This window comes from Lethenteron reissneri, chromosome 1 (assembly GCF_015708825.2).
Source record: "Lethenteron reissneri isolate LAM-NWPU_2019-01 chromosome 1, ASM1570882v1, whole genome shotgun sequence".
In the NCBI taxonomy this organism is placed as follows: domain Eukaryota; kingdom Metazoa; phylum Chordata; class Hyperoartia; order Petromyzontiformes; family Petromyzontidae; genus Lethenteron; species Lethenteron reissneri.
In genome coordinates, this window is record NC_083779.1 from 1478171 (window position 1) to 1621643 (window position 143473).

General features: G+C 50.6%; 4 protein-coding genes and 1 non-coding gene across 10 annotated transcripts; 2 read left to right on the forward strand and 3 right to left on the reverse strand.

Annotated features, from left to right (window-relative positions):
- Nucleotides 1-20624: 20624 nt before the first annotated feature.
- Nucleotides 20625-35553, reverse strand: LOC133345908 (filaggrin-like). Its single transcript, XM_061557063.1, has 10 exons — nt 35451-35553; nt 33716-33998; nt 31747-32917; nt 29987-30268; nt 28618-28770; nt 27603-27833; nt 26484-26556; nt 25752-25869; nt 23507-23622; nt 20625-22788 (listed from the first exon to the last, which is right to left on the reverse strand). The coding sequence occupies exons 2-10, from the start codon at nt 33960-33962 to the stop codon at nt 22687-22689; spliced, it is 2493 nt and encodes an 830-aa protein (XP_061413047.1). The 5' UTR covers nt 33963-33998; nt 35451-35553; the 3' UTR covers nt 20625-22686.
- A 512-nt stretch (nt 35554-36065) lies between these two features.
- TRNAI-AAU (transfer RNA isoleucine (anticodon AAU)) lies at nt 36066-36139 on the forward strand. The gene has a single exon. It is a non-coding gene; the product is annotated as a tRNA-Ile (tRNA).
- A 2657-nt stretch (nt 36140-38796) lies between these two features.
- Nucleotides 38797-61155, forward strand: LOC133349175 (uncharacterized). 3 transcript variants are annotated; one of them, XM_061562652.1, is made up of 7 exons: nt 38797-39203; nt 40322-40344; nt 53669-53866; nt 55395-55879; nt 57720-58253; nt 59268-59478; nt 60829-61155. In XM_061562652.1, exons 3-7 carry the CDS (start codon nt 53682-53684, stop codon nt 61049-61051), a joined length of 1638 nt encoding a protein of 545 aa, XP_061418636.1. In that variant the 5' UTR covers nt 38797-39203; nt 40322-40344; nt 53669-53681; the 3' UTR covers nt 61052-61155. The 3 variants fall into 3 exon arrangements, with proteins under 3 accessions (XP_061418636.1, XP_061418466.1, XP_061418548.1); XM_061562482.1 differs by lacking the exon at nt 38797-39203 and having other exon boundaries at nt 39962-40344; XM_061562564.1 differs by lacking the exon at nt 38797-39203 and having other exon boundaries at nt 39962-40344; nt 57723-58253.
- Nucleotides 61156-73995: 12840 nt separating this feature from the next.
- Nucleotides 73996-112488, reverse strand: LOC133344925 (furin-like). Of its 4 annotated transcripts, none has more exons than XM_061555362.1 (17): nt 112264-112488; nt 110393-110543; nt 105500-105738; nt 97018-97116; nt 94443-94538; nt 93262-93390; nt 91898-91974; nt 91475-91563; nt 91186-91358; nt 90022-90234; nt 89589-89689; nt 89330-89433; nt 88338-88455; nt 87831-88010; nt 87169-87293; nt 86701-86826; nt 73996-83499 (listed from the first exon to the last, which is right to left on the reverse strand). In XM_061555362.1, exons 3-17 carry the CDS (start codon nt 105665-105667, stop codon nt 82658-82660), a joined length of 2640 nt encoding a protein of 879 aa, XP_061411346.1. In that variant the 5' UTR covers nt 105668-105738; nt 110393-110543; nt 112264-112488; the 3' UTR covers nt 73996-82657. The 4 variants fall into 4 exon arrangements, 2 of the variants coding, with proteins under 2 accessions (XP_061411346.1, XP_061411275.1); XR_009755405.1 differs by lacking the exon at nt 110393-110543 and adding an exon at nt 85861-86004 and having other exon boundaries at nt 83358-83492; XR_009755404.1 differs by lacking the exon at nt 110393-110543 and adding an exon at nt 85861-86004 and having other exon boundaries at nt 83373-83499.
- A 2607-nt stretch (nt 112489-115095) lies between these two features.
- Nucleotides 115096-124210, reverse strand: LOC133358020 (myeloid-derived growth factor-like). The gene is made up of 6 exons (XM_061576322.1): nt 123933-124210; nt 121253-121303; nt 120812-120873; nt 118437-118518; nt 117632-117704; nt 115096-116323 (listed from the first exon to the last, which is right to left on the reverse strand). The coding sequence occupies exons 1-6, from the start codon at nt 124089-124091 to the stop codon at nt 116244-116246; spliced, it is 507 nt and encodes a 168-aa protein (XP_061432306.1). The 5' UTR covers nt 124092-124210; the 3' UTR covers nt 115096-116243.
- Nucleotides 124211-143473: the final 19263 nt, after the last annotated feature.

Below are 143473 nucleotides of genomic sequence, written 5' to 3' on the forward strand. Positions count from 1 at the left end.
CCCACGCTGCTGACACACGTGGGCCACATTAACATCAGCTGCCCCTCCCATGCTGCTGACACACGTGGTCTACATTAACATCAGCTGCCCCACCCATGATGCTGACACACGTGGTCTACATTAACATCAGCTGCCCCGCCCACGCTGCTGACACACGTGGTCTACATTAACATCAGCTGCCCCGCCCACGCCGCTGACACACGTGGTCTACATTAACATCAGCTGCCCCGCCCACGCCGCTGACACACGTGGTCTACATTAACATCAGCTGCCCCACCCATGATGCTGACACACGTGGTCTACATTAACATCAGCTGCCCTGCCCACGCTGCTGACACACGTGGTCTACATTAACATCAGCTGCCCCACCCACGCTGCTGACACACGTGGTCTACATTAACATCAGCTGCCCCGCCCACGCCGCTGACACACGTGGTCTACATTAACATCAGCTGCCCCACCCATGATGCTGACACACGTGGTCTACATTAACATCAGCTGCCCCGCCCACGCTGCTGACACACGTGGTCTACATTAACATCAGCTGCCCCGCCCACGCCGCTGACACACTTGGGCTACATTAACATCAGCTGCCCCACCCACGCTGCTGACACACGTGGTCTACATTAACATCAGCTGCCCCACCCACGCTGCTGACACACTTGGGCTACATTAACATCAGCTGCCCCGCCCACGCTGCTGACACACGTGGTCTACATTAACATCAGCTGCCCCGCCCACGCTGCTGACACACTTGGGCTACATTAACATCAGCTGCCCCACCCACGCTGCTGACACACGTGGTCTACATTAACATCAGCTGCCCCACCCACGCTGCTGACACACTTGGGCTACATTAACATCAGCTGCCCCACCCACGCTGCTGACACACGTGGTCTACATTAACATCAGCTGCCCCGCCCACGCTGCTGGCACACGTGGTCTACATTAACATCAGCTGCCCCACCCACGCTGCTGACACACGTGGTCTACATTAACATCAGCTGCCCCGCCCACGCCGCTGACACACTTGGGCTACATTAACATCAGCTGCCCCGCCCACGCTGCTGACACACTTGGGCTACATTAACATCAGCTGCCCCGCCCACGCCGCTGACACACTTGGGCAACATTAACATCAGCTGCCCCGCCCACGCTGCTGACACACTTGGGCTACATTAACATCAGCTGCCCCGCCCACACTGCTGACACACGTGTGCCACGCCCATCTCTAAACCTTCATAAACAGTTTGACTTGAGAGGTTAACCCCCTTTTCCTGATGATCGAAACGTCGTGGGGTTTTTTTTATTCTATCCACATGACTTTACCAAAATAACCAAAGAACGTGGATTTTTAGTTGTACATTCCCACACAGTGCGCACTACGCAATTGTTGCAAACCCCGTATGCGTGTGCCGAATAACCTGTCAACCTCTTATCAGTGCCCTACCTGTGCCGCTTATAATCTCAACGTTCATCCTACAAAGTCCCATCACAAGGGAGAAACACAAACAAATTAAAAAATGTTGCCCATATTGAAACGGCTGTATGACGTATGGACCTAAAAACACAATTTCCCTGAATTTCGATTTAAAGCTTTCGTGACTGCAGGAATTCATCTTCTTGGTTCTTTCGGTAAAGTCACGTAGAAGGGAAGTAATAAAATAATAAAAATAGAACATTGTATTTTATTATGTTTTATTTTATTTTTTATTTCCCTTCTACGTGACTTTACCGAAAGAACCAAGAAGACAATTCCTCTGTTCAAGAATAGGGGTAAACCGTATGGGTTGACAGGTATGCACTACCCAGTGTCTCTGTACCAGTGCCTCACCACCTGTGTCTCACTACCAATGTCACAGTCAGTGTCTCTGTAATAGTGTAACACTACCATACCTGTCAACCCCTGATCAATGCCCACCTTATAACAGACCACTTCAGATCTTATTGGTCACCCCGTGCCCTTATAAATCTCAAAGTTCATCCTAAAAAGCCCAATCACAAGGGAGAAACACAAACAAATAGACAAAAAAATGTGCACGTATTGCAACGGCTGTACACCGTATGGACCTGAAAAGTGATTTTCCCTGTACAAGAATACGGGGATAAACCATATGGGTTGACAGGTATGTGTGCGTGATGGGGAACCGTGACCTATTTAAAAAAAAAATGTTGCTCTCTCATAAGTCTCGCATCGCCAGTCCATGGTCAGTCCACTGCTGGGCGACGAAGACCTCCTTCCCTAGGCAGTCGGGCACATGAACGAACTCGTCATAAATCATCCCGTGCACTGCTGTGTTCGTGTAAAGGTGCAGTGACATAGGCCGTCACTACTGTGTCGGCCCGTACGAAGGGGTGGGGGCCCCAAGGGGGTGCCTGGGGGGTCACGTGGTGGAGGGACCCAGACCTCCCGTGAGGTGGGGGAAGGGAGGCGTGGCCTGGGAAGGGAGGCGTGGCCTGGGCGGAGCCGGCCACGCCAGAGCTGATATAAGCGGGGTGTGAACGCAGAGCGAGGCTGTTGAACTCCGAACTGAAGACGACATCATCGGTCCTCACGTCCTGGGTCGTCGTCCTGGACCAGGCAGCCCGTGGCTGCCTGGTCCACTCTGTGTCGTGTTCCAGAGTGTTAGTGAGTTGAGGAAGGTGGTCACCACCTCATGTACAGTGTTGTATTACTTACCGTTTAATAAAGTGTTGCCTCCAAGCTGTGTGTGTGTGTACCTAATTCAAACCCCACTACAAAGGCAACGGGTGGCCAACTGCGTGCAAATTGTTCGCACGACAGCTGGCGGATGGGTGGACGAGAGAGCGGGGGGGGGGGCCCTCCACTAGAGGCCGCTGCGATATAGAGACCCGCTCTAGACTGGTGTTTTTGGCCTACTCTTCCCACGCTGATCCCGGTCTAGGGTTGCCAACCCTCCCGGATTGGCCAGGAGACTCGAGCGGAATTTGTCATCGGTCTCCCGGTGACGACTCAAAACAATCCAGGAGATTTAATCGGATGTTTTAAGATAAAACATGAATTGTTAATAAAAAAAAAAGTATCTTCGGGGAATAGTTTCAGGAATAGTTCTAACCTGGCTAGAATGTATTGAGTTTTCACTTGAGTTCTCACCTGGTTTAGAGTCGAGTCAGTTCTCACCACGTTAAACAAAATAAGCTTCAACTTTGTTTAACAGGGTTAGCACTCAATAAACTATTCTTGTCTCATTTGCACGAGTGACCACACTGCATTTTAAGTATCTTGCTTGTTTACTGCGGGAAAGCCTCGCTGAGTCTCATGACACTACCATTGTATCTTTTTTCTTCCAATTTGACAAATTTGGACCAAGACGCCAGCATGCAACGGCATACTCATGCGCACGACGTCACGACGTCACGGGGTCTACAGCGTTCACTGTGAAGCAGGCGGCGTGTTCACAGACTCACACAGGACTCAGACTTACATAAGAGACCCGTGGAGTCACATAGGACATGCAGACTTACAGATAGATCCACAGACTCACGAAGGACCCATGGACTCATATTTAGTCCCATAGACTCACAAAGACCCAGATACTTACATATAGACCCATAGACTTCCATATAGATCCATAGACTTACAAAATACCCATTGACTTACATATCAACACATAGACTCACAAAGGCCCCCATAGACTTACACATAGACTCACAGACTCACAACGGCCCCCATAGACTTACACTTAGACTCACAGACTCACAAAGCCCCCCATAGACTTACACATAGACTCACAAGACTCACAAAGGACCCATAGACTTACACTTACACATAGACTCACAGACTCACAAAGGCCCCCATAGACTTACACATAGACTCACAGACTCACAAAGGCCCCCCATAGACTTACACTTAGACTCACAGACTCACAAAGGCCCCCATTGACTTACACTTAGACCCACAGACTCACAACGGCCCCCATAGACTTACACTTGGACTCACAGACTCACAAAGCCCCCCATAGACTTACACATAGACTCACAAGACTCACAAAGGACCCATAGACTTACACTTACACATAGACTCACAGACTCACAAAGGCCCCCATTGACTTACACTTAGACCCACAGACTCACAAAGGCCCCCATAGACTTACACACAGACTCACAGACTCACAAAGGACCCATAATTGTCCTACTCGGTGGCATGGCACAAGCTTGTGAGTCTGCAGGAGGCGCAAGTGGCCAGGCGGCGGGGTGGATGTTTGGAGAGGGAGAGACCCCACGTGTCACCCCACGTGTCGCCCCACGAGTCGCCCCACAGTTCTCAGAGCACCCAAACCCGCGTGACGCCGCTGCGCTGATGTCAGTCGTCAAGTTGGGAATCGAACGCTCCCCCATACCCCCCCATACCCCCCCCCAACCACCGCTCCGACTTCCACCTCGCCAACTTTTCCCGGTGGCTGTAAACGAAACAGCGGTCCCGGCACCGCCGTTCACTCCCCCCCCCCCCACTGCCCCCCTTCCCCCCCAGCAACAACGTCGAAGAATTGGATGCTGAGATTTCGATTTAAAGCTTTCGTGACTGCAGGGATTCATCTTCTTGGTTCTTTCGGTAAAGTCACGTAGAAGGGAAGTAATAAAATAATTTAAAAAATAAAAATAAAACATAATAAAATAATTCTCACGACGTTTCAGCCACAACGCAAGCAGCCGTCCTCAACGTCGTGAGAATTATTTTATAATGTTTTATTTTTATTATTATTTTATTACTTCCCTTCTACGTGACTTTACCGAAAGCACCAAGAAGATGGATGCTGAGAGTTCGAGACCTGTCGTGGGCCGAGTGGCTCGGTGGGGCGCGCGCGCGGGATGACGACGGCGACCTTGCCACGGAGCTCGTGTAATGTCACGCGCACGCGGCTGGGGACGATGCCCTTGGCTTGCCCCCCCCCCTCCCACCAACACCACCACCACCACCACCACACCCCCGAGCGAGTATCCCCTGTGAAGGGCGGGGGGGGGGGACATCCCGGAGCCTGCTATTGACAGCCTTCACGACGAGCCATTAGGGGGGGAGGGGGGGTGATGGGGCTTAGTGGAACGCTCGCCGGCCGTTTTGGAGCGGAGTGTTTTTTTTTACTCGTTTGGGATCGAGTTGAACGCCGCAGAGGTCGTTGTGGTTTAATGAGATTTTTTTTAAATAAATAAATAAATACCCCCCTTCCCTCCACCACCACCTCCGCCTCACCACTTTCATTTGCCAATTGACGCCCTCGGGGTGGCGGCACGAGATGAACAATCGGTGCGGAACTGTCCGCAGGGCAGCGCGCGGCCCCCCGCGATGGAGAACGGCCCACGGACGCGGGTATCACAGAGCCACCTCTGAGACGCCTTCGGGTGACCTCTGGTCCACGCGTCAAGCCAGGGGGCAGCACTACCCCACCTCGCCCCGCTGTGTGCGAGAGACAAACCCGACGGTTTAAGTCTCGGAGGTGAGCGCCTTTGGTCTACAAGTCACCAAAAGTAATTTTGTTTTCAGGCACGATAACTCCACTGCTGGATGGAAGCTTCACCCCCCCCCCCCCCCTCAACGGTCGGCATCTCTCGCGGTTCTGCAATAACAATCCACCGAGCGCTGACACCCGAGCGAATTTCGCCACTCCATCTGCGCTGAACGTACAGGGACCCCTCTACTTACGAACGAGTTAGGTGACAGAGGTACTGTTCGTAAGTCGATTTGTTCGTAAGTCCAAACTTTACTCCCGTCGATTCCAAACACGTTGCACGGCGTGTACACTAAACACGGGGAATGGCTTAAAAAGTTATATAACCTCCTGCAGATGTAGATGCCACTGGTTCTTCACGTTCTGCAGATGTAGATGCCACTGGTTCTTCACGTTCTGCAGATGTCGATGCTTGCGACTCACGGTCCGAACAGGCTACTGGACGTACGGACGGGTTTATAAGTCGAATGTTCGTAAGTAGAGAAGTTCTTGCATGTTGGACTTCTTCGTACCGTACGTAGCCAACCGTGCTAATCGGAGGTGCGGGGGGAAGGACAACAAACTAAACACAAAAAGCAGCTCTAAAGAAATGAGTTCGCCAATCTAGATGACGATGATAAGTGTCATAGCTCCCAGTGGCTTCCGAATATCAGAAGGAAGAAGCGTTCCAGACGGCCACGGAAGCGCGTCCGACATGCGGTCATGTTGATTTTTATTCGTATGTTGTTTTTTTCTGACCTTAAAAATGTTACTTCGTTGAATTCCGTCTGCGATTGCCTTTCTGACCCTTACCGATTCACTCAATTATATATCTATCGGTTTCATGTTGGCCGTCGGTTTGCTGAAATAAAATTAAAACATTTGCACGCAGAAGACAAAAAAGCCAGCGTGTTCTGCGTCGCATTTCGCGGCGCGCCTGTTATCGACTTTATTTCTCAGTTTTATCCAACAACTAAAAAAGAATATTGGCTTTATGTCACGATGCTCGTGTGCCCCAAGGAAAGGAATTATCGATGTCTAAATGGGGCTCTGTCACATTCTCCCGCGGCGAACGGCGTTGGTGACCGTGGCGGTGGTGAACATCAGAGGAGATGATGGGAGGTCTTTTTTTGTTGTGCCCTGAAAAGATCTCCGTTAATTTTCCCGAAATTCTCGAATTTACTTTCTGCGCGTGCGAAGTCTTTAGACGCCAGACTGCCTGGTGTCTGATGGGATAAAATAGACGCACCAGGACCTAAACTAGACCGTACTGAACTTTGTTTTTATTTTATTTCAGTTTCATTTATTTTGTATAGCCCTGTGAGCCATTCGGCTCTTGAATCGGGTGCAACCGCAACAAACAAAAACATGAACAAGAAAACATCTCAAAGTGACTATGTGACTAAGCGCAAACAGAAAATCCAGGAAAAAAACAGCACAAATTCCAGAAAAAATCACTTAAGGTTTAAGGCCCACTCACCTATACAGCTCTTTTTCAGGAGAGACCTGGCTATCACAAATTGATAGCTCGACGAAATTTACTTATTATCATCATCGTGTGGATATTGAAAGTAGCAGCCAAATACTCGAAATGCACTTTGACTCTAAATGTGGGGGGACAACCGGAGGACCCGGAGAAAAATCCACGTGACCGTGGGGAGTGAGAGAGAGACACGCAAACTGCAAATATACAGCAGCAGGCGTCAGGTTCGGGATCGAACCGACGACCTCCTGTAGACCAGGCGAGGTAGTTAACATCTCCTAGCCACCGTGATGATGATGAGAGAGAGAGACACGCAAACTCCATATATACAGCAACGGGTCAGGGTCGGGATCGAACCCACGACCTGTATACCAGGCGAGGTAGTTAACATCTCCTAGCCACCGTGATGATGATGAGAGAGAGAGAGACACGCAAACTCCAAATATACAGCAACGGGTCAGGGTCGGGATCGAACCCACGACCTCCTGTAGACCAGGCGAGGTAGTTAACATCTCCTAGCCACCGTGATGATGATGAGAGAGAGAGAGAGAGACACGCAAACTCCAAATATACAGCAACGGGTCAGGGTCGGGATCGAACCCACGACCTCCTGTAGACCAGGCGAGGTAGTTAACATCTCGCCTCCGTTGCAGGCCACATGCATAGCCACCAGCGCCTGGCATTGGCACACAACCACAGATAACAAAAACCAATCGTCTGTCAATCATGCTGCCCTAAAGAGGAAATATATATCGGATGACGTTTCGGGTGATGGCTCTTCTTCATGGCCAGATAAGTAGAGTGAATCATCGATGAAGATGGCCCTGGCAGAAATGTTAATTGGAAGAATAATTATTCCCTGGAAAGTTCTGGAACGCAGGCATGCCCCACCACCACCACCACCATCATCATTGTATGTGTGCGTGTTGATACTTACTTCGCTCTGGCCGTAGCCAACCGTGGCTAATCGGAGATGCGGGGGAAGGACAACACACTGAACCACAACAACAACAAGAAGCGGTTAGTTGCCCGGTGGTACAAATTCCACATTCCTATGACAGGGACGAGGTCTCACCAGAGCGCAAAAACCACTGGAGTATTCTCCACGAAGCGGGCCCCCGTTGAATCGACAACAAGACCAGGGATGTGAACTCTCAAACCCTTCCGATGTTGAGCCACTCGCTCTGCCGCGGACGGACGGACCTGCGGTCCATCGGTGCAGCACCAAAACGCACCGGTCCTGCATGAAACAGTCGAGAAGAAAATTATCTAAGTTTGAATCAGAAATATCTGTTCATCAGTCTTTCACTGACCCCGTCGCCGAGTCTGACGCGAGTCGAAAGTTTATTCAGTCGACGGAGACTTGATCAAATAAAAAAAAAGGTTAAAATTGATCGTTGATTTGGGGTTCCGTTGAATCATCCGCTCTTGTAATCGCTCCGTCATCCGACCAGCTTCGGCATCACGAGAACTGATTTTTGACGCACCGCCACCACCACGCCCGCAAAATAAATAATTATTGTAAAAATTTAGATTTTTAAAAAATTAATATCGGAATCAGAACATGTATTTCTACTTGAGGAATCCGATAAGCTGTGAAGCTCTTTTTCACAAATGTCCAGTGGGGGGCACGGGGTAGGAAAGTTTCAACAGCAAACAGGAACACAAACACGATCGGAAGTGCAAAGTACAAGAAAGGTAAACAAATCACCCACGCACATGCACACAACACAAAGACAAAGATTCCCCGTGTAGCATGAACAGACTGCAGGGGCAAGTGCTGTTAACGAGCACCTATGATACACACACATATACACACATACACACCCACACACACATACACCCCCACATACACACACACCCACACACATATACCCACACACACACCCACACACATACACACACACATACACACACCTACACACACACACATACAGATACAAAACTAAACCATCCCCATCCTACCAGAGCCCACTGAGTTGTTAACTTACTTTTCAGAAGAGACTTGGCTACCACAAATAACAGCCGCTCAACAAATGGGCTTATCATCGTTTGGCCATTGAGAGCACTAAGCTCGTCTTGAACAATCTGACTGCGCTTACCGCCAATAACGTTCAAATGCCCCAATACCCCTCACCTCGCATCGCACTCAGAGCCCCCGGGGTCACGCTGGATGCTCACCACAGCGTCACGGCAGATCAATACGTGCAAATTAATTAGAGCGATTTAGAGAGCGCATCAGCGAGTTGCCATCACGTGACGAACAGAGCCTCGGGGTGACTCTGGCTGAGTTTCGTGGGGGGGTGACTTTGTGAGTTTGTAGGGGTGAGGGTGTGGGGTGAGTGTGTGGGGGTGAGTGTGTGGGGTGAGTGTGTGGGGTGAGTGTGTGGGGGTGAGCATGTGGGGGTGAACGTGTGTAGGGGAGCGGTGGTGTAGTGGTTAGCGCGCTGCACTACGAACCTGGCGACCCGGGTTTGATTCCCGCTCACGGCAAACACCAGTGACGATTATCTGAACCGGTCCTGGGCCTCCCCTAGATCGACTCAGCCTCAAATGAGTATCTGGTGCGGTGTGTAAACATCGCCGCTAGGGAGACAAAGGCGGTCGGGCGTGGTGCTGGCCACCCACCGAATCGTGTACCGTTCCGGCCTTCATAGGTGCTCGCTAACAGCACTTGCCCCAACAGTTTGTTAAGGCTATATGGGGGATCTTTGTCTTTTTTGTGTGGGGTGAGTGTGTGGGGTGAGTGTGTGGGGTGAGTGTGTGGGGTGAGTGTGTGGGGTTAGTGGGTGGGGTGAGTAGAGGATGAGTGTGTGTGGGTTTGGTGGGGGTGATTCTGTGTGTGTAGAGTGAGTGTTGTCATGAACTGCAGTGTGAGTTGTGGGTGTGTGTGTGACTGTGATTCCAGTGAGTGTGTTAGTTGTGTGGGTGAGTGTAAGCGTTTGGTGGGGTGGGGTGAGTGTGAGTGAGTTTGGTGGGGTGAGTGTGAGTGAGTTTGGTGGGGTGAGTGTGTGGGGTGAGTGTGTGGGGTGAGTGTGTGGGGTGAGTGTGTGGGGTGAGTGTGAGAGTATGGTGAGTAGAGGATGAGTGTGTGTGGGTTTGGTGGGGGTGATTCTGTGTGTGTGTAGAGTGAGTGTTGTCATGAACTGCAGTGTGAGTGGTGTGTGTGTGACTGCGTTTCCAGTGAGTGTGTTAGTTGTGTGGGTGAGTCTAAGCGTTTGGTGGGGTGGGGTGAGTGTGAGTGAGTTTGGTGGGGTGAGTGTGGTGGGGTGAGTGTGAGTGAGTTTGGTGGGGTGAGTGTGAGTGAGTGTGGTGGGGTGAGTGTGAGTGAGTTTGGTGGGGTGAGTGTGAGTGAGTTTGGTGGGGTGAGTGTGAGTGAGTTTGGTGGGGTGAGTGTGAGTGAGAGTGAGTGAGTTTGGTGGGGGTGAGTGTGAGTGAGTGTGGTGGGGTGAGTGTGAGTGAGTTTGGTGGGGTGAGTGTGAGTGAGTTTGGTGGGGTGAGTGTGAGTGAGTTTGGTGGGGTGAGTGTGAGTGAGTTTGGTGGGGTGGGTGTGAGTGAGTTTGGTGGGGTGAGTGTGAGTGAGTTTGGTGGGGTGAGTGTGAGTGAGTTTGGTGGGGTGGGTGTGAGTACTTTTTGTTGGTGTGAATTTGTGTCTGTGTGTACGTTCGAGTCAGAGTGTGTGTGTGTGATTGTGGAGGTGTGTGTGGGTGTATGTGTCTTCGTCTGTGAGTTCGTGTCAGTGTGTGTGTTTGCAAGGGTCAGTGTGTTTGCGAGGGTGTGTATTTGATGGTGATGACAGTGTGTGCGTGTGAGAGTTAGTTTCAGTGTGTGTGTGAGGTCATGTCAGTGTGTGTGTGAGTTCATGTCAATGTGTCTGTTTACGAGGGTCAGTCAGTGTGTGTGTACGATTGTGGACTGTGTGTGTGCTCAGGGTTCTGCAGTGTCGCGGTTAGCGCTCTGAGCTACGAACCCGACGTCCCAAGTTCAATTCCCGCTCACGACCACCAACATCAGTGACGATTTTCTGAACCGGTCCTGGGCCTCCCCTAGGTGGACTCAGCCTCGAATGAGTACCCGGCGCGGTGTGTAAACATCGCCACTGGGGGAGACAAAGGCGGGCGGGCGTGGTGCTGGCCACCCACCCCCTCGCGTGCAATGCCGGCCTTCATAGGTGCTGCTCGCTAACAGCACTTGCCCCAACAGCCTGGTTGAGGCTATACGGGGCATCTTTGTCTTTGACGGGGGGGCTGTGGTGTGGAGGCACGGGTGGGCGGGGTGGGGGGGCGCAGGGAGCCGGGATTTTGTATAAAAGAGCGACTGACGGGAGGGTGGGATGGAGAGAGACGGGAGAGGAGGTTTTGATGGGAGGGAGCGAGATCAGTGGGTGATGGAGAGAGATCAGTGGCGGGTGATGGAGAGAGATCAGTGTGGGATGGAGAGAGATCAGTGGCGGGTGATGGAGAGAGATCAGTGGTGGGTGATGGAGAGAGATAGTGGTGGGTGATGGAGAGAGATCAGTGGTGGGTGATGGAGAGAGCTAGTTGAGAGTGATGGAGAGAGATCAGTGGGTGATGGAGAGAGACAGAGGAGTGTGGTGATGACAGACCCGTGTGTGTTGTGATTTTGTCAATTCGCCACCTGCCTTCTTGATGCAACACGAGGTGTTACTGAACTCATTGGCACAGCGCACAATGCACTTCCATCCTTGACCATCCATCTCATCAAAATCACAAACAAAGTTTCATTTTAACAAGTTAGTTTTTAAAGTGTGCAGTCGGTTTTATTCGTACAAACAAGTGGCATTCTCCTCTATATGTGCGCGTTTATTTATTTAGTCTATTCAGTAAGATTTAAACTTACCCTCTTTAGCCCATCAATTACAACCAAAGTATTTCTCTCATTTAGCGCCGCCAGTGATTGTGAGGTTTGACTGTTTGCTTGTTCTACCCCCCCTCCCTCCCCACCGCTGTGCCAAGTGAACGGCGAGACGAGGCGAGGCGCTTTGCTCTTCACCTTGCGGCGGACAGATCCTTCAGCTCCCCACGTCTCACCGTGTCCCCACGCGGTTGTCTTTGTCGAACTCGAAGGGGGTCCCGTCCCAGACCGCGTGGCTCTGAGCGACCGCGTGGCTCCTGATGACCCCGTGGCTCTGACTGACTTTCGTGCGAAACGGCTCCACGAGGTGAGTTACCGCATCCACTCCAATTTCTGAGCCCCGTGCGCCTTACTGGACATTGTGCGAGAGAGAGCGAAAGAGCTTCATAGCTCATCGGATTCCTCCTGCAGGATGAATAATAAAGTTTCATGATTCTGAACTTTCCAGCCGTGTTATTAAGTCAGCTGGCGCTCGCTTTAGCCACCCCTAGAGAGATGATGATGAGGTGGCACTTAGTTTATACCATCAGAGAGCCGATGATGATGATGTTGCCAATCAGGCGGTACTTATTTTACCCCCCTCCCCCAGAAAGATGATGATGATGGATCTAGCAATAGAACTGCTTATCATCTTTGCAATCGTTACGACACTTAATCCCCTGTTATAAGACGCTCTTTTATCGCCGCCTCTGTACTCGAAGCGAAAGTTGTCGCGGTGCGTTTTGGCGCAACGCGGTGTCGGTGTGCGTGTTGTGTGCGCGTGTGACGGCATTTACACAACCTTGCTGACTCCGGGGGGGGGGGGGGGGGTGCGTCTTACTTTCCAGAGAACCTTGTAATCGAGAGAGGACGATATTTGTGTGTAGTAATTATTAAACAGCTGATAAGCGCTTTAAAGTTGATCAAAACATCATCATCACGCAAACTCCAAAATATACAGCAGCTGGCATCGTCAGAGTCGGGATCGAACCCACGACCTCCTGTATAGCAGGCGAGGTAGTTAACATCTCCTAGCCACCGTGATGATGATGAAAGAGACACGCAAACTCCAAAATATACAGCAGCTGGCATCGTCAGAGTCGGGATCGAACCCACGACCTCCTGTGTACCAGGCGAGGTAGTTCACATCTCGCTCCCCCCATCGTGTCGAAGATATTGAAATCGAACCGGCGACCTCCAGATTGCAAATCCATTGTGACTCCAACTCATTACAATCGCGGGGGGGGGGGGGGGTCTCCTTCCTGCTATTGTAGCCTCTCGACCTTTGGGGCCAGAGTCAAGGGGCCCGACCGTGGCTAGGAGATGTTAACGACCTCGCCTGGTGTGCAGGAGGTCGTGGGTTCGATCCAGACCCTGACGCCTGCTGCTGTATATTTGGAGTTTGCGTGTCTCTCTCTCATCATCATCACGGTGGCTAGGAGATGTTAACTACCTCGCCTGGTGAGCAGGAGGTCGTGGGTTCCATCCCGACCCTGACGCCTGCTGCTGTATATTTGGAGTTTGCGTGTCTCTCTCTCATCATCATCACGGTGGCTAGGAGATGTTAACTACCTCGCCTGGTGTGCAGGAGGTCGTGGGTTCGATCCCCACCCTGATGCCTGCTGCTGCTGTATATTTGGAGTTTGCGTTTCTCTCTCTCTCCCCGTGATCGCGTGGATTTTTCTCCAAGTCCTCCGGTATTTTCCCCCTCCATATTTAGAAAGTCGTGGCGTTTAGAGTGTTTGGCTGCTGCTGTACATCCCCACGTGACGGTGATAGTGATGATGGGCCCACTTCGGCGAACCATCATTTGCGATAGCCGGGGTCGCTCCTGAAAAAGCTCCAAGTAGCAGCTCGGTGGGAGCCTGATGCCTGGTGAAATATAAAATATTAAGTTTAAATTTAGATTTAAAGCTTTCGTGACTGCAGGGATTCATCTTATTGGTTCTTTCGGTGTAGTCACGTAGAAGGGAGATAATAAAATAATAAAAATAAAACATAATAAAAAGTCACGTAGAAGGGAAGTAATAAAATAATAAAAATAAAACATAATAAATAATGTTTTATGATGATAATAAAATAATAAAAATAAAACATAATAAAATAATGTTTTATTTTTATTATTTTATTACTTCCCTTCTACGTGACTTTTTATTATGTTTTATTTTTATTATTTTATTACTTCCCTTCTACGTGACTTTACCGAAAGAACCAAGAAGATATAAAGTTTAAACAAAAGTCTCGACCGCTCACGTTCACCTCTCGTCTCCTAGCAGTGGCATCTCCCCCCCCCGCCCCCCCCTGTCCGTCCGTCCCCACTCAGTTCGTTTATCCACGGCGCGCCGTGTTCCCCTTCACGTTCACGTCGCTCGCGCATCGCCCCACGGGGCAGACACCGACACACAGCGGGGACAGAAGCAGCGATTGTTGTTGCTGTTGTGGTGTAAACCGCACTGCCACCCCTCATATGACACGTTGAGGGTGGGGGGGTTGGGTTGGTTCATCATCACAGCCAATTGCATCCGTGTCACAAAGGGGGCTCATTGTGAGACATCGCGCAGCCAGGGCACAGCATGTGACGCCCAGCACCTCGTGACGAGCGCGGGCTGCCCGGGCCCCCTCGGGCGGACACTAGAAATATGAAAGTGATAAAGAGACGTCTCACGCGCACACCACGTGACACCCAGCTCTGGTGTGGTGCCATGCACACCACGTGACACCCAGCCCTGGTGTGGTGCCATGCACACCACGTGACACCCAGCCCTGGTGTGGTGCCATGCACACCACGTGACACCCAGCCCTGGTGTGGTGCCATGCACACCACGTGACACCCAGCCCTGGTGTGGTGCCATGCACACCCCCGGGAATCGAACTCGGGACTCCCGGATTCGCAGCGCACTAACCACTACACGACCGCTCCCCATACAAAAACACACTCACACACACACACGCACACACTGGCACACACACACACGCACACACTCACATACTCACACACTGGCACACACATACTCACACTCTCACACACACGCACATACTCACACACTGGCACACACTCAACACACACACTCACATACTCACACACTGGCACACACTGGCACACACTCACACACTGGCACACACTCACACACTCACACTCACGCACACTGGCACACACTCACACACTGGCACACACTCACGCACACTGGCACACACTCACACACTGGCACACACACACTGGCACACACTCACATAATCACACACTCACATACTCACACACTGGCACACACTCACACACACTCACACACTGGCACACACTCACACACTGGCACACACTCACACACTCACATACTCACACACTGGCACACACTCCCACACTGGCACACACACACTCACATACTCACACACACTCACATACTGGCACACACACCAGCACCAGTGACGATTATGGAAACTAGTCCTGGGCTTCGCCTAGGTCGACTCAGCCTCAAATGAGTATGTGGTGAGGCGTGTAAACATCGCCACTGGGGAGACAAAGGCGGCTGAGCGTGGTGCTGTCCACCCACCCCCTTCACAGGTGCTGCTACTCGCTAACAGCACTTGCCCCTCGAGTCTGTTAGAGGCTACACGGCGGAACGTCGCCTTTGATGCGTTCGATGTCATCAGCTGTTGACTTGATGTGTCGCGTCCGTGAGCATCGGAGTGGTGACGACGACGATGAGGGTGGTGATGTTGAGGGTGGTGATGATGATGATTTGACGATAAAGGTGATGATGATGAGGGTGGTGATGATGAAGGTGATGATGATGATAAAGGTGATGATGACGACGATGATGAGGGTGGTGATGATGATGATGAAGGTGATGATGATGATGAGGGTGGTGATGATGATGACGATGATGGTGATGACGACGATGATGAGGGTGATGATGATGAAGGTGATGATGACGATGAGGGTGGTGATGATGAAGGTGATGATGAGGGTGGTGATGATGACGATGAGGGTGATGATGATGAAGGTGATGATGACGACGACGATGTTTGATGCCGACTTATAAGGCAGGAGGGAGGCTCCGTCAGTGGGGCGACAGTACAGCAGGTAGCTTGTTGTTGTTGCTTTGCAATCCGCTCTCTGCTGTGGAGTGTTTCAGTGTTGTCCACCCTTCCTTGTTGCGCGCGCGTGCGACTTTTGTCCAGGGAAGTCCACCACCACCACAACCACCACAACCACAACCACCACAACCACCACCACCACAACCACCACAACCACAACCTCTCTCCACCGTGGAACGCATCGCGAAGACCAACGAGCGATTCCACCCGCTGAGCCGCCTCCTCCGTGCGCTGTTCCCCGGGGTAGGATTGCTTCTCGCCGTTTGGTGATTCATCACGCGACATGAACTCCGTACAAAGAAACGTTTCTATACCCACGTGACTTTACCGAAAGAACCAAAGAGTATGGATTCGTGCAGTCACGAAAGCTTCAATTCAAGATGAAACGAGTAAAACTAAACACATTTGTTTAATAAAAAAATTTGGGTTAGGTCGCGTAAATGATATTAATGTGTCGTTAAACCGGCCACCACCCGACACAGCTGATTAGTAAGAAGCTGTCACGTCAACAAAACGTGTCACTAGCACAGCACTAACCGATTGTGTGTTGGAGAGCCAAGCCACAACATTTACAATCTGAGTACGACGTTTCGCCAGTAATTACAACTAGCAATCATCAGGCGCGCAGCCAAAACCTATATTATGGATGCTATCGATCGCGAAAGCCTGCGTGTTAAACTAATCTAATTTAATTTCACCAGGTTAAGGACCCGAACTGAGCTGGTATGTAGCTATTTCTTCAGAAGCGACTCTGGCCACCACGAAGTTTCGGCTTCTCGTCAACGTGTAGAGCTCTGCAGCAGCCACACCGGCTACACGCGTGGCGATGCCGACTCCAAATATGCGGAGGGAAAAACCGGAGGACCCCGAGACAAAAAACCACGCGACCACGGGGAGAGAGAGAGAGACACGCGAACGCCAAATATACAACGGGCGTCAGGTTCGAGATCGAACCCACGACCTCCTGTGTACCAGGCGAGGTAGTCAACATCTCCTAGCCACCGTGATGATGATGATAATGATGAGAGAGACACGCGAACGCCAAATATACAACGGGCGTCAGGTTCGAGATCGAACCCACGACCTCCTGTACACCAGGCGAGGTAGTTAACATCTCCTAGCCACCGCGGCGCCTCCATAGAGTGTGGGCGCGAGACTCGTGATGGTGATGATGTTGTGTGACGATGTGACGACGACGATGATGATGTTGTGACGATGTGATGATGACGATGATGATGCCGATGATGTTGTGTGACGATGTGGACGATGATGATGTTGTGTGACGATGTGGACGATGATGATGTTGTGTGACGATGTGACGACGACGACGACGATGATGACGATGATGTGACCTTTGGCTCGTTTGTTTGCAGGACCGCGATTCTGTTCCAGACGAATTGGAGTAGGGAGCGAGCGAGCGAGCGAGACGGGAGGGGTGGAGAGGGGGGGTGGGTGGTGCATGAGGAGGCGAAACATCACAACCCCCCCCGGCCCCCCAGAAACAACAACAAGCACCGCACGTCCCCCGTGTGATATGTTTGATATATTAGGTTGCTTCTTACGCACGCAACTATATATCAGACATATGCGTACGGTGGACGGGCCGAGTCAGCCTCCACGCCGGGGACTGCGGCCGGCGCGGTCCTCTCCGTCCCTCGTCCGCGTGGAGTTCGTCTTGCGCGTGTTTTTAAATCCTTTATATTAAGTTCACTTGCGTGCTTGCTTGCTTGCTTAGGACCGTGCAAATCTTTCGGTCGTTTTTTAACCCACTTCCCGTGATCCGATCGAGCTGACATTTTGCACACAGACTCGTTGTGCGTGACAATTAATTTTCGTGAAAAAATTTTTCCCAAAATTTTACACTGTTTAGGGAACAAAAATTTCAATATTTATTTACCAATTGGTTAATGCTGGCACACAATCATCTGACCCATAGGTGGCAGCCATCTCAAGCCAGAGGACGAGAGGACTCTAGCCGCCACGCATATAAAGGATTTATAGTGAAAAACTTAGTTTTTACGGGTTAATTTTTTAAATCCTTTATATTAAGTTCACTTGCTTGCTTGCTTAGGACCGTGCAAATCTTTCGGTCGTTTTTTAACCCACTTCCCGTGATCCAATCGAGCTGACATTTTGCACACAGATTCGTTGTGCGAGACAATTGATGTTCGTGAAAAAAAATCTCCAAAATTTTACATTGTTTAGGGAAAACAAATTAAATATTTAATTACCAATTGTTTAATACTGGCAGACAATCATCTGACCCATAGGTGGCAGCCATCTCAAGCCAGAGGACGAGAGGACTCTAGCCGCCACGCATATAAAGGATTTATAGTGAAAAACTTAGTTTTTACGGGTTAATTTTTTAAATCCTTTATATTAAGTTCACTTGCTTGCTTGCTTAGGACCGTGCAAATCTTTCGGTCGTTTTTTAACCCACTTCCCGTGATCCAATCGAGCTGACATTTTGCACACAGACTCGTTGTGCGTGACAATTAATTTTCGTGAAAATTTTTTTCCAAAATTTTACACTGTTTAGGGAATTTTTTTAAATATTTATTTACCAATTAGTTAATGCTGGCACACAATCATCTGACCCATAAGTGGCAGCCATCTCAAGCCAGAGGACGAGAGGACTCTAGCCGCCACGCATATAAAGGATTTATTGTGAAAAACTTTGTTTTTACAGGTTAATTTTTTTAGTTTTCTTTTCATTTTCTGCCGAGGGCAACTCATCGGTGTGCGGGTTTCCGCGCTATTGTCGGCGTCGACTAAAGTTCGCTCGAACGCCGCCGGTTGTTCGATGCGGGGTCTTCTTCATCCTCATCCTCCTCCTCGTCATCGTCTTGTCGTACGGCTTCTGCTGTGGAATGCCGCAGAGCGACAAACTTGGCAATGTTCACGGTCAAGGGGGTCAAGGTGGGTCAAGGGGGTCAAGGTGGTCAAGGTGGGTCAAGGGGGTCAAGGTGTTCTTCTTGGTTCTTTCGGTAAAGTCACGTAGAAGGGAAGTAATAAAACAATAAAAATAAAACACAATAAAAAGGGGTCAAGGTGGTCAAGGTGGGTCAAGGGGAGTCAAGGGAGTCAAGGTGGTCAAGGGGGTCAAGGTGGGTCAAGCCGGCGGGCAACCCGCGTCACGAGCAGCAGCGGGGCGGCACACGCCGTGACGACTTCTCTCTTCGCGCTTGCGGATCGAGAGGGGGCATTGCGTCGCGAGGGGTCTCTCCGTTCCGCATGGAGAGATTTTGAACGTTCCACTCGTGCGTCGTCATCATCAGCTCGTCCGCACTTGCTGCTGCTGCCGCCACGGTGTGAGCAGTGGGTGATGCGGGTTGAGGGGTTGGACCATGAGGCCGCTTCGTGGGAGCTCAAACCCCCGGGGATCTTCTGCGTTGGGTTCCTCGTAGCGAGCTGGCGCTAGGAGATGTTAACTACCTCGCCTGGTGTACAGGAGGTCGTGGGTTCGATCCCGACCCTGAGAATGCCAGCTGCTGCTGCATATTTGGAGTTTGTGTGTGTCTCTCTCTCTCTCCCGGTGGTCACGTGGATTTTTTTTCCGTGGAAAAAAAAAAGAAGAGAGATATGTAGCTCATCGGATTCCTCCAGTCCAAAGATTCTGATAAAGATTCTGATTCTGAATGTGCAGCCCCGAAATTGCTTATGTACGTTGTGTGTATGTTGTGTTTTGTATGTGTCTATGTTGGACTTGTATGTAGCCAAACCGTGCTAATCGGGGGGGGGGACACACACACACACAAACTACGTCGCTCTTGTTCAGAAGCGACCTGGCCATCAAAAATGATCGCTCAATAAAGCGGCTTGACATCGGTGGGAAATTTATAGCAGCCAAATTACTCTAAACGCACCACGGGGAAAGGGAGAACGCGCAAACTCCAAATATACAGCAGCAGCAGCAGGCGTCGGGGTTGAGTTCGAGCCCACGACCTCCTCCATACCAGGCGACGTAATCGACATCTGGCGAGATGTCTCTTAACGTGACCAAAGCCCCCACCGAGTCGGCCAAGCGTTGCGTGCAGAGGAGTTTATAAATCGGCGCACGAAGGCGCCTCGCTTTCTAGCGGCAACGGCGTCATTGGAATCCCAGCACGCTGGCGCGCGTCAGGACGACGCCACCTTTTTAAATCCTTTATATTAAGTTCACTTGCTTGGTTGCTTGCGCGCTTACGACCGTGCAAATCTTTCGGTCGTTTTTAACCCACTTCCCGTGATCCAATCGAGCTGACATTTTGCACAGACTCGTTGTGCGTGACAATTTATTTTCGTGAAAATGTTTTTCCAAAATTTTCCACTTTTTAGGAATTTTTTTTTCATATTTAATATAAAATACTAATGTGATAAAAATGAAACTCTTACTCAAGAAAAACAGAAATGAATAATAAAATAAAACCGATGCCTCGCATATAAAGGATTTAGTGAAAAACTTTGTTTTTATGGGTAAATTTTTTACTCTGCGCTCATTTCGTTACGAAGCCACACGTGGAACGTCAGCGGCGACGTCGCCCTGCTCGACATTTGACGCACATGCTGCTGGGATTCTAAGATAAGATTTTGCCACCGAAGAAAAAAAAAACCGTGGTAGTTCCCACAGAAGCCCCCCCCCCCCACCCAGCTTGCGGGGACGAAACGTCGGACATTCGTGACGACGTACGGACCCGAGGGCTGTACAACTCCGTACGCGAAAACGCGTGCAGCAGCAGAACGCACACAATGGACAGACAAGTGTGTGGCACCAGATAAAAAAAGTTCTTTATTTGTTCTCAACAATTATAATACAATCATCTCACCAGCGCAGCAGCCAACGTCGCACTGCGGCAGTGAGAACGGAGTGGAATTCACCTCCACGTGGCCACCACGAGCCAGCGGCGGGAAAACCCCAAGGGAATTTTTTTTGGCAAGGGGTCGTCCCGCGTGGCTGTCCATCCGCCGTTGACACTCGCTTTAAGTCGACCCCGAAGGGACGATTAGGCAGCTGACCAGCGCCGCGTGAGAGCCGGGCGACCTCTGGCCAGTGGACACTCCAAAAGTCAAAACATGCAAGCAAATAACGTGCACGCGTTTGAAAACACAAAAGTATTCCGTTCACTTTTTAAAGCCTCGAGCAAATCGGGCGAGCGAAACTTCACGTCTTCCGCCAAGCAAACGATTCTGTTTCGTCACGTTGCACACGGCTTCGCCGTTGTGGCAACATTTGCCAAAGGTATAAACACAAAACTATACACGGGCGTTCTTACATTAATTATATACAAGACATTCAAAAAAACAAGTGACCATTCCGCAATCGTATTTTTGTACGCCACGGTCTTGGATTTGCAAGGTGGATGCATCTTACACGAACGGCAGTGCGTCAAAAATAATTCCCACGCGCCAACAAAGCCAACGGTTTGCATTGGGATAACGGTCCGTCGGCACCCCCCAAATCAAATGCCGGAAATTCTACGCTCCTATGACGAGGACCGGGGGGGGGGGGTTCATAGTCCGAGTATCAACATTGGCAGTCCGGTTTCTGCAGATCGTCGGGTGTTTATTGTGCAGGGTGTAAGGTGTTCGTGGTGCAGGGAGTAAGGTGTTCGTGGTGCAGTGTGTAGGGTTTCGTGGTGCAGCATGGAGCGTGTTCATGGTGCAGTGTGTAGGGTGTTCAAGGGGCAGGGTGCTGATCGACGTTGTGCTCAAGTGGAATGCATCATGAACAACATCTGATACAGGGAACAAACAAATTAACTCGATACAAAATTGACAAACTATGTATTTTATAATCCCTTTCATAGATTTTTAATCGTGAATAATTGTTTGAAAGTTTGTGTACCTTTAATTATTATGTTGCAATGTTACATGTAAAGCGTTGGGGTTGCTTTATCGCAAAGGGGGCGCCCGCTGCATTAAATAAAGTTTGATTGATAAACGCAAGCTCCGTACACAAGATGTGCTCGTTTTATTAATCCCCAGCCGTTTTATCCGCTTGGGGGCGATGAGCGAGTGGATGTTTTACGCAAGTCAGTTGCGCGCCAGTCGGCGTGGCAATGTGTGCGCGAGCACTCCAGCGAGCGCTAATACGCGTGTGTGTGAGAGAGCATGCGTTGGTGCGCGAGGGTTTGAGCGAGTGCATGCGAGTGTAGGGCATGCGAGAGTGAGAAGGTGAGTGAAGGGACAGGCGAGTGCTGCGGGCGAGTGCTGTGGGTTAACCCCTCTCCCGTGGCCCAGATGACTGCAAGTTGCAGGGTGGGGTGTCCCCGCTTCACCGCTGAATCTTGGAAACGCGCAAGCGATTCAGCGCTAATTTTACTTAGAGGCATAGCGTCGGGTTTTATTTTTCAAGACGTTACTCACCGCAGAGAACTGTAGCGACACGACCGCCGCACTCTACGATAGCTGGCAGCAACACTGTGCCTCACGCCCTCCCCGCATGGCCTTGTGGGAGCATCTGTACCGATAAAGTTATTCTATTTTGGTTTTTCTTCTGGGTTAGGTTAAGAGTGTGCGAGGAGAATCAACGTCACGCGTTTGGAGTAATTGGCTGCTATAAATGTCCCACGTGAGAAGCCGCTTCGCGTTGAGGTATCATTTGTGGCCAGGTCGTTTCTGAAAAAGAGCCACATAGCTCAGTAGGCCTGACCTGCTAAAAAAGTTTTGTTTAGTTTCTACTGTAGTTTAGTTGATAGAATGAGCGAGTGGGTGAGCGAGTTGGTGAGCGAGTGGGCGAGCGAGTGGGCGAGCGAGTGGGCGAGCTCGCGGTGATGGGAACACGACAGTTTGTGGACAGAGAGAACGGAGATGGGGTACGGGTCGTGGGGGGGGTCACAACCTTTGACCCGTTCCTCTGTAATGTGGCGCAGGGGACGGCGTTGACCCGGCAGCCTCCTCCTCCAGGTGGTAACGGCACACGGGGCACGTGGCAGACTGCCGAGGGAGGGGAGGAGGAGCGTAGCAAAAATGAACCACACTCACCCGGGGACGCAACTCGTCACGGGCAACTCCCAAGTATCGAGGCCGCTCTATGCTGATGCAAGCCAAGGGCAGCGCTCACAAGGGCAGCGCTCAACTTCAACACAATTCCGGCGATGGGAATTCCACATTTCTATGACGGCTGGGGGGGGGGGGGGGGGCAATTTTTCCATTGCCCAAACATCAACTCTTGGTTTCCAAAACAGCAGTGCTTATTTTATCTACCAGTGAGAGATGATGGGCCGCGATTAAGGAGTTTCAAGCTTGCAACATTTTGAAGTGAAAATCCCCATGGGGTTATTTGCAAGTGTACGCGCATGGGGTTTAAGTCCCGAGCGGCCTCTCAAGTGGTTCAAAACAAAGATCTCAGTAGTGGCCATCACACAAAGACGGTGGCCACCGCATCGCGCGGCGCTTTCAGATGCGCTTCTGCGGCCGTCTGGAACGCTCTTCCTTTCGATATTTGGAAGCTGCTGGGAGCTGTGTATTTTTTAATCTTCTAGACTGAAGACTCATTTCTTTAACAACTGCTCTGTGTTTTAGTTTGGTGTCCTTCTCCCGCACCTCCGACACACAAACATACATGTACACACGCTCCCTGTTACGATTGTTGCAATGGAATCACTCAAGTATCTATAAATATAAAAAACTAAAAGAGTTTGTGCAAGGCTACCTTCTTGAGCCACTGCTCGATGCAGGACGTGTGGAAGAGATGGCAGCAGGGCAAGGTAGTGGCTTGATCTGTGCGCACAAACTCGCTGCAGCAAATGGTGCAGATCTGCTCCAATACTGGTTTTTTGGGTAGGAGACAAAATAGCAGCAGCAACAAGTCAATCCACGGGCAGACTTCGTCGAAGCGTTGACAAACTTCTCCGACGGGCGTGTTACCAACGCGTCTCACCGTCCACTCGCGCGGCACGGCGGGATCGGTCCCCGCGCAGGAATTCGTCCGTCCAGTGTCAGTGATAATCCGCCCTCTCGTTTCACTTTCTTATCTTGGCGGAATTTAAATAGCGTCTTAACCGGGGCACTTTACAGAGAATTAAGAAGGGTACGTAGAAATGTAATTGGTGGAGGTGAGGTGAACAAAACAGATGAGAGGAAGCAATGGGGGGAACATCTGTGATGATGCGTGAATTCGGTAAAAGCGAAAATTGATGACAGTGAATGATGATGAATGGATTGGTTGTCGCATCGTACGTAGCCAACCGTGCTAATCGGTGAAACAGTGTTAGTCTATGGGCAGTGTTGAGTCTATGGGCAGTGTTGAGTCTATGTGCAGTGTTGAGTCTATGGGCAGTGTTGAGTCTATGGGCAGTGTTGAGTCTATGGGTAGTGTTGAGTCTATGGGCAGTGTTGAGTCTATGGGCAGTGTTGAGTCTATGGGCAGTGTTGAGTCTATGGGGCAGTGTTGAGTCTGTGGGCAGTGTTGAGTCTGTGGGCAGTGTTGAGTCTGTGGGCAGTGTTGAGTCTATGGTGCAGTGTTGAGTCTATGGGCAGTGTTGAGTCTATGGGCAGTGTTGAGTCTATGGGCAGTGTTGAGTCTATGGGCAGTGTTGAGTCTATGGGCAGTGTTGAGTCTATGGGTAGTGTTCAGTCTATGGGCAGTGTTGAGTCTATGGGCAGTGTGAGTCCAGTGTTGCAGTCTATGGGCAGTGTTGAGTCTATGGGCAGTGTTGAGTCTATGGGGCAGTGTTGAGTCTGTGGGCAGTGTTGAGTCTATGGTGCAGTGTTGAGTCTATGGGCAGTGTTGAGTCTATGGGCAGTGTTGAGTCTATGGGCAGTGTTGAGTCTATGGGTAGTGTTGAGTCTATGGGCAGTGTTGAGTCTATGGGCAGTGTTGAGTCTATGGGGCAGTGTTGAGTCTATGGTGCAGTGTTGAGTCTATGGGCAGTGTTGAGTCTATGGTGCAGTGTTGAGTCTATGGGCAGTGTTGAGTCTATGGTGCAGTGTTGAGTCTATGGTGCAGTGTTGAGTCTATGATGCAGTGTTGAGTCTATGTGCAGTGTTGAGTCTATGGGTAGTGTTGAGTTTATGTGCAGTGTTGAGTCTATGGGTAGTGTTGAGTCTATGTGCAGTGTTGAGTCTATGGGTAGTGTTGAGTCTATGGGCAGTGTTGAGTCTATGGTGCATGTTGAGTCTATGGGCAGTGTGGAGTCTATGGGCAGTGTTGAGTCTATGGTGCAGTGTTGAGTCTGTGGGAAGTGTTGAGTCTGTGGGCAGCGTTGAGTCTGTGGGCAGCGTTGAGTCTGTGGGCAGCGTTGAGTCTGTGGGCAGCGTTGAGTCTATGGTGCAGTGTTGAGTCTATGTGCAGTGTTGAGTCTATGGGTAGTGTTGAGTCTATGGTGCAGTGTTGAGTCTATGTGCAGTGTTGAGTCTATGGGCAGTGTTAGTCTTATGTGCAGTATGTATGTTGAACTTATTTCGCACCGCAAGTAGCCAACCGTGCTAATCAGAGGTGCAGGGGTGAGTGTGTGGGTGAGTGTGTGGGTGAGTGTGTGGGTGTGTATGTACATATGAAGGAGGCTCGTGAAAGACGCTCCTGGGCAGTCGCTCGTCAAGAACAACCGAAGGCGGAGGAGCGACGCTCACAACAACGAGCGACGTGCCGGGCGGATGAAATGCAGCAAGTTGGCACAGTAGGAGGTACAGCTGGTGCATCTACCGGTCATCTGGGTCAGCCAACCCATGGCACCTGGGTCTGCTCCGTGACCTCCTGTCAGCAAGCCTTCGACACTTTACGTGGCCTAAAAGTGCACCTGGCCTGGCACAGGCGCCGTGGTGACGTCACTGTCACTCGTGGCAAATGGCGGGTATTGGTGTGTATGTTAAACTACTTTCGCACCGTATGGAGCCAACCGTGCAAATCGGAGGTGCGGGGAAGGTCAACAACGTGGAGAGTGGTTGGTGGCAGATACCATCGTCATTGATGAAGAAGACAGGCAGACTCGACGTGAGCTCGCTGGAGGCCGGGGTAGGCTGGAATTGAATCCCAGTGACGTCGCCGATGAGGGTATTCAGGTTAGCAACGATACTCTGCGTGGACAACGATAAGAAAAACAAAGAACCCTCAGAATAGTCTTAACAGACTGTCGGGGAAAGTGCTGTTATAGCGAGCACTTACGAAGGCCAGCACGGCACACGAACGGGGTGTGGGTCGCCAGCACCACGCCCGGCCCTCTGTCTCCCCTGTGGTGATGTTTGCACACTGTGTCAGGGTCGACCAAGGGGGAACACCAGGACCGGTTGAAATAATCGTCACTGGTGAGGGCCGTGAGGCAGGAATCGAACTCGGGTCGCCAGATGGTTATCGGAATTTTTGAGGCTCCCACAAGGCCATGGGGGAGGGCGCGTGGCACAGTTTGGCGCCAGCTATCGTAGGATGCGGTCGTACTGCTACGGTTCTCCGCGGTGATGTACAATGTCTTTAAAAAACACAACGGTGCTATGCCTCTATAAATACAATGAAGGCTGAACCAGTTGCGCGTTCCGAGATTCAGCGGTGAACGGGACCCCCCGCCATCCGCAAGTTGCAAGACGTCTCGGACCGGGAGAGGCTTAAGGGTGTTAATGGCCAATCAGTGAGCGCTTACACATGGCAGAAGACTGGAGCTCCCGGGAGAAAACCCAACCCACGCGTGTGTGCTTACCTCAATGGCAGACAGCCGATCTTCCAAAGGCAAGAGAGGAAAACGTCCCGGGTTGAAGACCTCGGCTTCCAGACTGAAATGAGCACAAAGACAAAGATCCCCCCCCCCCCCCCCCCATATAGCTTGAGTCGACTGCTGGGGCAAGTGCTATTATAGCGAGGAGCACAGCACGTATGATGGCTGGAACTGTGGCACACAGGGGGGTGGGTGGCCAGCACCACACCCCGCCGCCTTGGTCCCCAAGTAGCGATGTTTACTGCATGCCGCACCAGGTACTCATTTGAGGCCGAGTCGACCTAGGGGAGGCTCAGGACCTATTTAGATAGCGAGCGGGAATCGAATTCGGGTCGCCGGGTTCGTAGCGCAGTGTGCTAACCAATGCACCACCGCTCCTCACATGCACACGAACGCATTGTTTACTACTGTATACTTTACTATAAGACTGCTTCTCTACAATCAACTAAGAATGCTCTACAACTGTAAGAGATCACATTACGTCTTATATTACGTAGGCTTAGTTCCCTTCTTGAAAAGTTTCATGTACTTGGAAAATTTGGTGACACAGGGACGAGATGTTAACTACCTCGCCTGGAATACAGGAGGTCGTGGGTTCAATCGCGACCCTGATGCCTGCTGCTGTATATTAGGAGTTTGCGTGTCTCTCTCTTTCTCTCCCCGTGGTCGTGTGGATTTCTCTCTGGCTCCTCCCGTTTCATTTCCCCCCTCCACATTTGGAATTGACGTCACGCGTTTCGACCATTCGGCTGTCCATTTCCCGCGTGACCACGATGATGAGCCACTTCGCCGAGCTGTCATTTGCGATGGGCAGGTCGCTGCTGAAAAGGGCTACATATCTCAGTGGGACTTACCTGGTAACACAAAATAGTTTAGCCGAATAGTTTATTCTAACATCCATTTTACCATTAAATGAGAGGAAATGTACGCGGCAGACACTAGAAATTATACAATCGATTCTTGAATAGAAATATTAGGGAAATCTCACAAACTGTTAACAGTTCAACAGTTTAGTTTTGGTGAACAATGAGTTTCACTCTCCGATAACCGTCATATATTAAACGGATCATTTGCTACACGTTAAAAAATATACAAATCTCTCACCTGAAGTCGGACACAAACTCGTTGGTGGCCATTGCCGTGTCTGCGGAATTGAAGAAAAAGGCCTCCCCCTCCGAGGCATCATCGTCATCATCGTCACCGTGACCGTCATCAGCATCATCATCATCATCGCGGTCGGCGCCACCACCATCGCCTTCGTCGTCACCGTCGTCGCCGCTCAAGCGCAGCTCCTCTTCACGCAGCACCCACGGTGGCGGCCGCTGCAGGAGATTCCTGAGCGGGAGAGAGACGGTGGAGGGGGGGGGGGGGTGCCGGGTGTTAATTCGGCGTCGTTGGCGACAAGACGGCCTGCACAGATTGAGTGACGTTGCCTAGTCTCTGGATTTAATATGGTCATTCGGCCTGTTAAAATGATGGGACCGTGGAATTGCCAGTCCACCAGATCATCCCCACGCACGGCATGGGTTTTCTCCGGGCAATCCGAATTTGTCCCACGTGATGCCAACGATTTAACTGGCCAAGCACCCCAACGCGAGATCCTCCCAACAAACGGTGAGGCTTTTTTACTCTTAGAGTTTTTCGGTAAAGTCACGTAGGTAAAAATAAACAATAAAAATAAATAAAATAAATAATATAAATAATGTAAATAATAATAAATACACTGCACTTAATACAGTAAATTCAGCTGTGACGGTCCCACCTGATGACGGAGACTTGTGTTGCCTCCGAAACGTCGTGATTTAATATTTTATTTCTATTTGTGATTTCCAATATATTTATTATTTATGTTTATTATTTATTTTATACTTTTTATTTTCATTATGTATTTTTATTATTTATTTTTACCTACATGACTTTACCGAAAACACCTAAGAGTACGAATCCTTGCAGTCACGAAAGCTTCAAATCTAGGCGAGGCTTTTCCTCGGCAAGATGCTGGCACCTCCGATTAGTACGGTTGGCTACGTACGTTTGGCGAAAGACGTTCAACGCACGTGCGCGCGTGCGTACGTGCAGACGGGGCGGGCGCAAAAGCATCGGAAAAAAAATCTCCTACCTCAAGCCTTCTTCGGCGAGGGCGCCGACATCGACGAAGGAGGCGTCGTTCACGGACGTGGTTTCTCCCTCCGACTCGTCGCCGTCGTAGTCGTCGCCATTGAAGAGCTCCTCCAAGGAGCCGTCAACGCTCGACATTTGCAGGAAGGGTTGCCTTGCGGAGGAAGAACAACACAGACGCGTGAGAGACGCGCGAGTAATGCGCACGCGTGCGGTTTACAAGGGTAAAAGAGGCGGCCACCGACGCTGGCGCGGGCCGTGTCTCTGGACAAAACTTGACGCCAGAAACAACGCAAAGGAAGCCTCGTGATGTAGATGCTCACCCCGAGCTCTCATTACTCTGATAGTGCGTTGTCTTTGAACTGTGCGCCTTTTGGCGTCATCTGGTCGAGGACCATTTGAGACTAGGCTCTAAGAAAAGCTGCCTCTGGTGTGGACCAATCAGTTTCAAGGACAATGCATAAATTATCAGAGTATTGTTTTTTGTTTGCATTTGACTGCAAGTATTGTGGTTAATGTAAGCATGATTCCTTGCAAAAGGTGTCAGTTTTGTTGCCAGAAAAAAGAGGAAAAACCCTGTTAGTATATTTTGGTACTGGCAAAGGAGGCCTCGTGATGATGAAGTATATTGTACGCGGCAATCTCGTGAATATTCATGGTGTTGTGTGCACGCATACATTAATATATGTTCAACTTGCTTGAGAACCTGGATTAACTACAGGTAAGTAACAGTAGGGTGAGTGTGCGAGCGAGTGCAGGGTGAGTGTGTGAGCGAGTGCAGGGTGAGTGTGTGAGCGAGTGCAGGGTGAGTGTGTTTGAGTGTAGGGTCAGTGTTTGAGTGTAGTGTAAGAGTGTGTGTAAGGCGAGTGTGTTTGTGAGTGAAGGGTCAGTGTGAGTGAAGGGTGAGTGCGTGAGTGTAGGGTGAGTATGTGTGTAGGGTGTGTGTGTAGGGTGAGTATGTGCGTAGGGTGTGTGTGTAGGGTGTGTGTGTGTAGGGTGAGTGTAGTGTGAGTGTGTAGGGTGTGTGTGTGTGTAGGGTGAGTGCGTGTAGTGTGAGTGTAGTGTGAGTGTAGGGTGAGTGTAGTGTGAGTGTAGTGTGAGTATAGTGTGAGTATAGTGTGAGTGAGTAGGGTAAGTGCGTGAGTGTAAGGTGAGTGTAGCGTGAGCGAGTGTAGGCTAACTGTGTGCGAGTGTCGGGCGAGTGTGTGTAAGGGGAGTGTGTGAGTGCAGGGTGTAAACGAAAACTCGGCCTCAGGGTTTCCAAACACAGGGACTCTGCGGTGCGGGCTTAGTGTCAGTAATAAAAAAAGAGCTTCATAGCTCATCGGATTCCTCCAGTATGAATAAATATTGCGACCGCGTGAACGTACAAAGCACGGTGGTAACTGTTGATCGCGAGCAAGAGAGCCAAGTTGTTATCGTAGTCGTCATCATCATCATCAAAGTCATCCAAGTCATCCATGATGATGTGGCCCCGTTCGATGATATCATCGGCGTCATCGTAGTCGTAGTCCATGTAGGAGATGCTGTTGCTGCTGCTGCTGCTGCTGCTGCTACTGCTCCCGCTGATGAAGGGGACCCGCTGATCCGAGAGGGAGAACGTCTCCCAGCTCGAGTTGTCCGAGTCGCGCCCGTCGCCATCCTCCACTCCACTGTGCGACGCAGCGGCACACGCACACAAAGATCCCCCGTATAGCTTGCAACAGACTGTTGGGGCAAGTGCTGTTAGCAGTCGCACCTACAAAGGCTGGTATGGCACACGAGGAGGTGGGTTGCCAGCGCCACGCCCGACCGCCTTTGTCTCCCCAGTGGCAATGTTTTTAACACCACACCAGGTACTCAATTGAGGCCAAGTCGACCTAGGGGAGGCCCAATTGTCACTGGTGTTGGCTGCGAGTGGGAATCGAACCTGGATTGCTGGGTTCATAGCGCAGCGCACGAGCCGCTACACTACCGCTCCCAACAGCAGCACAAAGACAAACACTGTTAATCTATATTCTTGGTTCTTTCGGTAAAGTCACGTAGAAGGGAAATAATAAAATAATAAAAATAAAACATAATAAAATTTAATTATCATGACGTTTCGGCCACAACGCAAGCAGCCGTCCTCAGGTGAAGAAACAGAACACTGTTAATCTACTCGACACTGTGCAATGTGCGTGTTTGTGGTGTGCGAGTGGCGTGTGTGCGCGTGACGTTGATGTGTGCGTGTGCCGTGTGCGTGTGCCGTGTGTGTGTGCCGTGTGCGTGGGCCGTGTGCGTGTGCCGTTGATGTGTGACGTGTGCGTGTGCGTGTGCCGTGTGCCGTGTGCGTGTGCCGTTGATGTGTGACGTGTGCGTGTGACGTGTGCGTGTGCCGTGTGCGTGTGCGTGTGACGTGTGCGTGTGCCGTGTGCCGTGTGCGTGTGCGTGTGCCGTGTGCGTGTGCCGTGTGCGTGTGGCATGTGCGTGTGGCGTGTGCCGTGTGACGTGTGCGTGTGACGTGTGCGTGTGCGTGTGACGTGTGCGTGTGACGTGTGCGTGTGACGTGTGCCGTGTGACGTGTGACGTTGATGTGTGCGTGTGCCGTGTGCCGTGTGCCGTTGACGTGTGCGTGTGCCGTGTGCCGTGTGACGTTGACGTGTGCCGTGTGCCGTGTGCCGTGTGCGTGTGCGTGTGGCGTGTGCGTGTGGCGTGTGCGTGTGGCGTGTGCCGTGTGGCGTGTGCCGTGTGCCGTGTGCCATGTGCGTGTGACGTGTGCCGTGTGCCGTGTGCCGTGTGACGTGTGCGTGTGCGTGTGACGTGTGACGTGTGCCGTGTGACGTGTGACGTGTGCGTGTGACGTTGATGTGTGCGTGTGCCGTGTGCCGTGTGCGTGTGCCGTGTGCGTGTGCCGTGTGCGTGTGCCGTGTGACGTGTGCGTGTGCCGTGTGACGTTGACGTGTGCGTGTGCCGTGTGACGTGTGCCGTGTGCATGTGCCGTGTGCCGTGTGACGTTGATGTGTGCGTGTGACATGTGCGTGACGTGTGCCGTGTGCCGTGTGCGTGTGCCGTGTGCGTGTGCCGTGTGCCGTTGATGTGTGCGTGTGACGTTGATGTGTGCGTGTGACGTTGATGTGTGCGTGTGACGTTGATGTGTGCTCGTGTTCACCTGCTGTCTCTGTCCGACTCGGGCGACATCTGAGCCCACGGAGTGAGCAGGGACAACAAGATGGATGCCGATCCGTCCCTGTCGGCAGCCCCGTTGCTTCTAGCTTCCCCTCCGCTTCTTGCTTCACCATGGCCGCTTCTGGCTTCTCCACGACTGCTTCTCATTTCTCCAATGCTTCCGATTCCTTCAAAGTTTCTCTTTTTCCTGCAGCTTCTCGCTTTTCCTCGGCTTCTTGCTTCCCCGTTACTGCTCCCCGCTTCCCCGCTGCTTTCATCATCCCCACTGCTTCGTTCTCCCCTGCTGCTTGTCGCTTCCTCGCCGCCTCTTGCTTTTCTGCTGCTGCCTCTTGGGTTTGCATTGCGTCTCTTTTTTCTGCTTATGTTGACTTCTCTGCTCCTGCTTCTCGTTTCCCTACTGCTGCTTCTTGCTGCCCTAGTACTCATCTTCATCTTGCAGCGTTGTCCATCGCCAACAATTCTCTCTCCTTTGCTACTGCCGCTTACGATTCCCCCAACAGTGCTCGCGTTTCCGATTCTGCATCTCGCTTCCCCGTTGCTATTTCTTTCCTCTCTGCTGCTGCTTCTCGATTCTCGGACGTTTCTCTCTTTCTTTGTGCCTCCAATTCGTCCACAGCTGCTTCTCCCAACTCTGCCGTCCCTTGCATCCCTGCTGCTGCTTCTTGCTTCCATACAGCTTCTGGTTTCCCTGAAACCCCCCTTCTCTCTGCCGCGTCTCGCTTCTCGGCCGCTACTTGCTTCACCAGCACCTTGTCTTGTTTGCTGGAAGCTGCGTCCCGCTTCGCCGCCACTTCCCGCTTCTTTCTCCGGACGTTCCTCCGAAGCAGCAGTTGTGGCGGTAGCGGCGGCGGCAGCAGCAACAGCCGCCTCAAACATCGACCTGAAACCAGAAACGTCACAACCGCTGCTGCTGTCTTCGTTTGAAGATCTGCTGCGCTTGCTACATTTCTCTCGGACTTTCGGGATAGCGCCACCAGTAACGGCAGCAGCTGCGCCTGCAGAAGCAGCAGCAGCGGCGGTAGCTCCATCCCTCGCGACTCTGCTGCGAGTGGAGCGTCGAGTAGGCTCCCGCTTGTTAACGGCGAGCTCGCAATCTTCGTCGCTGTCGTATTGACCGCGAGGATGCTCGCCGGCGTAGCAGCGACCCCGCAGATCTGTCGGCAAACACGGTCGTGGTTCCATTATCTGGGCTCGTGGGGGCAAGGGGGTGGCCCCAATAAAACAAAAACAATCAAAAATACGTGTTGACTGAGCAATATAAACATCATACACTGTTTATCTACGCAGAATGGGGGTGAAAACAAAGAATGCGCCTTCTGTTTTAATGATTGTTAGAGTAATCAGTTTATTGCCGACGTGTTCGCAGTCACGTGGGCACCGAGTCACCTTTACCCGAGGGATGCACCTTTTATTTTTACCATCTATTAAACCTTCTCCCCCCCCCTGCTCCCCACCCTTTTCCAGCTCCCTCTCTACCCCCCATTATGCTAGTTATCTTACCCCTCATCCTCCCCTCCCCACAAAAGCTTTAATGTTCCCGCTCACAAAGGACCTGCATTTTACCCTCCGTTAAACCCTGGCGCCGATTTTGGGATTTTTTTCTTAATTTTATTTTATGTTGCCGAGTGATATACAGGGCCTAGATAGAGCGTGTTGCTGGCTGGTTAGCTCACTTGGTTAAAGCGTGGTGCTAATAACGCACAGGGCACGGGTTAGATTCCTGTACGGGGCCATGTGGTAGTTATTTTAATATTTGTATTTTTGTTTATCAAATTAAAACATTACAATTATTCATCATTAGAACCCTACCTCCTGCAATGGGAAATTGTTCATATGCAAATTTCACATGCACCGATTCGAAAAAAGTCCACGTTTGAAAATTCCCTTCACGTGCACCACCCAAATTCCCCTCCGCCTGCCTTTCCTCTCGCACACTCAGGAACACAGCGCACCTGACTCGTCGCGCCCTCGTCTCACGTGTGACGCAGTGGTGGCGGTGGTGGCGGTGGCAGCGGGAGATGTAGAGATCCCGTCACGGGGCGGTGACGGCGGATGAGGCGACGCTGGTGTTGCCGTCTCGGCGTCGGGGGCTACCCGCTCGGGCCGGAAGCCAACGTACGCGTGCCGGCGTCCGTAGCGGTGGCCGCTCAGCGTGGTGTGTCGTGCCGAAGATGCCGGCTTCACATACTGCTGCCCCATGGCCGCTACCGACGGCTGCTGCTGCCGATACTGCAACTGGGGGTACAGGCCAAGGGCATCAAGTTCGAGAGGTTATCACCGACTTGCGACTGCTGTCTCTCGATGCCAGATCTCGCAGCGACGCATGGACGTAAGTTGAACTTCTTTCGCACCAGACGTAGCCAACAGCTCTAATCGAAGTGCGGGGAAAGGACAACAAACTAAACACAACATTAAGTTCTAAAGAAATGAGTTCGTCAACCTAGATGATTTCAAAGTGCCATAGCTCCCAGTGGCTTTCTAATATCGGAAGTTTGAGCGTTCCAGGCGGCCGCAGAAGCGAATCTGAAAACGCCGCGCGATGCGGTGGCGACTCTCTTTGCTCGATGGCTACTGCTGCTGCACCTGGGGCAGAAGTCAAGGCGTCAAGTTCAAGAGGTCATCACCGACTTGCGACCGCGCTCTTTTGCTGCCAGTGCCACAGTCAACGCCGGATTGCCAACGCTGAGAGAGTCCCCGTGTAGTTTTGCGAATCCTCTTGTTGGTTTAGGGCACCACAAAGACTACAGTGGTGTACTCTCCGGCGCGGTCCATAGTTTGGTTTGCGTGGCCACAATCGCATACGACTGTGGCGCGGCGTCTTTAACACTCCATTTACGAAGGAGATGTGCGCCACAGGCCTGGTGATGTTCCGACGCCGTCGCCGATTGCTGTGACCCAGAGGTCGCAACCGGGTACCCGATACCCGTACCCTACCCGATACCCGGCTACCCGTACCCGGCCGGGTACGGGTACCCGTTTGCGACCCTGGTGCGGCCGGGTACGGGTAGGCCGTGAGTCACTGGTGAGTCACCGTTTGTCACTCATTTCGGGTAGGGTACGGGTAGGGAACGAGTGCAATAAATCTAGGAGCAAACCTGGAAAAGCAGTTTGCGAGTAGCAGCAACATCATCATCAACACCAGCTAACATCACACGCCTCGCTAAAGAGAAGCAGTTCCAGCCATCGCATTAGGGGTGAGTTAATTAAATGTTTGACCAAATTTTACAGGCTAATTTTTAAGTTGATCATTTTGTATGGCCCGCGAATGATGTTATAAATATCGAAATGGCCCTTGGCAGATAAAACATGTTCCTTCGCCCCTGGTCGAGACGTACACACGCATGGTGGACTTCTTTCGCACCGTACACGGCCAAACCCGTGCCCAACGGAGATGCGGTGGACGGACAACGCTAACTAAAAGTCTTGCTTTCAAAGTGCATTTAGCTATTACTACCCGATACCGAGAAGCTTCGTTTTTAACATTACACACACGAAGTAATTATGCGCATTAAGTCAAAGTATCGAGTATTTTAAAACATTTTAATCAGACTTTGATTTTCGGGCCTACCCAGCCCGCGGCGGCTAGTCGAGGCAGAGGCAATTTTTAGTTTTTTTTAAACTTTCTTTTTACACAACGGATATTCGCCCAACCGCGCTCGGCTGTACATCGCCCCGCGGAGCGCTCACCTCGAGGTTGAACTCGCGGCTCGGCGCTCCCAAAGCGCCGCTTTTGACGCGACGCGCTCGCGGCTCCAAGCGACAACTTAACGCCGACAAGGAGCCGTTTGGATTTCCCACTCTATATAAGTGGAGGCGCCGGGTGGGTGGGCGGGGGGAGGGGGAGGAGTTGCGGATCACGTGGGGCGCCGTTCGTCCAATCGGCGCACAGCACGCGCTTGTCCGGACTATGTATTCGGAAAGCCTTTTCGTTCCCATGGCGACGGTTACTAAACCACGTGATGGATCGTAACATCGTTGCTTTTGTTATTTTTGCTTCATAATTAGTTGAAGATCGATGCGTCACAGTTTTGCTTTTCGTAGCATGTCGTCAAATATTGTTGGAATAAAAAACGTATAATTTTAAGGCCTCAACACAGGCGTTGTTTCTCTGTGTGCCTATGTGTGTCTCTGTGTTATCTCTCTCTGCTTATGTGTCTGTCCATGTGTCTCCGTGTTTTGTCTCTCTCAAATTTAGCAACGTATATATTGTTTTTTAGCAACGTATATATTATTTTAAAATGACATCCTTCCCCCGTGTAGTACGAGTGATACATGGGTTTTAGACGAATCGGGTTGCCGGCGGGCCGGTTAGCTCAGTTGGTTAGAGCGTGGTGCTAATAACGCCAAGGTCGCGGGTTCGATCCCCGTACGGGCCACGATTATTTTTTTTTTAAGAATGTCTTATAATCACGTAGGAATAAAATATAAGAATTTTTTTTAATATAAAAAACTTTAATATTTTTTCTAAAATAAAAAAATTATAAGTAATAACATTGTTTTTAAATCACAAAGTTTCGGAAGCAACACAAGCTTCCGCTATCAGGTGGGAAAACCACAGCAAGAAATAAAATTACTGTAGTGGACAAGAGCCGTTCGTAACAAGATATTTCTTGCTGTGGTTTCCCACCTGATGACGGAAGCTTGTGTTGCTTTCGAAACGTGATTTAATTAAAATTTTTATTACTTTTAATAAAATATTTTTTTTTATAAAAAAAAGTTTTATTTATTTTATACCTACGTGACTTTACCGAAAGAACAAAAGAGTATGGAACATTGCAGTCACGAAAACTTAAGATCTAAACTAATACCACTATTCATCATTTTTAAACGATAAACAAATAGTTTTTATTTTACCAAGTAAGGCCCTCTGAGCTATAGCTTTTTTTAGAAGCTACTTTGGCCACAAATTATAGCCCAATTAAGTGGCTTATCGTGCGTAAACGTATCGCAGCCAAAGACTCTAAACGCGTGATGATGTCGATTCTGAATGTGGAGGGAAAAACCGGAGGACCCGGAGAAAAATCCACGCGACCACGGGGAGAGAGACACGCAAACTCCAAATACTGTATACAATATGGGACCTCTTTCAACATTTTTCCGGAAAGGTTAAAACCTATTATTATATTCTCATATCCAAATATACAACAGGCGTCAGCATGCCTGTCAACCCTTTATCAGTGCCCTACCTTACTACAGACCTTGTAAAACTCAACGTTCATCCTACAAAGTCACAAGGAAGAAACACAAATAGAGAAAAAAGTATGTTTCTAATAAACAAAAACATTTTAATGCATCAATTTAGATAATTGGTGTCAATGATGCTACGTACGATGCTGCTGTCTGTGATCTTGCATGCCCTCCCCACCCAGCCCCACCCCTCCCACCCCCCACCCAGCCCCACCCTCCCCACCCACCCCCTCCCCACCCTCTCCACCCAGCCCCACCCTCCCCTCAGCCCCACCCCTCCCACCCCCCACCCAGCCCCACCCTCCCCACCCAGCCCCTCCCCACCCTCTCCACCCAGCCCCACCCTCCCCACCCAGCCCCACCCCTCCCACCCCCCCACCCAGCCCCACCCTCCCCACCCAGCCCCACCCCTCCCACCCCCCACCCAGCCCCACCCTCCCCACCCAGCCCCACCCTCCCACCCCCCACCCAGCCCCACCCTCCCCACCCAGCCCTCCCCACTCTCTCCACCCAGCCCCACCCTCCCCACCCAGCCCCTCCCCACTCTCTCCACCCAGCCCCACCCTCCCCACCCAGCCCCTCCCTGCACGACGGACACAATAATCCCCTGTGGGCTGGTGTAACCAGGAGGTTCCTACCAGTAATATTTTCGTTTCATAGTCGCTGGGGGGAGCCATCTGCCCGGGTTCAAGCTGCAAAGGAATGTGGACGGCGAACGTGAAGCAGCAGCAGCATCATCATCATCAGCTGCTGCTGCTGCTGTTGACTGTCACAAGATGTGTCTGTACAACTACACACACACTGACACATTCATACACAGATAGCCTCCTCTGCCCACCCAGTGTAGCCTCGACAGACTGCTGGGGCAAGTGCTGTTAGCGAGCACCTATGAAGGCCGGCACCGTGGCACACGAGGGGGTGGGTGGCCAGCACCACGCCTGGCCGCCTTTGTCTCCCCAGTAGCAATGTTTACACACCGCACTAGGTACTCATTTTAGGCTGAGTCGATCTAGGGTAGGCCCAGGACCGGTTCAGATAATCGTCACTGATGTTGGTGGCCGTGAACGGGAATTGAACTGGGGTCGCCGGGTTCGCAGCACACTAACCACTACACGACCGTTCCCCACTCACACACACACACACACATATACACATACACACACCCACACACACATACATAATCACACACACACATACTCACACACACACACACCCCCCCCCCACACACACACACACACCTACTCACGAACACACACACATACACACACTCACACACATACATACTCACACACACAAAACACCCCACACACACATACCCACTCACACACACACACCCACACACACACATACACACACCCCCACACACACACACACACCCCCACACACACCCCCACACACACACACCCCCACACACACATACACACGAACACACACACATACACACCCCACACACACACACACATACCCCCACACACACACACCCCCACACAAACATACACACGAACACACACCCCACACACACACATACACCCCCCCCCCACACACACACATACCCCACACACACATACACACACACACACCCCCCCCACACACACACATACCCCCACACACACACACATATACCCACACACACATACCCCCCCACACACACACATACCCCCACACACACGAATATACACACATATACCCCCACACACATATACCCCCCCACACATACCCCCACACACACATACCCCCACACACACATACCCACACACACACATACCCACACACACACGAACACACACATACCCACACCCCCCCCCCTACACGCGTGGGCGTTTCCTCACGAGGGGAAGGAGTTGAGAGCGCCAGGATTGAGACTCCTGGCGCCCCGCTCCACTCCAGAGTTCATCACCACTACCACCACCACCATCACCACCATCACCACCACCTCCACCATCACCACCTACACCACCACCACCATCACCACCATCACCACCATCACCATCACCACCTCCACCACCTCCATCACCTCCATCCACCACCACCTCCATCCACCACCTCCACCACCATCACCACCTCCACCACCTCCTCCACCACCACCTCCTCCACCACCTCCATCCACCACCTCCACCACCACCACCTCCTCCATCCACCACCACCACCTCCACCACCATCACCACCTCCACCACCACCACCGCCTCCACCACCATCACCAGCTCCACCACCACCTCCTCCATCCACCACCACCACCACCTCCACCACCTCCACGTACGTAGCGCATCGCTTGCGGGGCACACAGAGACACGCACGCACACCACGCAGCTTCTCACGCACGCACACCACGCAGCTTCTCACGCACGCACACCACGCAGCTTCTCACGCACGCACACCACGCAGCTTCTCACGCACGCACACCACGCAGCTTCTCACGCACGCACACCACCCAGCTTCTCACGCACGCACACCACGCAGCTTCTCACGCACGCACACCACGCAGCTTCTCAGGCACGCACACCACGCAGCTTCTCACGCACGCACACCACGCAGCTTCTCACGCACGCACACCACGCAGCTTCTCACGCACGCACACCACGCAGCTTGGGATACGCGCTACACTACACGCACGAGATTGTGAGACACAACAGCGTGTCACGCACACACTACACACACTACACACACACTACACACACTATACACACACACTACACACACTACACACACACTACACACACACTACACACACACTACACACACTATACACACACACTACACACACTACACACACACTACACACACACCCTACACACACACACACGCACACACAGGCGCGCACACACATACACTACACACACACTACACACACACTACACATACTACACACACACTACACACACTCTACACACACACACTACACACACTCAACACACACACTCTACACACACTACACACACACCACACACACACTACACACACACCACACACACCACACACACACTACACACACTACACACACACCACACACTACACACACATACTACACACACACTACACTCACTCTACACACACACACTACACACCAGAGGTGGGACAAAGTCATTGTTATGCAAGTCCAAGTCGAGTCTGAAGTCATCAAATTCATGACTCGAGTCTGACTCGAGTCCAAGTCACATGACTCGAGTCCACACCTCAGAGGTGGGACAAAGTCATTGTTATGCAAGTCCAAGTCGAGTCTGAAGTCATCAAATTCATGACTCGAGTCTGACTCGAGTCCAAGTCACATGACTCGAGTCCACACCTCTGCTACACACACTCAACACACACACTCTACACACACTACACACACTCGCTGTGTAGTTAAAACCAGACGTACTCTGTTTCTTGTGCAGGACCACGGGCTTACAATTCGCTGGTGAGTACATCATCCAATCGTGCAATCAGCTTGCTCAGAAGTTTAAACAAATCATCCTCTCGGCGAAAAGGAGAGCGCGCTGAGGCTGAGTCCCAGCGAAGCCGTCGGCGGAAATTCCACGTTTCCATGGAAGGGGCCGGTGGTTACCGCGAGATGACCACCGGTCAACTTTTGCGCTGCACGGACAGATCGGTCGTGCGGAGTTGACGCGTGGCGGTCGACGGCTCCGCCGAGTGATGGAGCTTCTCTCTCTGAATCGAGACCGTCCACTCATTACGGGACTAGCGTTGTCATCACGTTTCAGTGTCTCATTATCCGTCGCTTTTCCATCAAAAACGATCGTCGCAAATGATAGCAGCTGATGATGAAGACGTCGTCGTCGTCGTCATCACGTGGACACTTATAGCAGCAGACGATTGCTCTAAACCAGCGGTTCTTAACTTTTACTGAAGCCTCGCAACGCTTTGTTTCTGGATCGTAATCTTGTTTTTTTACAATGTTAATAAATACACAGGGATTCATCTTCTTGGTTCTTTCGGTAAAGTCACGTAGAAGGGAAATAATAAAGTAATAAAAATAAAACGTAATAAAATGTTTCTTTCGGTAAAGTCACGTAGAAGGGAAATAATAAAGTAATAAAAATAAAACGTAATAAAAAATGTATTTAATCATAAAATTATAAAAATAAAATAAAAAAATGTATTTTTCCTATTTTATAATGAAATAAAACATAAAATATATATTTTTTTTATGTTTTATTTTTATTGTTTTATTATTTCCCTTCTACGTGACTTTACCGAAAGAACCAAGAAGAGGAATCCCTGCAGTCACGAAAGCTTTAAATCGAAATACACAGGGGTTTGATGAAACAACGCACCCGTGCTTAATGTGTGTGTGTGTTCGATGATTTACCTTCTAACAAAAAATCTGGACCGTGTCTCGCACCACCTCCAGAAAGGGCATCTCGTGGCCCCAGGGGATGCGCGATGCACCCCAGGTGGAGACGAAGCGCCGCTCGCGACGCGTGGTGTTCGTTCTAGATGTGGCGGTGGGGGGGAAACGACGCAGAACCCGGATAACAAAAACAATCCACGAGACCGTGGCAGAGAGAGAGAGAGAAAGAGACACGCAAACTCCGAATATCACAACAGGCACCATCGCGGTCGAACCAACCGAGCTCCTGTATGCCAGGCGAGGTAGTTAACATCGCCTAGCCAGCGCCGCGCCCCCAAGTGACGGTTCTGATTCTGAGGTTCTAAACAGCCCTGAGGTTCTCTGAGGTTCTAAACAGCCTTGATATTCTCTAAGGTTCTAAACAGGCCTAAGGTTCTCTGAGGTTCTAAACAGCCCTGAGGTTCTCTGAGGTTCTAAACAGCCCTGAGGTTCTCTAAGGTTCTAAACAGCCCTGAGGTTCTCTGAGGTTCTAAACAGCCCTGAGGTTCTCTGAGGTTCTAAACAGCCCTGAGGTTCTCTGAGGTTCTAAACAGCCCTGAGGTTCTCTAAGGTTCTAAACAGCCCTGAGGTTCTCTAAGGTTCTAAACAGCCCTGAGGTTCTCTGAGGTTCTAAACAGCCCTGAGGTTCTCTGAGGTTCTAAACAGCCCTGATGTTCTATAAGGTTCTAAACAGCCCTGATGTTCTATGAGGTTCTAAACAGCCCTGATGTTCTCTGAGGTTCTAAACAGCCCTGAGGTTCTCTAAGGCTCTAAACAGCCCTGATGTTCTATGAGGTTCTAAACAGCCCTGAGGTTCTCTGAGGTTCTAAACAGCCCTGAGGTTCTCTGAGGTTCTAAACAGCCCTGATGTTCTATGAGGTTCTAAACAGCCGTGATGTTCTCTGAGGTTCTAATCAGCCCTGAGGTTATCTGAGGTTCTAAACCGCCCTGAGGTTATCTGAGGTTCTAAACACCCCTGAGGTTCTCTGAGGTTCTAAACCGCCCTGAGGTTATCTGAGGTTCTAAACATCCCTGAGGTTCTCTGAGGTTCTAAACCGCCTTGAGGTTCTCTGAGGTTCTAAACAGCCCTGAGGTTCTCTGAGGTTCTAAACCGCCATGAGGTTCTCTGAGGTTCTAAACAGCCTTGAGGTTCTCTGAGGTTCTAAACAGCCTTGAGGTTATCTGAGGTTCTAAACCGCCCTGAGGTTCTCTGAGGTTCTAAACACCCCTGAGGTTCTCTGAGGTTCTAAACCGCCCTGAGGTTATCTGAGGTTCTAAACATCCCTGAGGTTCTCTGAGGTTCTAAACAGCCCTGAGGTTCTCTGAGGTTCTAAACACCCTTGAGGTTCTCTGAGGTTCTAAACACCCTTGATGTTCTCTGAGGTTCTAAACAACCCTGAGGTTCTCTGAGGTTCTAAACAGCCCTGAGGTTATCTAAGGTTCTAAACAACCCTGAGGTTCTCTGAGGATCTAAACAGCCCTGAGGTTATCTGAGGTTCTAAACAACCCTGAGGTTCTCTGAGGTTCTAAACAGCCCTGAGGTTCTTTGAGGTTCTAAACACCGCTGAGGTTCTCTGAGGTTCTAAACAGCCCTGAGGTTTTCTGAGGTTCTAAACAGCCCTGAGGTTCTCTGAGGTTCTAAACACCGCTGAGGTGCTCTGAGGTTCTAAACAGCCCTGAGGTTATCTAAGGTTCTAAACACCGCTGAGGTTCTCTGAGGTTCTAAACACCCCTGAGGTTCTATGAGGTTCTAAACAGCCCTGAGGGTCTCTGAGGTTCTAAACACCGCTGAGGTTCTCTGAGGTTCTAAACACCCTTGAGGTTCTCTGAGGTTCTAAACAGCCCTGAGGTTCTCTGAGGTTCTAAACACCGCTGAGGTTCTCTGAGGTTCTAAACAGCCCTGAGGTTCTCTGAGGTTCTAAACAGCCCTGAGTTTCTCTGAGGTTCTAAACACCGCTGAAGTTCTCTGAGGTTCTAAACAGCCCTGAGGTTATCTGAGGTTCTAAACACCGCTGAGGTTCTCTGAGGTTCTAAACACCGCTGAGGTTCTCTGAGGTTCTAAACCGCCCTGAGGTTCTCTGAGGTTCTAAACAGCCCTGAGGTTCTCTGATGTTCTAAACAGCCCTGATGTTCTCTGAGGTTCTAAACAGCCCTGAGGTTCTCTGAGGTTCTAAACAGCCCTGAGGTTCTCTGAGGTTCTAAACCGCCCTGAGGTTCTCTGAGGTTCTAAACAGCCCTGAGGTTATCTGAGGTTCTAAACACCCCTGAGGTTCTCTGAGGTTCTAAACAGCCCTGAGGTTCTCTGAGGTTCTAAACAGCCCTGAGGTTATCTGAGGTTCTAAACAGCCCTGAGGTTCTCTGAGGTTCTAAACAGCCCTGAGGTTATCTGAGGTTCTATACAGCCCTGAGGTTCTCTGAGGTTCTAAACCGCCCTGAGGTTCTCTGAGGTTCTACACAGCCCTGAGGTTCTCTGAGGTTCTAAACAGCCCTGACGTTCTCTGAGGTTCTAAACAGCCCTGAGGTTCTCTGAGGTACTCAACAGCCCTGATGTTCTCTGAGGTTCTAAACAGCCTTGAGGTTATCTGAGGTTCTAAACCGCCCTGATGTTCTCTGAGGTTCTAAACACCCCTGAGGTTCTCTGAGGTTCTAAACCGCCCTGAGGTTATCTGAGGTTCTAAACATCCCTGAGGTTCTCTGAGGTTCTAAACAGCCCTGAGGTTCTCTGAGGTTCTAAACACCCTTGAGGTTCTCTGAGGTTCTAAACACCCTTGATGTTCTCTGAGGTTCTAAACAACCCTGAGGTTCTCTGAGGTTCTAAACAGCCCTGAGGTTATCTAAGGTTCTAAACAACCCTGAGGTTCTCTGAGGTTCTAAACAGCCCTGAGGTTATCTGAGGTTCTAAACAACCCTGAGGTTCTCTGAGGTTCTAAACTGCCCTGAAGTTCTTTGAGGTTCTAAACACCGCTGAGGTTCTCTGAGGTTCTAAACAGCCCTGAGGTTTTCTGAGGTTCTAAACAGCCCTGAGGTTCTCTGAGGTTCTAAACACCACTGAGGTGCTCTGAGGTTCTAAACAGCCCTGAGGTTATCTAAGGTTCTAAACACCGCTGAGGTTCTCTGAGGTTCTAAACACCCCTGAGGTTCTCTGAGGTTCTAAACAGCCCTGAGGTTATCTGAGGTTCTAAACACCGCTGAGGTTCTCTGAGGTTCTAAACACCCTTGAGGTTCTCTGAGGTTCTAAACAGCCCTGAGGTTCTCTGAGGTTCTTAACACCGCTGAGGTTCTCTGAGGTTCTAAACAGCCCTGAGGTTCTCTGAGGTTCTAAACAGCCCTGAGTTTCTCTGAGGTTCTAAACACCGCTGAAGTTCTCTGAGGTTCTAAACAGCCCTGAGGTTATCTGAGGTTCTAAACACCGCTGAGGTTCTCTGAGGTTCTAAACACCGCTGAGGTTCTCTGAGGTTCTAAACCGCCCTGAGGTTCTCTGAGGTTCTAAACAGCCCTGAGGTTCTCTGATGTTCTAAACAGCCTTGATGTTCTCTGAGGTTCTAAACAGCCCTGAGGTTCTCTGAGGTTCTAAACAACCCTGAGATTCTCTGAGGTTCTAAACAGCCCTGAGGTTATCTAAGGTTCTAAACAACCCTGAGGTTCTCTGAGGTTCTAAACAGCCCTGAGGTTATCTGAGGTTCTAAACAACCCTGAGGTTCTCTGAGGTTCTAAACAGCCCTGAGGTTCTTTGAGGTTCTAAACACCGCTGAGGTTCTCTGAGGTTCTAAACAGCCCTGAGGTTTTCTGAGGTTCTAAACAGCCCTGAGGTTCTCTGAGGTTCTAAACACCGCTGAGGTGCTCTGAGGTTCTAAACAGCCCTGAGGTTATCTAAGGTTCTAAACACCGCTGAGGTTCTCTGAGGTTCTAAACACCCCTGAGGTTCTCTGAGGTTCTAAACAGCCCTGAGGTTCTCTGAGGTTCTAAACACCGCTGAGGTTCTCTGAGGTTCTAAACACCCTTGAGGTTCTCTGAGGTTCTAAACAGCCCTGAGGTTCTCTGAGGTTCTAAACACCGCTGAGGTTCTCTGTGGTTCTAAACAGTCCTGAGGTTCTCTGAGGTTCTAAACAGCCCTGAGTTTCTCTGAGGTTCTAAACACCGCTGAAGTTATCTGAGGTTCTAAACAGCCCTGAGGTTATCTGAGGTTCTAAACACCGCTGAGGTTCTCTGAGGTTCTAAACACCGCTGAGGTTCTCTGAGGTTCTAAACCGCCCTGAGGTTCTCTGAGGTTCTAAACAGCCCTGAGGTTCTCTGATGTTCTAAACAGCCCTGATGTTCTCTGAGGTTCTAAACAGCCCTGAGGTTCTCTGAGGTTCTAAACAGCCCTGAGGTTCTCTGAGGTTCTAAACCGCCCTGAGGTTCTCTGAGGTTCTAAACAGCCCTGAGGTTATCTGAGGTTCTAAACACCCCTGAGGTTCTCTGAGGTTCTAAACAGCCCTGAGGTTCTCTGAGGTTCTAAACAGCCCTGAGGTTATCTGAGGTTCTAAACAGCCCTGAGGTTCTCTGAGGTTCTAAACAGCCCTGAGGTTATCTGAGGTTCTATACAGCCCTGAGGTTCTCTGAGGTTCTAAACCGCCCTGAGGTTCTCTGAGGTTCTACACAGCCCTGAGGTTCTCTGAGGTTCTAAACAGCCCTGACGTTCTCTGAGGTTCTAAACAGCCCTGAGGTTCTCTGAGGTTCTCAACAGCCCTGATGTTCTCTGAGGTTCTAAACAGCCTTGAGGTTATCTGAGGTTCTAAACCGCCCTGAGGTTCTCTGAGGTTCTAAACACCCCTGAGGTTCTCTGAGGTTCTAAACCGCCCTGAGGTTATCTGAGGTTCTAAACATCCCTGAGGTTCTCTGAGGTTCTAAACAGCCCTGAGGTTCTCTGAGGTTATAAACACCCTTGAGGTTCTCTGAGGTTCTAAACACCCTTGATGTTCTCTGAGGTTCTAAACAACCCTGAGGTTCTCTGAGGTTCTAAACAGCCCTGAGGTTATCTAAGGTTCTAAACAACCCTGAGGTTCTCTGAGGTTCTAAACAGCCCTGAGGTTATCTGAGGTTCTAAACAACCCTGAGGTTCTCTGAGGTTCTAAACTGCCCTGAGGTTCTTTGAGGTTCTAAACACCGCTGAGGTTCTCTGAGGTTCTAAACAGCCCTGAGGTTTTCTGAGGTTCTAAACAGCCCTGAGGTTCTCTGAGGTTCTAAACACCACTGAGGTGCTCTGAGGTTCTAAACAGCCCTGAGGTTATCTAAGGTTCTAAACACCGCTGAGGTTCTCTGAGGTTCTAAACACCCCTGAGGTTCTCTGAGGTTCTAAACAGCCCTGAGGTTATCTGAGGTTCTAAACACCGCTGAGGTTCTCTGAGGTTCTAAACACCCTTGAGGTTCTCTGAGGTTCTAAACACCCTTGAGGTTCTCTGAGGTTCTAAACAGCCCTGAGGTTCTCTGAGGTTCTAAACACCGCTGAGGTTCTCTGAGGTTCTAAACAGCCCTGAGGTTCTCTGAGGTTTTAAACAGCCCTGAGGTTCTCTGAGGTTCTAAACAGCCCTGAGTTTCTCTGAGGTTCTAAACACCGCTGAAGTTCTCTGAGGTTCTAAACAGCCCTGAGGTTATCTGAGGTTCTAAACACCGCTGAGGTTCTCTGAGGTTCTAAACACCGCTGAGGTTCTCTGAGGTTCTAAACCGCCCTGAGGTTGTCTGAGGTTCTAAACAGCCCTGAGGTTCTCTGATGTTCTAAACAGCCCTGATGTTCTCTGAGGTTCTAAACAGCGCTGAGGTTCTCTGAGGTTCTAAACAGCCCTGAGGTTCTCTGAGGTTCTAAACCGCCCTGAGGTTCTCTGAGGTTCTAAACAGCCCTGAGGTTATCTGAGGTTCTAAACACCCCTGAGGTTCTCTGAGGTTCTAAACAGCCCTGAGGTTCTCTGAGGTTCTAAACAGCCCTGAGGTTATCTGAGGTTCTAAACAGCCCTGAGGTTCTCTGAGGTTCTAAACAGCCCTGAGGTTATCTGAGGTTCTAAACAGCCCTGAGGTTATCTAAGGTTCTAAACAACCCTGAGGTTCTCTGAGGTTCTAAACAGCCCTGAGGATATCTGAGGTTCTAAACAACCCTGAGGTTCTCTGAGGTTCTAAACAGCCCTGAGGTTCTTTGAGGTTCTAAACACCGCTGAGGTTCTCTGAGGTTCTAAACAGCCCTGAGGTTCTCTGAGGTTCTAAACAGCCCTGAGGTTATCTAAGGTTCTAAACAACCCTGAGGTTCTCTGAGGTTCTAAACAGCCCTGAGGTTATCTGAGGTTCTAAACAACCCTGAGGTTCTCTGAGGTTCTAAACTGCCCTGAGGTTCTTTGAGGTTCTAAACACCGCTGAGGTTCTCTGAGGTTCTAAACAGCCCTGAGGTTTTCTGAGGTCCTAAACAGCCCTGAGGTTCTCTGAGGTTCTAAACACCACTGAGGTGCTCTGAGGTTCTAAACAGCCCTGAGGTTATCTAAGGTTCTAAACACCGCTGAGGTTCTCTGAGGTTCTAAACACCCCTGAGGTTCTCTGAGGTTCTAAACAGCCCTGAGGTTATCTGAGGTTCTAAACACCGCTGAGGTTCTCTGAGGTTCTAAACACCCTTGAGGTTATCTAAGGTTCTAAACAACCCTGAGGTTCTCTGAGGTTCTAAACAGCCCTGAGGTTATCTGAGGTTCTAAACAACCCTGAGGTTCTCTGAGGTTCTAAACAGCCCTGAGGTTCTTTGAGGTTCTAAACACCGCTGAGGTTCTCTGAGGTTCTAAACAGCCCTGAGGTTTTCTGAGGTTCTAAACAGCCCTGAGGTTCTCTGAGGTTCTAAACACCGCTGAGGTGCTCTGAGGTTCTAAACAGCCCTGAGGTTATCTAAGGTTCTAAACACCGCTGAGGTTCTCTGAGGTTCTAAACACCCCTGAGGTTCTCTGAGGTTCTAAACAGCCCTGAGGTTCTCTGAGGTTCTAAACACCGCTGAGGTTCTCTGAGGTTCTAAACACCCTTGAGGTTCTCTGAGGTTCTAAACAGCCCTGAGGTTCTCTGAGGTTCTAAACACCGCTGAGGTTCTCTGTGGTTCTAAACAGTCCTGAGGTTCTCTGAGGTTCTAAACAGCCCTGAGTTTCTCTGAGGTTCTAAACACCGCTGAAGTTATCTGAGGTTCTAAACAGCCCTGAGGTTATCTGAGGTTCTAAACACCGCTGAGGTTCTCTGAGGTTCTAAACACCGCTGAGGTTCTCTGAGGTTCTAAACCGCCCTGAGGTTCTCTGAGGTTCTAAACAGCCCTGAGGTTCTCTGATGTTCTAAACAGCCCTGATGTTCTCTGAGGTTCTAAACAGCCCTGAGGTTCTCTGAGGTTCTAAACAGCCCTGAGGTTCTCTGAGGTTCTAAACCGCCCTGAGGTTCTCTGAGGTTCTAAACAGCCCTGAGGTTATCTGAGGTTCTAAACACCCCTGAGGTTCTCTGAGGTTCTAAACAGCCCTGAGGTTCTCTGAGGTTCTAAACAGCCCTGAGGTTATCTGAGGTTCTAAACAGCCCTGAGGTTCTCTGAGGTTCTAAACAGCCCTGAGGTTATCTGAGGTTCTATACAGCCCTGAGGTTCTCTGAGGTTCTAAACCGCCCTGAGGTTCTCTGAGGTTCTACACAGCCCTGAGGTTCTCTGAGGTTCTAAACAGCCCTGACGTTCTCTGAGGTTCTAAACAGCCCTGAGGTTCTCTGAGGTTCTCAACAGCCCTGATGTTCTCTGAGGTTCTAAACAGCCTTGAGGTTATCTGAGGTTCTAAACCGCCCTGAGGTTCTCTGAGGTTCTAAACACCCCTGAGGTTCTCTGAGGTTCTAAACCGCCCTGAGGTTATCTGAGGTTCTAAACATCCCTGAGGTTCTCTGAGGTTCTAAACAGCCCTGAGGTTCTCTGAGGTTATAAACACCCTTGAGGTTCTCTGAGGTTCTAAACACCCTTGATGTTCTCTGAGGTTCTAAACAACCCTGAGGTTCTCTGAGGTTCTAAACAGCCCTGAGGTTATCTAAGGTTCTAAACAACCCTGAGGTTCTCTGAGGTTCTAAACAGCCCTGAGGTTATCTGAGGTTCTAAACAACCCTGAGGTTCTCTGAGGTTCTAAACTGCCCTGAGGTTCTTTGAGGTTCTAAACACCGCTGAGGTTCTCTGAGGTTCTAAACAGCCCTGAGGTTTTCTGAGGTTCTAAACAGCCCTGAGGTTCTCTGAGGTTCTAAACACCACTGAGGTGCTCTGAGGTTCTAAACAGCCCTGAGGTTATCTAAGGTTCTAAACACCGCTGAGGTTCTCTGAGGTTCTAAACACCCCTGAGGTTCTCTGAGGTTCTAAACAGCCCTGAGGTTATCTGAGGTTCTAAACACCGCTGAGGTTCTCTGAGGTTCTAAACACCCTTGAGGTTCTCTGAGGTTCTAAACACCCTTGAGGTTCTCTGAGGTTCTAAACAGCCCTGAGGTTCTCTGAGGTTCTAAACACCGCTGAGGTTCTCTGAGGTTCTAAACAGCCCTGAGGTTCTCTGAGGTTTTAAACAGCCCTGAGGTTCTCTGAGGTTCTAAACAGCCCTGAGTTTCTCTGAGGTTCTAAACACCGCTGAAGTTCTCTGAGGTTCTAAACAGCCCTGAGGTTATCTGAGGTTCTAAACACCGCTGAGGTTCTCTGAGGTTCTAAACACCGCTGAGGTTCTCTGAGGTTCTAAACCGCCCTGAGGTTGTCTGAGGTTCTAAACAGCCCTGAGGTTCTCTGATGTTCTAAACAGCCCTGATGTTCTCTGAGGTTCTAAACAGCGCTGAGGTTCTCTGAGGTTCTAAACAGCCCTGAGGTTCTCTGAGGTTCTAAACCGCCCTGAGGTTCTCTGAGGTTCTAAACAGCCCTGAGGTTATCTGAGGTTCTAAACACCCCTGAGGTTCTCTGAGGTTCTAAACAGCCCTGAGGTTCTCTGAGGTTCTAAACAGCCCTGAGGTTATCTGAGGTTCTAAACAGCCCTGAGGTTCTCTGAGGTTCTAAACAGCCCTGAGGTTATCTGAGGTTCTAAACAGCCCTGAGGTTATCTAAGGTTCTAAACAACCCTGAGGTTCTCTGAGGTTCTAAACAGCCCTGAGGATATCTGAGGTTCTAAACAACCCTGAGGTTCTCTGAGGTTCTAAACAGCCCTGAGGTTCTTTGAGGTTCTAAACACCGCTGAGGTTCTCTGAGGTTCTAAACAGCCCTGAGGTTCTCTGAGGTTCTAAACAGCCCTGAGGTTATCTAAGGTTCTAAACAACCCTGAGGTTCTCTGAGGTTCTAAACAGCCCTGAGGTTATCTGAGGTTCTAAACAACCCTGAGGTTCTCTGAGGTTCTAAACTGCCCTGAGGTTCTTTGAGGTTCTAAACACCGCTGAGGTTCTCTGAGGTTCTAAACAGCCCTGAGGTTTCTGAGGTCCTAAACAGCCCTGAGGTTCTCTGAGGTTCTAAACACCACTGAGGTGCTCTGAGGTTCTAAACAGCCCTGAGGTTATCTAAGGTTCTAAACACCGCTGAGGTTCTCTGAGGTTCTAAACACCCCTGAGGTTCTCTGAGGTTCTAAACAGCCCTGAGGTTATCTGAGGTTCTAAACACCGCTGAGGTTCTCTGAGGTTCTAAACACCCTTGAGGTTCTCTGAGGTTCTAAACAGCCCTGAGGTTCTCTGAGGTTCTAAACACCGCTGAGGTTCTCTGAGGTTCTAAACAGCCCTGAGGTTCTCTGAGGTTCTAAACAGCCCTGAGTTTCTCTGAGGTTCTAAACACCGCTGAAGTTCTCTGAGGTTCTAAACAGCCCTGAGGTTATCTGAGGTTCTAAACACCGCTGAGGTTCTCTGAGGTTCTAAACACCGCTGAGGTTCTCTGAGGTTCTAAACCGCCCTGAGGTTCTCTGAGGTTCTAAACAGCCCTGAGGTTCTCTGATGTTCTAAACAGCCCTGATGTTCTCTGAGGTTCTAAACAGCCCTGAGGTTCTCTGAGGTTCTAAACAGCCCTGAGGTTCTCTGAGGTTCTAAACCGCCCTGAGGTTCTCTGAGGTTCTAAACAGCCCTGAGGTTATCTGAGGTTCTAAACACCCCTGAGGTTCTCTGAGGTTCTAAACAGCCCTGAGGTTCTCTGAGGTTCTAAACAGCCCTGAGGTTATCTGAGGTTCTAAACAGCCCTGAGGTTCTCTGAGGTTCTAAACAGCCCTGAGGTTATCTGAGGTTCTAAACAGCCCTGAGGTTATCTAAGGTTCTAAACACCCCTGAGGTTCTCTGAGGTTCTAAACAGCCCTGAGGTTCTCTGAGGTTCTAAACAACCCTGAGGTTCTCTGAGGTTCTAAACAGCCCTGAGGTTCTTTGAGGTTCTAAACACCGCTGAGGTTCTCTGAGGTTCTAAACAGCCCTGAGGTTCTCTGAGGTTCTAAACAGCCCTGAGGTTATCTAAGGTTCTAAACAACCCTGAGGTTCTCTGAGGTTCTAAACAGCCCTGAGGTTATCTGAGGTTCTAAACAACCCTGAGGTTCTCTGAGGTTCTAAACTGCCCTGAGGTTCTTTGAGGTTCTAAACACCGCTGAGGTTCTCTGAGGTTCTAAACAGCCCTGAGGTTTTCTGAGGTCCTAAACAGCCCTGAGGTTCTCTGAGGTTCTAAACACCACTGAGGTGCTCTGAGGTTCTAAACAGCCCTGAGGTTATCTAAGGTTCTAAACACCGCTGAGGTTCTCTGAGGTTCTAAACACCCCTGAGGTTCTCTGAGGTTCTAAACAGCCCTGAGGTTATCTGAGGTTCTAAACACCGCTGAGGTTCTCTGAGGTTCTAAACACCCTTGAGGTTCTCTGAGGTTCTAAACAGCCCTGAGGTTCTCTGAGGTTCTAAACACCGCTGAGGTTCTCTGAGGTTCTAAACAGCCCTGAGGTTCTCTGAGGTTCTAAACAGCCCTGAGTTTCTCTGAGGTTCTAAACACCGCTGAAGTTCTCTGAGGTTCTAAACAGCCCTGAGGTTATCTGAGGTTCTAAACACCGCTGAGGTTCTCTGAGGTTCTAAACACCGCTGAGGTTCTCTGAGGTTCTAAACCGCCCTGAGGTTCTCTGAGGTTCTAAACAGCCCTGAGGTTCTCTGATGTTCTAAACAGCCCTGATGTTCTCTGAGGTTCTAAACAGCCCTGAGGTTCTCTGAGGTTCTAAACAGCCCTGAGGTTCTCTGAGGTTCTAAACCGCCCTGAGGTTCTCTGAGGTTCTAAACAGCCCTGAGGTTATCTGAGGTTCTAAACACCCCTGAGGTTCTCTGAGGTTCTAAACAGCCCTGAGGTTCTCTGAGGTTCTAAACAGCCCTGAGGTTATCTGAGGTTCTAAACAGCCCTGAGGTTCTCTGAGGTTCTAAACAGCCCTGAGGTTATCTAAGGTTCTAAACACCGCTGAGGTTCTCTGAGGTTCTAAACACCCCTGAGGTTCTCTGAGGTTCTAAACAGCCCTGAGGTTCTCTGAGGTTCTAAACACCGCTGAGGTTCTCTGAGGTTCTAAACACCCTTGAGGTTCTCTGAGGTTCTAAACAGCCCTGAGGTTCTCTGAGGTTCTAAACACCGCTGAGGTTCTCTGAGGTTCTAAACAGCCCTGAGGTTCTCTGAGGTTCTAAACAGCCCTGAGTGTCTCTGAGGTTCTAAACACCGCTGAAGTTCTCTGAGGTTCTAAACAGCCCTGAGGTTATCTGAGGTTCTAAACACCGCTGAGGTTCTCTGAGGTTCTAAACACCGCTGAGGTTCTCTGAGGTTCTAAACAGCCCTGAGGTTCTCTGAGGTTCTAAACAGCCCTGAGGTTCTCTGAGGTTCTAAACCGCCCTGAGGTTCTCTGAGGTTCTAAACAGCCCTGAGGTTATCTGAGGTTCTAAACACCCCTGAGGTTCTCTGAGGTTCTAAACAGCCCTGAGGTTCTCTGAGGTTCTAAACAGCCCTGAGGTTATCTGAGGTTCTAAACAGCCCTGAGGTTCTCTGAGGTTCTAAACAGCCCTGAGGTTATCTGAGGTTCTAAACAGCCCTGAGGTTCTCTGAGGTTCTAAACCGCCCTGAGGTTCTCTGAGGTTCTACACAGCCCTGAGGTTCTCTGAGGTTCTAAACAGCCCTGACGTTCTCTGAGGTTCTAAACAGCCCTGAGGTTCTCTGAGGTTCTAAACCGCCCTGAGGTTCTCTGAGGTTCTACACAGCCCTGAGGTTCTCTGAGGTTCTAAACAGCCCTGAGGTTCTCTGAGGTTCTAAACAGCCCAGAGTTTCTCTGAGGTTCTCTGAGGTTCTCAACACCCCTGGTGGCTTTGGATTCTTCGCCGGAGACGGTAGAGGAGATGGAGGAGATGGAGCGAGGCAGCGAGTGTGTGGGGTGTTCGTGTGGCTTGCCAGGGCGAGCCGTACCATGTCCGAGGCGTGGACCCTGAAGGAGATGGAGGCGCTGGGTGGTGAGAACGGCGACGACCACGACGGCGGAGGAGAGAAGGTCGTGGAGGACTCTCTGAGCGTCATAATCAACCAACTCCGCAACCTGGGACAGAGCGGAGGGGACGAGTCGGAGCTCTACATCCAAAGCGCCGTCCCTCCGAGGTGCGAGCGCCATCGTCACCTTCACATCGTCCCCAGCAGCAGCAGCAGCTGCAGCAGCAGCAAAGTTGAACTGCTTCTTGTCATTAGTTTGTTGTATTGGTTTCCTACGGTGCGAAAGAGGTTCAACAAATATGCGTACATATATTTGACACGAATTTCTTTAGAGCCGCTTTTTGTGTTAAGTGCGTTGCCCTTCCCCCGCACTTCCGATTAGTCACGGTTTGCTACGTACGGTGCAAAAGAAGTCCACCATATACGTACATCTATACACTGACATTGTTGGACCGCGTTTCCATCGGCTTCCGTTCAACGTTCTGCGCTGTCACTTACGTTGGCATTGGAAGCACGATCAGTAGCAGCATTGTTATCATGATTGTCATCGACATTATCATCTTCATCATCAGCAGCAGCAGCAACGTTGGCATATAATAATAATAGGTTTTACCCTTTCTGGCAACACAACAGTTGTGTTAAGATTTGAAAACACCAAACTGAAACCTTTTGCAAGGACTCATGTCCTTCATTAACCACACGTACTTGTAGTGAACATGCAAACAAAACGCACGCTCTGGTAGTAGATGATGCATTGCCTTTGAAACTGATTGGTCCACACCAGAGACGGCTTTCTTTAGAGCCTCGTCTCAACCGGTGTTAGACCAGAAGACGCCAAAAGGCGAACATCACAAAGACGATGCCACCATCAGGACATTGCGAACTCGAGGTGAGCGGCTACATCAACATGAAGCAACGTCGGCATTGGAATCAAGATCAGTATCACCGTCATCGTCATCCTCATTACCATCTTCACCTGCTGTGTTTCACAGACACAGCCTGCGGTAGTATTATTGTGCCGCGCCACGCGCTGCGCGAATCATTCGGAACGATGTCCGACGTTTCGCTCCGCGTCCTGGGAGCTTCTTCTGGCAGCGGTTCAGTGAACGCTCCCACCGCAGCGGTTTAAACTCAACTGATGATCATCAATCAACCCCCAGTCCCCCGCCGTTTCTGTCTGTCCTCTCTGAATGTTGAACTTTTTTCGCACTGTACCTTGGCCAGTCGTGCTAATCGGAGGTGCGGAGCAAGGACAATTAAAACAAAACACAAAAAGTCAGTCCTAAAATAAATTAGTTTTGTCAATCTAGACGATGATTTAAAAGTGCAAAGCTCCCCGTGGCTTCCTAATATCGGACGGAGAAGAGCGTTCCAGACGGCCGCAGAAGCGCATTTGAAAGCGCCGCGTAAATTTACGCGCGTAAATGTACGCGATCTAACCCAACAAACCTCTATTATGGACCTTGCAACGTGTTAGTTCGGCAACCTGAAACCAGTGCAGCTCAGCGAGCACTGGACAGACACAGAGTGAGCTCGCAGTAACCCGTCACGACTCGTGCCAGAGAATGTCGTCCACGCTGCAGCTTGCGAAGTTTTTTTTTTTTACCAGACGTCCCGTAGAGTATTGAGCCGCAATAATCGAGCCTTGTCGATATGCTACTCTCGCCACGTCTCTCCCCTCTGCTGCCCCCGGCAGCCCGTACAGCACCCTGCCTCGCCAGTGGAGCCAGCACCTCCCTGCGCCAGCCGCACAGCCCCGGTGCAAGCGCATCCTCACTTTCGCTCCGGACATCCACTCGCAGCAGCAGCAGGAGGAGGAAGACGCGTCGTGTTGCGTGAAAGCGGCCGAGCTCGGTCTCTCCATGCCGTGCCATTACTGCGTCGCCGACACCAACTCGTCCAGTCCGGAGGAGCGGTGCGGCGAAGACGGTGAAGACGGCGGCGGCGGCGGCGTCACCACCGACGTCTCGTACGACGACGGCTGGTCGCCGGCGCCCGCCAGCGCCCACGGGAGCTACGTGGCGGGGCGCCGCCGCCACCACCACCACAACCACCACAACCACTACAACAACAACCACTACAACCACCACCAGCAGCAGCAGCTGCAGCAGAACCACAGTCATCAGCGGCGGAGGCACGGCGAGGAGGAGGAGGCGGGCCGACACCATCGCTGGGACGCAGGTGACACACGCCTGTGCAGAATCAGAATCAGAAAACAAAATAGGAATCATCTTCTTGGTTTTTTCGGTAAAGTCACGTAGAATGGAAATAACAAAATAACAAAATAAAACATAATAAAATAATGATCACGACGTTTTGGCCACAACGCAAGTAGCCGTCCTCAGGTGAAGACCAGACGCTGTCTCCCTGACAGATCTGGTCTTCACCTGAAGACGGCTGCTTGCGTTGTGGCCAAAACGTCGTAAGAATTATTTTATTATGTTTTATTTTGTTATTTTGTTATTTCCATTCTACGTGACTTTACCGAAAGAACCAAGAAGATGAATCCCTGCAGTCACGAACACTTTAAATCAGAATCAGAGTGTTTATTTGTACCGGAGGAGGAATCCGATGAGCTGTGAAGCTCTTTAATGTTTCCTTCCCGTGCCCTTCCTGGAGCACGTGGGGCGAATAACGCCGCTGAACGGGCTCTCCTAACGGGTCAGCCGCTCCAAACGATTTTTTTATTTGACCAGGTAAGGCCCACTCGAGTGAGGCCTACACTCGAGTGGTGTAGCTCTTTTTCAGCAGCGACCTGCCCATCGCAAATGACAGCTCAGCCAAGTGGCTCATCATCGTGGTCACGTGGGAAATGTTCAGCCGAATGGTCGAAATGCGTGACGTCGATTCCAAATGTGGAGGGGGGGAAATAAAACCGGAGGACCCAGAGAAAAATCCACGCGACCACGGGGAGAGAAAGAGAGAGACACGCAAACTCCTAATATGCATCCATAATAGAGGTTTTTTTGGGTTAGATCGTGTAAAAACCCCAAAAAATCTCTATTAAGGATGATATTGGTCACGAAAGGCTACGTGTTAAACTCCTAATATACATACTCTTAGTTCTTTCGGTAAAGTCACGTAGGTAAAAAATTAAATTAAAATTAATAAAAATAAAACAATAAAAATCACGACATTTCGGAGGCAACACAAGTCTCCGTCATCAGGTGGGACCGTCACAGCCAGATTTGCTGCATCAAGTGAGGCTCACAGCAAAATCTGGTTGTGACGGTCCCACCTGATGACGGAGACTTGTGTTGCCTCCGAAACGTCGTGATTTTTATTGTTTTATTTTTATTAATTTTAATTTCATTTTTTACCTACGTGACTTTACCAAAAGAACTAAGAGTATGAATCCTTGCAGTCACGAAAGCTTCAATCCTAATATACAGGCATCAGTCAGGGTAGGGATGGACCCCGCGACCTCCTGCATACCAGGCGAGGTAGTTCATATCTCACCAGCTCAGCGGCTGACCCGTTGCCACTTGGTAAACACTCGACTGCTGTTATCTTTGATCCGTTGAGGGAGGATTGGAGCAGATCCACTCCGCGTCTGAACAGACAGCAAATCGAGTGGATAGCAAATCTAAAACGACACCTTGAATCCGCTGTTGTTAATCCGCGCGAAAGAAGAAGCCGTTCCCGTGCCAACGTCTTTTTTGGATTATTTAGCTGTGTTAAGTGGGCAAATGATGGTGAGCCACTTTGTTGAGCTATCATTTGTGGCCAGGTCGCTTCTGAAAAATAAGTGAATACCTCGGTGGGCTTTGCATCGTAGGATGGGGATGGCTTCGTGTTGTATTTGTTTTTGTGTTTGGGTTTATTTGTTTTAACTTTCTTGTACGTTTCACTCCTGTCGTGTGTGTGTGCTGTTTGTTGTCACGTGCTTACCCCATAACCCCCGACTGGACATCTGTGAGTTTCGGAGCTCATCGGATTCCTCCTCCTGCAGTGTCAATACAACATTCTGAGTCTGAGCCTTGCGATGCCGCTGTTGTCGTGTGTTTCACCGCTCGCTGAGGAGGTGGAGATGGAGGAGGAGGAGGAGGCGGCCGTGACGACGTCCGCCACTGGAACCACGCGGCGCCCCCGCGAAGCTGGCGGCTGCTGGAGCCGTTCTCCACCTCGTCGCTCGAAGGAGACGACAGCTTCGAGCTGATCCTGCGCGAGGCCGACGCGGACGAGATGGCCACCGTGCGCGCCGTGCTCCACAAGAAGGAGAAGCGGCGGAGGGACGACGGCGCCGACGACGGCGCCGACCGCGGCGCCGGCAAGCGCCGGCGGGACTCCGGCCGCTTCTTCTGCTGCTGTCGCCGCGGATCCGAACCGGGAGGCGGAGACGGGACGGGCGGCCGCGACGGCGGGCGGCGGTGCTGGCGCTCGCTGGGCTCGTGCGCGCTGGCGCTGCTGCTGGCGCCGTGCCTGGCCTACGCCGCGTTCGCCGCGCTGCCGTGGAGCGCCCTGGCGCCGTGGAGGGCGGCCGCGCCGACGACGGCCGAGCGGCTGGCCTACGCGCTCCGCTGCGGCGCCCTCGCCCTGCTGCCGCTCGTGCTGGGTGGGTGGGTCGGCGCGGGGGTTGCGGGGCGGGGGGGGGGGGCCGCTGGGGGTCGCCGGAGGTCGCGGAATCGACAAATTCGTGGAGTCGTCGGGGTCGCTGGGGTTGCGACGTTGCCCGGGCGGTTGGGGTCGTGGGGTCGCTTTGTAGCTGGAGTCACAGAATTGTTGGGGTCGGGGAATCGTCGAAGTCACTGGGGTCGCCGGGGTCGTAGAATCGTCGGGGTCGCGAGCGTTGCTGAGGTCACCACGGCCAAGGGGTTGCAGGGTCGCTGGCACGGGTCGACAGACGCTGCTGTTGCGATTCTGAGTTCGATTCTTGGGTTCAGCCGCCCGTGATGAAGGAAGTGCCGGAGGTTGGGATCGTGTTCGTGCTGATGACTCCAAAAGGGGCGAAACCACCGTCAGTGTTTCTTCGACGAGACAAACGCCGCTTGCAAATAACATTCGTTTGGAAAGCCAACAACGAGTCGAGAGAGTCAAATATGTCTTCACGTGTGGAGATGCGGACTGCTGCCTATATTTGCTTTGTGCGTGTGAGAGGTAGGTCTTGTTCAACTCTCCGTCAAAACGCAGAAAGTTGGCAAAGTGGGGAGCACGGTTGGCTAATCTGCCGGTCATCTCAGTCAGCCGACCCCATGGCGCCACCCGGGTCTGTCCCGTGATCTCCAGCCAGCGAGACATCGACACTTCACGTGGCCTCAAAGTGCACCTAGCCTGGCACAAGCGCCGTCGTGACGTCTCCGCCATGAATGGCGTTTCGCGCGCTGCGCCATGAACCCAGTTCAATTCCCACTCACGGCTATCAGCACCAGTGCCGATTATCTGGGCCGCCCATAGGTCGACTCGGCCTCAAATGAGGCGGCCGGGCGGGCGCGTTTCTGGCCACCCAGCCCGTCGTGCGCCCCGTGCCTGGCCGGCACCTGCCACTAGCGGCACTTGCCCCCCCCCCGCGACGTTCTATCGCGAGCTACAATACGCGAGCATCTTTGTCTTTGCATTCCGCCACCGCCAGGCATGCTGGCGACGGGGCTGGCGCTGCTGCTGCGGCAGCTGCGAGGTGGTGCCGCGGGGACGTCCACCGTGCGTGCCCAGCGCGCGTTCGTGAGCGACACGGCCCAGCAGCTGCTGCTGCACCTGCTGGCGGCACTCGTGCTGGCGCTCAACGTGGAGCCACACTTCCTGCCTCTCGTCCTCGTCACGGCCGCACTCTTTGTGATCTCACGGTGAGGGGAGCGGTGGGATGAGCGGAGAGACGCCAGGCGGTGGATTCCTGACGTATATTGGAGTTTGCGTGTCAATCGCTCTCTGGGCTGGCGAGACGTTAACTACCTCGCCTGGTATGCAGGATGTCGCGGGTTCCATCCCTATCCTGACCGATGCCTGTATATTAGGAGTTTAACACACAGGCTTTTTGTGACCAATATCATCCGTAAAAGAGTTTTTTGGGGTTTTTACGCGATCTAACCCAAAACACCTCTATTATGGATGTATATTAGGAGTTTGCGTGTTTCTCTCTCTCTCTCCCTGTGCTCGCGTGGATTTTTACAAGGGTCCTGAGGTTTTCTTTTTCCCCTCCACATTTAGAACCGCAGCTGGAACAAAACATTCCGCACGCGGCGATGGTGAAGCCGCTCCGTTGCGCTGTCGTTTGCGACGGACAGGTCTCTGCTTAGAAGCAGCTACGCGGCTCAAGTCTGAGCCTTACCTGGTAGAATCAAGAATAGATTAGCTTAGTTTTTTACTTGCTAACAGCACTTGCCCCAAATGTGGCCGCTTTAAATTTACACGTGACAAAGCCAAGATGGTTGAGCCGTCATTTGTCAATTGGCAGATCGCTTCTGAAAAAGAGCTACAGCACTTCAAGTTCAAGGTCATTTATTAGGTATAGCCCTGTGAGCCATTCGGCTCTTGAATCGGGTGCAACCGCAACAAACAAAAAACTAAAACATGAACAAAAAACATCTTAAAGTGACTATGTGACTGAATGCAAACAGAAAATCCAAGAAAAGATGGCAAAATATTGCAGAAAAAGCATCGTACACCAACACTGTGTGCAAAAATCCCAGTGGGATGCAAGTCAAAAAACAAAAACAACCACAAGATAACAACCACAACATCCACTCAAGTGTAGGCCTCACCTGGTGAAATAGAAAGTTTTACACCATTGGAACCTCATTTGCCAGTAAATGCTCACCCCGAGCTCTCATACTCTGATGGTGCATTGTCTTTGAGTTGTGCGCCTTTTGGCGTCATCTGGTCCAACCCATGTGAGACTAGGCTCTAAGGAAAGCTGTCTCGGGTGTGGACCAATCAACTTCAAGGACAGTGCACATTATCAGTTGTGTTTTTTGTTTGCATTATGACTGCAGGTATTGTGGTATATGCAAACATGACTCCTTGTAAAAAGGTGTCAGTTTTGTTGCCAGATAGAAGGGTAAAAAAACAATTATTATAATAGAAAGTTTTAGTTCAGCTCACTAACAGCCCTTGCCCCCAACGGCAAAGGTGGTGGTGGTGGTGGTGGGGGGGTGATCTCTTATCTTGCCCCCTCCGTGTCCGTGCCCGTGACCCAGCCTCGTGTTCTGGGCCACCATCAGGAGCTGCTACGCCGGCTTCGGCTTCTGCCTGAGCTTCGCCCCGTCGCTCGCGATGCTCTGCCACGCGCTCTACTGCCTCTTCACGCTGGGGCCGGCCGGCCCGCACGGCGGCCTCGACGACGGGGGCCACGGGGGGACGGGGGCCCGCTCGCCGCCACCCCCCCACGTGCCCCCGGAGGTGCAGTGGTGGGGCAGCTGAGCCGCTGGAGACGGCCCGCAGCCCCCGGCGCTAATCGCAGGGGGGCGAGGCCGTGGTGGCCGCCGTTTCGCTCTCTCTCTCCCGCCGCCCGTTTTACCGGCGGGGTCAAGGGGAGAGGGGAAACGTCCGAGACGGTCGGTGGGGGGGAAGGGGGCGGGTGGCCGGGGCAGGCGGGGGGAGGCTCGCGGACCGAGCGGACGCACAGACTTGGACTTGGACTTCTTCTACGAGGCATCCGTCGCGCGGTGGAGAGATGTTAACTGTGGTGAAAGATGTTAACTGTGGTGAGAGATGTTAACTGTGGTGAGAGATGTTAACTGTGGTGAGAGATGTTAACTGTGGTGAGAGATGTTAACTGTGGTGAGAGATGTTAACTCCCTCGCCTGGTATGCAGGAGACCGTGAGGGTCGAGTTCGACCCTGACGACACCTGCTGTGTATTTGGAGTCTGCGTGTTTCTCTAATCCGTGGTCGATTGGATTTTTCTACCGGGTCCTTCGGTTTTTCCCTCCACGTTTAGAATCGACGTCACCACGCGTTTCGAGTTATTTGGCTGCTGTAAATGTTGTGTAGCTCAGTGGGGCCTGACCTGGTTACAGTAAAAAATAGTCAACAAAACACCGTAATGCCTTCTTCCAGTAATGATTTCTCCCCACGTTACATTTTTTTAACTTTTTTAAAATATTATTTCACACAATCCATCGGCTGTACGCCCTTCTGGGAGGGAGCATCGAAATATATCAGCAGCATTGGCTCAATACAAGCAAGATATCCGGACCGGTTTCGATATTCATTGTCTAATCAGCGGAGCCCGGCTTGTTTAAACCAGTGGCCAGTGAACTGTCAGATGTTTTGTAGGCCAGGACGTTTTGCTGCAAGCAATGGGTCCTTTGCCAGCATCCGTTTGAAAGCAACCCGGAGTTGTTCCTGCATTGAACCAACCGTCCTGGTGAGACGGACTTCCAAAATGCGTGCAACTCATGGGTTGTGTACATTTTAATTTTTTTTCACATTTTTTAAGTCGTGGCGAGACGTTCCCTCTGACCCTTTACTTTTGTATACTCACCGCAAATCTAAGACTTTTATAAGCACATCATTTAATAGAGTGTTAATATATATGTCTTCGTACTGCATTTTGTGGTTGCATGACGGTTATGTTGGCCGAGTTGCATAGCGGTGAGACAGGGTTTGCATCCACGAGAGCTGTTTTTTGGGGTTAGATCGCGTGAATATAAATGTGTCGTTAAACCCGCCACCACCCGACACAGCCAATTAGCGAGGTTCGTCACGTAAACAGAACGTGACAATTCGTTACTAGTACAGCACACACACCGGCTGTGTGTTGGAGAGTTAAACTCCAACTACAACGTTTACATCTTCTTAGTTCTTTCGGTAAAGTCACGTAGAAGGGAAATAAAAAAATAATAAAAATAAAACAAAATAAAATAATTCTCACGACGTTTCGGCCACAACGCAAGCAGCCGTCCTCAGGTGAAGACCAGGTCTGTCGGGGAGACAGCGTCTGAATGACGGCTGCTTGCGTTGTGGCCGAAACGTCGTGATAATTATTTTATTATGTTTTATTTTTATTATTTTATTATTTTCCTTCTACGTGACTTTACCGAAAGAACTAAGAAGATGAATCCCTGCAGTCACGAAAGCTTTAATCGAAATACAACGTTTACAATTCGAGTGCCGTGGCGTTTCGCCGGTAATTACGACAGCAGCAGCAGCCAGCATCATCAGGCGACAGCCAGAGAGTTGTGGAGAAACCCTCCCTCCTGCTTCGGTCTTAAATAGACGGAGGGGGGTAGATGCGACGTCGTCACTTGTGAGAAAATCTGGTGCGAGGACCAGGGTTTGAATCGTCGTCGTCATCATCAGCAGCAGCAGCATCGACACCTTTGCAATCATCATCACTTCCATCGATTTAAAGCTTTCGTGACTGCAGGGATTCATATTCTTGGTTCTTTCGGTAAAGTCACGTAGAAGGGAAATAATAAAAGAATAAAAATAGAACATCATATGCTTTATTGCTATTATTTTATTATGTTTTTTTATTATTTCCCTTCTACGTGACTTTACCGAAAGAACCAAGAATATCACTTCCATCGTCACCATCAGCCAAATAATAATAATCAGCATCATCACTTTCATCATCAGCCGAATAATAACCATTTCTCTATCACCATCATCAGCATCATCATCATTGTCGTCGTCATCACTATCACCAGCTGTCGAGGCTATGCCATTCGGTCGCTTTGTAAATTATTGCCATAGGAAGGTGGAATTTCCACCTACGGGCTCAGCACCTGCAGCAAAACCGAGCATGAGTCGCCCCGAGGGAGTTCCCTCGGGTTTCTAACATCTCAACACAATCTTGATTTGAAGCTTTCGTGACTGCAGGAGGTAGAAATGAAATAAAATAACGTCGTGATTTGGCTTTAATTTTATTTCTAACTACGTGATTTTACCGATAGAACCAAAGAGTATAACTTCGTATGAAACTGGAAAAAACTGCGGAAGCCGGAGTAACGCGAGGACACTTTCCCCTGGCAGCAGAGGCATGTGCACTCTACCGCAGATTTCTAATTTTTCTCCAAAGCAATTTTTAAACAGAAGAAATCTGCGGAAACCCGAGTGGCACGGGGACACTCGCCCGTGGCAAGTGGAGCCAGGCGCGAGTGCGCTCCCAGGGACGTTTACCGCAGATTTCTGAACGTAATACGCCACATCCTCGTGTAACATCCCGTGTGGCTCTTGTTGGATGATCCTATTATGCAGCTATTAGGGTTACAGTGGTTGGTAGCCCTTGGAATTACGCCTTAACGTGTACCAATCAACGGTGTGTGTTCAACAATGGGCGAATCGCACCTCAACGCACCTGATCCCATCAGATGTCTCTCCAGAGCTAAGCAGGGATTTGAGCCTGGCCAGAGGGCAGCTTTGATAGGAGAACATCGAAGTGTATGTCGACGCGTGTTGTGGCTGCTGCAGGAGCTGCGTTGTCAGTGGATGTCAATTACAATTGTGCAGGGACTCCTCCACTTACGAACATTCGACTTACGAACTTTCGGAGATAAGAACAAACCCTGTGCGTATGTCTAGTTGCCTGTTCGGACCGACAGTCGTAAGTTCAACTGGCACGCAACACATGGCGGTGGTGGCATCGACATCTACAGAACGTGAAGGACCAGTGGCATCTACATCTGCAGAACGTGAAGAACCAGTGGCATCTACATCTGCAGAACGTGAAGGACCAGTGGCATCTACATCTGCAGAACGTGAAGAACCAGTGGCGTTACATCTGCAGGAGATTATACAACTTCTAAAGCCATTCCCCGTGTTTAGTGAACACGCCGTACAACACGTATGGAATCGACAGGAGTAAATTTGGACTTACCAACAAATCGACTTACGAACAGTACCTCTGAAACCTAACTCGTTTATAAGTAGAGGAGGTCCTGTATATTCTTGTACTGTACTACGCTGCCAAAAGTCTGCATGCTACTCGCCGTCACTACAACCACAGAGACCAGCGTGGCGAAGTATGGCCAGTTAAGCCTCAGAATTGGAGGGCTTCATCCAGCAGTGGATTGGCCAGAGGGTGTATTCGTACTTTTGTAATGTGATGTGTGTGTGCGCGTGGAGGGTTGGGGCACGCTGCGCAACGAATCCGGCGACCCGGGTTCGATTCCCCACTCGCGAACAATTACAGCGAATATCTGAACCGGTCCCGGGCCTCCTCTGGGTCGACTCAGCCTTAAATGAGTACCTGCTGCGGTAGGTGTGAAACAATCAGCAACCGGGGGGAGACAAAGGCGGCCGTGCGTGGTGTTGTCCACCCACCCCCCTTCCTTTCGCGTGTGCCGTGCCAGACCTGCGGAGGTGCTCGCTAACAGAACAAGCACTTGCCCCGGGAGTGTGTTAAAGGCTATACGGGGGAGAGGGGATCTTTGTCTTTGTATGACGCATATATATAAACACGTGGCTCTGTGTAACTTGCATGGCCCTGCCTTGTTGTTGGCGGTGTCCACGCGCTCGCATGTAGTACGCACTGCGAACCCAGACCGATGTGCTCACGTCCCAACTATGCAGCCGGATTTCGTTTTTTTCTCCGATGATTTTGTTTATTGTGAAAACCGTGGTTTCGGGAGGCAAGGACTTTTTCGTTGCTGGGAAAGAAAAGTATATAAATAAATATATAACGATCATAATTTTGCACGAAGCTATTTGTTTAACCCGTCAATAAAGGCGCGGCCCCTGCAATTGCCTGCCCACGCCGCTGCCTGCGGAAGGGGTCTCCACTTAGGGGAGGCAGCTCTGCTGTGGCGCCACTCGAGACGATGACTTTGGCCTACTCTTCCATGCGGTGGTCGTCTCGCGGAAACAACCGGCCCCTTCCATGGGAACGTGGAATTTCCGCCGCACAACATTTCCACACGATGAGCCACTTTCGTTGAGCTTATCCATGCGATGGGCAGGACGCTGCTTCTGAAGATGAGCTCAATTGCAGCTCAGTGGGCCTTACCTGGTGAAATAAATACAGGGTGCTTCAAAAAAGTGTTAACACTTCTGAGAATTTGCAACAACACCGCGAGAAATGTGGCTCCTCCGAGCTCTGGAGACCACGTGGAGAAGACTTCAGGCCACGCGTTGACAACGATGGCGATCACGTGGGGAGACCCTTGGACTTTTTGAAGCTGTTAACATCACATTTGTTATCACGTTTGATTTAAAGCTTTCGTGAGTGCAGGGATTCATATTCTTGGTTCTTTCGGTAAAGTCACGAAGAGGGGAAATAATAAAATTACAAAAATATAAAACAATAAAAATTCTCACGACGTTTCGGCCACAACGCAAGCAGCCGTCCTCAGGTGAAGAACAGGAAAGACAGCGTCTGAGTGACTTTACCGAAAGAACCAAGAAGATGAATCCCTGCAGTCACGAAAGCTTTAAATCGAAATTTGTTATCATGTTACATTGTAGCATTATCCGTCACTTTTACCATTAAAAACGATAGTCCCATAATGAGTGTTAACATGTTTTTGAAGCACTGTATATTTAAAACAAATTCAAAACACGTTGATGCTCGGGACGAGGAGCTGGACTTCACTCCGACTCCCTCCATGTGTCCCCACATCCCCCCTTCTCTGTGTCTCTCCGCTCGCCGTGAGAGTTGCAGAAGAACGGCACGGCCCCGCTCTGCTCCGGGGTGTCCCCTCCCGGGGCGTGTGATGATTGCCCTGCAGCCGAGGCTCCTCCAAGTCGTTCTTTGATAATTCCTCCCGCCGGGGCCGAAACGTCGGACGGCCGCAACCTCCGGGGGGTGAGCCCCCGGCTTAGCGAGGTGTCGGGCTACGTACGGTGCGAAAGAAGTTCCACGCACGTCCACGTACCTGCATCGCCGCCCCCACACGGCACGGTGCCAAGGCATCGTTGGAGATAAGATTTTGGGCTCACAACAATTAGAAGGGGGGGGGGGGAAATCCAGCTGGGAAACGTTATAATTACTGTGTACATTTCGATGTAAAGCTTTCGTGACTGCAGGGATTCATCGTCTTGGTTTTTTCGGTAAAGTCACGTAGAAGGGAAATAATAAAATAATGAAAATAAACATAAAATAATTCTCACGACGTTTCGGCCACAACGCAAGCAGCCGTCCTCAGGTGAAGAACAGGTCTGTCGGAAAGACAGCGTCTGAATTCTATCTGTATTCAGACGCTGTCTTTCCGACAGACCTGTTCTTCACCTGAGGACGGCTGCTTGCGTTGTGGCCGAAACGTCGTGAGAATTATTTTATTATGTTTTATTTTTATTATTTTACTGTATACATGTCTATCTGTATTCAGTTTCATTTATTGGGTATAGCCCTGTGAGCCATTCGGCTCTTGAATCGGGTGCAACCGCAACAACAACATGAACAAGAAAACATCTTAAAGTGACTGCGCGCAATACAGAAAAATCCAGGAAGAACACAGCAAAGTCGTATAAAACATTTGTATACGTCGGAGGAAAGCGCTCGTGGGACTTGCGTGCGCTTACGAGAGAGGAGGGACAAGCTGGAGCTTTGTGTCTCGTCTCGAGAAAAAAAAAATCTAAATTCGACAAACTGGGATCGCATGCTGCCCGCAGGCTGGCACTCTTAATCGTAGGGCCATGTGTTACCCACGTGGGATCTCTCTCTCTCGGCTTCTCTCCCTCCACTCTCTGCCTCTCCTCCACTCTCACCCCATCCCCCCAAATGGGGCCCCAAGTTTGTCGGAAGAAAAAAAACTCCCTTAAAAGGGGCCATACGGCTCAGGGAGAGAGAGAGATGAGAGAGAAAGAAAGTAGAGAGAGGGGGGGTAGAGAGAGACATGGAAGGGGTAAGAAGGAGGAGAGTAGAGCGTGAAATCTTTCGTGAAATCTTTCATTTAAATAAAGGGGGGGGGGGCACATAAAGCAAAGCATTAAAAAAAGGAACTGATGGACGAAGCAAAACGCCGACTACACCGAGCATCTTCCTGTTTCCTCTGTTCGTAAACAAAGAGAGAGAAGGGAGAGAGAGAAGGGGGAGAGAGAGAGTATGGCGGTTCAACTTGGCAGCGTTTGAAGAACGCTGCCGCGGTCCGCGCTATTGGCAAGCCAGCCGACTCGCAATCGGTCGTTCTGTTTGCGCGCCGTGGTGGAAAGAACATCGCCACGAGGGAGACAAAGGCGGCCGGGCGCGGTGCTGGCCACCCCCCCCCCCCCTCCCACGTGTACCGAGCCGGCTTTCACAGGGCACTCGCTGACAGCGCTTGGTGGCCCCCCACCAGCCTGTCGACGGCTACACGAGGGGGGGGGTTTGTCTTTTTGGGGAGGAGGTTGTGATGATGGGTGGGACATGTGGTGTGGAGGGTGGAGGAGGAGGTTGTGATGATGGGTGGGACATGTGGTGTGGAGGGTGGAGGAGGAGGTTGTGATGATGGGTGGGACATGTGGTGTGGAGGGTGGAGGAGGAGGTTGTGATGATGGGTGGGACACGTGGTGTGCAGGGTGGAGGAGGAGGTTGTGGTGATGGGTGGGTCACGTGGTGTGCAGGGTGGAGGAGGAGGTTGTGATGATGGGTGAGACACGTGGTGTGCAGGGTGGAGGAGGAGGTTGTGATGATGGGTGGGACACGTGGTGTGCAGGGTGGAGGAGGAGGTGGGTGTGATGATGGGTGGGACACGTGGTGTGCAGTGTGGAGGAGGAGGTTGTGATGATGGGTGGGACACGTGGTGTGCAGGGTGGAGGAGGAGGAGGTTGTGATGATGGGTGGGACACGTGGTGTGGAGGATGATGTTGTGATGATGGGTGGGACACGTGGTGTGCAGTGTGGAGGAGGAGGTTGTGATGATGGGTGGGACACGTGGTGTGCAGGGTGGAGGAGGAGGTTGTGATGATGGGTGGGACACGTGGTGTGGAGGATGATGTTGTGATGATGGGTGGGACACGTGGTGTGGAGGAGGAGGAGGAGGCCAGGTCACCGAGACGGGCATTGCAGTGGCACCCAGAGGTTGGAGACCAAGGGGGACAGGATAACCCCAACCATGATGGTGGTGTTGTGGGGTGGTTGGTGGTTGTGTGGTTAGTGGTTGTGTGGGTGTGGTGGTGCTGTTGTGGTGGTGGTGTGGTGGTGGTGGTGAGACGAAGAGTGGACGTCGGAGGATGGACGTCGACTTGACAACAACTGGCCGAATTGGCAGCAGAAGGAACGAAGCGACATCGAAGTGTCGGGCGGCAGGTGACAGGCCACGCGATTGGGCGAGATGTCATCTCCCTCGCCTGGTATGCAGGAGGTCGTGGGTTCGATTCCGACCCTGAGGATGTCTGCGTATTTGGAGTTTGCGTGTCTCTCTCTCCCCGTAGTCGCGTGGTTTTTTCACCAGGTCCTTAGGCGATTTCCCTCGACATTTAGAATCAACATCGCGCGTTTCGAGTGTTTCTTTTTTATAATTATTTCTGCGCGACCACTTGTGACCAAGTCGCTTCTGAAATAGAGCCGTAAAGCTCAGTGGGCTTGACTTGGTAAATTATAAAGTGAAGAAATTAGTTTGGCGCGTGAGTTGGATTCGAAGCACGTTTTAGCAGGGTCGGCTCTCCCTGCTGCGGTCACCACGGACCAGAGGTCGCAAACGGGTTTTGATTCCTTACCCGTACCCGTACCCGGCCGCACCAGGGTCACAAATGGGTACCCGTTCCCTACCCGTACCCTACCCGAAATGAGTGACAAACGGTTACTCACCAGTGACTCACGGCCTACCCGTACCCGGCCGCACCAGGGTCGCAAACGGCTACCAGTACCCGGCCGGGTACAGGTAGCCGGGTATCGGGTAGGGTACGGGTATCGGGTACCCGGTTGGGACCTTTGCCACGGATTGAACAATGGACTCGGTTTGGTGGTGGCGGTGCTGGTGTTGCCGCTTCTACTGCTGCAGCACAGACAGCCACAAACCCATCACGGTCAGCAGTAACAACTGACGGTGCGTGCGTGGCCTCGAAGGAAACATGATAGGCGACGTTTCGGGCAATGCCCCTACTTCATAGCACTTACATTAAAAAATGAATTATTACGTGCAGTAACACAGACTGTAATATTTAAGTGCTCTGTAGAAGGTCATTGGCCGGAACTTTGACGATCATTTTTTTTTTATCTTAAGGCTACAGAGTCTAATTTACGAATGTGTTACAGGCATATAAGTGTTTCTTTCATTCGGCTTGCCGATGAGAAATGTGATGCGTGCTTATGTAAGCAGAACTCACTTTTCACCAAAACGGGTCATGGTTAAAGCTTGGGCATAATTGCACACACACGTGCTTACACTAACATGTACTGTACTCGTAAAGACAAAGATCTCCCGTATAGCCTTTAGCAGGCTTTTGGGGCAAGTGCTGTTAGCGAGCACCTATGAAGGCCGGCACGGCACACGAGGGGGTGGGTGGCCAGCACCACACCCGGCCGCCTTTATCTTCCTCGTGGCGATGCTTACACACCGCACCAGGTACTTATTTGAGGCCGAGTCGATCTAAGGGAGGGGGGCTGCCCAGGACCGGTTCAGATAAACGTCACCGGTTTTGGCCGGGAGCTGAAATTGAAATCGGGTCGCCAGGTACGTCGCGCAGCGTAGCGCTAACCGCTACACTACCGCTCCCCATACAAAGACAAAGATCCCCCGTATAGCCTTAACAGACTGTAGGGGCAAGTGCTGTTAGCGAGCTCCCCATACACACACGGACACACACACACACACTGACACACTGACACACAGACCCACGCTTCCACAAAGGCAAGGTCAGAACAATTGCAACGTCGTTCTGCAGGAAGGAAGGGCGAGGCAGATTGGACGTTTTGGGGGGGGGGGGGGGGTGGACTTCAAGGTCACTTTCGGGATGTGACCGGACACGCAAAGTTTCCCCAAATAGCGCCACAGCGACACGATAGGGGCAGGGGCAAGTGCTGTTAGCGAGCCCAGTGGCGGCTCCTGCAAAATCTCTCAGGGGGAGGGGGGGGCAAATGTCTGGATGATTGATAAGGATAAGGTCCACCCATGCAATGGATAAATTAACAGCTTAAGCATGTAAAGGCAACTTCACTTCTTTAATATTAATGCTAAATAAAGTGACTCTTACAATACATCTTGCTTGTTTCTATACTCACTATTAATACAATCCACTCAAGTTTCTTTTATTAAAGATTCCACTAGGTGGCGACAAATTATATTGTTGGATGAAACGTGCTTACGTATGATGACGTAAGCACGTTAGTGCAAGCCCTCCCGGAAGCCGTAGAGAATGCATTGCAGCGCCCCCCGGTCGAAAAAAAACATCTTTGAATGTAAGTCTATGGGGCCACTCGGGGCGATTCTCAGCCGGAGTGAAATCGCCCAAAAAGAGGTGGTACTCCACAGAACGTGACATGACGCTGATTGGACTATATCCAGAGGCACAGTGACGGCTAGCGTGACTCTGTGGTTGAATGACATTGGTGGTGCGTCGCCCAATCGCCCTAATGAAGAAACCGCCCCTGAGCGAGCACCTATTAAGGTGCGCACGGTGGCTGATACCACCACCACCATGGCCCCGTCGCCTTTGTACCCCCATTGATGATGTTCACACAATGCGCCGGGTGCTGAGCGCAGGCACTCAAAGCGCCAGAGGTCAGCGACAAACAGCACGGATACAATTTTGACATTTGATGAAAACAAACGTGTACCCAAGGTGGTTGTAGTAAAAGATGATGGGAGGGAAATCAGGCATTCCAACGCGGAGCAGAGCGAAGGGAGAGAGCAGAAGGAGAAATATTGTGACCTGCGGTGTGGTGAGTGGGTGGGTGGGTGAGTGCACAGGTGAGTAGGGGAGTGAGTGAAGTAATGAATGTGTGGGTGATTGGTTTGGTGAGTGGGGCGAGTGGGTGAATGAACAGGTGAGTGAGGAGGTGAGCTAATGAGTGGGTGGGGCGAGTGAGTGAATGCCCAGGTGAGTGGGTGAGTGCGTGAGTGGGTGAGTGAATGAATAGGTGAGTGGGTGAGTGAGAGTTAATGAATGGGTGGGTGAGTGGGTGGGTGAGTGGGTGAGGAAAGTGAGTGAATGAACAGGTGAGTGAGGAGGCGAGCTAATGAGTGGGTGGGGAGAGTGAGTGAATGCCCAGGCGAGTGGGTGAGTGAGTTAATGAATGAGTGAGTGAGTGGGTGAGTGGGTGAGTGGGGTGAGTGGGTGATTGAACAGGTGAGTCGGTGAGTGAGAGTTAATGAATGGTGAGTTGGTGGGTGGGTGAGTTGGTGGGTGGGTGGGTGAGTGAGTGAGTTGGTGGGTGGGTGAGTGAGTGAACAGGTGAGTGGGTGACCCAGTGACCTTGCAGTGGACTTGGAAGAAGGGTGACTTGAGAGACTGTAAAGAGGAGGGTACCGAGGGAGTTCATTTTTTTATTACTTTAGTATAAATACATGTTTATTTTGATTCATAGGTTATTTTTTCTGACTTTACGTGAACGAAGAGACACATTAAAACAGGTACATTTCTAAATATCACTGTCCTGGTCACAAAAGCAAAGTTTGCAGGAATAATAGCAATCTTCTGTACTTTTAGGCATGAACAATTAACGAAATAACACTTACTACCCATGAACAAAAATGGTTACATAATGTAATGCAGGTCCTACGCCACTGACATCCCTCCAGCAGGGAAACGTCACCACTCGCCAGCGAGACGCTCCACGCGGTCACCACCAGCACCAGCACCACCCTGCAGCCCTCTCGGCCTCCTTGTTCACGGGGAGGGCCCCCCCGGTCACGTGCTCGGGCCCATCGAGGCCCTGGGCCAACAACGCCAGCTGTCTCCCACCCCCCTCCCTCCCTCACTCCCTTACTCCCCCACAACAAAGACAAAGACACACACACCCCCACCCCCCCGTATAGCCTCGACAGACTTTTGGGGCAAGGGTTGTTAGGGAGTAGCAGCACCTGTAAAGGCTGGGACTATGGCACACAGAAGGAGTGAGCGGGTGGGTGGCCAGCACCACGCCCGGCCGCCTTTGTCTCCCCTAGCGGAATTTTTTTTTTAAATGTTGTTTTACTTTACACAGCACCCGGTATTCATTTGAGGCCAAGTTGACCTAGGGGGTGGGGTGGTTGGTGGGGGTTGTCAAGAGAATCGTCGCTGGTGTTGCTCGAGTCGACGACTCCGACTCTCGCTCCCCCCACAACATCGCGATGACGAGCCCCCCCCCCCCCCCGGTCAACGCCCAGCATCCCCGCTGGGTCTCAGCGGCTCGGCAATGCCCTCTCCTGCCACTGCACGGCAACTGCAATCCACGCGGATCGCTTCATGAACAGCGGCGCGTTGAGTTTGTTGTTGGCGTTGTTGTTGTTGCGCCTCCTTGTTGGGGGCAATTCGCTCATCACAATCGCGGTCGTTCCCGTCAACCGTGATCGTCAACCGCATTCCTGCAGTTGATCAAAGTTGAGCAGCACTTGAAAAAGCCAAACCCTGTTGTTGAGAATGATGATATTATGAATGCCACTCGTAACGCGCCAGATGTTGCAAAGTCGACAACTCATAGGCTTGGAGCAAATCTCAGGGCCGCTCGAAAGCCCCGAGCCAGACACACAGAGATAAAGAGAGAGGTCTGGAGATGGTTCTTCAAAGCCGGAGTGCATTTGACGTTGTGCATGTTTAGTGTCTCAAGGGAGGCTGAACCCACAACAATGCGTACTCCAAGCTATTTTTTACTGGTAAGAACCTCCTGGTTCCACCAGCCCACAGGGGATTATTGTGTCCGTCGTGCAAGGAGGGGCTGGGTGGGGAGGGGCTGGTCACCCCGTGGTGCCCTTATAAAACTCAACGTTTAACCTACTCACGCCGGCTTGTGCCTGCCCTCAGTCGGGCATATTTGCGGAATACACCACGCCGCCGTTGACCCTGGCCATTGACCGAGCAACCCAACGTTCCTACCAGCTCCCTCCACAGGAGGAATGTGTTTTATACCAGGTAAGGGCCACTTAGCTCTGTCGCTTTTCTTCAGAAGCGACCTTGCTATCACATCTGATAGCTCAACGGAAGGTGCCTTATCATCACGCGGAAATTTGATATCAGCCAAATACTCTAAAACGCATGTTTCTAAATATGGGAGGGAAAACCCGGAGGACCCGGGAGGAGAAAAATCCACACGACCATCGGACCATTGGAGAGGGACACGCAAACGCCAAATATACAACAGGTTCGGATCGAACTCACGATCTCCTGTGTACCAGGCGAGGTATTAAACATCGCAATCGCAGCGCTCATTCTCATTTTGTTCAACCCTGCTGGAATGACGATGGGTGAAGTTGACCCTACAACCGGCGCTGGAGAAGTTGCGACCACCTTCCAATTGACCAGCCAAGTGGGGGGAGGGGAGGGGGGAAATCGCGAATTAAAAAAGATACAAAAACAAACATCGTCTAAAGTGTTTAAGTTTATTTCTTACTCACGTTAAGCTGCGAGGCCAAATCGTCTAAATCTCCCGCAAAGTCAACATCTTTATTTTAAATGCAAAAAATAATTCACTCGTACAGATTAACATATGCAAACAGCAGTTTCGCAGACCAATATGTACAAAATTACCCATCCACTTGGTCACAAAGTATATTCTTTTCACGTTTCTTAAATATATAGCTTGCATTAAATGTTTGTAGTTCACTCAATAGTTTTTTGGACCTCAAAAATCAACTTAAAGCAATCAAAGCTACATTCCCATTCAAACCGCACCTCGAGGTGGGGTGGAGGGGGGTGGAGGGGGGTGGGGGGGGGGCTTTGGGTATCCAAAACGAACCGAAGGTCGCCCTCCCGGGGAGAACGGAGACCGTCGGTGCGAGGAGGAGGACGAGGAACAACAACAAGCAGGCGGATCTTTGACGAACGCGAGACGAGCGAAAAGTCCCGATCGCTCCCCCCTCGTTTCTTGCCCATCAGGCAACGGCGGAGCAAACGCCAAAATGTCCAAATAGTCCATATAGCTCATGGGTCCATATTAGCCCATGGGTCCAAATTATCCAAGGGTCCAAACTATCCAAGGGTCTATATTAGCCCATGGGTCAAAAAAGTCTATGGGCCCAAATTGTCCATGGGGGTTCAAGGGTCCGTGTATAGTCTGTGGGGCTCCCCCCCGCACCTGTAGAAGGCAGCAGCATCAGCAACAACTTTCAGGGTGTTGTCGTCGTCTTTTGTTTACTACTTTACAAGGCCGACTTGCGCGATAAGTGGGTATCGGCGTAACCGCCCCGTTAAAATCGGCCGTGAAGACAAATTGGCAACCCGCCGAAGTGGAACGTCTGGGGTCTGGGGGGGGGGGCTCATGGACGAGATTTGGTCACAAGGCAAAGCGGGGAGAGGGGAGGCCAGGGGCAGTAGCAGTAGCAGAGGCGGGATTTCGCGGGCACACGCTGTAGGATTGGAGAATGTTGCAGGAGCCTAATAAACAGCACTACTCGTCTCACCAAAAAAAAAGTCTGGAATCTGCAAAGCTAAACCTTGGGGAAAAACCAGCGGGGCATTGATGTACCTGGTGGGCGCAGGCTGCGTCATGGACACCGTGCAGGAGGAATTTAGAATTGTGGATGTGCGTGTCGGTGTCACGACAGCACCACGTTTGGGGGAGGGGGACGATACACACGGCGTGGAGACGCTTTACCGACTAAAAAAAAACCACGCGAATTACACAACGCGAAAAACAAATGCCTTACTAATAATGCCGCATTCACGAACTCAGGCGTGGATAGGGAGCCATCTGCATTCTGGCCTTGGTGGTTTTGATTTGGAGTCCACCGTCTAAAAGTCTGGGAACCACCTGCATTTAAAAACGAGGTTAAATTTTACCTTCATCCAAAGCATTCGTATTAAGTTACTAGGACCTATCACAGGACTTTCAGAAGCTTACACTCCGGTAATAGCGAGCAAGGCTTGTTGGGGACAGGGGGGTGGGGGTGAAACATTTACGAATGACATATCATCATCATCACATCGTCGACTGCCACAGCACCATCCTTTCCAGCTATAAAATTCCCAAAAGTGGCGGCAGCGTCCGAAAAAAAGACAAAAAAACCCATCCCATCTTCAGCGAACAAATTCAGACGCCGGTCAGTGCCGCGGCTGGGCGCGTTGTTTCTCGTCGTCACGGATGGACGGACGCGCTGGCAAAGCGAGAAGCCACGGATTTAGCATCAACGTGTCGCCCCCCCCCACGCCGTCGTGAGCGTCTCTCAGGCGCCACGACGTCGCCAGCGCGGCCCCCCCCACTGGCCGGAGCCACAGTGCCCCCCCACCCATCCCCATTCACCAAAGCGTCACGCGAGATTTTGGCATCGGTGGAATTAAAAACACAAAACCCAAAACCTAATTTTACTTACCCCCCCCCATCCTCCCTACCACCCCGCCCTTCACCCGGCACGATTCAAAGATTGTCCATAGGATTTTAAAAACAACAACATCAACATCTGGTTCAGGACTTTTGAAACTATCCAAGCAAGCAGCGCGGTGCGGGCTCCGTGAAGGACGACGACATTCTTTAGGGCACTCATCGGTGAAGCTGCTGCATATAGCGTGGGAGGAGAGGTCGCAGACTTTGGGTTCCGTGACCATGACCCCCCCCCCCCCCCACTCAGGATTGTTACACTGTGTGTATGCTCAGATTGCCTGTGCAGGATTTCGGAGTGTGCCGGTGAGCCTTAGGTTTTTTTTGTTACGATAGCTTTCATTGTTTTCATGTTTGATACAAAAAAAGGATTCCAAATGAAGAGGGCAGTAATGAGTGTGGTGTCAGCATGGAAGTTAACGGTGAGGGTGGTGGTGGAGTTTATAAAAACATGTATCGATTTCACGACCGATATTATCCACAAGGAGGATTTTGGGGTTAGATCGCGTAAATCTGAATGTGTCGTTAAACCCGACACAGCCCAATTTGTAAGCAGTCAGATAAAACAAAACGTGTCAATCCGCTACTAGTTCAGCACACCGGCGGTGTGTTGAAGAGTGAACCCACACACAGCATTGCTGTACTAGTAACGAATTTCCATGTTTTGTTTACGTGAGAAACCTTACTGAATGGCTGTCACGGCGACACTGGCACGCGTGCCGTGCCAGTGTGGGGCTGTCACGGCTACGGCTGCTGCCACCCCCCTACACGTTTGTCCCATTGCAGGTATGTTTAACTTCTTTTGCACCGTACGTAGGCCAACCGTGCTAAAAAAATATCGGAGGTGGGCGGGAAGGTCAAACGGAGCACGCAAAAATCAGCGCGAAAGAAATTAACTCTCAATGTGGTATCGTGGCGTCGTATTTCGCAGTGTAGTTTACAGTGTAGTGTATAGTAGTCGTCTGTGTGAAGAATTTATTTCGCATCACAGAGCCAACCGCGCGAAATCGGAGGTGCGGGGAGAAAGACGGAAAACTAAAACACAAAGCCGTGCTAACGTAATTGCGTTCTCAATGTTGTACAGGTGGTGCAAAGTAGTGTGTATGTAGAATTTCTTTCACACCGTACGTAGGCCAACCGGTGCTGAATCGCGAGGTGCGTGCAAGGACAAAACCAAACCCAAAAAGGAGTGCTCAAGAAGGGAGCTGCGATAACCCACGGAGCCAGAAGAGCAGCAGCAAGACGACGTCCGAATGAACCCACGGGGGAGAGGATCAGGGGGCGAACGTCGCGTGAACGTCGCGTGAACGTCGTGCCAAGACCCCCCCCCCCCCCCCCACGTAACCCGCAAAGACGGTCGCGTCGCTGGCGTGTCTCGGCTCGTGCAGTGGGAAAACAAGAAACCAGCAGCTCGGCACGGTTGTTCCAGTGGGAAAAGCAAGCGGGTATCAGAGAGCGCCTATTAAGACCAGGAAGGCCAGCACACATGCACGACCCCCCCCCCGGCCTACCTGTCGTGACCGCACACACACCATACCACAGCACCACCACCACCACTGCACCAAGGGACGACTCATTTGAAGGCAGAGTCGGCCGAGGGGAAAGGTTCAGATTCGCAAATTGAAGCGAGTCAGGATCAGGCGTCACAGCGAGGGCAGTGACTGAGCTCTTAGCGCATCATAAAGGCAGAGGTTCTCGTACAGCCTTCGTGGAGTCTTGGGGCAAGTGCCACCACACACGCGCACAAAAGACAAAGATCCCTCGTATAGCCTTAACAGAATGTTGGAGCAAGTGCTGTTAGCGAGCATCTACGAAGGCCGCTGCCACGGCCGGCCGCCTTTGTCTCCCCCCGTGACGATGTTTACTGCACACCGCACCAGGTACTCATTTGAGGCCGAGTCGACCTAGGGGAGGCCCAGGACCGGTTCAGAAAATAATCGTCACTGGTGTTGGCCGTGAGCGGGAATCGAACTCGAGTCGCCGTGGGTTTGCAGCGCGCTAACCGTTACACCACCGCTCCCCACACACACGCGCATAAACACACGGGCACACGCGCGCGTGTTTGCATTGTAGGCTAGCCCAGCTTGTGTGAATATTGACCGTAAGCTTTCATTATATGCCGTTGAGCCATCAGTAGTACATCTAAAAAAAAGAACCTTAACACAGCACCAGAACTGTGCGCGTTTAAGTGTTACATTAACGTTAAACATAAACGTGTTTATGCCTAATAAATGAAACAGAAAAACTGAAAAACATACCGCACGACAAAACACGTAAATACAGACGCGCATTATATCATCTCCGTGTGCGTGTACACATACGCGCGTGCCGGGTAAATGGGAACTGTCATAGGGATGTGGAATTTCCACCACTGGCTCTGGCAGGGCTGCCGACTGCAGAGGAGGGCACGGGGGGGGGGGGTGTCTCTTGCTTGTTTGAGCAGCGAAACTTTTGGGGGGGGGGGGGGTGAGCGTGTGTGTCTGAGTGTGTCTAAACGGTACAAACAAAACACACAGCATCTAGAATTAGGTGGAGATATTTACGCGTGCACGCCGCACTGGTGGCGGATGGAGGAGGCTCTGTTAGCGAGATAACTCAAACGCTGGCTGGACGCATTGGAAAGAGCTGGGGGTACCCACACACTTTGCGAGATGTTAACTACCTCGCCTGGTCTACAGGGGTTCGTGGGCTCGATCCCAACTCCCTGTTAGATTTGTTTGCGCGTCTCCCCGTCGGTGGCGTGGATCTTTCTCTCCGGGTCCTCCGGTCCCCCCCCCCCTCCTCATTTTAGAAACACGAGATTTGCCTGTTCGTATAAATCCCCGCGTGGACAAGCCACTTCGTCCAGCTATCATTTGTGACAGCCAGGTCGCTTCTGAAAACGAGCTACACACACCTCGGGGTGGGGCCTTAGCTGGTAAAATAAATAAAATAAAAAGTTTAGTTTAGTTTTTACCCCGCTGCGACACGCGGCCTTGCCCATCGGCTAACTGCAGCAACTTTCCATTCGCAACTACTGCTGGGTGGGCCAGAGGTGGCGGTGGCATCTACATCTGCAGAACGTGAAGAACCGGTGGCATCTACATCTGCAGAACGCAAAGAACCAGTGGCATCTACATCTGCAGAACCAGTGGCATCTATATCTGTAGAACCAGTGGCATTTACATCTACAAAACATGAAGAGCCAGTGGCCTCTACATCTGCAGAACGTGAAGAGCCAGTGGCATCTACATCTGCAGAACGTGAAGAACCAGTGGCATCTACATCTGCAGAACGTGAAGAACCAGTGGCATCTACATCTGCAGAACGTGAAGAACCAGTGGCATCTACATCTGCAGGAGGTTATACGACTGTTAAAGCCATTCCGTGTTTAGTGTGCACGCCCTACAACTTGTAGGGCGTGCACACTTGTAACCTCTGGAACCTAACGTGTTCGAAAGTAGGGGAGTCCCTGTACATGCGGTGTTGTAGGATTAACATGTTTCGTCTAAGATAAAGACACCGATCCCCCACGTGTCGCCTTGACAGACCGGGAGGCAGAAGTGCTCCTTGGGAGCACCTACGAAGGCCGGCACGGCACACGAGGGAGTGGGTGGCCAGCATCGCACCTCACTGCCTTTGTCTCCCCAGTGGCGATGTTGATACACCGCACCAGGTACTCATTTGGAGGTGGAGTCGACCTAGGGGAGGCCCAGGACCGGTTCAGATAATCGTCACTGGTGTTGGTGGCCGTGAGCCGGATTGGGAACGCGTTTCGCCGGGTTCGTAGCGCAGCGGCGCTAACGGCTGCACCACCGCAACGCTGTCACACAGTGCGTGCACGCGCACACCTACGGCATGTTGCTGAAAATCGGCTACATGTACATAATGTACACGCGCACCAGGGTATGTGTAAATATTCGTGTATGCGAAAAACACAAGCGGCGAGACGTTCGATAACACTTGCAATTAAAACGTCGGACTGTGAATGTAAAGCAACCAAGAATTTAAGTCACGTGTTGTAAAAAGGACTTTCAATTTTTTTTTTGCATTCTTTTACCCCAAGCAACAGCAGCAGCAGCAATGTTTCGTACATCTATTTACACACACACGCACCCGTTTTATATACAGACACTTAAGACTATGCTGTCCTTTGCTGGATATGTATGTATACAGTACTTTCACACGCACATTTTTTCAACAGAACTACACAGATTTACACAACGGAAGCGTAAAGCTTGTACACCGCTTGCCAGGGCAAAGTGTTGTTGTTGTTGTTTGCAAGCACCTATTAAGGCGACCCATCACAGCGCTACGCTCTGCAACCTGTCTCTCCAGTGTTGGATATTTAGTTTCACACCACGCAAAACAGGGAGGGGGGGGGGGGTCAGACACCACCGCAGTGCGCCAACCCGCTGTGCCACCGCTCCTCACACAGTGCTGATGTAACGGCACACACCATATAGGTAATATTACACGACACACTGGCTGTGTGTGTATTACAGAAGTAGTGCACACACACACGCACGTACTTAATGCATAGTGTAGATGGGCAGACACACACATATAGGTACATTCACAACATGTAGCATACAGAAAACACTATACAGTATAAATACACACCATTTCAGCAACATTATAGGCACATGTATTTAAAATAGATGCACTTTATATCTGCACGTGAACATGATGTTACACGTATACAAAACATATACAAGACCAAATATATACAAATAGAGACAAAGATCTCCTCCCCGTATAGCCTTCAACTGACTATTCGGGCAAGTGCTGTTAGCGAGTAGCAGCACCTGTGAAGGCGGCCGGCACGGCACACGAGGGGGTGGGTGGCCAGCACCACGCCGGCCGCCTTTGTCTCCTCGGCGGTGATGTTTACACACCGCTCCGGGTACTCATTTGAGGCCGAGTCGACATAGGGGAGACCCAAGAACGGTTCAGATCATCCATCACCTGGTGTTGGCCGCGATCGGGACTCGAACCTTTGGTCACCGGGTTCGTAGCGGCGCTTACCGCTGCACTACCGCTCCCGACACACACAGTGCACACTGGCACACGCGCGCACACACACACAGTGCACATTGGCACACACCACTCTACAGGTTCGAAACAGCAGAGTCAAAATAAAGACATGTGCATATACCATCCCATCATACACCGTAGAGTAGACTTACAGCGTGTCGATGCGCGCACGCAGCGACGCCGGCGTATACGCACACGATAAACCTCAACATCCACAGGTGCAGCACGCTGGAGGCTAACCAATAGCCGGTGATAATTAGCTAAACAGTGTTAACAATTACGAACATAGCCACTTGCAAACCCGGTGTTTAAGAGGTTTCCAGCAAACCACGTGCGGACGGTCCAAAAAAAAAAATTTCTTGGCTCCCGTGAAAATATTTGCCAGCGGCAAACAACGAAGGTGTAGTGTGGTGTCGACGGACCTTGGAGATGGGCCACACGTACCCACCACAAAAAAAAACCATTAAACAAAAAACATTTTACAAATATTGGGGAGCTCAACTATTAAGTTCGCACAAAAAAATGGGCCACAAAAATAACAAAACATTTTGATGCTGCCAAAACTTACACAAAAAAACCACGTGAAAGAATTAACGACGAACAAAAACTTAAAGATAGCTGCAGAAACACAAAGACCGGAATTGTCTTAAGGACAAACGAGGAATTTGCACTCCGAGCACAGCTGCATCATGAAGACGAAAACAACCGGGAAGGAAGAAAAATAATAATGCAACGTGCACAGCTGCGCAACCCTCGCACGCGCGCGCCATCTCGTGTCGTGCCGCTCGCGTGACGAAACGACGTCATTTAGAGACATCGTCCTGAACGGCACGCGGCAGAGGACGCAAAAAAAATGCACGGGGGAGAGAGAGAGAGAGAGAACGCGTGACTGGAACAAGACGGAAGCTACCAACGACAAAAACAAAACGGTCGCACGGCGGCGCTTCGTCCCAACGACTAAACGAAACGGGCTGCACGCAAACACCCAATTCTGACGAGCAACAACCACAACAAAATGACGAGTTAAAAAAATGAATCTCCGCCTAAAAACGAAAAACTGCAAACGCGGAATCAAAAACGTGCACACGCAACGGAAATCTAAATTTGGTGAGGTCACAAACAAATCCCTAGACGACACAATAAACCTCAAACAAAGACAAACAACCACCCCCCAACAAGACAAAGCACACTAAAACACACACACACACACAAACAGCTGCACCGCAACAACGGCCAACTCAAATCTGCCCACGAGATTTATAAAACGGCGCTAGAGATGGATTTTACGCACGGCCAATAAACAACGGCCGCCATCTTCCACGGCTCCCCGTCAGGTCGGGTTGCCACCTCGGGGTGGGGCGTGGGTGGGACAGGTGTGGGGTGGGTAGATAAATAGCCTCGCAACAATACCGCAAGTGGGAGGGGTGGGGGGGGGGAAAGAGATAAAACGTGAACGCATCGAGCGGCGGGATCGCGTGGTCATTCTCACGGCCGACAAACATCGCGACGCGAGATGTTTCGCGTCCTCGGGCATTTATCAGCATCAGCAGCATCAGCAGCGAAACAACGACTCAAGCGGAGACGGGGGAACGTCTCCAGGAGCGAGATCGGCCACAGTCACAACGACAGAGACGCACACGGAGAGGGCGACCCCGGGAACAGTAACCAGGACGAAAGGCGATGGCGGCGGCGGCGTCGTCAGCCCTGGATGAAGGCCCGCGTCTCGCTGTGCAGCTCTGCGTCGCTGTCCTCGTCCATGAAGCCCTCGTCGGGCGCCTTGGCGCTCAGCTCCTCGTACGACACGGCCATTCCCCCTCCTCCTCCGCTCTCGCCGACGTCCCCGCAGCAGCAGGAGCCGCCGCCGCCGCCGCCTCCACCGCCACCTCCGGCCGAGGTGAACCACACGGTCCTCAGGGCGCGGGCACCGGCACCGCACTCGCCGGAGCGCAGCTGCAGGACGGCAAAGAGGACGGCGAAGAGGGCGACGGCGGCGACGCAGGCGACCGCGGCGGCGCGCCGCAAGTCCACCAGCGGCGGCGTCGTCGCCTCGGGGGACGCGCCGCCGTCGCCGTCGCCGGACGACGAGAGGGAGAGCGGAGGGGACGCACGGCCGACCTGCGGCTGCGGGACGCAGCGCGACGCAACGAGGCGCGAGTGGGGAGCGCACGAGAGGCACGCGGCCGGGCCGGGCCCCCAGCACGACACGCACGATGCGTCGCACTCCTCGCACAGCGACGGCGACGAAGACGACGACGACGCTCCAGCTGCTGCTAACCGCGGTGGTGGAGGTGACGACGACGACGACGACGGTCCACCGCGGCTGGGTGGAAAATGCTGCTGCCAGTCGTCTCGCTTCCACTGTTGTTCCGTCACCCGATGCTCCTCCGAATCCTCCGAATCCTCCGGCCTCCACTGCCGCTCCCGCAGCCACCGCCTCCTCCTCGCCCCCCCGGGCTGCTGCTCCGGCTCCCTGGCGAAGGTGCCGTTGGGACAGCGCTGCACGCAGGCGTGGCCCAACAGCAGGAAGGGCGGCCTACACTCTGCCAGACAACAGCGGCGGCGCGGCGCACGACAGCAGCAGAAAGGCGCGCGCCACCACCACCGCCACCAACACTGTCAGCCGACGTGCGTCAGCACCGCTCCAGCAACTTTCCCCGGCGTTTTCCCTACGGGAGGTCGGCGCCAGCTCAAATTGGGCACAGGCGTCTTCTGGGAGGATTGGCGGGGTGGGCGGGCCCCCGCAAGTGGGATGCGGAGGGGATGAGTTGGTGAGCGAGTGGATGGGGGTGGCGATGATGCGGACGCGATCGAGTGGACGGGTGGATGGTAATGAGGAGTAGGTGAGTGGATGGGCGAGTGGTAATGAGGAGTTGGTGAGTGGATGGGTGGGTAAGCAGGCGAGTGGGTCAGTGAGCGGGTACGGATGAGCGTGTGCGGTGCAGACGAGAGGGCGAGTGGATGGGCGAGCGAGCGGGTGGGGGGGACAGTGGGTGGTTGACCAGCAGGCTAGCGGTTGGCACAGCCAAGCGTGTGGTAGGCGAGTGGGGGGGGTAAACACTCGGGGAGCTGCAGCTGCCACGCGATGGTCGGGTCACAGCGGCAGCCAAACGACCCCGTGGTGCTCGGGAGATGTGATTGGGGGAAAAAACCGATCATTAAAAAAAGCAACCGCAGGCTGCGAGCTCCGACACAGAAGAGTGCTCCCCCGCAGGTAAGGTTCAGAGACACCGGGAGAAGCCAGGACGTGGTCGCAAACCTCGCGGAGACACGGTTTACTGGTGAGAGTGCTTCGGAAGGGGTGGTGAGAAGGGCCGAACCACGCACACACAAACCACAGCTCCCTGCGAAGTTTTGCCGACTTTGGGCAGTTGGCAGCAGGGTGATGATTTATTTTAATACTAACTTAACGTGATAATAGTCTATGGTTCTACAGGTAAAGTCACGTAGATAGAAAAAATAATAACAATAAAATAAAAATAAGTTGTTGCCCTGCCCATCTCGAAACCCTTATAAAACAGCCTGCGCCAGCAGATTTCCCCCTTTTTTCCTCCTTATGACGATTGCTTGTGTTGCAATTGAAACGTCGTGATTTTTATTTCACTTTATTTTTATTATTATTTTATTGTTATTCTTTTTTCTATGTGACTTTACCGAAGGAACCACAGAATATGAATTCCTGCAGTCACGAAAGTTAAGTCAAAATTTAACACGATCATTATTTATCCGGGAAAGGCACACACAGTCGTCCGACTAGGATGCTCGACAACGGTCCAGAGTTCTTGCTCGCTTGACAAGGCACTCCGGGATAGTATTTGGCCTGACAATCCAATAGGAGGCCGATGGGGGTACATCAGATTCCGTTTTATTTACATAGCGTGGAGACGCTGAACGCAGCACTGCTTGTACATTTCATTTTTCAGGAGAAGCGTGGCCTGCGTGCTCTCGGCACACAACGTGAACACAGTGCAACAACAAAGTCCACCCCATCACTCCCGCCCACCCAACACGGAGGAGAAGAGAAAAGGTCACCCCCTTGCCCAAAGCTGGGTCCCACATCGGAGCAGGCCGAGTTGCGCAACTCAGTGGGGCAGCATGCAACCGAAATGGCTTACGCAGACGTCCCTACCGACCGGTTGCAAGGGGAGCAGTTGCGCCAAACTGATTGTGAAAGCAAAACAATTTAGACTTTCGAGCGACCGATCGGTTCGGCGACATGGCAAGGGACGAGTTTCGTCACCACATGTTGGTTTTGGGGGGGGGGGGGCTATCCAGGAAGAAGGTGGGGGCTCTGCTGTAAAGGGGCATGGCGAGAAACCTTTGCCGTGCCTCCCCCCTTTCTCGTTGCGCAACCACCTCACCTCAGACATGGCAGCGGGGGGGGGGGGGTGACGATTGAGGTGCACGACGGTTTCTGAAGCGGTGCGCCGGGTTTTAAATCGCGCGACTGGGACCCACAGTGCAAAAACAGAAGCGCCAAGCAGCGAGAGGATGAGACACCACGCGTGTGCCCCCCCTTACCCATCCCCACTCATCCCAATCTCCGCTTGGCTTAACAAATTAATGGGGGGGGGGGGGGGGGGGGGGTCGGCATTTTGCGAAGACACCCGTGGTTGAAAGTTGAAACTTGGATTGGTCGACATTATGGGGACCGATTTAGTCAAGTTTAGGAAAAAAAAAATTCCTTTCTTCTTAGCCGAGGAAAGTTTTCTGGGAAGAAATTCAATGTCCGTCACCAACACCGCGTGCTCGGGGAAACCACGACGAACACCCGTCGTCAACAACCCGGATACGTAACAATCAACGCCCCCCTGGCCTGGTCTGGCTCGAGGCTGCTCTGCGCCCCAGCGGGGTCCGTGAGGGCGGTGCCTTGCCTGCCTGGGGGAGGGGGGGGGGTCACTCACCGCACGCTCCTCCTGCCTTCCCTGCCGGGCCCTATCCTGCTTCCTGCCTAGGCTAGGGCGACTGCGAGCGCGCCGCCTGGGGGGCCCCGCACTGCCGCCAGCGCCACCAACGACGCCGCTGCCACCGCCGCCACAGCCGCGATCCTGCGTGGGACCAAGCAGCACGAGCACGAGAGTGCACGGGGAGACACGTGGAGACACGGGGGGATGCAGGGACACACTGCGCTGCACACGGGGAGACAGCGTTATGCAATGGAAGACACGGCGGATGCGAGGGGAGAGGCATGGGAAGACTTCGGGGACGCACAGGGAGACAACCGGGACACACAGGGAGGCTGAAGGAAGATAGGGGGGGGGGGGGGATGCACGGGGGAGGTCAAAGGAGACACGGGGGACACACTGGGAGTCACAGGGAGGTGAAGAAAGACATGGGAACATACGCGAGCGGCAGAAAGGAGATGCGCGGGTAGTTGAAGGCAGATACGGGGAAGGGGTGGGAATGCATGGGGAGAGAATATGGAGGTAAGACGGGAAACGTGGCACGGCGTGTCTCACCAGGTGAGCGATGGCGTTCACCCGAGTGGTGGAGGGTGGTGGCAAGCGTCGGAAGTACCACGCTCGGCGCTCACGAGCGCCGGCGAGCATTTGCGCGGCGAGTTAAGGAGCCGGCGAGGGTGGGCGGATGCAGGCAATGATGCGTCCGTGAGTGCGTACACACGTGCGTGAGAACGCGTGCGTCAGTGTTTGTGGTGTGCATAGGAGCATCTGAGTGTGCGCACGGGAGCGTGTGTGCGAGTGTGCGTGAGTGTGCGCGAGCGAGCGAGCTAGCGGTCCACGTACCCACACAGAGCCCCGCAGGGTCGCGCGCTCGGCAAGCGACGCTCGACGCCACCGTGGGGACGCCCTGCAGGCTGCGCTTGCGGTGAGCGGTGCCGTAAAGCACCAGCGTGAACCGCTTCAGCGTGCCTGCACCAAACACGCGCACGAGTGGTGGTGGTAGGGGGGGCGGGGAGGGGCAACACGAGGTTACCACGGCCAGCACCAAGATTACATTGAAGCTTGCACAATTACATCGTTGTCTGGGCATCGTCCAAGCCCAGTATGGAGTTCACGTTGCCGAGCAGGTCGGCAGCTGCCGTACGTTTGGACACAGATCGCCGTTGTCCTCGTCTCCACGCGCAAGGGGAAGGGAGGGAGAGGTAGGGAAGGGGGGGTAGTGGATGAGGGTGCGTAGTCACGGGAGCGGTAGGTGGACGGAGCGGGGGTGGGGAGGGGACGGGGCGTGCGAGCGAGGCCCTGGTCCCTCACCGGTGTTGCGGACGCTGCCGGTATTCTCCAGCTCCAGGGTCCACACCCCCGTTGGGTCCTCGCCCCACGAGTGGGTGCTCATGAACGCCCAGTCGTTGAAGCCCTCCGTCGAGAAATCGTGAGGCCTGCGGAACAATGTCAGCATCATCGCCGACGCCGCGTTTAACGCGAGCGACGAGCACGAACATCGCCACGCAGGGGTTCCCCGTCGCACTGTACGCGGTTGCACTGTACGCAGATCGCCGACACCCGCGCAAGTTGTACTGCGCGTTGCTCGGCGAACGGTGGCGCAGCGGTGAGCGTGCTGCGCTACAAACCAGCCCGGGTTAGATTCCCGCTTGCCACCACTGCTGCCGCCGCCGCCGCCACCCCCGACAATTATCTGAACCAGTCCTGAGCCTCCTCTAGGCCGAGTCAGCCTCAATTGAGTACCTGGTGCCGTGCGTGTAAAAACAAATCGCCACTGGGGAGACAAAGGCGGCCAGGCGTGGTTGCTGGCCACCCACCCTTCGTGTGCCGTGCCAGCTCACACCACTTGTCCCAAAAGTCTGTTAAAGCTACACGGGCGATCTTCGTCTTTGTTCGGCACGATATCCCACGTTTTACTCCCAGCAGCGGCGCGCACCACCCCCCTTACCCCCGCCCCCCCCACCCCCTCTCACCGGGGTGCCAGCAGCGTGCAGCGGGTGCCCATTGGGCTGGTGAGACGGACCGCCAACTCCCCGCGGTGGCTGAACGCCAGCGTGAGGCGGGCTTGCACGTGTTCCAGCGTGGTGACGTAGTCGCCGGTGCCCAGGCAGGAGCTCACGCGCCCGCTCACCAGCAGCTTCTGTCCTATGGGGCTGTGCGGGAGGGGGGGGGGGGCACAGCGAGGGTCGGGGGAGAGAGTTGGCGGTGAGCGAGCGAGCGAACGGCGGCGCAGCGATTAGCGCGCTGCGCTGAGAAGCCGGCGACCAGAGTTCGATTCCCCACTAATCGCCAGTGACACTATCATCAAAAGCGGGTACTGGGTCTGCCTCACCTCGGCGGTGTGTAGATATCGTGGTGAGCGAGCGAAAGACCTGACGAATGAACGTGCAAGAGAATGAGCGTGCAAGGGAGCGGCTGAGCGAGCCGGTGAACGCGTAAGCGAGAGGAGCCAGCGCGCGTGCCGGTGAGCGACGACTGACCGGGCTTCAGTGCTCATCTCCATGGTGCACGCCCGCTGCGGGGGAACGGTCGTCCAGTTGCGAGCGAGCGTCACGATGGCGCCGGCGTCGAGGAGACCGTAGCCGTACGAGTGGCTCACTGCACGCACAAAGACAAAGATCTCCCGTGTAGCCTTAACAGACTGTTGGGGCAAGTGCTGTTAGCGAGCACCTATGAAGGCTGGAACGGCACGAGGGGGGCGGGTGGCCAGCACCACGCCCGGTCGCCTTTGTCTCCCTAGTGGCAGAAGTTTACACACAGCACTCGAAACTCATTGAGATGGAGTCGACATAAGGCCAAGGACCAGTTCAGACCATCGACACAGGTGTTAGCCGTGAGCGGGAATCGAACTTGTGTCGCCGGGTTCGTAATGCAGCGTGCTAACCGCTACACTCCCGCTCCCCATCACAGACGCACGCACACGCGCACAGGCAAGCAAATACCAAGTCACGCACATACGCACACAGAGACGGGAACGCACTTTGCACGCACGCGCGCACACAAGAGATGCATGCATTGATTAGACAAAGACTCCCCATATAGCCTTTAACTTTAGGGCAAGTGCTGTTAATGAGTAGCACCTAGGAAGGCTGGCCATGACGCACGAGGGGGTGGGGGGGGGGGCAACACCACGCCCGGCCGTCTTGCGCACGCACACAGACAGACACGCGCAGAGATGCAGACAAATACGCAGAGCCACAAACAGACTCGTGCACACACACGCGAAGAAGACGCACATAGGCACAAACAACAGATGCATGCGCACCCATGGCCTTCGATTAGCACAGTTGGGCGCACACACACTCCGCTAAGGCGATACATACAATCAAGTCACCCGGCTGAGACCACAACTCCTCTGCACACGACGACCCCGCTAAACTCGCGGGTCGACGGACAGACAGACAGGTCGGCGGGAGATCTGGACTCGAACCCGGCGCCTCGGCGGGGGAAGTGAGCGGTGCGCGAGCGTCACCTTTGCGACCGACACCGTTGGTCACCCAGTCGGAGGCGTGAAGGTGCGAGGGGTTGGACGTGCGAACCACCAGGTGCTGCATGTCCCTCCAGGTGAGACGGGGGCTGGTGACACAGCCACACGTGACGCACGGATAACATAGCTATGGCTAACGTGACACTCACAACAATTAAAATAATTAACACGACCCATGTGAGAGCATAGATGGCACGACGTCGGCGAGGGTGGGGGGGGGGTCTAGCAGGACAACGCGTCTCACTTGGCCTCGAGCGCCAGCGCGATGATGCCGGCGGCGAGCGGGGCCGAGGCCGACGTGCCCGTGTGGCTCTCCGTGCACTTGAGCCGCAGATCCGTGGTCACCTGGGGGGGGGGTGCGGGGGGTGGGAGGGGACAGTTTTTCAACGCGGGAGGCGGCGTCAACGTCGGGTGGCAGGGAGCTTACAAAGCGCGGGGCAGTCGCGAGAGGGCGAAATCGGACAGTTTGGGAGGTGATGGCAGTTAACAGATAGGGTGGCAATTTAAACAGAAGGGGGCGCTTGAGAGAGGTCAGCAGTTTGAAGGCATGGGGGGTGGCGGTGGGAGTTTTGGGCAGGGAGGTAGCCGAGAGAGGAAAACGGATTAGACCCTAAGTGTAGACAGAGTGGCAGCTACGGAGGGGACGGATGAGGTATTGATCCCCTGGTCATACTCACGATCTGCTTCTCGCCGATAGCGCCGCTGCTGTAGGTGGTGGCGAGCGTGGAGGAGCACGCCTCGCTGTACCACGGCACGTTGCCCTTCTCCGTCGTGCTGCTGATGGACAGCGTGTAGATCGAGTTGGTGTAGCCGTCGCAGTTGCAGCTGTCCTTCTCGCGACCGCCGTTGCCCGAGGCCCACACGAAAATGGAGCCCAGGCCGCCACGGCCCTGCGAGAGAGGACAATGGGGGGGGGGGGGGGGGGCCCCCCCCCCCCCCGGTTGAGGGGGGCGCGACGGCCGCGGCAAAGACACGGAGCCACGCAGCTCGCGTCCACACAGAGCAAGCAACCGCTGAGAGCGCGTGCTCACGAGGAGCTGGTGCCTACACAGGTGTGTTGGAGAGTAAACCCACAACATTTACAATTCGAGTACGACGTTTCGCCAGGAATTACCACCAGCCTCATCAGGCGAGAGCGAGAGTCTACGTGTTAAACTCCTGTGCCTAGGATATGCCACAATTATCTCAGCCAGTGAACCCATAACACATCCTGGGTGCTATCCTACGACCTGCTTGCAGCAGCGAGCCTTCCACACTTCAGGTAACGGACTCGACGTGCACCGAGCCTGGCACAATCGCCACGGCAACGTCATTGCCACTTAAATGGCGAACGGCGACAACTGTTGTTGCCTTTGAACGTGTAGGTGTGCACAGTAGAACCCCTCTTAACGATCACCCCTGTTAACGGTTATTCGCTTAATAACAGGCTTAAATAGAGCCCAATGTGTAGTGTATAGTAGTGTAGTGTATCGTGCAGTCTATAGTAGTGTAGTGTATAGTGTAATGTAGAGTAGTGCCTCCATAGAGCCCAATTGTGTTTGCCTACCGGCCATTCCCCTGTTAACGACGGGCAGTTGTAGGTACAGTAAACAATATGCTTATAGAGAGTATCCATTGTTTAAATATTTAAGTACTTTTTTGGGCGAAAAGGTGGTAACTTTCGATTGTATCGGAACAAATTAAGCCTTTGTGAATTTCCTAAACTCGCTTGACGAACCACCTACCGTCGTATTGTGCGTCTTTGCGAACAGCACTTGCCCCAGCAGTCTGCTAAGGCTATACCATAAGGGGGGGGAGGGGGGTTCTTTGTCTGTCTGCGTATTCTACGCAAGCGCCGGTACCTTGGTGATCCCCCGCACGAAGGCCTCCTGTGCGAGCCGCGCAGGCCCGTCCACCGTCTTGCCGTCATCCTCGGGCCCCCAGCTGGCGCTGTACACGGCGATGTGCTGGGGGTTGAGGCTCAGCGAGCGGGCCTCCACCGCGTCCGTCACGTCCCCGTCCAGCATGCGAACGCCTGGGAGGGACACGTGGTGGGGGGGGGGGGACACACACGGGGACACGTGAGCGAGTGTGTGGATACACGAGCGGACGAGCGAGTGTTCGGGTTGGGCGAGGGCAACCGACGCTCACCGCCGATGCGAGCGTTGTAGGCGATGCCGACGCCGCAGACGTCGTTGTTTGCCGCGGCCGCCACCTCTCCGGCGCAGCGCGTGCCGTGCCTGCGGGTAAGACGGGCAAGATCGCGCTCACCAACCCCCCCGCTGGCCCACCTCGACCACCATGCAAGCCCATCCAATCACTTGCCCGTTAACTCGTATACTCACTCACGTGACCACTAGCCGCATTTACGGACCCACCAACCCATCCAAAACAACTACCGCCCCCCCAACAAGCCCCCATTTCAAATCACCCCACCAAAAACATCCGCTCACTCAGCCGCTAGCACATTCTCACTTCACTTCGGCACTCGCTCATTCATTAACTCGCTCGTCTGCTCACCAACTCACCCCACTCCCCATTCACCCACTCACCCAGCTCACTCGTGGACCTCACCTGTTGTCGTTCATTTCCGTGTAGCGCGGCTGGGGGTCGGGGTCGTTGCTGTTGACGTCGTAGCTCGCCATGGGATCCTGCTCGCAAACACAAGGATAAAGATCCCCCCCCCTCCGTGTAGCCTAAACAGACTGTCAGGGCAAGTGCTGTTAGAGAGTAGCACCTATGAAGGCCGGTACGGCACACGAGGGGGTGGTTGGCCAGCACCACGCCCGACCTCGGGGAGGCTCAGAACCGGTTTCCGATAATCGTCCCTGGTGTTCGCCGAGAGCAAGAATTGAACTCTGGTCACTAGATTCGTAGCGCAGCTCGCTAACCGCTACATTACCGCTCGACTACAACAACCGCTATTCGCCACCAAGTGGCGGTAACGTCACCATGGCGCTTGTGCCAGGCTAAGTGCACGTTAAGGCCATGTGAAGTGTCGAACGCCCGCTGGCAGGAGGTCAAGGGGCAGAACCAGGTGCCATGGGTCGACTGACTGAGATGACTGGCCGATGCACCACCTGTGCATCTCGCTAACCGCTACACTCCTGCTCCCCACACGCACACTCGCACACACACAGCCAGTACTCTTCGTGCGGCTGTCGAGACTTACAATGCCGCGCCGGGCACTGGCCCCAGGTTTCCTGGACGGATACCACAGTGACACTGCGCTGGCTGCTGTAAATTTCCACAAGGCGGTAACAAGCCACTTCGTTGAGCCATCATTCGCGAAGCCAAGTTTGCTTTTAAAGTTATAAAGTAGCTCAGTGGGGCTTACATGGTAAATAAACATACAGCAGAGACTCAATTATTACGCATGCAGTTTATTTTTTCCCTCAAGCCCAAATGAATAATCTAAAAAGAGTTATGCATTGTTATTCTTGTAAATGTTTGTTGAAAGTCACGTGCGATAAACATTTAAAACGAACAAATATGTGCTCCGGTTAACCCGAAATCCACGCGATGGCCCCTACAGTGCAGTACAATCGTTGCATATCTTTACAACGGTGGGTGGAGTTTCATTGATGATTGGCGTGGCTCTGCAACTCACTTCGTGGGCCGAGTCTTCTGCACGGGAGCAGGAAAGTGTTAGCACCGAGCACGTGCGTTGATTGCTCGATCGTGAGCGTGCGTTCTTCATCTATACCGATATTAAGCGGTTTTTTGCATAGAGATCCGTGGAAATTGATATTTTTGGATCATCCGCAATTTTGAATTATCAGCGGCGGTCCTCCCCCGTGATTAGCGCGGATAATAGAGTCATCTGCTGTAGTTTAATGTTAGTGTTTAGTATTCAGACACCCACCCCCTGCCCCTCACCGTGTCCATCCACCACCACCCCCGCCGCCCCCCCCCCCCCCCCCCCGAGCTGCACTCACGTAGTTGGACACCAGGTCGGGGTGGTTCTTCTCGATGCCGTCGTCGAGGATGGAGACGACGACGCCGCGGCCCGAGACGCCCTGGCTCCACGCGGCCAGCACGTTCAGGTCGTGGTGCACGCTGTTGTGCTGCACTCACACAGGGCGCGGGGGAGGAGACCGATACTACAACATCAGCAGCAGCGGCAGCAATAACCGCCGTTCGCCACCAAGTGGCGGCGACGTCACCACGGCGCTCGTGCCAGGCTGGGTGTACCGAGGCCAGGTGATGCGTTCGATGGTTTGTTGCTGGCAGGAGGTCACGGGGCAGACCCAGCAGGTGCCATGGGTTGACCTACCGAGAGGACTGGCCGATGCACCACCTGTGCCCCCTACTGTGCCAACTCGCTGCGCTTTAGCCACCCGGTGCGCCGCTCGTTATTGCGAGCGTCGCTCCTCCGCCCTTCGTTGTTGCTGGAGGGTGAATGCGTCACACTGCCCAGTAGCAGCAGCGTCCTTCACGAGCCTCTTAAACAACACGGTGTGCATTTAAAGCATTGCCATAAGACATTGCGGTCTCAAGCAATCCATTGTTGCACTGTCATCTACTGCAATGCATGGTGGTGTGAATTGTTATACGTTGGTGTCTATTATAATGCATTGGTGTACATTTCGTATTCATGTCAAACTTTGTTTGCTCCGTACATAGGCAACCGTGCTAACCTCCATTAGCACAGTTGGCTACGTGCTGAAAATCGGCAGGAAAAACACACGAAACACAAAAAGCACTTTGATATAAATTAGTTTTCAATGTAAACTTAAAAATGCACAGCTCCAGTGACTTCCTAGTACCGAAAGAACATTCCAGATGGCCGCAGAAGAGCATCTGAAAACGGGCAATGCCGTGCCCGTCTTTGTTCGATGGCTAGCCATGCATCGGTGCGCAATGTGTTAGCGTGCATTGTAACACGCTGGGGTATAAGGCCTCGGCATTACATTACAATGCAAGGCGTCTGCATTGCAAGGCAGTGGCGTGCATTACATTACAATGCAAGGCGTCGGCGTGCATTACATTGCAAGGCAGTGGCGTGCATTACATTACAATTCAAGGCGTCTGCATTGCTTCACATTGCAAGGCAGTGGCGTGCATTACATTACAATTCAAGGCGTCGGCGTGCATTGGAGAGTGCGGGTCCACGTACCAGATACCACTGCAGCAAGTACTTGGGATCGGTGGGCTCCTGGAACAGCTCCCGTTTCCTCCGGGCCTTCACCACCTGCTGCTCGGCCCATTGCACCTGGGCGAAGGGCAGGAGAGGCCTTCTAAGGGCAAGTTGATTTTGTGCAACCGAGCGTGAGGAAGGCGACTCAGCGGTGTGGCCAGCACCTGACCATGACTTGACTAAAAGTCCACGGGTCGTTGTTGGCGAGACTGAGACGACAACAGCCAGAGGGAGACGACTGCTGTGTGGTGTTTATTTATTTATATTTCGTGACTTGCTTACCGTTCTCCCAAGTCGCGGGTTCAATCCCGACCACGACGCCTGCTGCATATTTGGAGTTTGCGTGTCTCGCTCTTTCCCCGTAGTCCCGTGGATTTTTGTCTGGGTTTCTCCGTTGTTGTTTTTTTTCCCCCTCCGCATTTAGAATCAACATCGACGTGCCTTTCAGAGTATTTGGCTGCGATAAATGTCCACGTGATGATGATGATAAGCGCCACTTCATTGGGCGATCATTTGTGATAGCAAGTTCGCTTTGGGAAAAAAAAAAGAGCTATAGCTTAGTGGGCCTTACCTGGTAAAATAAAACACTGAGCTGCTCGCCCTCCAGTGACGCCGCCGCCGCCACCACAAGGAGGAAACGCATCCCGGCGGACAGCAAGGCCCACAGGAGCTACTATGTAGCTCTGTCGGAAGTGATCGGGTCATCACAAATGATAGCTCAACGAAGTGGCTTATCAAGTGGAAGTTTATAGCAGACAAATACTCGAAACTCGTGTTGTTGATTCTAAATGTGGAGGGAAAAACCAGAAGGACCTGGGAGAAAAATCCAGGCGACCACGTGCAAAGACACGCAAACTCCAAATACACAGGCATCAAGGGTGGGCATCATTAATAACCCATGACATCCTGCACATCAGGCGAGGTAGTCAAAATCTCGGGACCATGGCGCCCTCGCCACCATGACGACCATGACGACGATGACGACGCCGATGACGCCGATGCAAACCGGGTCGCTTTGCATCGACCCCTCAGGGTGACCTTCGAGGGCCGGTGCCATTCATCCATCCCTTGAGCGTGGCTGCAGGGACCCATTTTTGGCCACAACGCAAAACTCGGTCGCGTTCCGTTTTCGCACAGTGGCGCAATTCAAATTGCCCCTCCCCAACCCCCGAGGTGGCAGCAGCTGTACCCAGAGAGACATGGAGACGGCTGGGCGTGGGATACCGTGGGTGGGGAGGAGACTTTGCGGTTTGGCGACATTCACAGCTGCGTAAATGCGAAGCGATAAAAACCGCTAACTCGGCGGCGTCACAGCGCACGCAGCACGTGACTCGATCGTGGGGGCGGAGAAGGACAGGAAGTCTCTTGTCTGATGCGGACTTGATCAGAGACCGTTCTGTCCGCCCGCCGTTGTCTCGAAAGCCCATCAGAGACTGGAATGTCAAAAGCCTAGATTCTACAGAGCCCATCACAAAGCAGTCTGTGCGAGTCGATTGTTGTCTAGGGACCCCCCCCGTCCGAGACTGGAATACCAAGCCGAAATTCTACAGAGCCGATCAGAGACGAGTCTTCGATTCAAGTCTAGAGAGAGAGCCCATCTAAGACTGGTCTCCAAGTCGATTGTTGTATTGCGGCTGTTCTCTGAACGTGGTTCGCGACAGGTCTGCCAGGTAGTCCCGCGGTGACGGTGATGCAAACGCAGGTTGTGCCAGAAATAACGACAACATTTATCCGTTTGATTTCAGACATTAATTTATATTTTTAATATAATATAAATTAATGTCTTCATTAATATTTTTTATATAAATTAATTTAAAAAAATGAAGTTTGGTAAACTACCATAACCCCAAGATCTAAATACCCTCTCAAAAAAAAAACCCTTTCAGCGCCGCAAAAAAAACAATTATGTTCCGGAAACATGAATCATTTAGTATTAGTGGTAGTTTAGAGAGAAGTGAATGCGATTTGTTACCAGGGTTGGGGCTGGGTGGGTCTGCGGAAATGTCTGCATCGACTCAGCGGTCCGTGGAGCAAAAAAGAGTTTGAGAAACAACTCTTGTATTATATTCTTGGTTCTTTTGGTAATGTCACGTAGAAAGGAAATATAAAAGAATAAAAATATAAAACAATAAAAAATATTTTTTCACTTTTTTCAAATTTTCTTGCTGTGGATTTCACACCTGATGATGATTGCTTGTGTTGCAGTCGAAACGTCGTGAGAATTTTTTATTGTTTTATATTTTCATTATTTTATCATTTCCCTTCTACGTGACTTTATCGAAAGAACCAAGAATATGAATCCCTGCAGTCACGAAAGCTTTAAATCGAAATTTAATCTTGTATTGCGAGAAACCACTGCGAGCGGATATATTTAAGTCTAGAGAGCCCATCTAAGACCACGGCCTCAAAGTCCATCATTGTATTGAGAGAGAGAGAGACCCCAAGAGAGACTACTGTGCGAGCGTGCTATTGGAGACAGCCCCATCAGGCGGGACTGTCCTCGCGCTGTCCATCGAGGCGAGGGTGGGGGGGGGGAGAGTGTGTGCGACTTCACCTTGGGTTCCTTTTGCAGCTTCAGATTCCGGTTGTGATGTCTTGACAGGGATCGCTTTGCGACCGCCCGATGCCGGAAATGATAGTAATCCCCAAATATCTGTGACGACACGTACACACACACACACACATATATATATGACTCAAGAGGGCAAGTGCTGGTGGCAATCACCAATGAAGACCTCGACTGAGCATGAAAGGGTGGTTTTTAGTCAGCACCACAACCGGCCACTTTGTCACCCCAGTGCTGAAGTTTAAAACACACCACGGCAGGTACTCTCCTGGCAAGGACAAAATAAAGCCACAGGAAATGTCACACCACCCCTCCCCTCCAATTACAAACGCACCAAATAACAAGGAGCTCCCATTCACGCCTAGGTGACGGTCACATCACCACAGAGCTTGCGCCAGGCTAGGTTTACTTCGAGGACATCATGAGAGTTGTCGAAGGCTCATTGTTTGCAGCTCACAACGAGACCCAGGCGTTATGGGTCGACTGCCTGAAATGACTGGCAGATGCACCCAATGTGCTCCACACATTGCCAAAATTCAGTGTTTGTTGTTGCGAGCATCGCTCCTCCGCCCTCCGTTGTTGTTGCCGGAGGGCGACAAAACTCCAACTGCTCGGCAGCTTCCTTCAGAAAAAAAGAAAACCTTCCTCCAATGGAGGCCGATCGACACCACCGGTAGCGGCTCTGCGCACGTGTTCGCACCCACAAACGCGCCGCTTGCCGCACACAATCTTATCCGTTCAGGAGAGCATTCTGTTTACTTAAAGAGGCCGAAGACGCTTGGGAATTGAACGCAAGTCACCAGGTGCGTAGCACAGCGCAGCGCGCCGACCACTGTGCGACCGCCATCTAACGTAACAGAGATAAAATAGACTTCAAGTAGCCCATGCAGCGCGACTAAGCGGTGTTGTGAGAGAAGACCAATAAAAAGGGCCTCACCACGGTCCTAAAGTCCACATATAGATATGCATGCATATATAAACAAAGATCCCCTCGACCTTCAACACACTGTTGAGGCATCACCTATGAAGGCCAGCACGGCAGACCAGGCGGCGAGTGGCCAACACCACGCCTGGCCGAGTCGACGCAGAAGAGGCCAAGGAACTTATTAATTAAATTCCCGTGAACGGGAATTGAACCCAGATCGCCGGAATTGGAGCGCAGTGTACTAACCACTGCGCCACCGCTTCCCATACACACACACACACATGCCCCTTCCATGGAAATGTAGAATTTCCACCACTGGCTCAATACAACCCACACCACCACCCCCCCCATCATGTGACTTTTGAGGAATACAAAGTCACATTTGTCTACGCCTCTGCTCGTGGCTCATCGCAAAATAAACTCAAGCGATTGTCTCCGGATTTAATCCGATAATGCGGTTGGTTACTCCATACTTTCCCAAGTGGCATTTCGTGAGATTTTATATTAAAAACAGGAACAGCAATCGCACTGTTCCCGAAAAAAAACCCTCAATAAATACAAGGTCGTCTTTTCATTTTGCGAAAGCAGGACACACGGACGGTCGGAAACTGTGAGCAAAGCATTCGCCGCGAAAAAGGGCATCATGTTTACGATGGTTGTGTGTGGGAGACACAGAGACAGAGCCACCGAGACGCGCTGGGTTCAATCCCAGAGTCGGGGTGTTTCTGACACGACCGTTACGAACGTCCGAGAGACGTTCATAACTGCGCCAGAGCCGCCAAGACGGTTAAGCACCCCGTGCTGGGAGTCTCTCGGTGTCTGTGACGTGGCCATCGTGATATCACGTTTAGCAGTGCTGGCTCACTGTCTCCAAAACGACGATTACTATGAATCCCCCTCCAAGAGAGAGAGCGAGAGAGAAACACCATGGCCCAGTGCTTGAGCCCATAACCCGAGCCCATAACCCGAGCCCATAACCCGAGCCCATAACTGCCACACCGCCAGCTCAAGTGTCTGACGCGGCCATAGTGAACTCCCAGACAGACATATAAACCGCTCAAGAATATTTTCCATGTGCTGCGTCGCTCTTCCATGTGGTTTGCGGGTTTCGCCGCAGCGCATTGTCATCGTCGTTGTTGTCGTTCGGCAAGTTGTGTACGTACACCGAACTTCTTTCTCACAGTACGTAGCCAAAAGTCGGGAGGCACGGTGGGCTTATCGGAGGTGCGGGCGTCCGACGTTTCGCTCCCGCATGCCGAGAGTGTCTTCCGTACATGCCGGACAACCACGTTGCAGCGGCACGGCCCAGAAAAACGTTACAAGGAGCCGCGGCAAAGTAACCTTCCAACCCCACAGCACGGGGGAGAGGCCCGTGGCACGGGGGGGGGGGCAACTCATCCCCCGCGTCACTAAACCTCCAGAATTCCTGCCAAGGCGAGAAGCTCCAGCACACAAGCCCACCACAAAGATACAGGCAAAGATCCCCCGTATAGCCTTAACAGGCTGTAGGAGCACGTGCGAAAGTCGGGACGGCACACGGAAGGAAAAGGGGACCGCGCAAGGCATTGGCTCTTCGCACATTGTACAAGCTAAACACGTAGCCAACCATGCAAAAAATCGGGAGATGCGGGGGAAGGACAGCAAACTAAAAAACAAAAACAGTTAAAATAAATTAGTTTTCAATCTGGATGATTGAAAAGTGCATATCTCCCAGTGGCTTCCTAATGAATCGGAAGGAAGAGAGCTTTCCAGACAGCCACAGAAGTGCATCTGAAAGCGACGCATTGCGACCAGTCTTTGTTCGATGGCTAAAAAAACAAGACATTGTCGCCACGCTAATATTTATGGATAACACGAACAAGGCTTCGGGTAGCTCAAGGATTGCATAAAAAAAATTCAGGATCATTGTTGTTTGGAGAAATATTCGCAATCTATCCAGATAAACTATTTAAAAACTATAAAGTATTTTATGTTACCAGGTAAGGCCCACTGAGCTATGTAGCTCTTTTTCATAAAACGACCTGGTCACAAGTGATAGGTCAACAAAGTGGCTCATTGCATGGATATTTACAGCAGCCAAATGGTAGAGAGAAAAATCCGTGAGAGAGAACGCAAACTCCAAATACACCAGGGGAGGGAGTTAACATCTTGATACAATGAGTACCACCTTGTGATAAGTCAACAGCTGTTGCCCTCGTGACTAACGTTACCCTGCTCCAGCGAGCTTGGTGGAGGGGGGGGGGCACTCGGTTTAAAATTCCACATTGACATGGCAAGGGACAAGTCTGCCCCATAGGATGACCACTGCTTTCCTGTCACTACTCATTTAATCACTGCCAGGGGGATGATGATGATGGTGAATCTGATTATGATCTAATATGATGACGATTTGTACGTGATCATCATAGATATGAAAACTTTAACAACAACGATGATGATCAGATGGACACATTTTTTCAGCATTATCATCGACTGTACTGGAAAATAACTTCGCTGTAAAAAAACAGGCTCGTCCACGGCTTGTTTATCGCTCAATTGTAAACAGCTCACGGAAAGTAATTATTGTTTCAATGCTTTAAATAACACGCATGCCTAAACGCTCCGTAACCCGGGGGGGGAAATTCAAGTCATTTCCGCCACGAAAACCACAAACGCGACAAGTCGCTTCCCATGGAAATTTTTTTTTGTATAAATCCGTCACGGCATTCTCGCTCTTCCGGATTAAAATGTCAACATCCTTAGCTTCATTCGATGAAACCGATCCAATCGCAGAACACTCGAGACTCGTGCACTGGTCCGGATCCAACGCCAGACAAGCAAGGATGAATCTGATCACAATGACAAAGTCTACGCCGTGGTGGCTAGGAGATGTCATCTCCCTCGCTTGGTATACAGGAGGTTGTGGGTCTGATCCCTACCCGGACGCCTGTATATTTTGGAGTTTGCGTACGTCTCCCTGTGCTCAAGTGAATTTTTCCCCCTCCACATTTATAAGCCACTTTCTTTGAACTAGCTATTATTTGTGGCCAGGTCGCTTCTGAAAAAATAGCTATAGAGCTCGGTGGGCCTGTTAAAATACAGTTTTTTGGGGATTTTACACAAGGGTTGTACAGTGCGCGTTAGGTGGCATAGAAACGGACATGGGGCTTTGACAGAATGTCACAAGGGGGGGCGGGGGGGGTGAGGATTGATGGTCAGCGGGCAAGAAAGGTGAAGGAATAGCAGGCAAAGTGGAGAATGTCCATCGCAGGCGGGGTGCAGAGATAAATTCAGCTCGTGCGCAGATGCCAAACGGCTTGCAACTGCTTGCAAAGGTCTTCATATCCAGCAGTGCACTTATCATGGCTGATGATTGAATGAATGCACGGCCAATTTATTTACAAGTGTAGTGATTGTGATTGTCACTGTGTGGTGCCGGGCTTACGAAGCCACGGCAGTTAATGTGTTGGCATTACGTGTAGCCCGCTTACTGGGTGTAGTACCACCAGCCCTAGTGGGGCTTGGGTGAGCGCTGGTCAACGCGGAGGCACCACGTACAGTGTGCGGTGCGGGCTCCCGGTGAGGGAGCGAGAGAGAGCGTCAGCCAGCCAGGGTTACGTTGGGGCACGATACGCCGGTTGACCTGCCGACACGTGACCGGATGATATTAGAGGGGGGCCACCGGTGAACGGGGGCCGCTGGGTGGTCACATGGTCTAAAAGAGCTCTCGGGGAGCCTTCGGGAAAGAGCCAGAGAGATCTAGAAGGTGGGCGGGGCGAGGGGCGGAGCCAGCCCCAGCCCGGGCCGATATAACGGGGGGGGGGGGGGGGGGGGCGTGAGGGGCTTGGGGTTCTTCGTGTTGCTGGTGATGAAGATCCACGTTGGGTAAAAGAAGCCTCTAGCCACGCGGTCCGGGACCCAGCTCGTGGTCCGGGCCGGGATAGCGAACAGTGTCTAGTTCTGCCGTGGCGTGGCTAGATGGGCGTTCAACACCCAAGTGTAGGTTGTGTTGTGTTGATTTACTGAATAAATAGTGTTTACCCAAGACAGCGTCTGCAACCCAGTTGGACTCGCTACACATGTATGCGGGAGTTTTTTTATGCCGATGCAGAATATGAATATTTATACTGGAGGAATCCGATGAGCTATAAAGCTATTTTTCACAGATGGCCAGTAGGGGATGGGAAAGAATGTTGCAACAAATAACAGCACAAAAACCAAACGATGGTACAGTAGTATAAAGTACAAGAAAGGTAACAAATCACCCAAAAAACTAAACAAATAAAACTAAACTATCCTAACCAGGCAGAGCCCAACCAAGGCATTAACTTACTTGTCAAAAGCTACTTGGCTGCAAATGATAGCTCAACAAAGTGGGCGATCATTTGGAAATTTATAGCAGCCAAAATAATCTAAATAATGCGAGGGGCACGCGGGATCCCAGAACAAAGACTGCACATATTGCACACTTCAGTGGAGGAAACGGAGCAGTGGTCACAAGTTGACCCGACCACCCCAGCAATAACCGCATACCAAACCACCAAACCACCGCACCACCAACCATCGGGCTTGCCTCCACAACAACCGCCACTTCCCGGAGAAGCATGGTCACTCGTAAAACGCACGGCAAGGGATTTATGATCACGGCAGGGCCAGCAGGAGCAGACGAGCGCTGCTCCCTCCCTCCCTCGCAAAACAGATGAACGATTCAGATTATTTTAAAATATATTAACGGTCGAGTAATCCGCACAGAAAGCCTTTCAGCTTAGCGGCGAGATGTCATGGAATGAAAACACGACGGGGCTTCAATGCCGCTTTCAAATATGAAACAGCATGCGTCAGTGAGCGTGCGAGAAAAGGAGAGAACGTGTGGAGGTGGTGTCAGTGGGGAGCCGTCAACCGCGCCATCCGAACATCAACAGGCCAACGCGCACATCTCCCCTACGAAAAGAAAATGAAACGCGAGCCACAGTGGTGCGATTGTGGCAGTGCAACCCAAACTGCGGACTGCACAGTAAACGCACTGTGGGTCACCGCTCCTTCAAGGGAGGAACTGCGAATCGACACGAACTCTCTTTCTCTCTCTGCCGAAGCGCTCTCGTTGTAGCAGCAGCAGGACCTCCACATTGGCATCTAACTCCTCGACATATTACCACTCAATAATAGAATATTCATTGAGCAATTTTAGTCTATGGCAAATGTTAGTCTATGGGCAATGTTAGTCTATGGACCGCACAGTAAACCCACTGGTCTGCGCTCAGCAAATCGGCACGAACTCTCTCTCTGCCGAAGCGCTCTCATCATGGCTAGCAGGAGGACATCGGCATCTCACTCATGAACATATTGATGCCGTACGCCAGAATAGAAGTGTGGGAGAGCGGTGACAAGGGGGTTAAGGAGCACCGCTGCTACAAACCTCTGGATTGCAAGTTCAGGGTGCTAACCCATTGCACCACGACTTTTGACTTAGGACTATAATAAAAAAGTGAATAATTCTTTGTTGGTGATAGCATGCCCTTAAGCTGCTATAAATTTCCACGTAATTATCTAATAGCTCAGTGGGCTTTACCTGGAAAAATAAAGAGAGTTGAGTTTTAGATAAAACATTTGTGATCGTCCTACCTTTCCTACACTTTGCACTCCTATCGTGTTTTTGTATTGTTTGTTGTTGCAACTTTCCGACCCCGCGCCCCTACTGGACACACCTGTGAGAAAGAGCTCCATAAGCTCAACAGATTCATCAAGTCTGAAACAACGATTCTAATTCAGATTATTTACACCCCATGAGAGAGACAGCGCTTTACATCGCATCTCGCCACACTTGAAAAGGGCACCCCCAGGGGCAGCTGTCCCTGTGTGGCAAGAGGAGACAGTGCACCTGGCCTGCAATTGGACATTCGTTTGCATGTTTTTTTTGTCACAAGTACATGTTGGTTAACGCAAACTTGACGATGCCTTTAAAAAAATACATCTTATTTGATCTTGATTTGAAGCTTTCGTGACTGCAGGAATCCATACTCTCTGGCTCTTTTGGTAAAGTGACGTGAGTAGATTTGATTGTTTTTTCTATCTCCGTGACTTTACCGAAAGAACCAGAGAGCACGTCTTATTTGGCGTATCAAAATCTTATCGCCTCGTTTCATTGCCAGAAAGGGGTCAAACCTATCCTAATTATTACACGCTTTTATTTAACTCACTTCGTCTGTTGTATCCTCGAAAATGAAATATTGTAACTCAATTTTTACACACTTCCCAATGTGCTATCGACTGCAAATTTTAAATAGCTATGTAAAACTGATGACAACACGATATTCTATCATAAAAAATCCAAAACATATATTTTGTAACATTTTACACGCTTTTATTTAACTTACTGTGTGTGTTGTCGTATCCAAAAATATTGCAACTCAATTTCAACCGTATTTCCAATGTCGTAACGACTGCAAACTTGGTATAGGTATGTCATACTGATGACAATACTATATTCTATCATTAAAATAAAAAATAAATATTTTAAACAATCTTTTTAACGGCTCTAATTGTCCACGCTCAACTCATGTTTCCTGTAAATCACCACGTGGTCCCTTGCGTCACGGCAAGCCTCGGGGCCACTTCCTGGAGTCGTGGAGTTCTTCCATTACTCGTACGTTACATTTCATTAAAGCGTGTTTTTTAAAAAGTAAAAAAAAAATGTTACTTATTTCACAAGTACCGTGTGTGGTTAATGCAGACTTGCAAAAAGGAATCTATTTGGAGTTTGAACATCTTAACACAACTCCTGTAATATTGGCAGCAAGGGTGAAAACCTATTCTTAAATTTTTCATCATTTTTTACTCTGCCAAAAAAAGGCATCCCATTGATGTAATTGGGCATCAGTACGCAAGTGAGGGGTGGATGATTGCTGCTGCTGCCGTGTGCAATCCAAAAATTCGAGTAATTTAAGTGTAATTTTTCGACTGGCAAATTTGGAGCGTGATGCCAGCACTCAACAGCCTGGTCTTCTCATTTCGAATGATGTGTGGGGGTGGGGGGGAGATCATTAACATCAACCATGAAGCCAATGGCGCATCGGAGATTACGGTATAACACCGCCCCCCTTTGCAGTAATAACCAGGGTGGCCTGTTGGTTTGGAATCTGAGCCCTCTGCAACAAGTGACGAACATGCCCCCCCCCCAACCCGAGGCCACATCACCGCTCCCCACATTAACACGGAGTTTTTCCACTTTTCGGATCTGTCCTTGTCAGACCGACTATAAAAACAAATTCAAACTAAACAATTTTTTTTATTTCACCAGGTAAGGCCCACCGAGCCATGCAGACCTGGCCACAATTGATAGGTCAACGAAGTGGGTCACCACATGGAATATTACAGCAGCCAAATGGTGGAGAGAAAAACCCACGTGACCACGGGGAAAGAGTAAAACACAAACTCCAAATATACAACAGAAATCGTCGGGGGTCGAACCGACGACCTCCTGCATACCGGGCGACGGAGGCAACATCCTCTTCACCGTAGCGATTCTCTAGACAATAACCGCGCGTGGGTTGCGTGCTGCTCACTCACCTGCCCCAGGTTGGTGAAGCCGTGTCTCCCCGCCACGTCGTCGGCCGCGGCCGCGCCGCCCGGCACGAGCACGGCCCACGTGTGCGTGTACACGTCCCTCGGCTGGCCACGCACGCCGCACGCCACCAGCCACGCGGCGCACGCCAGCAGGGCCAACGTCGGCCGCATCACGGCCTCGTGAGCTTCCCTTCCTCCTCTCCCTCCTCAAGCGCTCGCCCCTCCTTCCTCCTCTTGGCCGTCTGTGCGCATAAAACACAAACACGGGAGATTGTTTTTGTTTTTTGCTTAGGCTATGGCTCGGTTCTATTGATAACCCAGTGCCCAGTGGTGCACTCCACAATTCCCTGACTGGGGCCAAGTATAGAGCACTAGCAAAAGGTATTCAAAGCACAAATCAGACCGACTTTCAGATGAAGAGGACTATACAACTAAAAATAACTTAATTTTAGCAGGTAAGGCCCACTGAGCAATATAGCTCTTTTTCAGAATAGATCTGGTGACGAATGATAGCTCAACGAGGTGGAAATTTATAGCAGCAGAGGGGAGAAAAATCCACGCGACCACAGGGAGAGAACATGCAAAAACTCCAAATATACAGCATGCATCAGGGTCTGGATCGTAACCACGACCTCCTGTGTACCAGGGGAGATAGTTAACAACCTCTTTGCCACCGTGCGTCCCACACGCTCATCGAAATGACAGCCGCGAGCTTGAACGCTCAAGCCACCAGGCCGCATTTTTTTGTTTAACCAGGTGGTGAGTAGTGGTCAAGAGAGACCCAGGGGATGGAGTCTTATTTTGCAAGGAGAGACCCTGGGTCACCAAAACAGCAAAAGCGAAAAAAAACTACGGCAACGTCGTAATACAACATGGGACATTTATTTTTGCATGGGGTGATGTAAGGACACAACCATGTGTTTGACAATCGCCAGACCGATGCCACCTTTGCCTAATATATTAGAACGACACGACACATTCAGAACAGCTGGCTGTAACTATGCGGCATTATTAATTCTATAATCTGGCCTGGTTGCTCTCCGGTACAGTGAGCGGCTCGCAATGAGAGGTGGGAGAGCGTTCTAATGCTGAGTCGGATGAATCGAATCGCGCGGCCAATTTCTCCTCGCAATCTGCGGCAGACCGTGGTGTCGGCACAACAATTTTTCCAGCCGATTACAGAAACTCTGCGACGAGCCTCAGATTGTATGTACGTACGTACGTACGTGTAGATACGTACGTGCGCCATGGATTACATGATCCGCGATGATATGGTCGAATAGCAACGCGGATTATTGGGAATTCACTTGCATAAATCGCTGGTCATAATCGGCGATAGAGTGGGATAAAAAATAAAGCATTCTCGCCGATGTATTTTTAGGTTGTTGCCACGCGTTGGGACAAAACCATTAGAGATCGTGCGGAACAACACCGGGTACAAACGAAACAAAGCGCGGGACAGCGACACAGCGTGTCCGTGAAAACCTACACAGCCATAAGTTTCCATCCACTCTCAGTGCACTGCTAAAACCGGCTTTGCCAGGCTTACCCCAACAAGCCTCGTTGCTCGTGGATCACACTTCCAATGCTGGTGGTTCAGACGACAATCGCACACCGCTGATGGGAGCCAACACAAGGAACCTCGCACGGATCGCCACATTCTCTCGTGCCACGCATTATGCGGCATGTACCAAGAGCAGATTTTTTTTGTAAACCACAAAATGGGCATGCAATTGGTTAGACGCCTTAAAATGTCCCCGTTAATATCTAGCGTAGAGGCAATGTTGTATTAAACACTTGGGAAAATGGGATTAATTCGGTGTTGATAAAGTGCCCTTTTGTTTAAGGGGGATTTCTTTTTCACATTCGTCAATAAACACGGAAAAATAACATTTAATAAGCGAGGTTTTGGGACAATGGTCCTTCTGCACAGCAGAGGCCAGAGAGGCAATTTAATTATAACCCGCGATTTCAATCGGGAACTGGTGAGGGATTAATACCCCACCAGAAGCCCTCCAAAGTCGATAATAACTTTACCATTGTTGAACAATTTCACCAGCTGCCAAAAAAATTCCACCAGATCCACAATCTTAAATAAGTGCAAAGTCTGCTGTTGGTGTCGTTGGGAACTCGTCTTAGCAACCCATTGCAGCAATATCTTCACTATTGGGTATTCAAAGATGCTCAAAATTCAAAGTGGTCTCAACACTGCCAACAGCATTATCACAACGCAATTCATGTATTTACCCAGTTAAACTGCCCGTATTTGTATAGGCCAAGGAGGAACAACAGAGATAATGTGAAGCAATGACCTTGCGAAACTTAAGCAATCATTATAGCTGGAAAAAAAAAACACATTCTATTGGAGGAACCGACCTGACCTCCCGCAGCTGATAAGCACAGGTCAACATGTGCCTTTTCAGAAACCACAACCATTACAAAAAAACTGTTGACGCGTAAAGCACTTAAATCTTTATGGCTGCCGTACAGAGCACTTTTTTTGTACACATCTCTTCAACAAGTCTTTTATTTATTATTGACAATGGAGGCTCTGTGGGAAAAGCATGCGGATCACAAAACGGTCGTTGGAGCGTTTCAATACCAACTGGACCGATCGTGATCATCGTCTCTATGGAATCATTAAAAACGAGTCCTCCTGTGGGGAGTCAACAATTGTCAGCGTATGGAAGAGAGATGGGTCCCTGTCACAGGAATGTCGAATTTCCACCATTGGCTCAAAACCAACAAGAACAACGGTCTCAGCATCACAGGACTGAAAAGCTGCAACGGCGAGACGACTCAAGGGGTGCTCATGCCGAGTGAAACGCAGCGGTCAGTAAAACCTCGTTTCAGACGGAAAGCAGAGCAAGGAACAAAAACAAGGACATACAAATGCGAGCTGCAATTACAACTTCAAGGGAATTTGTAGTCGCGTCATTGTCGTGGAAATTTGATACCATATGGCGAAAGATGACATCGCAGCAAGACCGGCGGTGACTTAAGCACTTAAGCGGCGGGGTTGAATCACCACAGAAGGGTGGAAGCACCTGTGAGGTGGTGGTGGCTCATGAGGCAGTGCAGCACTGAGGTTGACAGCAGGCACGTGGGTATGTTGGACTTGTTTCGCACCGTGCGTAGCTGACCATGCGAATCGGAGGCGACAGTGATGTAGGAATATATGTTGAACTTTTTTGGCAACTTACGTTGCCAACGGTGCTAATCGGAAGTGCGGGTCAAAAACAAACGAAACACAAAAAGCAGTTCTTGCTTTACAAGGAGATCCCTCGATTTGTGAAAGGGATGCGTTCATCAAAAAACCACCCGTAAAACGAAATTTCGTAAATCGGAATGGCTTTTCCCGTTAATTTGATACAAAAAAAATTATGGATGCGTTGAGCAGTCATTCACGCTCTGCTCCTAAACTGAAAAAAACTCCCCTATAACCAGCGGATCAGAATCAGAAAATTTTGCCTCCCAGGTTGCTCCGTGTCCGACGACCTCACGGCGCGTGCAGTGCGCGAAATTTCGTAAACGTGGAAATTCGATTTCGTTAAAAATCTAAAAAAGTGTCCAGAATTCGTCAATGTGCGTTTACGTGCAATTTCGTAAAAACCGAACGTTCGCAAAATCGCGGCACACCTATACACACGTGAGCCCGAGCGTCGTCTCCTCGTGTGTTGGTGGGTTTTTCTTCAGGTATTCGCGCTTTCCTCCCATATTCAAAACGACCTCAATTAGCCCATGCACCAAGGGGTTTGTGGGTACCACCGAGGGTGGAAAACGCTGCCAGTCTGCACCGCAGGCAGTGGGGGGGCCTACCAAGGACCGTGTCCCACCATGGGAATACATCAGTCTACACACCATCTGTTTTATAGACAACTTCCAAGGGTTCGCATTCTGCAGACGTTTCATATCAAAGTCGTTCTTTCCTCCCCCCGAAAATATATTATCTGTCAAACGAACATACTAAAAAGGCACCCGCCTTTATATTTTCTCATTAAACGCTACCACGGTGACCTTGCTATCATGTACATTTCTAATCTAGAGATAGTAGGATCTAGGCAAATAAGTATAATTTGGCATCCTGCGTGGTACTAACAACCCAAAATTGTCCCAATGGCTCAAAGGCCAAAGAAGAGATTGTATTTCCAATGATGGAACCTCATGAACATGAGCTTTTGAGACCACGGCTTTCCACGGTTAACCACACAACTCCTCACCTCATTTTTTGTTGCAGTTATAAACCGCATTGCTCGATGTTGTGCGAAGAAATGTGTGCGCCAAGCACATTCTTTGCTTTACAACCCAGATCTCCCTTGAAAAATACCTTTGATCTCCCAGGGCTCTCTCAGGTATGTCTCTACATGTGTGTAACTAAGACAAGAGTGTCGTGTAGCGGTTAGCACACTGCACTAAGAACCTGCCATACCCGAGTTAGATTCATGCTCACGGCCAAAACTAGCGACGATTATCCGAATCGGTCCTGGGCCTCCCCCTAGGTCGGCTCGGCCTTAAATAAATACCTGGTGCAGTGTGAAAAACATCACCACTTGGGAGACCAAGGCGGCCGGACGTGGCGTTGGCCACTCACCCCTTTGTGAGCAGTGCCAGCCTTCATAGGTGCTCGCTAACAGCACTTGCTCCCTCAGGCCACATGGGAGAATCTTTGTCTTTGTAACTAAGGTACTAAAAAACAAACTCATCGCCAACCATGCTCAATCCACTGCTGTACAAAGGCCTACCCTGCACCGACACACGAGACGACTTCAATCGCGACATCTTCACAACCCCCTGGGGTGAATTCTCCACTTTGGCCGTCATTCCATTGTCGATCTCGTCAACCAGCACTCACCCCCCCCCCCCCCCCCCCGACGTGTCCTGCCCAAGCCCACTTACCTTCTTGTGTTTGCTCCTAAAGCATTGCGCGACAAAGATCCCCGTGTATCCTTATGAAGGCCGGCACGCCACACGAGGTAGAATCCCCGGTGGCGATGTTTACACAGCGCACCGGGTACTCCCTTGTGGCCGAGTCGACCTAGGGGAGGGGCTCAGGACCGGTTCAAAGAATAGTCATTGGTGTTGGTGGCCGCGAATACGCTCACCGCTACGATCCCCACTGAAACATTTGCGCAGATACACGCCACACCAAACTCTTTGTCAATCCACTGCTAGACGATGGCATCCCCATGCTCGCCAGTGCGAGTCGAAGGCGAGCACAGAGCTGCACTTCGACCATGGGTTTTGCGGTGCCGGCCAGAGATCGCTTGCCCATTGTGTGGCATTGTAGCGGCCTACAAACTAAAAACAAACCCGCTCCGTATGGCGATCGCCCATGGGGGGATGCAAATATCCAGGCGTTGGTCAAGAACCGTGTTATGACTCTTTGCACGTAATGTAATATTGGACTTCTTTCGCACCGTACGCTAATCGGAGATGCGGGGGGGGGGGGGGGACTAAACCACACAAAGCAGTTTCTAAAACAACGGAGTTTGTGAATCTAAACGATTTAAAAGGTGCATCATGGCCCCCAGTGGCTTCCTAATATCGGAGGGGAGAGCGTTCCAGACGGCCGCACAGGAGCGCATCCAGTGCCACGTCGTTCTCGTACTGCATGTTGAACTTCTTTCACACCGTACGTAGCCAACCGTGCTCATCGCAGGTGCCGGGGGAGGTACAACTACAAACAAAAGTAGTTATATTATTAAAACTCCTGACAGTGTTGTTTGTCGCAAGCCGTTTGAAGTATTGGTGCCCGTGCCAAGTAACCGTTTATAGAAATATAAATTACAGACTACAGAATGTAAACAACATTAAAATAAAAAGCACAAACGCCGCAGCGCCTTGCAGCTACCCGAGTGTTTAACAACCACATGGCTCTGTCTGTCCGCCGGTCACATCACGTAGCCCACTCATCACGGTTAGACGGAGGACGCGGCAGACGACACCAACACCCACAGCCAACGGATGACCTCAACTCCGATGGAGAGCGTTCAGAAATAAAGAAAGATAGGGGGGGACGAGGAGGACACTTTAAAAAGGCACGGATCACACGAACCATTAAGGCGTTTCGGTCATGTCAATCACCAGCCATGGTCAATCGACTGCTGGTTAAAGCGGGCGGGGGAGAAAGATGCCTCACCAGACGCGCATCCCATATGATCATCGCACGATCAAGCCACCTGTGCAAACTTAACGGATTCCTACCCCCCCCCCCATGCGCTCTCCTCCCATCGTCATCGATCGGTGTTACCAATTGTCACGGACGAAATTGAATTGGAACTCGATGGACACCGCTAGGATGGCGTGAGGCTGCCGGACGCTCCACTTTTAAGTCGTTTTAAACTCCCCTAACGCCCCACCACCACCCCGCAACTATTCTAATTTTCCCCGAGTATTCCGACTCGAGTCGAGCCAGCACAGGGAGACACAGAGCCACGTAGATTTTGCTTGCAGCCCTCTGACAACGCGCTGATGGACGGGTGTCCATACTTCACCTCACGATTTGGTCAAGAGAGGCGAGCCGAGTTCACACACCACTCGCCGCCGCCGATGTTAGCCGTGGCCGGGAATCGAACTCAGGCGAGCCGGGCTCTACGGCGCAATGCGCCAACCACTGCGCCACCGCTCATTTTAGTCAAAGACTTTCAACATCGCCCGGCGAGCGAATGAAGGTTGGGGGGTACCCCGGGCCTCTCGAACGGCACCGACGATCGCCTACCTCACCGGGCAGGGAAACTAGGCAACACCGTGGTCTGGCCGAGGCCTACCCGAGGAACGCTCGGAAGCGGCGGAGTCCCCGCAGCGGCAGCAGCGCGTGGTGAGGGGAGACCGAGGCGAGGGCGGCGGCGGCAGGGGGGGGGGAGAAAGACGGAAGCTCAGCGAGACAGCGGCGTCGCCATCCTGGGGATCACCACCAACGCAAGCGACGCGGACGCCCCGGGGAAGACGCCAACACGAGTGCTCATGGCGCTCCCCCTTTTATAGCCGGGCGCGCGGACAGCTGCTGGGCGACGTAAACCACGCCCCCTCTCACGTACGTCACGTTAAAACGATGACGTCAAAAAACTAAAAAGCTGTGTTCGTAGGCGTGAACTCTGGTGACGTCATGTGCGCACGCCTCTCGTTGCGACGGCGATTTAAATTCGGTGACGTCATCGCGCAATTTCAAATTCCGCGTAGGACGGGGAGCGACTCCTCGAGTTACGAACGCGATTCGTTCGTAAGTCGAACGGTTTATAAAGTCGGGAATTTCGAGCCATGTACTGCACAATAGAGGGTTTGGATGGGTTAAATGGAGTAAATATAACCGTGTCGTTAAACCCGCCACCACCCGACACGGCCAATTAAGCAAAGTGTTGTCACGTAAATAAAACGTGTCAATTCGTTACTAGTTCAGGACACACACCGGCTGTGTGTTGGAGAGTTAAACCCCAACTACAACGTTTACAATTCAAGTGCCGTGGCGTTTCGCCGGTAATTACGACGACAGCAGCAGCAGCAGCCAGCATCATCAGGCGACAGCCAGAGAGTTGTGGAGCGAGAGGGGGCACACGTGATGCCGAGACTGGTGAGTCAATCAGATGCGAAGGTCAGAGTGGGGGGGGGGGGGTGATCTATACTCTTAGTTCTTTCGGTAAAGTCACGTAGGTAAAACATGAAATTTAAATTAAAAAAAAGTCACGTAGGTAAAACATGAAATTAAAATAAAAAAAGTCACGTAGGTAAAAAATAAAATTAAAAAAAATTTTCATTTCATTTTTTACCTACGTGACTTTACCGAAATAACTAAGAGTATGAATCCTTGCAGTCACGAAAGCTTCAAATCTAGGGTTGATCTATGCCTATATTACAATGGTGATCCCGTTGGGTTATTCATCGGTTAATCAACATACATTATGCATGCACACCATGCATAAAGTACAATGCATGGTTCTGCTCTTTTTGGGTGGTCAACATCTCTAATATGGATATTGATCGCGAAAGCCGACGTGTTAAACAGTCACGTACCGTTTTTAAATGCCCATACGGTCAGTGTTATGAAATGTGTTACAGTCCAATTAAACAGGGAAGCTTTGTTAAACTCAGAAGAAATATTGTACATTTGCATGTAACACTGGTAAAAAAAAAATACCGTATAGTCAATAGAACATAAAATAAATTAACATGAATATAAAAATCGGTTTTATTTTCACTTGAGTCCTGCCGCCGGCTTGCTTGTCGGCAGGGGGCAGTGAGCAACCACAATTACACACACACAGACACACACAGACACACACAAAAACAACACACACAAAGACAACACAAACAAAGACACACACACACAAAGACACACAAAGACACACACACAAAAAGACACACAAAGACACACACAAAAACAACACACACAAAGACACACACACAGACACACAAAGACACACACAGACAACACACACAAAGACACACACAGACAACACACACACAGACACACACACAAAGACACACACACAGACAACAAACACAAAGACACACACACACAGACACACACAAAGACAAACACACACACAAACACACACACACAAAGAAAACACACACAAAGACACACACACAGACAACACACACAAAGACACACACACACAGACAACACACACAGACAAAGATCCCCCGTGTAGCCTTAACAGACTGTAGGGGCAAGTGCTGTTAGCGAGCACCTATGAAGGCCGGAACGGTACACGAGGGGGTGGGTGGCCAGCACCACGCCCGACCGCCTTTGTCTCCCTAGTGGCAATGTTTACACACCGCACCAGGTACTCATTTGAGGCTGAGTCGACCTAAGGGAGGCCCGGGACCGGTTCAGATAATCACACACAGACACACACACAGAGAACACACACAAAGACACACACACACAAAGACAACACAAAGACACACACAAAGACACAAAAACACACACACAGACACACACAGACACAAAAACAACACACACACACAGACACACAAAGACACACTCCAATGATCCCGAGTATAGACACACAGACTGTTGGCACAAGTGCTGTTAGAGCAGCATCGATCAAGGCCGGCACGGCACACGAGGGGGTGGGTGGCCAACGCCACGTCCAGCCGCCTTCGTCTCCCCGGTGGCAATGTTTACACACCGCATCAGGTACTCATTTGAGGCTGAGTCGACCTAGGGGGAGGCCCAGGACCCATTCAGATAATCGTCACAGCGCAAAGCCGACTCGTTACATCTCTCGCGGGGGATCGCAAGTGCGGGTGTCCGTGTGGGTGTTTGCAAGTCGAGGACTGCTTGTAATGCAATCTGCAAATTGAATGACTCAATGTAATTGAAGCTCGATGTGCAGTCCAGACGGCCGTCGTGTTTCGTTGAGTCGTAGGGCTCTTTTTGAGGAGTGCTACATTTGGGTTTTATGTTAAATTGTTTTCAGCCAATTGATGAGTGTTTATGATACAAGTGGGTGGAGAAAACCCACGTCTTGCGTGAGGGGGCAACACTATATCCCCGTACAGATGGAAACAGATGGCAAATACATCCACTTGCCTCAATGCGCATTTGAGCCGGTCATCGCTTGTGTTTGTGTGTGTACAATAAGCACATTCACGGGTTTAAAGTAACAAAACCATTTTTTTATTGAGTGGAAATGTTTTCCAGTTTGCTTCTTTTAAATTTTAACCTTTATATACCCAAAGGAATGTTCAATCCATTCCAATCTCCACCACATTACAGCAAAACCACAGTGTTTAACGGCTCCATGTCCTCCAAAAGGGCCAATTTTACCACAGCAAATACGGCATTCAGTTCAGCTGTGCAGATGGGTGACTGGCCTAGTTTTCTGTGATTTTATACGAAAAAGTATCGTACAGTTGTATAACCTCAGAGCTGAGCTATGCTCAAATGGTAAGCTCATTTCATTGATTTCAATTGTGAGCAGTGATTGGTGACCGGGCTGAGACATCGAATTCGTAATGCTTGAGAACCCAGTTTAATCACAGGGTAGGTGCCTGGATTTAAACTCAAGATCTCTGCACTGCTGGATCAATGTTCCAGACATGGCCATGAAGAACCCCCATTGTAAGGAAACAGTAGAATAACCAACCCCATGATCTCTGAAGCACTTCCTTAGTGTCCGACACAGCCATCGTCACCCTCCTAATACGAAAGTGAGAACCCCACCCCGAAAACTTGGCTCATGACGTCCCCAGTGTTTGTTCAATTACTCCAACACGGTGCTTTGACAGAGCCAGATATACCCAGCACAAGGGCTTCATCTTCGCAGTGCTGGCTCAAGAGTCTGCCACGGCCATCATGAGCCCCTTGAGACATCCAACCCAAGGGATCAAACCTCGGATCTCAGCAGTGCTGGTTCAGTGTCTGCGACGCAGCGATGACGAACCTTCGACACAAAACGCCCAGCCCCCGCAAGGATTCATTGAAACTCAAAGTGTCAAGAGGTTCTAGCTCGGTGCTACTGCAACGGCCTTTTCAGCCACAGAGCTACCACTGGCTCATGTTAAAATGAGTCCAAATCCCAGCAGTTGTGTGTCTCCATTGACAGCCGTGAGAGTTGTGTGAAGTGCAGAGGAGTGAGATGCCAGGGAGGAAGAAGTAGAGAGACGGGGAAATGGAGAGAGACTAGAAGTGTGGGATGCAGAGAAGAGTGTGTGAAAGTGGTGTGGTGTGTCGAGAGAAAATGAGACGTGGATAAATAATGGGAGAGTTGTGTGGCGGAGAGAGACAGAGTGAGAGAGGCGATCACAGCTCCTCGTGAGGTTTCCTCGACACGATCATGAGCTTGGAAAGCTGCGATCCAAACTGGCCCGGGTTGTGGCTCACTGCAAAAACAGAAGGAACATTTTCAGCTGGCATTATAATCTATTATCAAGATTGATTATATTCTTGGTTCTTTTGGTAAAGTCACATAGAAGGGAAATAATAAAATAATTATATAAAACAATAAAAATTCTCACGACGTTTCGACTGCAACACAAGCAATCATCATCAGGTGTGAAATCCACAGCAAGCAAATTTGAAAAAAACGCCACTTTTTTATTTTCTTGCTGTATTTCACACCTGATGATGATTGTGTTGCAGTCGAATTTTTTTGTTTTATATTTTTTATTATTTTATTATTTCCCTTCTACGTGACTTTACCGAAAGAACCAAGAATAAGTTCAACATACATAGATAAAAGCGGAGAACAAACTTTCACACACAGGCTTTCGCGACCAATATTATGATAGTTTTTTTTTGGGTGAGATCGTGTAAAATGTTTCGTTAAACCCGCCACCACCCGACATAGTCAAGAAGTGAGGTTTGTCACGTAAATAAAACTTGCCAATTAGTTACGAGTTCAGCACACCGGTGTGTTGGAGAGTAAACCCACAACATTTACAATTTGAGTATGACGTTTCGCCGGTAATTACAACTATCTTCATTAGGCGACAGCCAGAATTGTGGAAAAATCCTCCTGTTTGGGTCTTGAATAGAGGGGGGTAAATTTGAAGTCGATGTTGATTAACTAGCTATCAATAACCCAACTATTAAATATCCATTGTAATTTTGATTGGCTCACAGTGACGACAACACATATATTTACGCGATCTAACCCAAACAAAAACTATTACGGAGAACAAAATGTTTGTTTGGCCAATGTGTTATTGGGTGCTATGGTCTTTAAAGGATAGAGGGCTTCAAATAACGGGATCCAGTCATTTGGGGGTCACCTCAGCCCATCATCTTCATCCCATCATCTTCATCTCTCAGGGGTTGATATAAAAATAAACACCAATGAGGTGGATGTTGACAGTGGTTGTCCGACAGATAAACTGGCCACTGCCATAAGAATGTGGAATTTCCACTCCCGACTCAGGGCCACTAACCGAGATGATCCCTGCCCAACACTCATTTCGAGTGGGGACGTGTATAGACTTGACTTGAACTTTTTATAAAGGACTGTTATTGTTATGCACCAACCCCACACCACAAAAGTAATGATTTTCTGTAACTCTATGATGTGCTTTTGGGGTCGCACCGCGTGTTATTGGACAATAATGCCTGACATTTCGCTCCACAATCGGGGCAGCAGCATCTTCAGCGTGTAACAAAACAAGAGTATAAAACCAAAATCTACAATATATCACCTGTGTGTTCGCCAACCACAATTTCACTTGGCTTCAAAGCGATGTCCTTCAGGTTAATTGTAGCTGCCTGCGACTGAAACACAAACGTGACATTTTAAAATTTCAAACACTACATTTTTGGTGCCAGTGTTCTTTTACAGAATGTTAACAGAAACAGGGTTTTAGGATCGTCTAGCATGACACTGGTCCAAGAGTCCAGGTTTAAGGATCAGTCTAAATTATTTAGATAATTTTGCTGCGATAAATTTCCACATGATAAGCCACTTCGTTGAGCTGTCATTTATGGCCAGGTCGCTTCTGAAAAAGAAGCTAATAGCCGTATCACGTGGAAATATAGAGCAGCCAATACTTAAAACACATTTATTCTAGATTTGAAGCTTTCGTGACTGCAAGGATTCATATTCTTAGGTTTTTTCGGTAAAGTCACGTAGGTAAAACATTAAAATTAATAAAAGTAAAATAAGATAAAAATCACGACGTTTCGGAGGCAACACAAGCTTCCGACTTCAGGTGACTTTACCGAAAAAACCTAAGAATACTTAAAACACATGTTGATTCTAAACGGGGAGGAAAAACCCAGAGTACCCGGAGAAAAATCCACCCGACCACGGGGAGATAGACACGCAAACTCCAAATTAATCGGCGTCAGGGTCGGAATCAAACCCACGACCCTCCTGCATACAGGGCGAGGTAGTTAACATCTCGCCACTGTGACAACCCCATGGCAACATCCTCCTTCCTGACGTAACGGTTGTTAAACTGCATATAACAATGAACTACAAAAAACCCAGACTCCAAAACTCACAAAGGCTTCCGCGAACTCCACTTTGGCTCCAGAAATCTCAGTGTTGAACTGAACGAAGAACAGATATGACTTTCCGTTTGGCCTGAAACGAAAGGGCGGAAAGAATTTGTCTCGACACATTGGTGACAAGACGCACAGGCATCTCAACTGACTGCGCAAGCCGGTGAACTGAAGAAGGCTGTACCATTTTTAAAAGCACACGTGATTTTTCTAAGTCATATTTCAAATTTCACACACCAATAACAGCACGTCAGCATCGCCAACAACACTATAACGGAAAACGATAGTTGTATTCACCAATGTGGGTCCAGAATGGCCCATGTAAAACTTTAAGAAGGGTAGAGAGATTTAAAGCTTTCGTGACTGCAGGGATTCATATTATTGGTTCTTTCGGTAAAGTCACGTAGCAGGGAAATGAACCGCCACTTTTTTCAAATTTTCTTGCTGTGGATTTCACACCTGATGATGATGATGAAGCTTGTGTTGCCTCCGAAACGTCGTGATTTTTATTTTATTTTACTTTTTAATGTTTTTACCTACGTGAGTTTACCGAAAAAACCTAAGAATATGATTGCCTGTGTTGCAGTCGAAACGTCGTGATAATTTTTATTGTTTTATATTTTTATTATTAACTTTCTACGTGACTTTACCGAAAGAACAAAGAATATAAGGGTAGAGAGGTCAACCTAGGTGTGAAGAAGTGAGTGTTTGAGACAGGAGGAATGTGTGTGTGTGTGTGTTACTATTAGGGCTTAGAGGCAGTGGTTCTTAACATTTACTGCAGCATGCACCCATTTGGTTCTAAATCATAAAAAATAACAATGTTAATTAATACATAGGTTTGATTAACGAGAAAAGTAGCTGTACTACCCCAGAAAGGGCATCTCTCATCCCCAGGGGGTGAGTGCACCCCAGGTTAAGAATGACTGGCCGATAGAGAGTTGGAATTATAACTAAACAAATAGGAATTAAGGTGCTGGCCTTTGAGTATATAGATGTGTATAAATGTAGGAATTTCAAGTCAGAATAGAAGACAGATTCAAAATAGAATGTGACAGGAGAGCACTGGAGATGTGACCTTGATCGAAAACTAATTTCTTTAGAACTGCTTTTTGTGTTTAGTTTGTCATCCTTCCCCCGCGCATGCGCAGTTGGCCTTACTTACGGTGCGCTAAAGAAGTTCAAACGTACATACTTCCAGAAGAGGAGGTTGTGATGGGTGTGACACGTGTGCAGGGTGGTGGAGGGCAGGTTACCGAGACTGGTAATGCACGTGGCACCCCCAGGTTGGCGACTAAGGGGGGTGACCTAAAGTCAGATACAAGTCGTGGTGCTGCCGGTACTGCCGGTGATGGTGGGATTTTGAAGGCTGTGCCGACCGATTGTTGCGAGGCAGCGCTGTCGACTCTGACAGGGCGTGCGTGTTCAATTTGAGGCTGTGAAAGTTGAACGTCAAGTTGTTGTTGTTGTGATAACAGAGCCATGTTGAATTGCACCAATGGATTGGCAGCTCAGTGGCTGCTGCACAGCACCGTGCTACAATAAAAGCGGACTGTGACAGAATCACCGACCTTGCTGATATTAGCCAATCAAATAAAGGGGGTGTTTCACACGACTGGTCGATCCGAGTATCGCTTGCCAATGAATCGGATTGCCAATAGATCGACATTTTCAAGATGGCTGCCCGATCAACTTTGAGCTGGGTGCCGGGTCGACCGAGCGCAATCGATACGATGATGAACCTCGATTCATGATCCACAAATATTATGGGCAAAGACAACGCCCCTTCGGCCAACGCCACACCCAACCGTGTAATGGGAGAAAATCTCCGATCGGCGATTTCGCCAGGTGTCCCATTTCGTCGCTCCATTACGGCGTCGCCATGGAGCCAGTGACGTGGGTAACATCACCAGTGGCGGGCGATATCCATACATGTCAACCCCTTGTCAGTACCTACGTGATTAGAGACCAATTCAGACACCTTATTGGCTACCCCGTGCCCCTCATAAATCTCAACGTTCATCCTACAAAGTTCCATCACACGAACAAAGACGTGTTTTTTTTCCCGTATTGAAACGTTTGTATGTCGTCTGAACCTGAAAACTCAATTTCCCTGTGTAAGAATACGGGTAAACCGTATAGGTTGACAGGTATGCAGGTCTGGTTCCCAGCCGCGGGTAACATCATCAGTGGCGAGTGATATCTAAACCGGTCCTGGGTGCCCCGCTTCGCCGACCTGCAATGACCAGCACGGTGAATTAAGGTCAAACAACTCCGACGACTGACGCAGCGCATAGGAGGCCTTCACCCAGCCAAAGATTGAGACAAAGGGCGGTAAAAACGAATAAAGTGAAATGAACGGATAGTTTCCATACCTCCACACGGAGCAGGAGAAAAGTGACTGATCCTCATTCGACCCCAAACTCATCAGCCATTGCTGCAAGAAATTAAACAATCATCACCACCGTCATAATCAACATCGTCATCATAATCATCGCACAATGTATTGTGGCAGTTCCTGTGTTTGAGTCCCGCTTGGACTGGGTGTCCGTATCAGAAGGTTTCGTACATATCTTTTAGTGATTCGTTTACCGTTCCTATACTTTGTACTCCCGTCGTGTTCTTGTTTGTGGTTGTACCACGCACTACGATCGGACATCTGTGAAAAAGAGCTTTGAAGCTCAGTGGATTCCTCCTGCAGTATAAATAGATATTCTGATACATTGATATTCTGATACATTGATATTCTGATACATTGATATTCTCATGTTGATTCTGGTTGATGTCAGGGAAGGTAGGGGGGGGGAATCTCTTGCCTCGTTTGTCCCTCCCTGTGCAGCGTAGGTGAAGGTGCAGCCGAACTTCCCCTGTCAACACAAAGAAGCGTCCGGTTAGCACGGTTGGATACGCACAACACAATACACGTTCAACATTCATACATACTGCCCATAGATTCAACACTGCCCATACTCAACACTACCCATAGACTCAACACTGCCCATAGACTCAACACTACACATAGACTTAACACTGCCCCATAGACTCAACACTGCCCATAGATTCAACACTGCCCATAGACTCAACACTGCCCATAGATTCAACACTGCCCATAGACTCAACACTGCCCATAGATTCAACACTGCCCATACTCAACACTACCCATAGACTCAACACTGCCCATAGACTCAACACTACACATAGACTTAACACTGCCCCATAGACTCAACACTGCCCATAGATTCAACACTGCCCATAGACTCAACACTGCCCATAGACTCAACACTGCCCATAGACTCAACACTACCCCATAGACTCAACACTACCCCATAGACTCAACACTGCCCCATAGACTCAACACTGCCCCATAGACTCAACACTGCCCCATAGACTCAACACTACCCATAGACTCAACACTGCCCCATAGACTCAACACTGCCCATAGACTCAACACTGCCCATAGACTCAACACTGCCCATAGACTCAACACTGCCCATAGACTCAACACTGCCCATAGACTCAACACTGCCCATAGACTCAACACTACACATAGACTTAACACTGCCCATAGACTCAACACTGCCCATAGACTCAACACTACCCATAGACTCAACACTACCCATAGACTCAACACTACCCATAGACTCAACACTGCCCCATAGACTGAACACTGCCCATAGACTCAACACTGCCCATAGACTCAACACTGCCCATAGACTCAACACTGCCCATAGACTCAACACTGCCCATAGATTCAACACTGCCCATAGACTCAACACTGCCCATAGATTCAACACTGCCCATAGACTCAACACTACCCATAGACTCAACACTGCCCATAGACTCAACACTGCACCATAGACTCAACACTGCCCATAGACTCAACACTGCACCATAGACTCAACACTGCCCATAGATTCAACACTGCCCATAGACTCAACACTGCCCATAGATTCAACACTGCCCATAGACTCAACACTACCCATAGACTCAACACTGCCCATAGACTCAACACTGCACATAGACTCAACATTGCACATAGACTCAACACTGCACCATAGACTCAACACTGCCCATAGACTCAACACTACCCATAGACTCAACATGGCACCTCCGATTAGCACTGTTGGCTACGTACGGTGCGAAATAAGTTCAACAAATACATACATTTAAAAGATTTTATTTAGAACTGCGCTTCGCATAGCCTGGGGAACACCCAGCGGCTGCTGTCCCTACGTGGCGCAAGGTGTACGCGGTGTCGGCCTGCAAATGCCATTAGTCTGCCAAGTAGGAGGCCGTGTTGCCGCCTAGTTTTCACCCCGTTGAGTTCTTAACACGAGAATGTTTTTTCTCGCAAATTTGTTAAATTTGGACCAGAGCACCGGCACACAAAGCCTGCTATTAAATGGAATTTTTTTTTGCTAGAATGCCAGTATCAAAGTATGAAAAAAATAAGAATAGGTTTTACCCATTCTGGCAATAAAACAGGTGTTAAGATACTCTTTGGGTCTTTTGGTAAAGTCACGTAGCTGGAAAAATAATAGATCTAGAAACAAATTGTCCTGCAGAGGGAGCTGGTAGGAACGTTGGGTTGCTCGGTCAATGGCCTGCAGGGTCAACGGCGGCGTGGTGTGTTCCGCAAAGATGCCCGACTGTGATGGCGGGCACAAGCCGGCGTGAGTAGGTTAAACGTTGAGTTGTATAAGGGCACCACGGGGTGACCAGCCCCTCCCCACCCAGCCCCGCCCCCCACCCAGCCCCGCCCCCCACCCAGCCCCGCCCCCCACCCAGCCCCACCCTCCCCACCCAGCCCCTCCCTCCCCACCCAGCCCCTCCCTCCCCACCCAGCCCCTCCCTCCCCACCCAGCCCCTTCCTCCCCACCCAGCCCCTCCCTCCCCACCCAGCCCCTAGCCTCCCTACCCAGCCCCTCCCCCCACCCAGCCCCTCCCCCCACCCAGCCCCTTCCTCCCCACCCAGCCCCTCCCCACCCAGCTCCTACCCTCCCTACCCAGCCCCTTCTTCCCCACCCTCCCCACCCAGCCCCTCCCCACCCAGCCCCTCCCTCCCATTTTTGGATGCACGACGGACGGACACAATAATCCCCTGTGGGCTGGTGTAACCAGGAGGTTCCTGCCAGTATAAATATTCCGATGCTCTTTCCAGTACCGTCAGGGGGACAATTTGTATCCTGTCCATCCACTGCCTCTTAGGCGATGGACGTAAAGAGGTCGGCAGTTGTTGACACGTAACAAGGTTTACAGATCGCACGGAGTTGCGATGTAATAAACCTTAACTCTCGATTTAAAGCTTTTGTGACTGCAGGGATTCATCTTCTTGATTATTTCGGTAAAGTCACGTAGAAGGGAAGTAATAAAATAATAAAAATAAAACATAAGAATGATTTATTATGTTTTATTTTTATTATTGTGAGAATTATTTTATTATATTATTTTATTATAACTTTACCGAAAGAACCAACAAGATGAACCTTCACTCACCAGCTCTTGTTTGAACGAGTGCACGATCCCGCCGGGCCTGACATCGAACTCCACGGTGAGCGCCTTCTCGTCAGCCGACGCAGCCACGAACAAGGCGGCCAGCGTCAAACACGCGGCCCACGCCCTCATGGTTGTTGTTGTTTTATTTGTCAATGACATGAATCGATTAAAATTCGATTTTGAATTCACCGAAGCTCCACCGATCGCGGGACCTCTCTCACTCAGGTGCCACACTGCAACGACGATGATCTTCCTCTTCCGGAAGATGTCTTCCAATTCCGGAAGATGTCTTCCAATTCCGGAAGATATCTTCCTATTCCGGAAGATATCTTCCTAATCCGGTCCGGGCATCTTCCAAGTGGTGTTGCTCTTCCGGAATGCCATCGGTCGGCATTGGAGGCGGCCGCGATATTGAAAAAAACAAAGTTACTTCTTCTGGAAGAACTCCGCTATCCGGTCAAATAAAACACGGTGGGCCGTCTTCCGGAAGAGGAAGATTACCTACCGCGTTCGCCAATCAGCTGCTTTGTTTGCATCACGCGCTCGCGGTTGACCAATCGTACGCGCGCACGCGTCGCCTCTCGTCATTGTGGGCGGGTGGCTGTGGCGTCATTGTCGGTTGAGGTGGGGGGGGGGGAGAACGCCATCTTACGTAGGGGGAGCGTCCATCTTACGTAGGGAGGGCGCCATCTTGCGTAGGGAAAACACCATCTTGCATAGGGAGGGCGCCATCTTGCATAGGGAGGGCGCCATCTTGCATAGGGAGGGCGCCATCTTGCATAGGGAGGGCGCCATCTTACATAGGTAGGGCGTCATCTTGTATAGGGAGAGCGCCATCTTGGAAAGGGAGAGTGCCATTTTACGTAGGGAAGGCGAGATCGATACAAAAGGATGTACCGTATCTCTGGACTATAAGACGCACCTTTCTCCTGTAATGTATGTCAAAGTCATACCTGCGAACCCATACGGTTTACACCGTATTCTTGTAAAGGGAAATTGAGTTTGGAGGTCCATACGGCGTACAGCCGTTTCAATACCTGCAAAACACATTCCTGCAGAGGGAGCTGGTAGGAACGTCGGGTTGCTCGGTCAATGGCCAGGGTCAACGGCGGCGTGGTGTATTCCGCAAATATGCCCGACTGTGAGGGCGGGCACAAGCCGGCGTGAGTAGGTTAAACGTTGAGTTTTATAAGGGCACCACGGGGTGACCAGCCCCTCCCCACCCAGCCCCACCCCCACCCAGCCCCTCCCCTCCCACCCTCCCCACCCAGCCCCTCCCCACCCTCCCCTCTCCACCCAGCCCCACTCCCATTTTTGGATGCACGACGGACGGACACAATAATCCCCTGTGGGCTGGTGTAACCAGGAGGTTCCTACCAGTATGAATGTATGTCTACACTGCCTATTGTGTGTAGTTGTCCTTCCTCCGTGCCTCTACGGTGGTGCGAAATAAGTTCAACATACATTACAAACAAAACATCCTAATGCTGGCAGGACCATAGAAATAGGTTTTTACCCTTTCAACTGGTACACAAACTGACACCTTTATACAAGGCATCATGTTTGCAATAACCACAACACAAGTAGTCAAAATGCAAACAAAAAGAAACAACTCTGATAATGATAAGAACTGTCCTTGAAGTTGATTGGTCCACACTCCAGACAGCTTTTTTTAGAGCCTAGTCTCCATTGGTGTTGGACCAGATGACGCCAAAGGCGTACAACTCAATCAACTTCAAGGACAATGTGGACCAATCATTTTGACTGCTTGTGTTGTGGTTATTGCAAACATGATGCCTTGTATAAAGGTGTCAGTTTTTGTACCAGTTGAAAGGGTAAAAACCTATTACTATATTTTGCCACTGGTAAAGGAGATGTCTCATAGTGTTGGCAGGACCCTCATGAAATTAATATTGAGAGAGAGATTACGTTTTGTTTAAAGCACGTGGTGCATTGTGACGTGTGCGGTGGTATTGGTCTCAGCCAGGAGGTGGCGCTCTAACCGCGATCTGTACTCCAGCTGTTGTAAAAAAATATGTGTGTATAGCTATCGGATTTCTCCAGTATAATTACATATTCTGATTAGTCAAGATTTCTGCTCAAACAAAGCAGGTATGCAACAATGCATCACTAAAATTGATTCTTATGCTCGTAAATTGCATTGTTTTATAATCATTAAAACCCAATTACATTCACCATTGGAACCTCCTTTGCCAGTAGCAAAAAATGATCATTGTTTTTTTACCTTTTTATCTGGCAACAAAACTGACACCTTTTTTTACAAGCAGTCATGTTTGCATTGACCACAATACCTGCGGTCGGAATGCAAACAAAAAACACAACTCTGATAATGTATGCACTGTCCTTGAAATTGATTGGTCCACACCCGAGACAGCTTTTCTTAGAGCCTAGTCTCACATGGTGTTGGACCAGATGACGCCAAAAGGCAATGTGGCCTTGAAAGGGCAATATATATACATTATACGTGACCTTTCAAGCCCTTCTTCAGAGCGCATAGGCCAGCAGAGAGATAAAGTGGATAAGAGTTGGAGGCTGCAGTATACGCCATGGGGACTCATGAGACTTACATTTAAAACATTTTTATTTTTTGATGAACAGTTTCAAAAAGGGCATATGAATGGTTCCATCACAGTTCATATTGAGCTACAGACAACCCACGCTTAAAAAAAAACGTAGAAATGTTGCACACACTAATTTGTTTCAAAAGCAAAATGGCGAAATGTTGTTCGCACATTGCATCCTGGGTAACCGTGTTGCTTTGTGGTCGACTTCGTGACTCACGTTTGGGTCTTGCGCATGATACCCGAGTGGGGATCAAAAAGACTTTCAAGAAATGTGCTGAACGGCCGGAACCTCGCAAGCATGTGTCGAGGAATGTGCAGTGTATTGGTGTGTATGTTGAATGCCTTTCGCAATGTATGTCGTTAACCATGCTCATCGGAGGTGAGCAACAAAGCAAACACCAACAGCCGTTATAAAGAATGCATGATCAGTATAGTGTGGTTGTGCATAGTAGCGTAGTGTATAGCGTGGTGTATATCGTAGTGTATAGTGTAGCGTGTATTGTATATTGTAGTGTATAGTATGGTGAAGGTATGTTGAACTTCTTTCGCACCGTACGTAGCCAACCGTGTTAATCGGAGGTGCGGGGAAAGTACAACAACCTTAAAAACACAAAGGAAATTTCTCAATAAATTAGTTTGTCGATCTAGATGATGACTAAAAAGTGTATCATAGCTCCAGTGACTTCCTAATATCGGGAGGAAGAGCGTTCCAGACGGCCGCAGAAGCACACCTGAAAGTCCGCGATGTGCTAACGATCTTTGTTCGATGGCCAGCTGCTACGAGGATATTTAAGCAATCTAACCCCCCAAAAGAAACCTGTATTATGGATGATATTGGTCGCGAAAGCCTCCTCGTTAAACAGGGTGAAGGACGTTGGCGTGATGGTTTATGCTCATCGATATTAGCAAGGTAAACTCTTTATAGCCTTGCTGTGACATTTTACTGACAAGTAAAATATGTTTCTCAAGAAAATATTGTTTCCAAAAAGAGGTGCACCTTATAGGAGCCTAAAATAGCACACGGGTTGACGAGCACTCAACGGTAAAGTAATGTTTATACAAGACGGCGTGTCTAGACACGTCTGTACATGGCCTTGCCTTTAGTTATGGCGGGAATGTATGTTTGTCTGTTGGGGAGATATTAACTACCTCGCCTGGTATACAGGAGGTCGTGGGTTCAATCCCGACCCTGACGCCTGCTGCTGTATATTTGGAGTTTGCGTGTCTCTCTCTCATCATCATCACGGTGGCTAGGAGATGTTAACTACCTCGCCTGGTCTACAGGAGGTCGTGGGTTCAATCCCGACCCTGACGCCTGCTGCTGTATATTTGGAGTTTGCGGGTCTCTCTCTCTCATCATCAGCACGGTGGCTAGGAGATGTTAACTACCTCGCCTGGTGTACAGAAGGTCGTGGGTTCAATCCCGACCCTGACGCCTGCTGCTGTATATTTGGAGTTTGCGGGTCTCTCTCTCTCATCATCAGTACGGTGGCTAGGAGATGTTAACTACCTCGCCTGGTGTACAGAAGGTCGTGGGTTCAATCCCGACCCTGACGCCTGCTGCTGTATATTTGGAGTTTGCGTGTCTCTCTCTCTCTCTATCCCTGTGGTCTCGTGGATTTTTTCTATGGGTCATCGGGGTTTCCCCTCCACATTTAGAATCGACATCACGCGTTTAGAATGTGTGGCTGCTATAAATGTCGACATGATGATGATGATGACACACCACCTCGTTGAGCTATCATTGATGATAGCCAGGTTCTGAAAAACAGCTGCATATCAGCTCAGTGAGCTTCATTAACTGGTAATTTATTTTATTTTAATGTTAAACTAAAAACTAGAAACTACTTTTATTTTAGCAGGTAAGGCCCACTGAGCTATACAGCCCTTTTTTAGAAGTGACCTGGCCACAAATGAAAGCTAAACTAAGTTGTTTATCACGTGGACATTTATAGCCGCCAAACAACTCTCTAAACGCGCGTTTCTAAATGTGGATGGGAAAAAAACCAGAGGACCCGGAGAAAAATCCACGCGACCACGGGGAGAGAGACAGAGAGAAAGAGAGAGAACATGCAAACGCCAAATATACAGCAGCAGGCGTCAGGGTCGGGATCGAACCTGCATTTATTTCGCACCCTGCCTAGGCAGCCGTTCTCATCGGAGGTGCGGGGGGGAGGAAGCAGTGATATTTGACGTTCGCATCTTCCAATTTTACTGAAAAAATACTGCGGAGAATAAGTGAGTCGTGTTAACCCGGAGAAGACTTTGGTCATGATGAGGGGGTCGGTGGTGGCGAGTAGATCGGTGGTATGTTGATCACCCTATGCTTACCCTAATGTGTGTTAATCACCCTATAAATAACCTACCCGGTAATGTGTATCCATTGTAATTGATATCCATACATTAATCCCCCCGCCCCCCCCCCCCACTCTGTTCTGGCCTTCACGCATGATTGGCTCACACGTGACGGCATCACGTGTGACCCCCTCGGGGTCACCGCACATTCAAAGTTTGGCATCGTTCAGCAGGCGGGACTGAATGAACGCTTCACATTTTACGTAAACATCGTCTTTATTTCGATTTAAAGCTTTCGTGACTGCAGGGATTCATCTTCTTGGTTCTCTCGGTAAAGTCACGTGGAAGGGAAATAATACAATAAAAATAATAATAAAATAATATTTATTTTATTGTTTTAATTTTAATAATAAACATAATAAAATAATATTTATTTTATTATGTTTTATTTTTAATAATAAGATCATATTTATTTTATTATGTTTATTTTTATTATTAATTATTTCCCTTCTACGTGACTTTACCGAAAAAACCAAGAAGATCGTCTTTATTGTCGAGCGCGAGACAAACTCAGTATTCTGCAGCAGCATTCTCCTTCTGCTTCGCTTGTGTGCGAGAGTCACACACGTGGCGTTGGAACACGCCACAGTTGTTTTTAAATATTTCACGGCGCATTTAATTTCTCAGTTAAATCGGACGGCACGTGCTTAAAAAGGGGGCACTCGAAACAAGTTTTTGCTCTCGTTTATTGCCCTTCCTGCGTCAATTCCTCGAGCTCACTTGCGAGGTCCATTGGGGTGGAGGGGGGGGGGGTCGAGATGCGACTGTGCGGTTGGAGGCGGTCTCTCTCCAACAAGCAACAATGGGGAGGGCGGAGGAGCGACGCTCACAACAACGAGCAGAGCGCAGGGCGGGTAAATTGCAGCAAAGTGGCACCTCCGATTGGCACGGTCGGTTACATACGGCGTGAAAGAAGTTCACCATCCGTACCAAAATATGTAAGGACAGTACAGCCATGGAACGTGAAGAACCAGTAGCATCTGCATCTGCAGAACGTGAAGAACCAGTGGCATCTACATCTGCAACGTGAAGAACCAGTGGCATCTACATCTGCAGAACGTGAAGAACCAGTGGCATCTACATCTGCAGAACGTGAAGAACCAGTGGCATCTACATCTACAGAACGTGAAGAACCAGTGGCATCTACATCTGCAGAACGTGAATAACCAGTGGCATCTACATCTGCGGAATGTGAAGAACCAGTGGCATCTACATCTGCAGAACGTGAAGAACCAGTGGCATCTACATCTGCAGAACGTGAAGAACCAGTGGCATCTACATCTGCAACGTGAAGAACCAGTGGCATCTACATCTGCAGAACGTGAAGAACCAGTGGCATCTACATCTACAGAACGTGAAGAACCAGTGGCATCTACATCTGCAGAACGTGAATAACCAGTGGCATCTACATCTGCAGAATGTGAAGAACCAGTGGCATCTACATCTGCAGAACGTGAAGAACCAGTGGCATCTACATCTGCAGAACGTGAAGAACCAGTGGCATCTACATCTGCAACGTGAAGAACCAGTGGCATCTACATCTGCAGAACGTGAAGAACCAGTGGCATCTACATCTACAGAACGTGAAGAACCAGTGGCATCTACATCTGCAGAACGTGAAGAACCAGTGGCATCTACATCTGCGGAACGTGAAGAACCAGTGGCATCTACATCTGCGGAACGTGAAGAACCAGTGGCATCTACATCTGCAGAACGTGAAGAACCAGTGGCATCTACATCTGCGGAACGTGAAGAACCAGTGGCATCTACATCTGCGGAACGTGAAGAACCAGTGGCATCTACATCTGCGGAACGTGAAGAACCAGTGGCATCTACATCTGCAGAACGTGAAGAACCAGTGGCATCTACATCTGCAGAACGTGAAGAACCAGTGGCATCTACATCTGCGGAACGTGAAGAACCAGTGGCATCTACATCTGCGGAACGTGAAGAACCAGTGGCATCTACATCTGCAGAACGTGAAGAACCAGTGGCATCTACATCTGCAGAACGTGAAGAACCAGTGGCATCTACATCTGCGGAACGTGAAGAACCAGTGGCATCTACATCTGCGGAACGTGAAGAACCAGTGGCATCTACATCTGCAGAACGTGAAGAACCAGTGGCATCTACATCTGCGGAACGTGAAGAACCAGTGGCATCTACATCTGCGGAACGTGAAGAACCAGTGGCATCTACATCTGCGGAACGTGAAGAACCAGTGGCATCTACATCTGCGGAACGTGAAGAACCAGTGGCATCTACATCTGCAGAACGTGAAGAACCTGTAACTCCGTCCCATCGTGGTGGTGGTGGTCGCTCGCGCTCTGGGCATTTGGTTGGCCTTGCAGTCATGGCCACGTTAATGGTTTTCACCCGCTCACAAAGTTAAAGACGTTCGCTTGCTTATGTGTGACTTGTTGTGTGTGACTTGCTTGTGGTGTGTGACTTGCTTGTGGTGTGTGACTTGCTTGTGGTGTGTGACTTGCTTGTGGTGTAGCTGCGTCACAAAGCCGGAGACCCCAGTTCGATGTCTCGCTTCACGGCCAACACCCAGTGACGATTATCTGAACCGGTCCTGGGCCGCCGCTAGCGGTTGACTGGAGCAGTGTGTAAACATCGCCACGAGGGAAACAAAGGCGGCCGGGCGTGGTGTTCGCCACCCATCCCCTCGTGTCCCGTGCCGGCCTGCATAGGTGCTGCTACAGCACTTGCCCCAACAGTCTGTTCAGACTATACGGGGGATTTTTGTCTTTGTGATTTGCTTTCATTGGCTATACTTTGCACTCTCCTCGTGTTTTTTTGTTGCAATGTTTGCTGCTGTAGCTTTCTGACCCACCGCTACTTCGTATCTCATTGGATTCCTCCAGTATGAATACAGATTGTGATATTTGTTGGTGAAATAACTAAACACTACCGCGTCGCCATGGTGACAACTCGTCCTCATCGCTGATTTCGTTCGAAAAATAATCGCTCGCTTACATATTTAGCGCGAGGAAATTTTGCCACTTCTTGCTGCGATGCCCCGTGATGGTTTCTTCCCCGAAACCTTGTGAAACAATAACAATAACAACAACAATAATAACAACAATCAGTTCAGTGCCCGTGACAATGCCATTATGAACCAGGCCCCCAGGGCTTCACGAAGCCCTGCAGGATCTCAGCAGTGCTCACTCAGTGTCTCTGGCATGGCCATTATGAGCCTTCCATACAAGAAGAGAGAGAGAACTAAGAGAATGAGAGACACCCCGCCCAGGAGATTGCACCCAGGGTTATCAGTGGTTTGACACGGCCAATTGTGGATCGATTTCTCACAAGACAGACGCAGGGCATCGAACCTCGGCACGTGCGTATAATGTTTGTTGAACTTCTCTCGCACCGTACGTAGCCAATCGTCATCATCAGCCATGGTCAGTCCACTGCTGGATGAAGGCCTGCCCCAAGCCGCTGCCACCACCTCTGACGATTCATGGGTGGGTGGTTGGGTCGGAAGGTTGGTTTATAGGTGGGTAGGTGGGATTGGGTATGTACTTTTCCTCCCCTAACCCAGCTTAAATATACGCTGCCAAGCTTGGTGGTGTTCATTCAGACGCTGTCTTCCCGACAGACCTGTTCTTCACCTGAGGACGGCTGCTTGCGTTGTGGCCGAAACGTCGTGAGAATTGTATTTCATTATGTTTAATTTTTATTATTTTATTATTTCCCTTCTATGTGACTTTACCGAAAGAACCAAGAAGAGGGTATGCACTGTATGTTGAACTTCTTTCGCACCGTACGTAGCCAAACGCGCTAATCGGAGGTGCGGGGGAAGGACGACACACTGAACGCGAAAAGCAGCGCTGAAGAAGCGAGGATATCAGGGAACTCGCCGGTTGTTGGCTCATTATCTTTGACACGGCCACGATTGAACCTCTGACGAGAGAGAGAGACACACACACACGCAACCCTCGGGGTTGAACCGAGGATGCAAGCGATGCTGGTTCAGTGTCTCTAACACGGCCATTACGAGTCTCTTACAAGAGAGACGTGGAGCCCCGGGGTTTGAACCTCGGATGCCAATGGTGCCCCGCTCGTTATCTCTGACGTGGCCATGATGAACCCCTGGCAAGAGATCCAGGCGGCCCCACTGGGACAGGTCTCGTTACAGACCCAGCGTCTCCGTCGTGATTTGCTCAGAGTCTCTTTCTCTCACCTGGCCATTATGAATCCCCTCAGCGAGACAGCCCCCCCCCCCACCACCACCTGGGTGCGTATTGTTTGATGCAACTGCCGTGGACTTTCATTCGCAGGGAGCAGGCCAGCACGTGCCTGGATATGTAAGGTGACGGTGTGAGTCATGCATATCTGCTGCATCGCGATGGTTATTTTTTTTTTCCATTTACACGGAGGGCTGGTTCTGGCTTTTTCTCTCAAGTGTCACGCAGGTCCGTACGCACAATCGCGTGGAGAGTTTCTCGCATGAGTCGTTCCGTCTTAACAGAAAGTCAAACACACGCGTGTGTGGGGTGGTGAGTGTGTGGGGTGGTGAGTGTGTGGGGTGGTGGGTGTGTGGGGTGGTGAGTGTGTGTGGTGGTAGGTGTGTGTGGTGGTGGGTGTGTGTGGTGGTGGGTGTGTGGGGTTGTGGTGTGTGGGGTGATGGGTGTGTGGGGTGGTGGTGTGTGGGGTGGTGGGTGTGTGGGGTGGTGAGTGTGTGGGGTGGTGGGTGTGTGGGGTTGTGGTGTGTGGGGTGATGGGTGTGTGGGGTGGTGGTGTGTGGGGTGGTGGGTGTGTGGGGTGGTGAGTGTGTGGGGGAGTGAGTGTGTGGGGTGGTGAGTGTGTGGGGTGGTGGGTGTGTGGGGTGGTGGGTGTGTGGGGTGGTGGGTGTGTGGGGTGGTGGGTGTGTGGGGTGGTGAGTGGGTGGGGTGGTGGGTGTGTGGGGTGGTGGGTGTGTGGGGTGGTGAGTGTGTGGGGTGGTGAGTGTGTGGGGTGGTGGGTGTGTGGGGTGGTGAGTGTGCGGGGTGGTGGGTGTGTGGGGTGGTGAGTGTGTGGGGTGGTGAGTGTGTGGGGTGGTGGGGGTGTGGGGTGGTGGGTGTGTGGTGTGTGAGTGTGTGTGGTGGTGTGTGTGGTGGTGTGTGTGTGATGGTGTATGTGTGTGTGGTGTGTGTGGTGGTGGTGTGTGTGTGTTGGGGAGAGTGTGTGGTGGTGTGTGTGGTGGTGGTGTGTGTGGTGGTGTGTGTGTGTGTGGTGATGGTGTGTGGTGGTGTGTGTGGTGGTGTGTGGGTGGTGGTGATGGTGTGTGTGTGTTGGTGTGAGTGTGTGGTGGTGGTGTGTGTGTGATGGTGTGTGTGGTGGTGTGTGTGTGTCATCTTAGTCAACCCATGGCCCCTTGATCTGGTGTGTCGCTTCCTCTCCCTTTCTGGAGGGGTTCACGACGGCCGTGTAGGAGTCACTGCGAGACCTCGGATTTGAACCCTGGCAGCGATCAGGTTGTGTATTGCAATACATTGCATTGTTATTTGTTTGAGGCTGAGCTGACCTAAGGGATGCACAGGCCATACATATATTTAACAGCCCTCTGGCTACCGTTAATGATGCGTGCCGCGGTCACGAGGTGGGCGGAGAGTGACGGGACTTGGAGCGCGGTTTGTTCAACCCCTGCAGCCATCACTCAGCAAAGACAAAGGTCCCGACGTATGTAGCCTTAGAGCGACTTCTGGGGCAAGTGCTGTTAGCGAGTAGCACCTATGAAGAGGCCGGCACCGTGGGGGGGGAGGGGTGGGGGTGGCCAACACCACGCCCGGCCGCCTTTGGCTCCCCAGTGGCGATGTTTTAACACACCGCACCGGGTGCTTATTTGCGGCTGAGTCGACCTAGGGGAGGCCCAGAAACCGGTTCAGATATTCATCACCGATGTTGGCCGCGCACGGGACTCGAACTCGTGCCATCGGTGTTGGGTGACGCATTGTGGCTGACCACTGCGTGCCACCACGCGCACGCACGCGCGCGGTCACGCATCATCTTTACAATCGCACACACATATACCGCAATTACACACACACGCACACGCATGTGCACGCTCCTCGTGTCACAGCCTGGCTGCTCTCTCACTGCTCCCTGGCTCGCCCGGCTTGGCGATTCCACGTTGCGCAGTTGTCGTCGATCGAGCGAGGGACACGTCCGGTCACGCTTCGCTTGAAATGTCAAAAAATGTTTGGCAGCGGGGTTGGGTTGGGGTTGGGCCCCCCCCCCCCCCTCAGTAGCAAAGGCGGAGCGAGATGGAATTTTCATGACATCCGCTCGCAGTGCGGCAGTAAAAAGATAAATGGGGCAGGAGGGCATTGGGGGGGGGAGGGGGACGCGAACTGAGGATGGGCGGAACGCCAAGAAATGCCCCCAATTATTGACCATAACGAGCCTGGCACTAAATTCCTACGTGGCGGGGATGGGGTGGAGGGGTTGTGGGTGCCTTGCGCCGATATCGCGCCCGCTAAAAAAAAGAAGCCCTACCCAAGGTGGCGTATCCGTTCACTGATGAGCCCGTGAGCAAACAAAAAAAAATTCAGCTTCATAGCTCATCGGATTCCTCCGGTCTAAATCGAGATTCTAGATTTGAAGCTTTCGTGACTGCAAGGATTCATATTCTTAGGTGTTTTCGGTAAAGTCACGTAGGTAAAACATTAAAATTAATAAAAGTAAAATAAAATGATTTTTTTTATTTTACTTTTATTAATTTTAATGTTTTACCTACGTGACTTTACCGAAAAAACCTAAGAATATAAATCGAAATTCTGAAGTTGAAATTGCTCATGGGTGCTCCTGTCCAAACAAACACACAACGCACGGGTGTTGCAGAGCGGCAACGTAGTGGTTAGCGCGCTGCGCTGATGAGCCTGGCTACCCAACACCGGCGATGATTATCTGGGCCTTACTTGCCACGGTGGCTATGAGATGTTCACTACCTCGCCTGGTATACCGGTGGTCGTGGGTTCGATCCCGACCCTGACGCCTGCTGCTGTATATTTGGTGTTTGCAATATCTCTCTCTCTCTCTCTTGTGGATTTTTCTCCGGGTCCTCCGGATTTATTTTCCCCTCCACATTTAGAATCAACATCACCACGCGTTTAGATGCATTTCGCCTGCTATAAATGTCCACGTGATGACCCATTTCGTTCAGCTATCATTTGTGGCCAGGTGACTTCCGAGAAAGAGCTAGATATCTCGGTGGTCCTTATCTTGTTAAATAAACAATAGTTTAGTTTAAATAGCAGGGACGTGGGGGGGGGTGTAAAAATAAACTTGCTCCGTTGGTTCAGATTCCGCGCCGGGAAATCGTGTCGAAGAGCAAGCGACCTTCGGATTGTAAGTCCACTGCGCTGACAATTACGACCACAGTAACGTTCTTAGCTGCTCAATGTTATCTATTTACGTCTGAGCGACGTCGATAACGACCATCACCATTATCATCACCACCACCACCACCAACAACAGCGTAATAATAATAATAAAAGTAGCCATACAGCTTTAACATGGCGGTCCAAATGTCTTGTGACCCCAATAAATTAACCCCCCCAAAAAATTGTTGCCATCCTTTGCATGTTTTCATGTTTGCCCGCCGCATGTGTGGATGTCGAAACTCACTTCGTATCGTGCGTTGCCAGCCGCGCTAATCGGAGGTGCGGGGGGAAGGACAACAAGCGAAACACAACGAGCAGTTCTAACGAAACGAGCTTGTCAATCTAGACGGTGATAATTGTGATGATTTAAAAGTGCATCAGAGCTCCCAGTGGCTTCTTAATATTGGAAGGAAAGAGCGTTCCAGACGGCCGCAGAAGCAGTGACTGCCACCTTTGTTCGATGGCCAATCAGCAGCCACCGCTGCTGCTGCTGCGAGGGTGACCGGGGCGCGTGATTGGTGGTTTATGCTCCTTGACGAGATCTGTAAGGTTTTAAACAATCCTTACTTTACACACACACACGAAAAAAAATACGTTGGGGGGGGGGGGGGTCACAAGACATCTGGACCGCCCTGTCCAGCACCATCTGAATCAGGAGCGTACTTCGCACTGAACGAAGCATATTGCACCACGAAGAACCCCTTTCAAGGGCGACTCGGCTGGCAGACAACATCAAAGCATTCCACAATTACTGTACAGGCATTTGTTTTAGTTATGATAAAATCGCAAATCGAGTCGGTTTTAAATGAGGACAGAGAGTGGCAGAAAGAGGGAAAGGCCAAGACGCGAAACTTGGGTTGGTTTAAAAAAAGTGTCGGGTATGAGCTCCGTGACGAATTGCTCTTGATCCCAGATTGTGTGCTGGAGATCTCGTGGCGTGATCGTCCTCAGACACCCACCGTCAAAGACCTTCCCTCTACAATAGACGGGAAAAATATATTATGTATCATGCCGGTCGCGAAAGCGTACGCGTTAAACTTCGCTCTACACACAAGCCGCTGCGTGCCCTGTGCATATCCCTCTGCTCAGAGATAACTCTTCTCAGCTGTTCAAATAAAGGGCCGTACGTTGCATTACAATGGCTTGTAACCCTAACAGCTTCCTCTGCTGTAAAACGCAAACAGTGTACAGGAGGGGGCCTAAGTTGATTGTGAACTTGTTATAAAGTGCAGGCACAAGAGTTCGCCCCTAAAGAATTCGAGAAATTGTTTACGGGCCCTGTGATTGCGTAAATAGTTGGACGGGAGGTTGGTAAAGATGTATTATGTCCGTGGCTTGGACGTGTTGCTGCTGATGCTGGTGATACCAAGGCACTGATTTGAGGCTGAGTCCAGGTGGCCGAGACGTGGTATCTACCCCACCACGACCCGTTGTGTGCTATAAATGTCCAAATGACGGGGCCGCTTTGTCGAGCTCTCATTTGTGATGGACAGGTCGCTCTTGACAAGCACGTGAACGCCTCGGTGGGCTTCGCTTGGACAGGATGGGGAAGTTCCAATGGTGTAAATGCTTACCCCGAGCTCTCATACTCTGATGGTGCATTGTTTTTGAGTTGTGCGCCTTTTGGCGTCATCTGGTCCAACCCATGAGAGACTAGGCTCTAAGGAAAGCTGTCTCGGGTGTGGACCAATCAACTTCAAGGACAGTGCATATTTCTAGATTTGAAGCTTTCGTGACTGCAATGATCCATATTCTCAGGTTTTTTCGGTAAAGTCACTGTGTAGGTAAAACATTAAAATTAATAAAAGTAAAATAAAATAAAAATCACGACGTTTCGGAGGCAACACAAGCTTCCGTCTTCAGGTGGAACCGTCACAGCCACTACAGTTGTATCAAGTACAGCTGTCGTGGCTGAGACAGTGCATATATTATCAGAGTTATGTTTTTTGTTTGCATTATGACTGCAGGTATTGTGGTCTATGCAAACATGACTCCTTGTAAAAAAAGGTGTCAGTTTTGTTGCCAGATAGAAGGGTAAAAAAACAATGATCAGGATGGGGATGGTTTAGTGATGTCTTTGTCTGTGTTTGGGTGATTTGCTTACCTTTCTTGTAGCACGCACGACGATCGTTCTTACCCCGTGCCCCTACCGGATATGTGTGCTAAAGAGCTTAACAGCTCGTCGGATTCCTGCAGTATAAATAAATATTCTGTGTGACGTCCCGGCTCTTCGCATAGGTGCTGATGCAGGCTTGCGGCACTTTCCTCGGCAGTCTGGTAGATGCTTTTATGGGGATCTTTGTTCATAATCAACGTTTTTGGGTTTAGATCGCGTTATTTATAAATGTGTCGTAACCCTCCACCACCAGACACGGCCAATCAGTAAAAAAGTGTCACGTTGACAAAAGACAAATAGTTCACTGCTTTAGCCCACCGGTGTGTTGAAGCCACAACATTTACAATTCGAGTACGACGTTTCGCTGGTAATTGCATCCAGCATCATCGGGCAATTCGCCAGAATGGTGAGGCTCTGCTGTGTCTCCCGTTCTTATATAGAGCAGCAGCAGGGTGACGTCATCATTAACTCATTAACTAAACCCAAAAACGTTGATTATGAATAATATTGGTCGCGAAAGCCTACGTGTTAAACTGGGGATCTTTGTCTATGTCTGTGGGAGATCTTTATCTATATATCTACGTGTGTGTAATCACTGTGTATGCACGTGTGATTGACGTGTGATTGCGTGTCTCTTCATAGGTGCTCGCAAACAGCACTTGCCCCACCGGTCTGTTGAGGCCACACAGTTGAACAGTTCATTTAGAATTGCGCTGTGAGCTAAGAAGCGCTTGAATCGGGTTTCAACAACAAAACTGAAAAAAACTGTAAAATTACAAGCACCACGTTTGCAACAGGTCGCATAAAAAATATAAATACAATAAATACAGCAATGAAAAAGTCAACAAATAAAAACATGTACAAAATATGAATTAATTATAAAAGAAATATTTTACTAAATCGAACTTTAAGATTAGAGAAACATATTGCAAAATTGTGCATCTAGACTCTAGAGTGGGGCATTAGATTCGATAAAATATTGCAAAACGAGGAATAGAAACGCCTTTGGCAAAATAGTTTTCCTGTGCAAACACCAAATTTCAAATACCACTAGTAATCTTCTTGGTTCTTTCGGTAAAGTCACGTAGAAGGGAAGTAATAAAATAAAAATAAAACATAATAAAAAATAATTCTCACGACGTTTCGGCCACAACGCAAGCAGCCGTCTTCAGGTGAGGACGGCTGCTTGCGTTGTGGCCGAAACTTTACCGAAAGAACCAAGAAGATGAATCCCTGCAGTCACGAAAGCTTTAAATCGGAACACTAGTAATCATAACAATCACCATCACATTGCACGCATTTCAACGGAACAGGAGTCAAATACAGAATAATAATACACTTTGTATATCACCTACTTGCTTCAGCGGTGGCAGATTGTCAGGAATGCACTTGAAAGAAGTGATTTAAGATGATTGAGTGAAGGTGGTGACTGCGAATCAAGTTTTGTGGTGACATTATTCCAGAGACGAGGGGCGGACACTGAGAATGACCGATTACCAAAACCTGTTCTGTACCTAGGAGCATTCAACAAAAACCACGATGAGCTCCTCGGGTGAGGTCTGGCATCCGGTGGTGTCAACAGATCTAACGATTACTCCGCCGAATTGGAACTAAGGGCATTCTGAATAAACTAAGCCTGGTGAATGATTCTGCGATCATGGAAGGATGCTTGGTCGGTCTCTCTATATAGGTGACAATGATGAGTTTCATAAGGGGCATCCAGAGCAAATTTTAGAGCCGAATTATATATTGGGTTGAGCTTATTTAGCAATGAATTTGATGCAGACTGATCAACAATGTCACAGTAATCAAATAAAGGCAGCATAGTATCCCTTGCCAACTCAAGATGAAGTGTAGATGGGAAAAAATGCTTATGCCTTGAAAGAAAGCTATTTTTTATTTTAACTTTTTTTTCAGCATGATCAATAGAATCATGGAACGTAAGTTTTTAATCTATTGTGAGCTCAAGGTAGTTCGTTTTGTCTACCTTGTTCAATAAGTTTTTGTTTTCAAGCGTATATAATGGGGGGAAGAACTGAAGGTTGTGTTTTTTCTTTGAGAGAAACACATTACGTTTTTCTTCTTGGTTCTTTCGGTAAAGTCACGTATTACTTCCCTTCTACGTGACTTTACCGAAAGAACCAAGAAGATGAATCCCTGCAGTCACGAAAGCTTTAAATCGAAATTTCACATTACTTTTGTTTGACTGGCATTAAGGACCAGTTTAAGTGTGACGAGTTGTTGTTGAATTTAAATAAAGTCGCTTTGTAACTTCCTGTAAACATTTTGGGGGGAATGGCCATCATACCAGCAATATAGTATCATCGGCAAAAATGTTGATCCTCGACTGTTCAAGCTGGGTGCCCAAGTCATTTAATTTTTTTTTGCTGTGCCCTTTTTACACCTGATGAAGGAAGCTTGTGTTGCCTCCGAAACGTCGTGATTTAATGGATTTGTTTTCATTTATTATTATTTTTTTAAATTATTTTTCACCTACGTGACTTTACCGAAAGAGCCTAAGAGTATCATTTACATATAGGGTGAATAATAGTGGACCAAGAATTAATCCTTGCGGTGCAACCTTTGTACTTTCAATTTTGGTTGAAACCAGGTTAGCAAAAGATACTACCTGGTTCCGTGAAAAGATATAGCTTTTAAACCAGTTAACTGCATGCTCAAAGAATTGCAGGCTTCGAAGTCTATTTAATAAAATGCTATGGTCTACTGTGTCAAAGGGAGATCTTCGTCCTTGACTTGTTATGGAGATGTTTGTCTACGTGTGTGGAAGATATGTATCTACGTGCGTGCACGTACGTGTGTATGTACGTGTGATTGACGTGTGTATATCTTCATAGGTGCTCGCAAACAGCACTTGTCCACACCGGTCTGTTAAGGCTACACGGGGGATCTTTGCCTTTGACTTGTCTCCGGAGTGGAGTGGAGGAACGACGCTCACAGGAACGAGCAGAAGGCGGATTTTTTTTTTAAACGCAGCAAGATCACGTGGCCTGGTGCATCTTGGCAGTCATCTGAGTCAGTCCACCCCACGGCAACACGACTGAGGTCTGATCCCGTGACTTCCTCACGCCAGCGGGGTAGAGCCTTCGAGCGCTCACGTGGTCTCTCACGGTGCACCTAGCCTGGCACAAGGGCCGTGGTGGTCACGTCACTGCCACTCAGGGGAGTTTTGGCGGTTGTTGTTGTTGTTGGTTTGTCGTCTCTGTGGATATGTGGACGTGAACGATGTGGCTTATGTAAATCATCTGAAAGATGGGGGGGGGTGGGGGGGAATCTATGCTTTTACCTTTGTGGATATATATTAATTTGCTTAATAACCGCGTGGACAGGGGAGAGACATGCACAAGCAGTGTGTCACACTCTGGGTGTGTGTGTGTGAGAGTGTGTATCACTAACAGCACTTGCCCCTACAGTCTGTTTAGGCTACACGGGGGACCTTTATCTTTGTCCCGGCGACCTGAGTTCGATTCCTGCTCATGGCCAACGCCAGTTACGATTTATCTGAACCGGTTCTGGGTCTCCCCCTAGGTCGACTCAGCCTCAAATTAGCACGAGGTGCGGTGTGTAGAAAACATCGCCACGAGGGAGACAAAGGCGGCCGGGAGCGATGCTGGCCACCCACCCCCTCGTGTGCCGTGCCGGCCTTCACAGGTGCTACTCGCTAACAGCACTTGCCCCAACAGTCTGTTGGAGGCTACATGGGGGATCTTTGTCTTTGTGCCCGCAAGCGTGTGTGTGTGTCTATAAATATACAGTATACCCGGTTTCGTCACAAAATTCCGAATGAACGTACTCATTCGGAAACGAGAACGAAAATATAACGCCTGTGCCCCCGCAGCTCCGAGCCCCCTTTGAAGTGTTTACAGTAGAGCACTTGAACCCTGGCTCAATAAGCAAGCGGCTGAGCAGCAACACACGAGGGGTGTTGTTGGGTGACACTGACCTGTCACTCACCGCGTCAGCCTGCTGGTAATGTGGAATTTCCACCGGAAACACGCACACGCACGGTACCGATTCCGAAAATAGCATTGTCACTGGGAGCTATGCACTTTTAAACGCAGATAGAACACTCGTTTCGTCAGAACTGCTTGTTGTTGTTGTGTCTCGTTTGTTGTCTCTCCCGCGCACCTCCGATTATCGCGGTTGGCTCCGTACGGTGCGTAAGAAGTTCCACATACTTACATACACACACACAATCACTTTGTAATTTTTTTTATTTATCAGTCTCGTGGTGCTCAGGCGTGGAGTTAAGGGCGGGGTTGAGTGATGAACACGACCCATTGAGAGCGATTGGACTTTGAAGGTAAACCCAGCAGGTAAAGCCAGCAGGTAAACCCAGCAGGTAAACTCAGCAGGTAAACCCAGCAGGTAAACCCAGCAACTAAACCCAGCAGATAAACCCAGCAACTAAACCCAGCAGGTAAACCCAGCAGGTAAACCCAGCAAGAAAACCCAGCTGATAAACCCAGCAGATAAACCCAGCAACTAAACCCAGCAGGTAAACCCAGCAGGTAAACCCAGTAAGAAAACCCAGCTGATAAACCCAGCAACTAAACCCAGCAAGTAAACCCAGCAGATAAACCCAGCAACTAAACCCAGCAGGTAAATCCAGCAGATAAACCCAGCAACTAAACCCAGCAGGTAAACCCAGCAGGTAAACCCAGCAACTAAACCCAGCAGGTAAACCCAGCAACTAAACCCAGCAAGTAAACCCAGCAGGTAAACCCAGCAGGTAAAACCAGCAGGTAAACCCAGCAAGTAAACCCAGCAGGTAAACCCAGCAGGTAAACCCAGCTGGTAAACCCAGCAGATAAACCCAGCAGGTAAACCCAGCTGGTAAACCCAGCAGATAAACCCAGCAACTAAACCCAGCAAGTAAACCCAGCAGGTAAACCCAGCTGGTAAACCCAGCAAGTAAACCCAGCTGGTAAACCCAGCAGATAAACCCAGCAACTAAACCCAGCAGGTAAACCCAGCAAGTAAACCCAGCAACTAAACCCAGCAGGTAAACCCAGCAGGTAAACCCAGCAGGTAAACCCAGCAGGTAAACCCAGCAAGTAAACCCAGCAACTAAACACAGCAACTAAACACAGC

Coding starts and splice junctions, on each gene's coding strand:
- LOC133345908 (XM_061557063.1), bottom strand. CDS start 33,962: ATGGGGCAGCAGTATGTGAAGCCGGCATCTTCGGCACGACACACCACG. Junction 26,557..27,602: donor GAGTTTGTGTCCGACTTCAG/GTGAGAGATTTG, acceptor TGCTCATTTCAG/TCTGGAAGCCGAGGTCTTCA. Junction 23,623..25,751: donor CTTCTTCATCAATGACGATG/GTATCTGCCACC, acceptor CCAAAAAACCAG/TATTGGAGCAGATCTGCACC.
- LOC133349175 (XM_061562482.1), top strand. CDS start 40,214: ATGACTCGAGTCCACACCTCTGCTACACACACTCAACACACACACTCT. Junction 40,345..53,668: donor CACGGGCTTACAATTCGCTG/GTGAGTACATCA, acceptor GTGGCTTGCCAG/GGCGAGCCGTACCATGTCCG. Junction 59,479..60,828: donor GCACTCTTTGTGATCTCACG/GTGAGGGGAGCG, acceptor CCCGTGACCCAG/CCTCGTGTTCTGGGCCACCA.
- LOC133344925 (XM_061555291.1), bottom strand. CDS start 105,667: ATGCGGCCGACGTTGGCCCTGCTGGCGTGCGCCGCGTGGCTGGTGGCG. Junction 93,391..94,442: donor ACTTGCTGCAGTGGTATCTG/GTACGTGGACCC, acceptor GTGTGAGTGCAG/CACAACAGCGTGCACCACGA. Junction 83,500..86,700: donor CCCTGCGGGGCTCTGTGTGG/GTACGTGGACCG, acceptor GTTGTCTGGCAG/AGTGTAGGCCGCCCTTCCTG.
- LOC133358020 (XM_061576322.1), bottom strand. CDS start 124,091: ATGTCATTGACAAATAAAACAACAACAACCATGAGGGCGTGGGCCGCG. Junction 120,874..121,252: donor CACAGGGAGGGACAAACGAG/GCAAGAGATTCC, acceptor AATTTCTTGCAG/CAATGGCTGATGAGTTTGGG. Junction 117,705..118,436: donor TGGAGTTCGCGGAAGCCTTT/GTGAGTTTTGGA, acceptor TTTGTGTTTCAG/TCGCAGGCAGCTACAATTAA.